This window comes from Amblyomma mixtum, chromosome 10 (genome assembly GCF_055824585.1).
Source record: "Amblyomma mixtum isolate Tamu chromosome 10, ASM5582458v1, whole genome shotgun sequence".
Taxonomy (NCBI): domain Eukaryota; kingdom Metazoa; phylum Arthropoda; class Arachnida; order Ixodida; family Ixodidae; genus Amblyomma; species Amblyomma mixtum.
This window is the reverse complement of record NC_143021.1, coordinates 86903891-87048069: the sequence shown is the minus strand read 5'-3', so window position 1 is coordinate 87048069 and position 144179 is coordinate 86903891. Positions and strand designations below refer to the sequence as shown.

The window sequence follows — 144179 nt, the reverse complement described above, 5'->3', positions numbered from 1 at the left end:
TTCCTCAAAGAATTATCGAATGTCACCTTCCCTCAAGGCGCTTTCCTAGTTACCCTGGATGTGGTATCACTTTACACTAACATCCCACATGACGACGGAATTCAGGCAATGGTTGGATCATATAAAGAATACAAAATTCTAGACACCCCTAGTCCAAGTGCCGTCGAGACACTTGCAAATTTGGTCCTTAAACTTAACTCCTTTGAGTTCAACAACTCATATTATCTTCAAACTAGCGGTACAGCTATGGGCACAAAAATGGCTCCAAATTACGCCAACATATTTATGAACAAAATTGAATCTGACTTTCTGTCCTCATATCCAACAAAACCAGCTTTTTACAAACGCTTTCTGGATGACATATTCATAGTTTGGACAGAAACCGAGGACGAACTCATCCATTTTATCGCCTCATTCAACAAAATCCATCCCAATATCTCTTTCACACACACCTACTCAACCAATAAAATTAACTTCCTGGATGTTCTGGTTCGAGTAGAAGGAAGTACATTAATCACTAGTGTCTATAAAAAACCCACAGACAGACAACAGTATCTTCATTTCAACAGCTGCCACCCACGCTACTGCAAAACTTCAATCCCATACTCACAGGCCATCAGATTCAAACGAATTTGCTCACGATCGGAAGATTTTCACGAAAATGCTAATAGCATGCGGGACAATCTAAAAAAACAACATTACCCGTCTTCTATAATCAGCGATGCCATTAAAAAGGCAGAAGCAACTAATATTAATCATGTCATTAAGGAATCTCAGCCATCATCACAGCGCTGTGATCTGATACTAACCTTCACAAATAATCTCCCGAATATTAACAACATCCTAAAAAAACACTTTAATATCATAGAACAGAGTGACCGTCTTTCAAATATTTTCACAACGGTCCCCCAAGTAACATATAGGAGACCAAAAAATCTGCAAAACCATGTTGTCCATTCGACAGTCAATAAACCGAGAGCTGTAGGTTGCGCACCATGCAAAAAAAGCCGATGTCAAGTCTGCAAACACATGGAAACCACGGCACTGGCTAAAAGCACCCATTCAAATTTCAAGCATTCTATCCGGGAAGACCTGAATTGCGATTCCAGCAACGTGGTTTACATGCTCGAGTGTGGCGACTGTCGAATGCAATACATAGGCCAAACAGACAATTCCTTCCGTTTCAGATTTAATAACCACCGCTCACATACCCAATCCCTCCCCAACCTCCCTCTTTCGAAACACCTCCGCGAGAAAAGTCACGAGTTTGACAAACTTAAAGTAACAATACTACAGAGTGGCTTCAAAAACACTCGTGAGCGCGAGCAACGAGAATCATATTTTATTTTAGAGCGCAGCTCTTTGGCGTCCGTTCCTGGGTTTCGCGTCGGCGTCGTCGTCGGCGTTGTCGTCGGCGTCGGCCTCGTAACCAGCTCCGCCCCCCTTTCATCCGCAGCTGGGGTTGACTCACTATCGGCGTCAGCGGCATCAGTCAGTCGCTGCTATCTCTTCCCTCCTCCCTTTATCGTGTTGTCCGCTTGCTGCGCGCGCTTCTGCCCCCATCGTTTGCCGCTGGGTGTACACGCCGCCCCCCTCCCCCCTCTTCCTGCGAGTCTCCGGTTGTCAAAGCGCCGGCTCGAACTTAATTCCTTTCTTCGCTCCTCCTCCAATGCAACCCCTGTGCGGTGGCAATCAGAGAGCCAGATCGGTGGCGGCGGATCTGTATATGTGCACCGCCCGAGCCGAAATTGCCGCTGCCGTTCGCCCTGTGCAGTGGCAATCAGAGAGCCAGATCGGTGGCGGCGGATCTGTATATGTGCACCGCCCGAGCCGAAATTGCCGCTGCCGTTCGCCACTGCGAAATTATCTGCCAGTTCTTTCTGAGCCATGAGCGAGACGACCGATGGAAGTCCTCCGTCTGCTAAAAAAAAAATTCTGTGATAGCGCATACATGTGTTGCTCGATTTCTTTGCCTCAATCTATCGAAAAGGTGAAACAGCTTATTTGCTGCGCTCAAATTTCGCATTAGGAAGTAACGTAATCGTCGGTAATTTTTTTAAATTTAACACAGTGCAAAATGGCATTAATGAAACTTACGGCACCCTCACCTCTCTTCCGAGGTCAGGGGCCTACGAAATTAAACAAAGCAACACTGACTAAGTCGTCTGAGGTCATACCCCTTTCTGCATGCCACACCTGTGCCACACCAGTGCCGTTTCCCCCCCGGGTGTGCTCACCTTGTGGTCACGCGAATGCCACACAATTTCTTTTTTTTATTTATTTTATTTTTTTATTTTTAATTTTACTATGTAAGCTCACATTTTTTTCTTATATATTTTTTTTCTTTTTTTATATTTTTTTCTTTTTCTTATATTTTTCTCTCGCACTCTTTTTTTTGTGTATGTGCGTGTGGGTCGCACTGCCTCTAATAATTTTTTATGCATATTTTTCTGCTATGTGCATTGTGTTTCCCACTTACCTGTTCTGTGCCCGCCCCTATAAAAGGGGATGCATTCACAATGTAAAATCACTCCTGAAGAAGATCGGTCTTCCGATCGAAACGTCGAGTTTAATAAATATGTTTCCTTTAACGAAGCGTATACTTCGCTATATATTCTTATAAGCAGTCTAGTACTTCACGCTTTCGCAACCTATATATATATATATATATGATTTTTTGGCAGCTGATTGATTAATATAAGATGCAGTCACCAGAAATTGAAAAACATAAGATTTAATTCACGACGTTTCGGCTGGAGGACCAGGACAAGGCTGGTCCTCCAGCCGAAACGTCGAGAATTAAATCTTGTTATGTTTTTCAATTTCTGGTGACTGTGTGTGTGTGTGTGTGTGTGTGTGTGTGTGTGTGTGTGTGCGTGTGCGTGTGCGTGTGCGTGTGCGTGCGCGTGCGCGTGCGCGTGTGTCACTTATGTCTTGCTATTTCTAATAGGACATATGTAATATGTATAGTATGTAAGCATGGTATAATAAGTTACTCTTTACACAGCACTGCTTAAGGCTCCTTCCAGCAATGGTAGAAATGGAAGTGGATGTGGAAGAGCTCGGCTGGCAAGACTAAAGATGCAATAGCTTTCTTATTGTGCACGCAGCCTGGTACCGTGCAGAATGTGGAAATTCCCGGCAAGGTGAAATGTAGTGAACATAGAAAGGCAAGTTCTCTAATTCGACTAGAATTTAAGGGGGAACGATAGCTGGAAACTAGTAAGGAAGAAGCCCATCAGCAAGTTAGCGGTAAGAGGGAAAGTAAAAGAATTTAGAATCTTGCCTCAGAACAGACCTCCCGCTTTAACCCAATATGATCACCTCAGCGCTCCAGCAAGGAGGGATAATTTCATGGATAACAAAGTAGAGTACGTGATAGATAGAAGTAGGGGGTAGGGTAGCTGAACAGGATACAGGAAAGTTGTCTCACAAGATGAAAGACCCGAATAGAATTTTCCAAAAGCCTGAAAGCCTTTAACTCCACAACATAGAACTGGCAGTGTTGTCAACATTAATCAATAAGCTTCAGGTAACTAACTCGCGTAACGAAGTTTAATATGCACAGCATTGAGCATGCTCTAAAGAACGAAAGGAGCGTAAAAGCAGCCGAGACGAAACTAGGCATAAGCGAAAATTGGATGTATGCACTGAGCGATAAAAGGTTTGGTTTGGTTTATGGGGTTTAACGTCCCAAAGCGACTAAGGCTATGAGAGACGCCGTAGTGGAGGGCTCCGGAAATTTCGACCACCTGGGGTTCTTTAACGTGCACTGACATCGCACAGTACACGGGCCTCTAGAATTTCTCCTCCAAAGAAATTCTAGCCGCCGCGGCCGGGATCGAACCCGCGTCTTTCGGGACAGCAGCCGAGCACCATAACCGCTGTGCCACCGCGGCGGCTGAGCGATAAAAGGGGAATGCCATTGCCAATATGGATAGCATAGTTATGGGGGCTGAGAATTTCTACACAGATTTACAAAGAAGCCAAAATTATTCAGGGCAATAATGACAGGGACAACCAAGTAGAGGATTGGGAAATTCCGCAAGTAACAATATAAGTACGTAAATAAGCCCTTATAAGCAATAGAAAGAGGGGAAGAATCTGGTGACGTCGTGTAACCGCGGATCTGTTGAAGGATAGGGGGTAGAATGTGCGTGTAAAACTGACCGCCCTGCATACACAATGGCTCATGGCCTCCAGTGTATCACCATCTTTGACGAACACTAACATTATCTTCGTCCATAAGGCAGGAGATGACAAGTGCTTGAAAAGTTAGACAAATCAGATTGCGGCCCTGTGACTATAAGGTATTTAGCAAGGTAATCGCTAAGGGAATCAGAGCATCCTTAGACATTAATCAAGCAGATAACCAGGCTGGCTTTCATAAAGGCTGCTTGACAGTGCAGTATATTCATGCTATGAATGAGGTGACAGAAAAACTTGCATAATACAACCAACCTTTACACATAGCCTTCAAAGAATGCAAGGAAGCATTTGACTCTGTCATAATTCAGCAGTCGTGCAGGCATCACGGAGCCAGGGTACAAAAGACACATATCTAAAAGTACTGGAGAGTATCTATCAAAAATCCGCAGCTACCATAATCCTCCCTAGAGAAAGTGATAAAATCCTAATTAGGGTTTACAGGAGGTATTTAGAGCTCTGGATTGCGAAAATCTGGGGATAAAAGGTAATATAAAACTTCTTTGTAGTTTGCATTTCACTCATGTCATTGTCTTGCTAAGTAACTAGGGGGGGGGGGTGCAAATTGTAGGGCATGGTTGAAAGCCTCGACAGACAAAGGAGAACAGCTGGCCTAGAAATTAATGTAACGAAAGTAACGTTCAGCAGTCTCGGAAGGGAACAGCAGTTTATGATAGGTCGTGAAGCCTTGAAAGTGGTAAGACAAAAAATCTACTTAGGGTGGGTATAACTGCAAACGGACACCATACGAGTGAAATAAGTAGGAGAGTAAGAATGGCTTGCAGAAAAACTGGAAAACATTGTCTAATGATGAATAGCAACTTACCAGCATCCGTCAAGAAGAATGCATACAACAGCTGTCAGTTCCCGGTACTAACCTGTGGGGCGGGAACATGGAGGTTAACAAAAAGGGTCGACACTGAGGAAAGCACAGCGAGCTATGGAAAGAAAAATGATACGCGTAATGTCAAGAGACGGCAAGAGGGCAAAGTGGGTCAGGGAACAAACGCGAGTTAATGACATTCTAGTTGAAATCAATAAGAAATAGGCAGGGGCAGGGCATAAAATGCGATGGCAAGATAACCGATGCTTGTTAAGAAAAATGGACTGCATTTCAAGAGAAGGCAAGCATACCAGGTGACGGCAGAGATTCAGGTGAATGAATGAGACTAGGAAGATTGCAGGGACAAGGGACACTGCTGGCACAGGACGAGGTGAATTACATACGATTTCAGCAGCGCGAGCGCGGTTAGGAAAAGACAGCGCTCTGTCCTGTCCGCCTTCTGTCCTTTCCTAACCGTGTTCGCGCTGCTGAAATCGTATGGATTCCCAGCAACTAGCCCGCCAGATTGTGTGAGTTACATGTAGTTATAAAGGAAAGGCCGTTGTCTTATAGGGCAGTGTTAGCCTGATGAAAGAGATGCTTGAGAAATCGCCAACTTTGCATTACTTCTGCAACAACATTCTCTTGTTAATGATTTGTGTCATGGGTCTATTTTAAAATCACCAAAGATGTGCAGTGTTTGTGCCCAACTTTCAGCTTTAATCCTTTTCTCTAGAACAATTAAACAGTACATTTTAGCTGTATTTTAGCTGCGTATTCTTTCGGGCGTACCATACTAATTGCAACAATGGCAGCATTTAATTACATTCCAGATCCCGGCATTCAGTCAGCTAATTAGTTTTGCACCTGGTGTTACTGATTTTCATCCCTCCCTGTAATGAATACAGGTCGCGACATTAAAAGCATATGTAAATGACAAAAAACGCAAGAGGCAAGATTCTCTGACCACTTGGTGCAGAAATATGTTTGTTTATTTCCAAGTTGTTATTCCAGTCGATGGTGAGTTGTAATGTTGATAATGAGATGATTTTCAGGCAGAATGAAAAGCGCAAGCGACTTTCAAAAAGTCGGAACGCTGTTAGAATTCTACAATATACTGTAACAAAAATGTTCCGTTCTGACAGGTAAAACCAAATGGGCTATATATAGGCAGCCGCGGTGGCTCAGTGGCTATGGTGCTCGGCTGCTGGACCGAAAGACGTAGATTCGATCCCGGCCGCGGCGGCTGAATTTCTTTGGAGGAGAAATTCGAGGCCCGTGTATTGTGCGATGTCAGTGCACGTTAAAGAACCCCAGGTGGTCGAAATTTCCGGAGCCCTCCACTACGGCGTCTCTCATAGCCTTAGTCGCTTTGGGACGTTAAACCGCATAAACCGACCGACCGACCGACCGACCGACCGACCGACCGACCGACCGACCGACCGACCGACCGACCGACCGACCGACCCGCGGCGGCTGGAATTTCTTTGGAGGAGAAATTCTAGAGGCCCGTGTACTGTGCGATGTCAGTGCACGTTAAAGAACCCCAGGTGGTCGAAATTTCCGGAGCCCTCCACTACGGCGTCTCTCATAGCCTTAGTCGCTTTGGGACGTTAAACCCCATAAAGCAAACCAAACCAACCAACCAACCAACCGACCGACCGACCGACCGACCGACCGACCGACCGACCGACCGACCGACCGACCGACCGACCGACCGACCGACCGACCGACCGACCGACCGACCGACCGACCGACCGACCGACCGACCGACCGACCGACCGACCGACCGACCGACCGACCGACCGACCGACCGACCGACCGACCGACCGACCGACCGACCGACCGACCGACCGACCGACCGACCGACCGACCGACCGACCGACCGACCGACCGACCGACCGACCGACCGACCGACCGACCGACCGACCGACCGACCGACCGACCGACCGACCGACCGACCGACCGACCGACCGACCGACCGACCGACCGACCGACCGACCGACCGACCGACCGACCGACCGACCGACCGACCGACCGACCGACCGACCGACCGACCGACCGACCGACCGACCGACCGACCGACCGACCGACCGACCGACCGACCGACCGACCGACCGACCGACCGACCGACCGACCGACCGACCGACCGACCGACCGACCGACCGACCGACCGACCGACCGACCGACCGACCGACCGACCGACCGACCGACCGACCGACCGACCGACCGACCGACCGACCGACCGACCGACCGACCGACCGACCGACCGACCGACCGACCGACCGACCGACCGACCGACCGACCGACCGACCGACCGACCGACCGACCGACCGACCGACCGACCGACCGACCGACCGACCGACCGACCGACCGACCGACCGACCGACCGACCGACCGACCGACCGACCGACCGACCGACCGACCGACCGACCGACCGACCGACCGACCGACCGACCGACCGACCGACCGACCGACCGACCGACCGACCGACCGACCGACCGACCGACCGACCGACCGACCGACCGACCGACCGACCGACCGACCGACCGACCGACCGACCGACCGACCGACCGACCGACCGACCGACCGACCGACCGACCGACCGACCGACCGACCGACCGACCGACCGACCGACCGACCGACCGACCGACCGACCGACCGACCGACCGACCGACCGACCGACCGACCGACCGACCGACCGACCGACCGACCGACCGACCGACCGACCGACCGACCGACCGACCGACCGACCGACCGACCGACCGACCGACCGACCGACCGACCGACCGACCGACCGACCGACCGACCGACCGACCGACCGACCGACCGACCGACCGACCGACCGACCGACCGACCGACCGACCGACCGACCGACCGACCGACCGACCGACCGACCGACCGACCGACCGACCGACCGACCGACCGACCGACCGACCGACCGACCGACCGACCGACCGACCGACCGACCGACCGACCGACCGACCGACCGACCGACCGACCGACCGACCGACCGACCGACCGACCGACCGACCGACCGACCGACCGACCGACCGACCGACCGACCGACCGACCGACCGACCGACCGACCGACCGACCGACCGACCGACCGACCGACCGACCGACCGACCGACCGACCGACCGACCGACCGACCGACCGACCGACCGACCGACCGACCGACCGACCGACCGACCGACCGACCGACCGACCGACCGACCGACCGACCGACCGACCGACCGACCGACCGACCGACCGACCGACCGACCGACCGACCGACCGACCGACCGACCGACCGACCGACCGACCGACCGACCGACCGACCGACCGACCGACCGACCGACCGACCGACCGACCGACCGACCGACCGACCGACCGACCGACCGACCGACCGACCGACCGACCGACCGACCGACCGACCGACCGACCGACCGACCGACCGACCGACCGACCGACCGACCGACCGACCGACCGACCGACCGACCGACCGACCGACCGACCGACCGACCGACCGACCGACCGACCGACCGACCGACCGACCGACCGACCGACCGACCGACCGACCGACCGACCGACCGACCGACCGACCGACCGACCGACCGACCGACCGACCGACCGACCGACCGACCGACCGACCGACCGACCGACCGACCGACCGACCGACCGACCGACCGACCGACCGACCGACCGACCGACCGACCGACCGACCGACCGACCGACCGACCGACCGACCGACCGACCGACCGACCGACCGACCGACCGACCGACCGACCGACCGACCGACCGACCGACCGACCGACCGACCGACCGACCGACCGACCGACCGACCGACCGACCGACCGACCGACCGACCGACCGACCGACCGACCGACCGACCGACCGACCGACCGACCGACCGACCGACCGACCGACCGACCGACCGACCGACCGACCGACCGACCGACCGACCGACCGACCGACCGACCGACCGACCGACCGACCGACCGACCGACCGACCGACCGACCGACCGACCGACCGACCGACCGACCGACCGACCGACCGACCGACCGACCGACCGACCGACCGACCGACCGACCGACCGACCGACCGACCGACCGACCGACCGACCGACCGACCGACCGACCGACCGACCGACCGACCGACCGACCGACCGACCGACCGACCGACCGACCGACCGACCGACCGACCCGCGGCGGCTGGAATTTCTTTGGAGGAGAAATTCTAGAGGCCCGTGTACTGTGCGATGTCAGTGCACGTTAAAGAACCCCAGGTGGTCGAAATTTCCGGAGCCCTCCACTACGGCGTCTCTCATAGCCTTAGTCGCTTTGGGACGTTAAACCGCATAAACCGACCGACCGACCGACCGACCGACCGACCAACCCAACCAACCCAACCCAACCAACCCAACCAACCAACCAACCAACCAACCAACCAACCCGCGGCGGCTGGAATTTCTTTGGAGGAGAAATTCTAGAGGCCCGTGTACTGTGCGATTTCAGTGCACGTTAAAGAACCCCAGGTGGTCGAAATTTCCGGAGCCCTCCACTACGGCGTCTCTCATAGCCTTAGTCGCTTTGGGACGTTAAACCCCATAAACCAAACCAAACCAACCAACCAACCAACCAACCAAATGGGCTATATCACACATGCAAGGAACATGCAAGGATAGCTTATTGCTTTCATGTGTTCACATAGCCTGACTGACTGAAAGGAAACAGTGCGCCGCCTTACATGGAGCCCTGAAGTCAGGAATCCTAAAAAGCTTGTAAAGCTTCAAGGTGGTTCGGTATCGTCTCTGCATCGCGAAGCTGATACTGCCGGCAGCTGTGCGATAGTACCAGGTTGTCGAACCGGAATTTTTTCGGGTTCGGTTCAGGTTCGGGTGAACGCCTTTCGGGTTCAGTTCCGGGTTCGGTTCCGGAGCGACATTTCGTTTCGGTTCGAACCGCTCCGGATTGCGTCGATCCGGTTGGAACGAGTTCAAACGGGTTAAGACTATAAAATATTCTGAAAGTAGATTGTTTTTATTCAACCTTATTTTGCTGTTTACTTTTCTTTGTGATATCCGCATATAAAAGAAAACTGCAAAATTTTCTCACTGCGATATGTTTTCACTTTATCCACTTTTTAGTTACTGTCCGCGGCAAAAAGATTTAAATTTACGCAAGAGCCACGAAGTCAAATGAACTCAGAATTAGTATCGGCTTTGTATACTACACTATCTGATGAGGTACATAAGCAGAAAAGCTGATGGATTTTTCATCTACTAAACCTTGCAGCTTCAGCAGTCTCGGAGACCCCGTCAGGCGAGTAATAGGTTTCTTTTGAAGCTCATGTCAATTGGGAATTTCTCCTGTGCAGAGTGCTAACGCAGGCGCCGTCAGGACCGCGGCATGCGCCTTCTATGAGCGGAAGCTGCCCTTTATTCGCAGGTATATACAGCCAAGACATCTTTCCGTCACCTCAAAAGCGGCTTGCCAGTCACCCTTCTCCCCGACACACCTCCAGCATGCATTAGAGAGTTTACCAAAAATATTTTATTTGCATCACCTGCTCTACATCACCTCTTAACTCGCGTCATATATCTCGACCACCTATAGCTCAGTTTCTTCAAAAACACAGGTAATTGTGGCTGCTCGCTAGTACAGTGCAAAATTAAGATGTTGGCCTATGCTGATATCGTCGCCATCTTTTGATCTGATGAAAAGAATATCATAAAAAAAGCAGGTTTGGATTGGACGGACAAAAACTTACGACGTTTTCGTTGCAACGTTGCGTTGTAACACAACTGCAATTGGTGCCCTGTGCAAGGAGGAACGTAAATTCGTTGCATAGAATTTTTGTAACTTTTCTGGGGCGCTTTCAAAGAGGGCCCATGCGTGGGCAGAATTTCTTGCTACCTTGATACAGTCTGGTGAATCTTTCGAGCAGTTTTTATACACTAATCTGTTTCAGGATTTTTATTTTTCAAAACCGAAAACCACCGCGTCCTGGCAGCTGTGCTTGTTAAGTGACTAAATGCCATCTGTCTTTTCTGTACATGGTCGTGAGAGATTTTTGTGCTTATACATTTGTTTTCATCAATTTTCGCTTTTCCTTCGAATACCTGTACGGCTTCTCCGGAAGGCAACTGACAAAGGTTCTTATCCGTCGTTACTTCCTCTACGTGCAGCCTTACCTAGCCTTTCTTTACGCCAATGTATTAAGGCGAGTTCAGCGGATGTACATTTAATAGGCCCAAAAAAATTTAGACTTCAAACGTGGACCTTACGTGTTAGGATATGCCATCGAGCCAAGGGGACGTTTATGCCGTGATCAGTGAATTGCTACATATGCAAGCAACGAGAAACTATTGAACAACGAAAATATTTGTGACGCTATGTTCGTTTGGGACATAGCCCACTTTAGCAGTCTCTTAAAGAGAACATTGAGGTCACGCCTTACACTAAAAAAATTTGTGCCTGTAATGAAGGACACCGCAATTCCGTGTGAACTTTTCCTCTTAATAAGACTGCTTAGCGTGTGGCAAAGCCGTAAGATTTATAAACACACACAATCGCCGCTTTCAGCGAGGTCACTGTTCAGAGGACAGTGCATTTTAGCTCAGAATGCATATGTTGCGAAAGTTCAACCTCCTGACTGGTCGCCCTTCTTGACGTGTGTGCCTTGAGGAATTTCTATGTGCGGGCAGAGTAAGGCAGTTATGGTGGCGCGAGGCCGTATGCCGAGGTCGCTGAATTCCACCCAGTCAAATAAGACACAAGGAGTTCAGGGAGGGTCCTGATATTCCATGCGACAACAATAAAAAGATTCTTCGGAGACGGCCGAGGAGCCTAAGCCATCAGTAAACGAAGCTTCTCTGTTGCTCCCGCCGCCACTGGCTCGATTCCCACTCAGGGTTAGAGTAGTGTAGAGTTAGAGTAGTTGTTTCCTTTACTGCGCTAGCAGTTTAGCCTCCTTTCTCAAAAATTCTCTTTGGTTGTGTGTGTGTGTATGTGTGTGTGTGCGCGTGGGTGTGTGTGTGTGTGCGCGCGCGTGTGTGTGCGTGCATGTGCGGTGTGTGCGTGTGTGTGTGTGTGCATGTGTGCATGTGCGTGTGTGTGTTTGTGTGTGCGCGCGCGTGCGTGTGTGCGCTTGAGCATGTGCATGCACACGCGTGCACAATTCGGTGGGCGCACATCCGGGTACTCACTGGTAAAAAAATCAACAGACGGCTCCAGATGTCGGTAATGCGAAGTTTGAGTTCAACTCGTCACCCGGCATGTGGCGTATTACGCTGCTAGCCACTCTCGGGGTCTTCTCGTGGCAGCCACCTTCCAGGTGGCGTTCAATTCGCTCTGCTACTTGGACAACCGATTACGCCGACTACGACGCGGAACGCAGGAACGGGCGCATAAGAGCTGCGCTCTTAAATGCCCCACCTAACTGCAGCCGATTTACGTAAGGTGGAATGCTGTGAATGCTGCACGTGTGCCGTCACCAAAGCCTTCTACAAAAGAAGGCCAACAAGCATGAAGCCTGTTGCACATGCAAGCGAGAACGGTAACGAATCCTGCAGCTGCGACGCAAAAGCTTTTTGAGTCGTTGCTGCGGTGACCGGCGAGGTTCCAACAAGTTGGAAATTTTCGCTGGAACTCGCCGAAGACACAAACAACCCGAAGTGAAGGTTCTCGCACAGCCTCGGCCCTCACCGTTGACCCCCATTTCTATGTGACACTCTCGATAAAAGACGACGCATTATGTTCGCCGCTATTGACGAGGATGGTACTTTTGAACACTCTCATGGTTCGGTTACACTAGACATAAGTACACCCGGAAGCAAAAGATTGGACAATCGTCGCTGCAGCTCGGAAGTAGCGGACACCTCCTCACGGTGCGTTTTTCTTTAGGCTACCTGTGTAGCCTCTCGAGAAGGCAGACGACTCAGGTACTTAAAGGGTATTTGTTTCCTGTGCCGTTGTATCGGCAACCTTTTCTGGAGTTCCTTGACACCACTGTTTTAAAACGTGTTGAGCGAATGCATTTATCTCTTCTGCTGCAAAAACGTTCTTCTCCAAACTGCACACGTCTACGCTGCCTGTGAAGGCATGACTTCATACTAAGGAGATGTTTGTGCCATTTACGGTGAATTGCCGCCCGTGCAATACGTCAAATAGCATTGGCCATTGTTTTATTTTGCGCAATGACGTTACGGTTCTCCTGGGACATTTTTAGAGTGAACACTTAAGAAGGGCATTGAAATCACACCTGTTAGTATCCGTTTTTTGCCAGTGGAGAAAAACTTTGTTGTGCCGTGTGATTAATTTATGTTGCTCTGACTGTTTGGTCTCTGGAAGAGCCGTATGATGGACCGCCACGTTGAATCACCGCGGTCAACCAAATCTTTGTTCCATGAGCAGTACGCTTTGGTGCGGGGAGTATATGCTGCCCTGGAAGGGCCGCCTTTCTGGCTCCCCTATCTAGACGCATGTCTGTGCCTCCCAGGGTTTTAATGTTTAGGGAGGTGGGGACGTGCAGGGGTACGGTGGGCTCGTATTACACAGCCTGGTGTTTTGTGGAATGAGCGTACATCGATTTTCTTTTTCGGCACTATTTACATGAAATGAAGCAAAAAATCGTCGCCCTAGCTCAGTTCGTATATGACCGGACGGAAAATTCGAAGGTAATGAGTTCGGATCCTAACGGCAGCATGTTTTTTTTAAGCAATTATGGTTAAAAATAATTACTCTATTAAGCTCCTACTGACGAACACCATAAATTGCTTTCAAAAAGTACGTCCCCTATGCTCCACGCTTTCGGCGATTGGTGGCTTCTGTCATGTGCGGCAGCGAGAAGCAGATACAAGCCGAACATCAGAGAATTCAAGATGCAGCAGTCCGAGAACAGCATGACGAAGCTGCCCTCTAGAGATTAGCATTTTCCATATATATAAGCAGGACAATTTCAATGCATCGGATAACGCAAAATCACTTCATCCCAGTTACATTTCATTTCAGTAGCATATTTCCAGGCGTTTAACGCATCCCAGCGAGCGCATGGATTTGCGCATTGCCTTTTTGAGTAATCACTGTTTATTATTTTTTCTAAGTATCGTACCGCTGATACATGCCCACCTCTCCTTGCTTATTTCCATCGCCCCGCAAGGGCACCTTGTGTAACGAGGTGTTGGCGCTTGGCGCCACCACGGACCCTTAGCCCCCATACCGAAGCTGTCATCCGTACCGTGGCGATAGGTTGAAAGGTGGAGGGAAGAAACCTTGAACGGTGGCGGTCGAGGAAGTGGTCAATCCTCGGCCGATGGGCTCCTCGTCTGTCTACCAGGCGGGGAGTCCCGGGACCTTCCTCTTTGTATAAGGGTGAATCAGAGGCGACAAAGTATCGGGAACCCTTAGTCAGTACATGCCGTATGGAAAAATCTGCAAAAAAATCTGATCGGCCCCCGAAAAGGGGTCGCACCGATGTGAAGAAACTAAGTCCACAGAAGCCAGAAGCGTTTGCGAAGTTTTTTATGATTCACTCAAACACTGATGTACCGGTAGCCAACCTATCTGCATTTGTCATCGCCAACACCCTAAAAAGTTGTGCAGGCAAAGACTACAAAGCAAAAAAACAACGAACCGGAGACCTCCTTGTAGAAGTAAACACAAAAGAACAAAGTATCAAACTGATGTCATTACAGAATCTTGGAGAAATGAGCGTACAGGTAACCCCGCACCGCACCCTGAACCACTCGAAGGGAGTCATATCTGAATATGAGCTCCTACAGAGTACCGATGCGGAAATGGAAGAAGAACTAGCTCAACAAGGAGTAATAGCAGCCCGAAGAATAACCATCCGGAGAAACAATGCAGAAATCAAGACAAAACACATTGTCTTAACCTTCAATACCACAACCCTGCCTGACTCAATCCACGCCGCATACCTCCATTGCAAAGTCCGCCCATACATACCAAATCCGAGACGATGTTTTAAGTGCCAGCGCTTTGGACACAGCATGTTGGCTTGCCGCGGTAAACCCACTTGTGTCACATGCGCAGAAGATGCACATACAGAAGAAAGATGCGAACGCACAGCAAAATGCGTCAACTGCAACGGCGCACATGGCGCGTACTCCAGGTCGTGCCCAGTCTGGAAAACAGAAAAACAAATTATAACTTTGAAGACCACAGAAAACCTGTCCTACCTTGAAGCAAAAAAACGCGTCTCTTTCCAACAGAAAGGGACATACTCTGAAGCGGTGACGCGGGGACGGCCGCCGCCTTCAGTTTCTGTCGGCACACAGGTCCATCCGGTGGACCTGGTGTCGACACCCAAGTCCCCACCACAGAAGTCAGTGGTACAGTCCACAGGGCTGAAACTTTCGCGAGAAGACCACGCGATCCTCGCTGGAGGCCCTCAGGCCCCACTTTCAGCAGCGGCATCCTCGGCGACAGACACCCAGAACAGCTCAGCTGAACTGGACCTGTCGCCCCACCCCTCTAAGAAGGCACCTGCTGGCCCAAAAGACTCTGCCGCTGGAGCAGGGCCTGGTTCAGCGGTGCCAACAAAAAAGACGAATGCGAAGGCCACGGGCCATCGCAACCAAGAAGCATCCCCCACGTCCACCGTGGAGGATATGGATGTCGGCGAAAGTCCGCCGACATCTAAAACACACACATCCGCGGCGTCTCCGCGGAAATCCGGCGCCACGAAAGTGGCGATGGATACAACTCCTGGTTAGCCACCGCTGCAGCGGCGGCGAGACTCCCTAGAGAAGAAATGGAAACCACGAATCACTGCTCCTGAGAATAAGTAACTTTCCCCAATCCCCAACTTATCACAATGGCGTATCTAGTACAATGGAACTGTAGAGGCCTACAGAGAAACTACACAGACATAACCGATATGCTCAAAACAATGGCACCTATAGCTGTGTGCCTGCAAGAAACGAACCTTGGGCCACAGCACACAAACATCTTTAAAAAATATAATATTTTCCGGAAAGGCCGAGTACAAGCTAGCCGACTCTCAGGAGGCGTCGCTATCATTACGCAAAGCGATGTCCCTGCAAGAGAGGTATCATTAAAGACGAACTTAGAAGCGGTCGCAGTAAACATCATTAGCCATAAAACAATAACAATATGTTCTGTGTACATACCACCACACAACACAATTACCATGCATGACCTAGAAGAACTTCTGGGACAGTTGCCTGAGCCGTATGTCATAATTGGGGATTTTAACGCACACTCCTCATTCTGGGGAAGTGAGCATACTGATTCCAGGGGTCAGCTCATCGAGGATTTTATTCTTTCACATAGCATATGTTTAATGAACACAGGAAAAGCAACGTACTGCTGCCCCAGCTCTGGAAAAATGACATGCCTAGATTTAGCGTTTGCATCACCGTCGGTTTTTAATGATTTTATTTGGGATGTTTTAGACGACCCTCGGGGAAGTGATCACTTACCTACGGTTTTAAAGCTAACATCAGCTACCTCCATCCTCCCTACTAAGCCGCGGCGATGGAAAATTCACCTCGCCGATTGGGCACTTTTCAGAACGAAGGCCACACTAGAAAAAGAATATGCCGAAACCCTTACGATAGAAGAAATAAATGAAAACTTTTTGACATGCTTAACATCTGCAGCAATAGAAGCAATCCCACAAACATCTGAAATTGCCCGAAAAACACATAAAGTCTGGTGGTCAAATGAATGCTCATTGGCTAAAAAGCAGCAAAACAAGGCTTGGAGCAACCTTCGCAGATATCCTACTGCAGGGAACTTGCTCACCTTCAAAAGGGCTAGAGCCAAAGCACGATACATTAGACGCAACGCAGAAAGGGCATCATGGCAACAGTACATATCCTCGATAAACAGCTCAATAACATCCAAAAAAATGTGGGAGCAGGTGCGGAAATTCACTGGCAATTTTACTCCTTTCACAGTTCCAATGCTAACAACACCCGGTACTCAAACAACATTAGAAGAGCAGGCCAACATATTGGGTGAGCATTTTGCTACAGTATCAAGCTCATCCAACTACACACACTCCTTTCAAAAACACAAAACAATAGTAGAAAAACAAGAACTTCCCTTCAGAACATGCATACATGAAGACTACAATCACCTTATTACCATGCACGAACTAAACGCAGTACTAACATCCGGTAAAAGGACAGCACCAGGCCCAGACAATATACATGGAAAGAATCAATCATAGTACCCTTCCTAAAACCTGGCAAACCACCAACTAGTCCCACCAGTTACAGGCCAATAGCACTCACTAGCTGCGTAGCAAAATCATTCGAAAGCATTCTAAACATCAGACTAACCTTCATACTTCAGTCTCGGCAACTTTTAGATATACATCAATGCGGGTTTAAAAAGACATGTTCCAGAACTGATCACCTTGTCCGCTTCGAGAACACAGTCCGGGAAGCTTTCATCCACAACCAACACTGTATCGGGGTCTTCTTCGACCTGGAGAAGGCTTATGATACCACGTGGAGGTTCGGTATCCTCCGTGACCTAGCGGACCTAGGTATCCGCGGCAGGATGCTGAGCTGTTTGAGGGACTTCCTGACCAATCGCACGTTCAGAATCCGCCTAGGCGCAACCTTCTCCAAGATTTTTATCCAAGAAACTGGTGTACCCCAAGGGTGCATCCTCAGCACGCCCTTATTTGTCATCAAAATGAACTCCATAGGAAAAGTAATCCCAAAATCCATCATGTACTCAGTTTACGTAGACGACCTCCAAATAGCATGCCCGTCTTCCAGCATACCTACCTGTGAGCGGCAAATACAAATAACAATAAATAAACTGGCTACCTGGGCAGATAGAAATGGATTTAGATTTTCCTCTCAGAAAACAGTAGCGGTTCTGTTCTCTTTGAGACGAGGCCTACAGGCCGACCCCACACTATATTTAAACCAAACCCCATTACCGTTCAAACAAGAGCACAAATTTCTAGGGATAACTTTCGATAAAAAACTCACTTTCTTGCCACATATAAACAGCTTAAAGAAAAAAGCTTCCCAAGCCCTCAATGTGCTGAAAATACTATCAAGAAAACGCTGGGGGTCTGATAGAGCTTCCCTGTTACATATATATCGTTCTCTGGTTCACTCTAAGTTAGACTATGGGTCCATAGTATATGGCTCAGCAAGACCGTCCTACATAAAACGACTCGATCCTGTACACAATCTTGGTTTAAGGCTGTCTTCCGGTGCTTACAGAACTTCACCAATTCCAAGTCTGTATGTGGAATCTAATGAACCTTCCTTAGAAGATCGAAGAACTGCACTAACTTGTACATACATCCTCAAAATCCTTTCTCAGCCCAAACATCTCTGTTACCCAATTGTCACGAAATGCCCATCCCGAATACTCTTCAACAACAAGCCCCATGCGATTAAGCCGTTGCTCTTGCGCTTCGAAGAAAAATGTCAAACTCTGAACGCACTAAAGGAAATCAAAAATATTGCCCCAAGACACGAAACGCTACCACCGTGGTACACTCTCCCCACAGTGTGTGACGTCACCCTAACACGCCTCAGTAAAACCTGTACGCCACACGACCATATAATACAAGAATATCTAGCGCTACAAGAAAAATACAGAACTTACACGTCATTTTATACTGACGGGTCAAAAACTCATGCTCATGTAGGAAGCGCAGTAATACAAGGAAAAAATGAAAATGCAGTACGACTGCCCTCATGTGCTACAGTTTTCACCGCGGAGTGTTATGCCATTTGTGTTGCGGTACAGAAAATAGCAAATGAAAACATCAAAAAGAGCATCATTTATACAGATTCAGTGAGCGTCCTTACAGCATTAAACTCCAAAAATGCCACGGAGCCACTGATTGGAAGCATCATACACAATATAGTAAAGGTCACAGCACAAAAACATGTTATAAAATTCTGCTGGGTTCCCAGTCACGTTGACATTAGGGGTAATGAGAGGGCCGACACGTGTGCTGCACAAGCCAGAGCCATGGAGGTGAAACTTGTGGGTTTGCCTCCGAGGGATTACATGAAGTTCGTGCATAGCAAACTAAGAGCCAAATGGCAAGCTTCTTGGGAAAATGAAAGAAACAACAAGCTGCATACTGTAAAGCATATTTTGAAAGAATGGAAATCATGCCGTCATACAGAACGTTTTATCGAAGTAATTTTATGTCGTTTACGCATAGGCCACACACACATCACCCATAACTTCTTATTAACAAAAAAGACAAACCTGTGTGTGAAATGTGTGGTGAGGAGCTCACAGTGAATCACATTTTAATCTCTTGTTCGCATCTCGAAGAACTTCGAAAAAAATTTTTTACGGTATTTTACAATGAACACATTCCATTTCATCCCGCATTGCTTTTAGGCGAGCAAACACTCGTCGAGTTTTCACTTGTTTGTAAGTTTCTAAAGAAAGCCAATGTTTTAAATTTAATATAATGTAACCTCTATACACTTCACATATCATCATCTAACCTTGTGTTTGGCGCATGATAGCCATAGTTGCTTATCCGCCAAAAAACCCCATATAACTAACTAACTAAATTTCCATCCCGTGCAACAAAGAATGTTGAGAATCTTTAAAAGGAAACGCCAATTTACATTTCTTAGTTTTGTAATAGTAACGCATCAAAGCGACGCGGAGTCTCTCAGGGACGCTGTAGTGGACGACTACAGATTAACGTATACCAGCTGGGGTTTTCCTGAGTGCACTCACATCGCACAGCACATGCGCATTTTTGCATTTCGCCGCCATCCAAATGCTGCATCGCCACTAGTATCGAACCCGCGACCTTGGCATCAGCAGCCGAGCACCACAGCCACTCAGCCATAGTGAGGGTGTTGTTCATTATCTGCTATCTGAGATCAAGGAATGGCTGAGAAAGTAAGTGTTACGCAACGTGACTGGGTCATTGAGCCTATGCTTCACATATTTATTGTACTCGACGCAAAGAAAACCATACTCACTCCGTAGTTTTCGAGTTAAAGCAGTGCAAAAAATTCGATTAAAGCTATAGGTAAGCATGTGAAAGGGGGATACTATAAAATTCAACATTTCGCATAAATCTGTCGTAATATACTTTATAACCACCAAAAGCAGATTGCGGAAGCGCCAATTAGCTTTCTTCCTACACACGAGCACAGACAGCTTTCGGTGGGTAAATCTACCCGCGGTCACCTGTCATTTTCTCTAAAGAAAGTATGCCGTGTTGCCAAAAATAAACGGCTGAACCGAGTCCCGAACCGGTTCGGAACAGTTTCTTTGAATCGTTCCGGTTCGGGTTCAGTTCCAAGATGACGAAAAAATTTTGGGTTCGGTTCGGTTCCAGTTCCGGGCGAAAATTCGAGTTTGGTTCCGGTTTCGGGTTCAGGTTCGGTTCCGGTTTAATTGGCTCGCCTTACATGCTTATTTTCATGTGTTCTTGTACATGTGTACATATGTAAATAATTTTTTTTCTAAACACAAGGCTGAGCTCCCGGGTTTAGGCCGGTGCATTGCACTGCGGCGGTCTGAAGCCCGTGTCTTCCCCATGGAGGGGAAGATGAATGCATAATTTTTTTCCTGGGGGGGTTCGGCATGCACCACAAACCCCCGCCCTAAACGAATCAAAAGGAAGGTTTATAATCCTTTCTTCGCTATGAGGAGATCAGTCAGATACACTTAACAGTGCTTACTTGTAGGGTCATGTTTCTACACGGTTGAGCAGATTGGGAACCAGGCAGTAAGAGACAATGGTTTTAAGCTGTACGAATAGCACAGAAGACTTGGTAGAGTTCGCGGTGAAAAATTATTTACTGGTGATTAATGTCTTCCGCAAGTCTAAAAATCAAATAGACCATTGGATAGGTGCACTGAATAAGCCTATACTTTAAACAGGGAACGGAAGAATTTAGTGAGGCGGAAGCCCACCGATTTAGCGGTTTGAGGGAAAGGGGAGGAATTCAGTACATTTTTGCTGAACAGATATTCGGCTTTAAATGAGAGAACAATAATCTCACAGCTATCATTATGGAAACCGTTCGACAGGATACTAGCAAGCTATCTGTGGCGACGAAATATCTGATAAAGGAACGGCAAAGCATGAAGGCCTCTTACCGCAGAGACAGAACAGGCAGAGCTTTGTAATTAATCAATAACGGCAAGGTTGCCAACCTAAGGCAGTTTAATATGGGGAGAATCGAGCATGCTGTGAAGAGAGAGAGAGAGAGAAAACTTTTTTATTACAAATGAATACGGACACACCCTTGGACACCGCACGACCGCACTGCACGTGAGTGTTTTTGTTCCTAAGGCCCATAAAACTGGCAGCCCGGTTGATGGCGACGGTCTGCACGGCCGGGTCGTCAGAGCGCAGCAGAGTCTCCCAGCCCTCCCAATTCTTGATGTTCTCTAGGCATAGCGGGAGGGTCTGCCAGGCAGAGGGAGAATACGTGGAAGGAAAAGGTGAAAGATTCTGGGTATAGGTAGCAGGCAGGAGTTTGGAAAGGGATGACAGTGGGCTAGGGTAAGGGAAGTGTGGGGCTGTAGTCTCTGCCAGGTTGTAGTGTGTTTGTTATCTGGAGAGGGAAGGGGCGGGGGGCAGAGGTGGCGCGTGGCTCCTTAGGCCTGTGTCCGCTCGCTGAATAAGTGCATGCGCTCCTTCGTGGATCCCCGATGCGAGGCCACCTGAGCCCGGTCACTAGGGATAGGGAAGTCATGATCACCTGATGTTCAATTATATTGAAAGCTTTAGAGAGGTCGAGAGCTGAGAGTGCCTTGGTGTGACATGGAAGAAGTGGATCGAAAATGTGTGTTAGTTGCATCATTGCGTCCTTTGCGGATAGATGGGGTGGAATCCCACCATGCCATGCGGGTATACATTGTTGTCCGCCATGTGCTCTGTGAACACAACATGCTCAAAGCTTACCGAGTGATGAGGTTAGTGAAATCAGGCGAAGGTTTTGAAGTGTAAGTGGTTTGTTAGGTTTTGTTATGAATATTAGGTTCGCGTGCGCCGGGTCTGCGGGAGGTTACATTCCCGTCAGCACTGGGTGAAGTTTTGCGTAATTTGGGTGATCGATTGGTCGTCCAGATTACGGACCATGGAGTTTGTGATTTGGTCTCCATGAGGTGCGGAGTTGGTTCGGAGAATCAGGAGGGCTGATCTGGATTCTGTCTTTGTGCTTTCTGTGTCGAGTGTGAGATTGTCTTGTCCTCTGTTGGGCGGTAGAGTTGTGCGGGCACATGGAAGGCTGTATGTGGTTTCAGTGTGCCTAGGAGCGTGTCAGGATCGTTAATGTGTTCGTGTGCGAGGCGTGTCACGTGGTGTTGTGTTGCTGATTTGGTGCGTGTAGGTTCATTGAGGTGTTGAAGGAATTACCTTGCGCGTTTGCTGGACAGGTTTCCGGCCTTGCCATCGCATATTTATTCCCAGTTAGATCGGCACATCTCCTCAGAGTGTTGTTGTATTTGTGTCTGCAGCGCGGCCAGCATTTTTAAGCATAACGGACGTAGCTTAAAAACGGTGAAGAGGAAGTTAAGCACAGCATAACCTAGATGTATTCGTTAGGAGACAAAAGGGCAATGTCTTCAGCAATACGAATAAGATAGTTGAAGTAGCCGTAAAGTTCTCAAAGCTATACAGTAGCCACATTAATCTGGAGATCGATAGAGGCAGTAGCGCATAGCTCTGTGACATCAAGCCAATAACGGAAGAGGAAGCAGAGAAAGCTCTAGGAGCAATGCATAGGACGAAAGCAGCTAGAGAGGGTCAACTAACAGCATATATGTTGAAGGACGGAGGGGAGATTATGCTAGAAAAGGTAGACGCCCTGCATACGCAATGTCTTATGACCTTGAGCGTTCCAAAAGCTTCGAAGAACGCTAACATCTTCTTGATCCACAGGAAAGAAGTAGCCAGGGATATGTAAAATTACATACCCATCAGCTTATTGTCCGCTAACTTTAAGGTATTTACTACGGTAATAGCTAGCAAAGTCAGGAGAACCATAGACTTTAGTCAACCAAATCATGAGGCAGGCCTTCGTAAAGGCAATTCGAAAATATATCCTATTCACACTATAAATCTGATGATAGACAAGTACTCATAGTATGACAAACGCCTATGTATAGCCTTTACAGATAAAGATTCCGAGGAGGCATTTGTCTAATTGCAGACTTCAGCATTAACGCAGGCATTTCAGAATCAGGGCGTAGAAAAGCCCTTTGTAAAAATACTGAAAGATATCTATACCGGGTGGACAGCAACAGTAGTCCTCAAGTAAGAAAGGGTGTCACACAGGGAGACACGACATCGCGAATGATGTTATATTTTATTTATTATTTGTATAGTGTCATTCCATGTATATCTTCAATACACAAAGCTGAGCGGATCCATAACCAAATGCTAATAACGAATCAATACACAATAATATGAAAAAGTGAGGCGGAAGAGGTTTACATCCACCGCCTGTTTACAGGATTACTGAGGGGGCCTGGATTGGGAACAGTTGGAGATAAGATTTAATGAAGTATACCCTATTAATCTGCGAAACACTGATGAGACGCCATTTCTAAGTCACTCAGGAGATGAACTGCAAAGCATGATCAATGTGTATTAGACAGACAAAGCACAACGGTGGGTATAAGAATTAATATGGAGAAAACGAAAGTAGTGTTCAACACTCTCGGAAGGGAACAGCACTTCAGAATTGGTAGCGGGTTGTTGCAAGTAGTAAGAGAATACGCCTGCTTAGTGCAGGTAGTGACCGCAGATCCGGATCACGGAGTGAAATAACTAGAAGAATAAGAATGGTGTGGAGCGCATTTGGCAGGTTATCTCAAACCATGAATGGCAGGCCGTTTACCAACATCCCTAAAGAGAAAATTATATAACAGCTGTTTAGTACCGGTACTTACCTATGGGGCAGAAACGCGGAGGCCAACGAAAAGGGTTCAACCTGAGGTAAGGACAGCGCAGGAAGGCATGGAAAGAAAAGTGAAAGGTGAAACGCTGAGACAGGAAGAGGGCAGAGTTGGTCAGCGATCAAATATGGGTTCATCACAAGGCAGAACAGCGCAAGCTACACACGGACAAGAAAGTAGACGAGACACACACAGCGCTGACTTACAACTGAAGGTTTATTCAGCGCTGTGTGTGTCTCGTCAACTTTCTTGTCCGTGTGTAGCTTGCGCTGTTCTGCCTTGTGATGAACCAACTAGCCCGCAATGTGTTATTCAAATATGGGTTATTGACATCCTATTGTCTAAATTGTTTGGTTTGGTTTATGGGGTTTAACGTCCCAAAGCGACTCGGGGTATGAGAGACGCCGTAGTGGAGGGCTCCGAAAATTTGGATCACCTGGGTTCTTTAACGTGCACTGACATCGCACAGTACACGGGCCTCTAGAATTTGTCCTCCAAAGAAATTCCAGCCGCCGCAGCCGGCATCGAACCCGCATCTTTCGGGTCAGCAGCCGAGCACCATAACCGCTGAGCCACCGCGGCGGCCCTATTGTCTAAATCAAGAGAAAGATATTGGCTTGGGCAGGGCCGGTAATGGGGAGGCAAGGTAACCGACGGTCCTAGACTAGATTCCAAGAGAAGGAAAGCGTAGCAAGGAGTGGCAGAAATTTAGGTGGGTGAATGAGATTAAGAAGAAGGATGGATAGCTGGGCGAGTTTGTAATAATACATCGTGGGAGGGAACAGCGCGAACAAGACGACAGACGAATCAAGAGGACAGCGCTCGTATTTGTGTCCTCTTGCTTCGTCTGTCGTCTTGTTCGCGCTGTTCCCTCCCACAATGGATAGATTAAGAAGTTTGCAGAGATAGACTGGCTGCAGCTAGCACAGGGCAGGGCTAATTGGAGAGATAAGGACGAAAACTTTGTCTTGCGGTGCGCATAATCAGGCTGCTGTTGATGACGATGGTGATATATGTGCTCTCTATGATGGCTTCCTCCGCAAGTTCTTGCTGACGGCCTTCTGCCCTGATTGATAACGGGCGATGAAGCTCTCTTGCCTGCCCCTCCTGTTTTCCTGTTTGCTTTTCCACTAAAATTTCCTCTCGGACAGCCTCACAAAAGAAACAAGTGATCGAACTGAATGGGCGCTCCAATCAGAACGACGCTCGTGGCATGAGAAAATGAGAAACCCCTCCCCCCCTTTCTCACACCATGCATCCTCCTACCCGCGCTGAAGGTGCAGCGACCTGCGCAGCAGACGGTGGCGAAATGCGGAAGAGGACGAAGTGTCGCTAGCACGCGCTAGAGAACGCCATGGACCTTGGCCCCCGCCGGATGCTGCCGCCGCCGCTCTGCCGTTATCGCCTCTCCGGCAGCCCTCTTAAAAATGTGGCCACGGTGGCCTCCTGGGCACCTGCACAGAGGGATAAGCTACGGAGGACGAGGCGTCCACCCGTAGTACCCGTCCAGCGGTCCCGCACTCACCAGTAATTTTGGACGTCAAACAGTACAGCTTGCTCGCTTGCTCAGAAGCAGCTAGTGTTGTCTCTGGAAATGTCATGACAATTCCATGACAGTTTCATGAGTGGAGCGCGAAGTGTGGATTGCGGATTTCTCTTGGAGATCGGTTAATTTTTACTTTCCTGATTTGTGGCGTTATCTGCGTTGGATATCCACGGTGTGCGCTCCGCAGCTGAGCAAAGCTTCTCATTTGAAAGAGGACTGCTACATTGTTCGGTGAATAAGCGGAGTACACTCTAGTATCGCGACGTAATTGTGGAATGAGCGCTTGTTAGTCGAGCATGAGGAAGTCAGGATGACGGCTTGACTCTGCGTCTGGCATCTGTCACTCCGCCAGCTATATCTTTACTCCAAAAACCATTTTGCCTTTCTCACTGGAGAAGCGCTCGATACCGCAGGAAATAAATTGCACCTCACGTCACTGACAGCGGGCACATGCATGTGTTAGCGCTCTGCCCAGAACGCCGGCGCACGTCCCACTCGGCTCGCCTAGAACGCCGGCAAGCGTCCCGCTCGGCTGGCCCAGAACGCAACAGCACGAAGCGACGAATGCTTCGAGCGAGGCCCAGCAGAGGACCGAGAGACGCCGACGAAACGAGACGCGTCGCAAAAGCCCTCCCAACTCTGCAGATCCGCCGAACCTCCTACGTATCAACGAGCGTTATCTTACTGTAGTATCCGTAACTTCTTGTATTCTTGTATCCTTAAATAAACCAGTTTGTTTTATTCAAGAAGAATACGGCCACTTCTTGCTAACATGGCGCAGCCGACAGGATCTGCAGAGAAACCTTCCGTGCACGAAGAAAGAGTGGACATCGCTCAGCGCAGCAGAACGCCGTCGGGGAGCTCTGAGTCCACATCCATCGGGTGTCCTGCGAAATCGACTGAGCGCCACGTTCTCAATGCCTTGAAGAAGCAGCGACTGCCGGACGAGTTGAGAACCCGCGGGCTTCCGTGCACCGGCCGAAAGGACGATCTCGTGACTCGTCTTCTGGACGACAACGCTCGCCTCCAGGCTCAGGCAACCACGTCCTACTCAGCGACCAGCCAGTGCGGAACAGATGGCGATGACCACGGAGAAGCGGACTCGAAAGCGCCGGCTGCGATCGATATTCTGCGGGCCGAGGTTGACGAAATACGACGGCTTCTAGCCCAACAACGACACGAGCTGCTGACACGAACTGGGCACGAAACGGCTTCCCAACGTCATGAGGGAGTCCGCGCCCCTACCGCGGCAGCAAACCAACGGCCGGCAGAGACCGATCGCGGCACACCTCCTCAGTCCTCACCGGAAAACGATGCCGCTACAGCTCCCGAGGGTACGCCAAGCCTGAACGAAGTTGTGGCTATGTTCGCTCGTGCGCAGCTACAGATGACGTAGGCATTGACGAGAATGTCAGCGCCAGCTTCGCCCGTGCTGATCCAGTCTACGAACGATACAGCGTCCGCCATCCCCGAGTACGACGGTAGTGCTCAACGAAACGCAAAGACTTGGATCTCGCAAGTGGAGCGTGTTGCTGCGTTGGCCCACTGGTCCCCATCACTGACGCTCGCGACGGCGGCAACTCGGCTGCAAGGAACTGCGAAGGACTGGCACAGCTCTTACGGTATGACTTACGAAACGTGGGACTCCTGGAAGCATGCCTTCGCCACGCGTTTCGACCGGAGGCTCACAATGCAAGAGTTTCTGGACATGCTGACTGCTCGAAGACTGCACAGTTCGCAGACCCTCGCCGAGTATATTTACTCCAAAAATGCTCTTCTCTACAAGTCCCCCTACCCGCTTGCGAATGAAGAAAGAATTTCGCTGATTCTCAGCGGAATCAACGAGGACACCTGGGCTAATCCCCTCGCTGCACAGCCTTGTAGCAGCGTCATCGAACTGATCTACCGCGCGGCGCTGCTCGGCACCAGGCGGCGTAAGACAGCAACGGCGCAATTCCGACTAACTGCACTGGGGCAGCGGAACCAGGGGAGGAGCAGCGACGAGTCCAAAGCGGCGGCAGACGACGGACGCAGTAATCCAGGCGAGCAGTCAAGGCGGTGGGACCAACGAGAACCAGGTAGAACCATGCGAGTACGAGCCTGCTTCAACTGCGGCAACATTGGGCACCTGTCAAGGGATTGCACAAGACCGAAAACAGTAGCCACGATCCGTGCAGAACGACGCCGAGGATCCAGAACTAACGAAGCACTCAATATCGGGCCGACAAACAGGCAAGCGAACTGTTTCCTGCAATCGACGGGCGGCACCTTACCTATCGTGAAGGGCTTCATCGAAAACCGACCGGTGAGAGTCTGCATAGACAGCGGTTCGAACGTGTCCGTCCTCAACGAGAGCTCCGTTGGACCCGACGTTCGACCCCGACCCTGGACGTCTCCCGAAAAGATAGAAGTGCTTGACCGATGCATCAGTCCAGCGCGCGTGGCCACCTTGGAAGTGACCGTCGGACCATCGATCGTGCGTCTAGAAAAGGTCGTGATCGCTCCCTTGCCAAGTGCCATGGACCTGATTCTGGGTTCGGATTGGCGCCGTGCCGCGAACGTCGACATCACGTTCCACCCCTCGAACGACGTCACCCTGGTCCCCGTACTGCCATCGGTGAGTGAGTCACCATTTCATGCGCCAGGTGCACACGATACGAACCGTGTTGGAGAGACGTTAATAACAGCCTTCAGCAATCGCAAGATCCTAGACGAAGCTCCAGCAAACGAGATCGGATTTGTAAGGATGAACTCGAAAGAACCCGGTCCCGACGAAGATTTCGCTTATCTGGTTGAAGAGGCTGTGTCCAAAATGACCCGCGACGCAGAAGCTGACGAAAAGGATGAGCTCCGCACAATTTTGAAGCGCCACCATAAAGCATTCACTACAAAGACAGATGCTTTGGGGCTCTGTGAGCACGTTCAGCACAGTATTGAACTCAGGGACGACATTCCCGTCGCGTAAAGACCGTACAGATCTTGCCCTGCGGACCGCCACTTTATTAAGGAACAAGTCAACGACTACCTAGCCAAAGGGATCATCCGACCCAGCCACAGCCAGTACAGCGCTCCTACCATTGTGGTGGATCAGCCTCACCATCCGACCACGCCTGGACGGATAGTTCACGACTACAGAAAACTGAACGAGAAGAGCATCAATCCACCGTATCCGATGCCAATTATGGAAGATGGCATCGACATCATGAGAGACGGCTCGATGTACTTCACCTTTTTGGACGTGAAGTCGGCCTTTCTCACAGTGCGAGTAAAGCCTGACGATATCCACAAGACCGCCTTTGTCACGCCGGACGGAAAATATGAGTACATACGAATGGCGTTTGGGTTTTGCAAGGCACCGCAGACGATGCAAAGAGTCATGCGCGACACGTTTGATGGCCTGAAGGGAACATCCACGTACATGGACGACGTCGGCCAGGGAGCAGCTGCGGTTCCGGAAGCATTGTCACTGCTCGACGAGGCACTGCGAAGAGTCGTCATCAATGGCCTGAAGATGAACATCAAGAAATGCCAATTTGTGCGAGACAACATCTCATTCCTTGGCTGCGTCATCTCCGCTGAAGGGCGAACCCTGGATGAAGCGAGAGTCGCTGCCGTCGACAAGTTTGAGCCTGAGAAAAGCGCCAGGAAGTTGTACTCGTTTCTGCAATTCGCAAACCACTACCGCAAGTTCATCCCCGAGTTTTCGAAACTCATGTACCCACTGCGTCAACTCGTCTCCAAGGAAGCGCCATTCGTCTGGACGAGCGCACAACAATTACTCGTGGACAAAACCAAAAGCGCACTAAGAATCCCCGCTGCTGGCAAACTTCCGTTTAGACTGCCCAACGCAAGTGCACGTCGACGCATCTCAGACAGGGCTCGGAGCGATACTGAGCCAAACGCAAGACGGAAGAGAAAGGGTGATCGAATACGCAAGCCGATCACTGAATAAGCATGACAGAGGTCTACACTCGAACATGCTGGAATGTATGGAGCTGCACTGGGCCATCACGGAGAAGTTTTCCATCTATCGGCGGGGAGGCCCGCAATTCACAGTGTACACAGACAACTTCAGTCTATCCTACCTAGTCAAGAAGGGAGCGACGAACGACCGGTTCGCACGTTGCACTCTAGATCTCGTGGAATACCGCTTGGACGTCAGGCACCAGCCTGGACGACAGAATGCTGCTGCTGATGCTCTCTCGAGACAAACGCTGGACGCTGAACGAATCGAAAACGAAGTGACCAGTGACGACCTCACGTGCCTCGCCGTAATCGTGAGCAAGCATAGCCGCATACGCGAACTTCAAGAGCGTCACCCCGAATGCCAAAAGTTCCGTGCCGAAGCTGGAACGAACAGCTCCAGCTATGCAGTCGAAGACGGCGTTGTGCTGAAAAGGTCTATCGAAAGAGTACGCGTTTGCAGAAGAGTGGTGGTTCCTGCGACGCTCCGAAGCAGTATCATGGCGGTGTTTCATGACGACAACGGACACCTTGGAAGCGAGAAAACAAGGACATTGGTGCAAAGAAAGTATTGGTGGCCGTCCATACCGAAGGACATCCGCCGTTACATAGAGTCATGCCACACCTGCCAAGTCGTAAACTCACGAACGACGCGAGCCGAAGGGTGCCTGAACCCCAGAGAAATTCCGAGCGAGCCCAATGTGGTCATTTCTCTCGATCATATGGGCCCCCTGGATGAAAAGTTAAAGGAGAAAACCGTGAACATCGAACAGCTGAGAAGGTACAAGGAACGCGCCTTGAACACCGAGGAATTAGTATCCACAACGTGCGCCTGAAGACAGGCGCAACTTTTGAAAGGGCCGTGTTAGCGCTCTGCCCAGAACGCCGGCGCGCGTCCGCTCGGCTCGCCCAGAACGCCCGCACACGTCCCACTCGGCTCGCCTAGAACGCTGGCACGCGTCCCGCTCGGCTGGCCCAGAACGCAACAGCACGAAGCGACGAATGCTTCGAGCGAGGCCCAGCAGAGGACCGAGAGACGCCGGCGAAACGAGACGCGTCGGAAAAGCCCTCCCAACTCTGCAGATCCGCCGAACCTCCTACGTATCAACTACCGTTATCTTACTGTAGTATCCGTAATTTCTTGTATTCTTGTATCCTTAAATAAACCAGTTTGCTTTATTCGAGAAGAATCCGGCCAATTCTTGCTAATACATGGAGTACGCGTATGTCACAAGAAAAGGCATAGTGCAGTTCAAGACAATGGTTCATGGGCTCCGAGCCGGTGGTAAACGCACTCGGGCATTAGACACGTTTTCTGGCTGTTAAATATGCCCTCACCATTGCTTTCACCCGTCGACTTGGGAACCACGCATGGTCTCCTTCTCAGCTTTCGCGACTATAGCAGGCGCAGGGATCACTCATTTTCGATAACTGGACAGCGCTCCCGGCTTGTGTTCAGCTGGTACACTTGTCTGTCCTGGGCAGCGCACTCGGCACCCCTGACTAGTTGCAGTACTGGATGAACTATCTTAATCGCGGCCGGTCTATGCCCTCAGCTTCTCACCCTTTGGCGACAGAGGTAGGCTCTTCTATCTAATGTGGCTTAAAAGGCTCCATTACGTGGTCACGGTGGATATGCTACTGGCACCGAACATTTGCCAAGCGCAGAACGATTGGATTAAAGATGTAGAAGATGCTTCTGAGAACACGTGGCGCAGGAGGCTGCGGCGAGGGACGCGTGGTTTAAGTCGTCGTGTATACCTGTTCTGGCGCTGGCAGTGGTTGTAGCCTTGCTGGGGGTCGTGAGATTTTTCATTGCAAAACTACTATGAGAAAAGCCGGCGGCGTTCCATCGTGATCGCGAGAAGGTCATAAAGATAGGGTGACGTCATCCCGCAGATGCACAGAGCAGACAGGATGTAGAGGTGGCGCTGTAGTCGAGCTTTTCTTTTCCTGTCGGGTCAGTTTTGCTCGCTGCTGTAACGACAGGCAGTTAAGTTTTTCTTTGTAGAACGTCGGAATGGTCGGTTGGTCTATGATCGTATGTGGTTAGGAGTACGAAGGGCCCTTCGCGTCTTCCGCTCGTCCCGAGACACGTTGCCAGTTTGGGAAGCAACTCCAACTCTTTGACAAACAAAATGATTTACTAAAGATGGGACCAAGAACAAGTACTAAGAGAAAAAGGCGGTTTAAAAAAGGCTGTTTAAAGGAACGGCTGTATAAAAGCGGCCGAGACTGAGACTCGGCGTGCTGCTTTTTTTTTGTTTGCAGTGGGTTTTAATCTTTTCGATAATTGGGCGGAGCTTTAGTAAATCTGCTCTTGCCCAGTTTCGACCAATACCGGTGCAATGACACTGTACATATAAGTGGGTGGAGCCCAGTGCTCGCCAGAGCCCGACTCAGCGGGCCGCGCACTTTTCCTGGAACATGCAACCTATCGAGGCGCCAGTAAAGCAGAACTCCACCGCTTAGCTCGACAGTTGAGTGGTTTCAGAAGTTGCCGACGTTATTGACCTTCTCCCCGCTTGTGAGCTCATCTCTTTTCACTGGGAAACAATCGTCGGCCCTTTGCGACCCTGACAAGGCTGTTCGCGGCCTTGCTTCCAGTTTCCCGCGGCCTTGGAGAGCGTCCGAAGCGCGCGACGCGCTGTCATCCTTCCTAACCCCTCCAGATTTTCCAACGTACACAGCAGTTGCCGGCGAAAGAAGAGGAAGGAGATACTGGCACCCTAGGCTCCTTGCTTAACACCTCTCCACCAAGAATGTTGGGTGGACACTCGCCGCACACACAACATACAAAAGCGCGCAAAAGCACAAAAGACCCGGCCGTCAACAACATAAAAAAACGCAACAGCACAAAGGACCCGACCGTCAACCGGGCGCTGTACTAACAACATACAAAAAGGAGCGCTTCTGCGTCCTTCTAACAACTGCAAAAGAAAACATGCTCAGGACGCTGTCATGCATGCAGATGCAAACACCATTCTCATTTACCACATTTACAAACAAATGGAACCCTGTGTTAAAATCATTAGAAAATCAGAGATACTTGCAACAACACTGCAATAATTACGGAATGGAGAAAAGATATGACTGCACAGTTTTCATGAAGCTGCCCATACATCGCAACATGACCCGACGACGGCAAGACAGACATTATAACGCGGCGCTCTTAGTCAGACACAGTCTATAGGTCAGCACAAAGGAAAACTGTTCACGCAAGAGAAAACAGCACCCCTGCATGAGCCTGTCCAATTTTCAGTCTCAGCTGTGCCTGTTCACGTTCCCCAACTCTCACTCACTGCTCCATTGTGTGCTCGAGCCACAGGGCACTTTACTCTTATTGTCACCCGTCAGTAGCAGAGTGGGTTAAGGCTTTGGACATAGACATTCGTTGCTAGCCACCAGGATGGAACACTTGATCTGATCTCGTAATTGTGAACATTACGTGCTGCAGCTTGCACCATCGTCGCATTCGAGCTGCTTTCCGGTTGTAGCGCGCAACTTCTATCGCGGTGGAGCCGTCGACCGTGTGCGCTTATGGGGTGCAAGCCTCCGCGAAATGCTCTAAGTGCTCGTGCCTAGATGGCCTCTTTGAATGTGGTATGGCCAGCTCAACCAGTTCATCATAACCGACCTCTTGGTTTGCGACCTGCCTGCTGCGCGGACCCGCAAAGAGATCGCAGCAGGGGTCGTGGTTCGCCCCTATAATTGGCAGTGTAATTACGCTTCTCTGAGGGCATGGGGCGGATTCGCAGTCGCCACTGCTCCGATTCCACTCATCTACCGCTAAGCTTTGCGCGGTGTTACATGAGTCTGAGTTTCCCGGATCGGAACAGTCTGGCTTAACCAGCTGTTTTTCCGGCTTTTCGGGCGTTACTGCCTGTGCCGCGGATGCGTTTTCAGTCCCCACCAAAAGGTTGCAATGGGCAACCCGGCCGGCCGTGTTGTTCATGTCGTTTCGCTGCTGAGTGCTATTAGCACCACTAATAACATGTTCGGCTGCCTCGCCAAAGGTGACCTGCACAGTTTGATCACGCGTCGAATTTTTGCCTGAAACGCCCGTGGAGCTCGCCTCCATCTCAGGAATCAAGGACAGCTTTTCTGCGTCAACAATCGTAGTTGACTGCCCAACGTGCGGCTCCTCGACGCTAGTGATCGCTGCATGGTCTGCAGGAACCCGCGATTCCTCTTTACTGTCCTCAAAACACACCGACTGAACGCCGCTGCCGCTATCCTCTTTATTCATTACCTCGATCAGCGTTCGATCAGGGTATGACTGCGACTGTGCCGATTCTGGCAGCATACGCACTGCTCTTCGTGAGCATTCCTCCTCTTCAATCCTTTTCGTCTCCTGCCGTAGCTTCTCTCCGGCTATCGCTAATTGACGCTTCAGGTATCGAATATACGCGTCGCTTCTCTCCTTTTGCCTGGCTCGCTCGACCTCTGACATTTGGGCTCGCTCGTGGCCATACCGATACCTATAGCCGTATCCACTTTGCCAACTAACTGCAGCCATTGTGCCTTGATTTATTTATTTATTTATTTATTAAATACTGCCAACTGCCTCTTGGCAGTCAAAGCAGGAGTGGATACATTGTTCTTGAACAATTGCTAAGGTGAGTTTAACAGCAGCAAAGAAAGAAAACATGCTATTGACAATCAGCCATGAATGAATGTGCACAATCAAAAAACACACAAAAAAAGAAAGAAGGAATACACTTTGAAAGGCGGACGGCAAAGCAAGAAGCGTTGTAAAGAAATACTTGCAGCATCATAGATAAGATGACACGGCTGTAACAAAAGATTCAACTGAGGGCATGTCAGCTACTTCATAGGGTAAGGCGTTCCACTCAGCTGTGGTTCGAGGAAAGAATGATGAACGGTAGGCGTTAGTTTTAACCTGCGGCATTACAATTGTTTTGCTGTGCTTGCCTCTCGTTTTCCTGGATTCGTTGAAGTGCATGTAATTATGAAAATTTATTTTGACATGGTGGTTGACAATACTGTACATCATTTGTAGGCGGTGTAGTTTGCGGCGCATTTCTAGCGACGGGAGCCCAGCTCGTGTTCTCAGGTCTGAAACAGAGATACTTCTATGGTAAGCGTTAAAAATGAATGTTTTTCTTAGTATGAGGGTCCCAAACAGTGTCAGCGTAATCAAGAATTGGCCTAACGAGTGTCGCGAATGCTGCAAGTTTTGTTGCACTAGTGCAGTGCCTCATGCGGTGCTTTAATAACCACAGCTTTTTTAGTGACGCCGACACAACATATTGAACATGTGCGTTCCACGTTAATTTGGAGTCAATTATAACACCAAGATATTTGAAGTTGTCAACCCGCTTGACATCAGCATTGTTAATTTTGTAAGTATATATTAACGGTTTTTTCTTTCTTGTGACCATCATGTGGGCACATTTAGAGACATTTAGGTTCATACGCCAGGATTGACACCAACTGGTAATTGCAGAGAGGTAATCACGTAGCGCAATTTGATCTTGCACAGATTCGATGACCTGGTACACGATGCAGTCATCGGCAAAGAACCGGCATTGTACAGAGGAATCCAAAGACAGGTCATTTAAATAGATCAGGAAAAGAAGAGGTCCAAGGACAGAACCTTGTGGTACACCGGATAATACAGGGGGAGATGAAGAAAGTGAGTTTTCAATGCAGACATACTGTTGTCGATTGGATAAGTAACAATCAAGCCAATTCAAAATTTGTTCATTTTGCAATACACTTTTTAGCTTAAGTAATAACCTTTTGTGACAGACTCGGTCAAATGCCTTTTCGAAGTCGAGGAACAGTATATCAATTTGCCCACCCCGATCCAAAGCTACCATGAGATCATTAGTAGTGTGTAGTAGTTGCGTAACCGTGGATAGGCCACGTCGAAACCCGTGCTGTCCCTCAGAAAAGAAATTATTATTTTCCAGAAAACTGCTTATATGCTTAAAAATAAAGTGCTCCATTACCTTGCTAGCGGTGCACAGGAGCGAAACAGGCCTGTAATTGTTGACACTAGCCTTATCTCCAGATTTGTGAATAGGGATGACCTTAGCCATTTTCCAATCATCGGGAATGGTAGCTTGATTCAAACTCTCGTTGAATATTATGAGCAGGTATTTCGAGCACCATTCTGCGTACCTAAATAGAAAGTTGTTGGATATTTCGTCTGGTCCGGCAGATTTTTTTGTGTCTAAGTTTAACAGTGACGAAAAAATGCCTTGTTCCGTAATAAAGAGGTTCGGCAGCTCATATTTTGGGCATACATATTCAGGACTAAGATTGTCAGCTTGTAAAAATACGGAAGCAAAATACGCGTTGAAAGCCTCGGCAATACACTGAGTATCAGTGGTCTTGGTACCGTTCAGTCTGACTTTGGTCACCGGAGCTTTTTGGTTTGTTAAATGCATCCAAAACTTTCTTGGCGCGTTTGTAAGAAAATGGTGCATCTTAACGTTAAAAAAGTGGTATTTAGATAATTTAATTTTATTTTTAAGTTCAGTGCGCAATGACTGTAGCCTTGAGCGAGTGGTGCAAGAATTGAGGCGTGAACAGCATTTTAGTCGACGCTTTAGGTGCAGTATGTCCCGAGTAATCCATGGACTGTGGCGAGGTGCTTTCTTACACTTCATGGGAACGAAATTCTTAGTGCATTCATGTACTGAATGTTTAAAATGCTTCCATAAATCGTTGACGCTAAAGTTTCCCAGCTTGTGTTTTTCAAGAAAGGAGTCAAAATCCTGTTCTAAGTAGTCAGTCACGCTTTCGTCGGCAGCATTTCTAAAATCCAAGAATTTCTTGGGGATGCTTCGTGTCACCTTTCTTGATAAATTGCTTTTAAAAAGAACAGATTCGTGATCAGATATGCCTGGCAAGACTTCAACAGTAAATCCTAAATCACTTACTTCTGCAGAAATAAAAACAAGATCGAGAATTGATTTCAAAGTCGTAGTGACACGTGTTGGTATTTCCACTATCTGTTTAAGATTAAAAGAAAAAGCAATATCAAGCAGCAGTTCACAGTGCAGACATGAAGGCCTTGCGCATAGTTCGTCCCAGTTTATCATGGGTAGATTAAAGTCGCCGCATAAGATAGCATAAGGGTAACGTTTTCTGTGCTCATGAAGAAAGTTGTACAACGATTCTAAAATCGAAATGTCAGGATTTGGAGGCCTGTACACTACACCCATAAGAAGGCTGCCTTGGTGCAGTTGAACGTGAATCCAAACCATCTCGACAGATGTGTTGTGAGGAATTAATGTGTAGTTAATGCCCTTCCTAATTATGGCCGCGACGCCACCTCCCCTTGAGCCACGGTCTTGTCGAATTATATCATGCGAGATAGGTATAACGTAAGTATCACCTCTAACCTTGCGGCTCAAGCACTCCCGAAGCAAGTTAAGCGAGAATAGGGAAACTCACTCTGTTGTTGGGCACTTGCTTCGTGGCAGCAGCAGGTTGCGTTCTGAGACTCAGAAGTGTGTCCGGAATCTAGAACTCTCAGAAGGTCCATCCCGTCCTCCCGGCCGATGAAGTCGCCGACCGTAGGTGCCGCCAAAGTCTCAGCCATTCACTCCGTCGGTCTCGCTCCTCACGGTTCACGGCGTTGTCGTGGAGTCTTGACTCCGAGGCCTCTGACTAAGATCTCGACTCAATTGGACGTGGGTCCCTGGGGCTTCTCACTGGGATGTTGCCCCGTCAATCTTACAGAAAGTACTGCCTCCAACCGCTTTGCAGAAAGCTGTTCAGACGATCCTGGTCACGGCACCAGTTAATATGAAACACTGATCGTGGTCACGGTACCAGTTAACTTGAAACACCGATCTTGGTCACGGCACCAGTTAAGTTTTTCTTCGTAGAACGTCGGAAGGGCAGTTTCGTGTATGATCGTATGCAGTGAGCAGTACGAAGGGCGCTTCGCGTCTTCGTCCGCTCGTCCGGCGACAGGTTGCCGGTTGGGGCAGCAACTGCAACTTCTTGACACACAGAACTGATTTATTAAAAACGGGACCAAAAATAAGTACTAAGAGAAAAAGGCTGTTTAAAGGAGGGGCTGTATAAAAGCGGCCGAGACTGAGACTCGGCACGCTCCTCTTTTTTTGTTTCCTGTGGGTTTTAATCTTTTCGATAATTGGGCGGAGCTTTATTAAATCTGCTCTCGCCCAATTTCGACCAATACCGGTGCAATTGCACTGTACATATAAGTGGGTGGAGCCCAGTGCTCGCCAGAGCCGGGCTCAGTGGGCCGCACATTTTTGCTGGAACATGCAACCTATCGAGGCGCCAGTAAAGCAGAACTCGCGTCGTTTCCTTTCCGTCCGTCGTGTTCCTTGTGCGCTATTGTTACATCATGAACGCTATACAACTTGATGGACGTGAAAACTTCTTGGTAGTGATGTTCAATTTGTGACTTCCAGCGAGCTTTATACATGTCGTCCAGCTTTGCACCCGGCTGCACAAGTGGCAACAGAAACAACGCCACCTGCCGTCATGTTTTCATATAGCCTCGCAATCACAGCTTGTTTAAAAGGATCTAGCATATATATCGCCTGTTGCCTGGGTTTGGGAGTACGCGCGAACCGGTCCCGGTGCGACAGTATCGTATTCTGTCCTATAATGCACTGCTATACAGGGTGTAAAAGCTAAATTTAGCCAGGGTTTAAAAATATACCGCTGCAGTCTACGTCGACGCGACCTAATGCATGTTTCAAGCTACTTTATGCAGCAAGTCAAACTACTTTTTATATTATGCTTAATTGTATAATTAATTAATTGCATAATAAATTGTATAATTATTGTTCCATTTTTAAAACTAGGAAAACCACCTACTGTTCCTAGCAGCTATAGGCCCAATGCCCTCACCAGCTGTCTAGGGAAATCTTTTTGAAGTGCATTGAATATCAGACTAACCTTCGTGTTAGATGCCTGTTTGCTTTTCGATGTTCACCGATACATGCCCCACTACCGACCTCATAGTTCGTCTTGAAAATACTGGCAGGGAAGCTTTCATACCTAAACAACATTGTATTGCTGTATTTTTTTATTTAGACAAGGCAAATGACACAACCTGGAGGTTTGGGACTCTTCATGGCCTGGCGGAGCTGGGCATCGGCGGCAGGAAATTGAACTGGTGAAAGAATTGTTGTCTAACCGTTCATTTTGTCTGCCTAGGCTCAACCCTTTGGAAGACTATTATTCAGGAAAATAGAGTACCTCAAGTACGCATTTTAAGCACAACACTTGTTATTGTAAAAATGAATTCTATTAGGAAAATAATCCCAAGGTCCTTTATGTGTTCTTTCTATGTAGACGATCTCCAGATAGCTTGTACATCCTCCCAAATATCAACATGCTCAAGACAGATACAGGTAACGATAAATAAACTGGCAACGTGGGCGGACAGGAATCGTTTCTGTTTTCCTCCACAGAAAACAATGGCAATTCTGTTATCACTCAAAACAGGCTTACAGACAAATCCCACACTATATGTGAACGAAACCGAATTACCTGTAAGAAATTAGCGTAATTTCTAGGCATAACTTTTGATAAAAAGCTCACTTTCCTGCCTCACATAAACGCGTTGAAAAAAAAAAGCTTCCTGCTCTCTAAACATACTCAAATTCCTTTCACACAATCACTGGAGGTCCGACAGGACAAGGCTTCTACAAGTTTATCGTTCTCGGGTAAGATCTGGTTTAGACTATGGCTGCATGGTATAAGGTTTAGCAAGGCCATCTTACGTCAAACGATTACACCCAGTACAGAATTTAGGTTTTCCTCGTTCAACTGGTGCATACAGGACGTCACCCATAAGCAGTCTGTATGTACAAACAGTGAACCAACACTTGCAGACAGAAGAAGCATGCTCACATGCTTATACATTCTAAAAATCTGTTCCCTACCGAAACATATTTGTTAACCTATAGTTACAAGTCACCTATCTTGAACGCTGTTTGACAAAAACCCTCAGACTACGAGACCACAGCTCTTACGACATGAAGAGATTTCCGAGAATCTCAGCGCAATCGACACGCTACCTGTCATGGCACAAATACGAGACCCACTACCTCCTCGGTACACTTTCCCTACTCACCCTTGCACACTTCCATAAGAAACAATCTCCACAGCATCATGTCATACAGGAATTCCTTGCACTCGAAGAAAAATATAGTAGTTTTACGGAATTTTAGACTTACGGTTCTATAACGGATGTTTACGTAGGAAGCGCAGTGGGACCGTATTCACTGCCGAATGCTACGCAGTATGTATGGCCACAGAAAAAATACTAAACGAGAACCTCACCCACAATATTATTTACACAGACCTCTTAAGTGTACTTACAGGTTTCCACTCTAGAAATGCAATCACCTCTCTTGTCGGTGACATCGTACACAACGTAGTAACAGCCACAGCTCGAAGTCAAAACATAAAACTGTGCTGAGTCCCGAGTCATGCCGGAATAAAAGGCAACAAGAGAGCAGATTTGCGCGCTGCTCAAGCTCGTGTCAAGGAAATAAAGAGAGTGAATATGCCCTTTTAGGATTGCATGAACTTGATACATCTTAAATCAGGAAAAAATGGCAGTAAGTTTGGAACAACGAAGTAAATAGCAAACTACATAGGGTAAAGCACATTTTAGATAAATGGGAGTCATGTGTACACCAGCAAAGGTTTAAGGAAGTAATTCTGTGCCGTTTACATATAAGCCACACACACACATTGCACGTAACTTTCTATTGACAAAAGAAGACAAACCTGTTTGTAAAAAATATGGAGACGAACTAAGAGTTAATCACATTTTATACTCATGCATGAAAGTCGAAAAATTAAGGAAAAAGTATTTCACTCAGTTTGTACTGAACAAATTCCTTTACACTGCTTGTTAATCTTAGATGAAGATCCAATTGCTGACAGGTCTTGCGTATTTAGGTTTTTAAGCGAAGCAGGTTTTCTCACGAAAGTAAGTTTTCACCCACTGTATTGCTACATTTCTTGATACACCTGAGACACCTTGTAATTTCTGAGAAGGCGGAGATTTTTATTTCACTGGTTGGGAGGCGCGACATCCTTGCCCAGCCAAGGATGGCTGCTGAGGCTGCCCGACTACTTTAAAGCTTCTACTACTAGCCAGTTATAAAGTATATTTCCCCTGTCATCGCTAAGCAATACAAACCAGTGTTTTAGTCCCTCTACCCACCGATAATTTTAATATGTATAAATAATTTTTCAAAAAACAATTTACGTATACCTTGGGCTCGGCCCATGATGGCCTTAGTTCCCTATGTGGCTTGAAATCCAATACAACACTCTCCAACACAACAGTTTCTACCCGCCGGAAGCCGGGAAGAAATTTAGGACCGGTGAAAGTGCCGGATACGCAAGGGTTGGAGCCCCGAGGACCGGAATCCCAAGAGCCGGAACCTTCAGAGTGAGAGCACCGAGAGCTTGAACCCCGAAATCTGGAACTCCGGGCGCCGGAAGAGCGAGAGTCCGAAGCATCAGCGCCTGAAGCTTGAACATGGGGGGCGGGGGGGGGGGGGGGGGGGGGGGGGGCAGGGTTGACGGGACCATGCGCAACGGGAACAGAAGGGGCGGAGGTAAAGGGGTCGGCGGTGCGAAGCAAACCTGGATTCCCGCGCTATCTGCCATCACAGAGCGCGGTATCGAGGCTCACAGCACGCCTGCTGCGGCAGTACTGTGAGTGAGCCTCCCCACCATGCTCTGTGACGGCAGATGGAGCAGCAGTGCAGTTTTGCTTAGCTGCGCCATGGATCGCAGATCCTGCAAGCTTTAGCGGCCGACAGTGCCTTTGCACAGCGGAGCCGTCCAGAGCGGAAGCTAGGTCCCTCGTGCCGACATGTAGGAGAATTGTCTAGGCTGTTCGAGGTACGATATCCAGGAGCGTAAACACATCCACGATGATGCCATCGCATTGGGTGACGAATGCTGGAGTAGCCATGCATAGGAGATCAATATGGTGGAAGGAGTGCTTCGCTTGCGAATCATCCAGCGACTGCCGAGACCTCAGACCTTGCAAATTTCAACAATGCGCTTTTCGCTGTGGTTTTCCGGAGTCCATAGTTGTTTCATAAGCGGAAATTGAAGGTCTTATGGATGCGGTGAAACATAAAAGCAGCTGGATCGACTGAAGTTGAAAGAGCGAACAACAGCAGCAGCAACAGAATTGGGCGGTAGCAGCAAGTCATGAAGGTTTTTTCTTAAAAGAAATGTGTGAGATGCGCGTTTGTTCTGCGTTAAATGAGGAAGGCAGATGAGACTGTAGATGTTAGTGCGCTGTTTTTCGACTAAATATATATTGATTACTAATGCAGCTTTTATGTTCATTTCAGTGGTGCCCGTTGCTGCACTGTTTTCCTTTTTCAATCTGGAATTTTATAATGGCTGTCGGAGCAGCTGCCGCGCAACCAGTATACTAACTGAGTGCTGGCGCCTGACCATGCTTGAAAACGCCGAAATGGTGCGCTCTCAAAACAGTTTTGTTTTGTATAATGGGAAGTATTGAATAAGATACCGGTGATACTGCGACAGAATTTCACGCTGCAGAACGCCAGCATACTTATGCATGGCCAAAGGTGGATGTGCAAGATAATATTGGGAATATTTCACATTAACACACCCTTGCCCAGGTCTTTAATATGACAGCTTTGTCACGCGGATGCTGTCGAGATAGCATATAAAGCATTTTTGGAGTGTGGGAGGATAAGTAATGAGCACAGAATACCCGCAGCGAGTGCGAACGCCTCGAAGACCGAAATTGGTTCTCAAAATTCTCTCAGCTAATCAACTGCAGCGTTATACTAGGTAGAATGCTGGTAAAACACCTTCACGGAGTAGCGTAAGGGTGAAACCGACCGCGACCTTTCCTACAATTTAAGCTCCTTCACCAGAATTTTACAGCAAGGCTCTTCTAAAAGTAACGCCAAGCCTACACTGTGAGCATTTGCGCTATGCCAAATCACATTGATCTACAGAGACAAGAAGCTAAACGTGCCGACCAAAGCCTCGCCAGCTGCCCCTCTGACCTCCTCCTGCACGCTCCTCGTGTGGACCATTCTTGTTTTTGCGGCTATGTATGAGAAATCGGGCGCCGTCTGCTCGGTGCACCTGTCACAGCATATGGCGATGATCAGAGGCAACCATCCGTCCTATAAAAAAATGAATACATGAAGCCAACAGGTACGTGGCGATCCAAACAGCACTGCTAGCCCCGCATAGACAACTAGCTGCGGCACCGCTGCCGGAGCGGTCACCGGCCGGAGTACCACGAGTCCCAGGGTGCATCTCAGCGGCGGTTTCGTAGCGCAACTGCTTGTGTTTGGTTTAGTTTATGGGGGTTTAACGTCCCAAAGTGACTCGGTCTATGCGGCACGCCGTAGTGAAGGGCTTCGGAAATTTCGACCACCTGGGGTTCTTTATCGTGCACTGACATCGCACAGTACACATGCCTATAGGACTTCGTCCCCATCGAAATTTGACCGCCACGGCCGAGATCGAACCCACGTCTTTGGGGTCAGCGGCCGAGCGCCATTACCTCTGTTCCACCGCTACGCACCCCAACTGCATGTGAAATCAGTCTGTTACGATTACACAAAGTCTAAAGACTACCGCACAAAGATCCCTGGAGAAAGGTTATCTCGCAGCACAAAGTAATAATGGAGTTTTCTTCTTCTTCCCAAAACGGTGGCTCTTGCTCTGCGAATAGCACGCGTGATCGCTAGCTCAGGGTAAATGCATAGCGTGAGCGCGTGCACTGCATTCTCAAGCGCGTAGCGGTCGGAGCGATGCAGATTTCAATAAAATTGCACCTAAATAGGTACTTTACTTGAAATATTGTAAGTTTCAGGTTGTAGTCAATTTTCAGGCTTGTTCATCGACGTTAGTGCGTCTGTTTTTCCAACTTTCTCAGTACGACGCTACATTTAGATACCATTTTTTTTTAAAATAAGGTGCTCCTTTCACCTGAGAATCTTTAGTGGACTCTTTGGATCGGCTCCCCGAGAGCAGGAATTCGCAGTCACACTTACCTGGTGTTGGAAACTCAGCGATCAACAAAGCTGAGTTCCCGGGTTGAGGCCGGTGCATTGCACTGCGGCCGGCTGAAGCCCGCCTCTTTCCCAAACTGGGGAAGCTAGAACACTAAATTTTTGGTAGTGGGGGTTCGGCAAGCACCCCGAACCCCCGAACTATACGAATCAAAAGGAAGATCTATGATACCTTCTTCGCAATGAGGAGATCAGTGAAATACGCGTTAGGATCGAGGCAGTAAGAAACTATGGTTATAGGCTGTAGAAAAAGGGGGTGCAGTTATTAGTAGAGTGCGCGGTGAAAAATTATGGATGATTAATGTCTTCCGCAAGACTAAAAATTAAATACACCGTTGGATAGGTGATGCGGAAGACCACTAACGATTTAGCTGTTAGAGGGAAAGGAGAGGAATTCAATATATCTTTGCAGAACAGATATTCGGCTTTAACTGAGAGAACGATAATCTCAGAGCTATCATTACGGAAACCGTTCTACAGGATACTAGCAAGCTACCTGTGCGGACGAAATATCTGATTAAGAAACGCCAAAGCATGAAGGCGTCTAACCCCACAGACAGAATTGAACTGGCAGAGCTATGTAAGTTAATCAAAAAGCGCAAGGTAGAAAACATGGGGAGAATCGAGCATGATCTAAAGGGAGAGGGAGAGAGAAAACTTTTATTATAAAGGAATTCAGGCCCGCCCCTGAGTCCCCGCGCGACCGCACTGCACTCAAGAGTTATGTTTTTAAGGTCTACAAAACTTACAGTCCGGGTATCGGCGACGGCCTGCACGGCCGGGTCCTCCGAGCACAGCAGGGTCTCCCAGTGCTCCCAGGTCTTCAGGTTCTGTAGGCCCCGCGGCGGAGGGTGCGCCGGGCAGAGGGAGATGATATGGAGGGAAGAGGGGAAGGATTTTGGGCACAGGGCGCAGGCAGGAATGGGGAAGGATTGATTAGAGCGGGCTAGGGTAAGGCGAGAGTGTTTCTGCAGTCTCCGCCAGTGTGTTGCGTGTTTGTTAACTAGGGAGGAATGGGGCGGCAGGTAAAGCTGACGCGAGGCTCTATAGGCCTGTGTCAGCTGGCTGAATGAGTGCATGCGCTCCTTCGATCCGAGGCGATCCGATCCGATCCGAGGCGACCTGAGCCCAGTCAATAGGGATAAGGCAGTCATGATCGCCTGATGTTCAATTCGATTAAAAGCTTTACAGTTATCCAAAGCTGCGAATGCTTTGGTGTGACCCGGAAGAAGTGGGTCGAAAATGTGTTTTTGTGGCAATTGCGTCCTGCGCGGATAGATGGGGTAGAATCCCAACATGCTCTGCGGGTATACATTGTTGTCCACCATGTGCCTTGTGAGTCTCGCTAACAAAACATTCTCGAAAAGCTTCCCGAGGCATGACCTTAGCTTAATAGAGCGAAGGCTACGGAGTATAAGTGGTTTGTTGGGTCTTGGTAAGAATATTACCTTCGCGCATCGCACGGACTGCGGGAGGTTCACTCCCATGAGCACTGGCTGAAGGATTGCGTAATTTGGGCGATCGAATGGTCGTCCAGATTTCGAGGGATAGAAAGCAGGGTGGCCTTGTTCGTTAGATTTTCTTCCACTCACGAAATTTTTGCTGCACATCCTGGTATGCACTGCAGCTCTCCATTTGCTGTCGTCAGTGTTGTAAAAGCAACGCATTCAGCGCCAACGCACTCGGCGAAACGCCGGAACATCAAGCAGCTTACTTCTGCCGTCGGCCGAGCGCGATCCTGCGTTGACGCCGTTCTACTTCATACGGTCGGCTAGGAGTCCTGTGAATCCTCGTTCCTGGTGCGCTGCTATACTTGCTGCTGCCGCCCACAACGCATCAATTCGTGTTGCATTTCGACATTGTGTAGAAAAGGCAACAGCTACGCACAAAACAGTGCACAAAGTGGCTTTTCGACCGAAAGCGGGCCAAACGTTTCCTTCTGAGTGCGCCTCACCGACGCGAGGGTCGCCCTCGTGGGCGCGGGAACGTTCGACGCGCCTGTGCTGTGCTTCGGGCGCACCTGTGTGTAGCCGGCCGAGCTTCAGCCAGCTATCATCGCCCCGATTATAGCCGAGTGTTGTTGGTTGGTCCCACGCAAAAGCGACCGATGGTGTGAACGCCTTGCGCGCCCCTTTTTGTTTCACACTCGCCTCGCAGCGCGCCCGTTCGCATCACCTGAATTTCTTTTCGACTCCTGCATGTGCTTCATTTTTTGTGCTTTGCGGATACAGGGCTACACTCCCAAACAGCCATATTATATTGGTTGTCCAGAAGAACTGAAAAAATGGACAGGGAGCTGTGCTGTATTAAGCGACCTTTGGCCATTCCCCGACGGCAACGCTCGCTTTCCCCAAGACAGTTTGGAAAGCGACTAAATGGTAGCAGCGGTTTTTTTTTTCACTGTCACGTCTTAATGCGATACAATGTATGTTGCGGCGCTACTTGGCTTTTGTCAGACACTGTGAAATCACAGCGCCTGCAGACGCGGACACATAGAGTATGTACACAGTTGTGTGTGTGTGTCCTCTCTGCATCCTCATTTGCAAGCGCTGTGATTCGACTATGTCTTAATGGCATCTTGCCTGCAAAATACCTTAAACATTTTGTTTTGCTTCTTCAAGGGGTTTTCCACTTTGTGCAAGATGAGGCGACGGAGACAGACATTGTAGGACGTACTCATTGCTTAGTGCCGTTCGTTGTTCACATGTAATCTCTGTATGGAGAGTGCGCCGCCGTGGTGGCTCAGTGGTTACGGTGTTGGGCTGCTGACCCGAAACACGCGGGTTCGATTCCGGCCGCGGCGTCTGAATTTCGATGAAGGCGAAATTCTAGAGGCCCGTGTACTGGGTATTGTCAGCGCACGTTAAACAACCTTAGGTGGTCGAAATTTCTGGAGCCCTTCACTACGGCGTCTCCCATAGCCTGAGTCGCTTTGGGACGTTAAACCCTAATAAACCAACAAACCAATCTGTATGGAGAGCACAGCATGTGTTTTAACATCCATCAGCTCCTTCACACGTTCGATAGCGCAAACGATCAGGGGCCGCTGCGAGCACACTTATCCTATGCGTTTGAGTCCAACATTGGCCACTTGAAGGAGCGGGTGACTTCAGCTAAGGGTGTACTACTACAGGTTGTATTACTACAGGATGTGTTACTACAGCTCCTTGAACAAACTCATCACACTTCTCAGCTCGCAAACGCAAAACTTTCTGAGCAAACAACGTGCGCCAAACAAAGAGCTTGTTGGTGTTCTTGGCAGACCAACAGAACTGCCATAGCCTTTCTTTGAGACTGTTTACAGCCAGATTGGCCTCATAATGTGCGGTCCTGTTGTGGAGCACGGCAGAGTCAGAGCACCTGGGTATGCGTTTCACAGCGAACAATAGAAAGAGACCTAACATGAGAAACAGCATTGCTGCAGTCTTGCAATCATAAGTGGACATAAAAATCAGCCATAAAATTTCTTTTGAGGATATCCATAAACAAATTATTGCTTTTGCAGTAGCACGCAAATTCTCTACTACCTCATGTTTTGAGAGTACACACATCTTAAAAGCTGAGAAGGTCCATCATACCTTTTGTAAATAAATCAAGTCTTGAACCGTGTACCTATTAAAGGACAGGCAGAAAAGTTTTTCATATAACTTGCCTTCAAGGCTTTCCACAGGGACCGGTGAGCATATTTTGTTTTGTTTAAGGAGCAGATTTCTTGCTATGAAATTCACTAAATTTGTAGACAGTGTGTTTTCATGACTAAATGCCAACATTCGGAGACAGCATAGAAGTGGGTTCCGTACTAACTTATTCCGCCTCGTCTTTCTTAACCTGCACTGCAATCACACAGCAAACAGGGATTTATGGTATTTCGCCTTCTCGAGATATGGCCACTAGATCAGAGTAATCTACTATGCATTCCTTTTGCAATCAGTTATTACAGCTTGATCTGTGGTAGTACCACGGATGCAAGCAAAAGGGATTTGTTTAATCATAGTGTAAAGCACTGAACCAACACGGACGAGCTGTTTACTAATTTCAGTATCGTCAGATTCCAAACTTTAACATTTAGCCACTAGGCAAGTCTGTTTATATTTATGCTGTCTAGTTATATTCAAGCCGCTATACACCACATACAGAAACGCACCCTGACCCCTTCTCTCCAACAGGAGGTCGAACGAGCGGTCTCCGCACTGCAGCCTTCCATCGTTTTCCTCCGCTGGGTCCCTGGACATTCAGGGATTGACGGCAATGAGCTGGCCCATCAGCTCGCCCGCGACACACTTTTCCGGGCACCGTTGAACCCCTGACCCAAGCCCTCGGAGGACGGTGGGAGACTCACCCTTCGCCGCACCATAAAAGAGGTCTACCTTGAGCTCCGCCTCGACAAACGCCTTTACCCTCCCCCTCATCCATCACTCACGGTGCCGAAGTCTCGCCTTCTTCGGCACATTCAGATGAATGCAGTTATCACCCCGTCCCGCCTCTTCCTCTATCGCTATTGATCGGACCCTTCCTGTCCCAACTGCCCCTGTATCTATGCGGACCTGGCCCATTGCCTCTTCTATTGCCCGGCTGCTCAGCAGTCGGGTTCCTTCCCCCCACCCTCTCTATCCATCACCACCTGGCTCGACTGGCTTGGCGCTGAAGGGGAAGAAGAACAGCGGCTTCTGGTCGCCCAGGCGGTCGACATGCTCAGCCTATAAATTATGGTCGATTAAAAGTCTTTGACTACTACTACTACTATTTATGCTGTCTGTTTATATTTATGCTGTCTATAAGGAAATGAATACTTTGAATGGTGCATCCCGTTTTCTTGTACAGGATATAGTCGTCCAATGGTACACCATAATGCTGCACCACAAAATAAGCTACTCTCAGTAACTGCATCTGAAACTGAACCCTTAGTGACATTCATGACGTATTTTTAAGGCTGCAATCTTATTTATTTGGATTTCTTGTTTTTGATTGTGATTGCAGTTGCTTGTATACTTGTGAGATAGTAGTTTTGCATTTGTGAACTGACTTGCGCTGAGTAATGAGCAGGGTGTGCATCCTAAACACCAAATGCTTTTTTTCCGTTCATTTTATTTTACAAGCATTCCTTACAACATGTCCAGTATAAGATTCTACTTTTTGGTAAAGCCTGCCATCTTCGTATATGGTAAAACGAAACAGGTGCAAAAAATGCTAAATTTAAGGAGGCACTTAGGACAGCTTAGTGCGGTAATGCGAAAGCATTTGTATTATGGCGCCATCGGCTGGGTCAGCGTCGTGCATTGCGAGGGGGGGTGGTTCAGTCGATCCGCATGATGCCGCTACGACACGTGAAGCAAGAAATAAATTTATCAGAGACGTACTTCTGCACTCGGTAAATTGGGGTGTCTCCAATTTGAATGCTAATTTGCAGCTCTTAATACTAACAAAGATTTTCTGCTGACTCTCAATAGTTCCATTCTGCCAACACAATGGAATGTCGGGAAGGTGGTTCCATGATTCAAATCAGGAAATAGATCCTCCCCTACAAATTATAACCCCATCTCGCTCAGTAGTACTTGTTACAGACTATTAGAACACGTCATCTTCACTAACCGTGTGAATTTTTCGAGTCTAATTCATTTTTTACACCCGCACAGCATAGCTTTCGGAAGTCATTTTCTAGAGAAACCCAACTTGCCAGCTTCACTATCAAACTTCACCATATATTAAATCCCGCATCAGAAGCTGACTGCATTTTTCTAGATTACTCTAAAGCATTCGACAAGGTACGTCACCGCTTATTATTCTTAAAGCTAACCCAACTGAATATCGACTCCTGCGTCCTGAATGGATTCAACACTTTCTTCTTAACCGATCGCAGTTCGCTTCCACTAATAATTTTAACTTACCTTTCAGCGAAGTTTATTCGGGCGTGCCACAAGGCTGAGTGCTCTACCCCTTTTATTTCTTACTTATATCAACGATCTCCCTTCCACTGCATCATATAACATTCTTTTGTTTGCGGACGACTGTGTTGTTTTCCGCGAAATAAAATCCCCCGACGATGCTAACAACCTCCTTCAGCGTGATCTCTCTAACATTCCTCTTTGGTGTTTTGACTGGCTTTTAGAACTTAATACTAATAAGAGCAAAATTATGCGAATATGAAGAAGTTCCAACACTCCGCCTGTGTACTACCTAAATAACGTTGCCTTAGAAGCGGTTGCTTCTTATAATTACCTGGGTGTTCATATTTGTGCTGGCCTCAACTGGACGCGCCATATTTAGTATATTACTAACAAATCTAACCGCATGTTGGGCTACGTGCGCCGTAACTGTTCCAAAACTCCATCTTCCTTGAAATTATTGCTCTATAAAACACTAATACGTTCTAATCTGGAATACGCGGCCACGATATGGGATTCCCATTATGAAAAACTGATAACTTTGCTTGAGCTGGTTCAAAATAACGCTGCTCGTTTATCCTGTGGAACTTTAACCATACCGCAAGTGTAACAAGCGTGAGAGCTAATCTTTCTTTACCTCTTTTAGCATCCCGCCAGAAGCAAATTTGTTAAAGCCTTTTTCATAAACTATACCATCATCTCATGCTATGTTATGCCATCATTTCGTCCCCCAGATACGTGTCAGACCGCACTGATCATCGTCACAAAGTTGGCATTGAAACATGCAACACTGTAACTGCATTTCAGTCTTTCTTGACTCGTACATCACGCGAATGGAAGCGGCTTCCCGCAGATATCGTCGACATAAGTGATAACCAGAGTTTTCGTTGTGCACTAGCTAACATTGTGTAACAGCAGTATGATAATACTTTGTTTTGTAACATACATTGCATCTGTTTATGTATTTTATTGTTTTGTAACCACTGCCCTCTTTAATGCGTTTGGCCCTGAGGGTTCAATAAAAAAAATGAAACGAAATGAAATAATTGCTCATGTACGCTTTTACGAAAACTCTGTATTCACTAGATGCGCCTTTATTCAGATGCGAACATTGAATAAAGAAACAACTGTCGTGGCGCAGTGGAAACGCCCCCATCTGGCAGGATGGGGTTCGGTTCCTGCCTGGACCCAAATTTTCTTATTTTTCTTCATTGTCAGTTCGTGCCTTTATGGACTATAGACTGGATTGGGGATTGTGGTTTCGTTCGTTGAACTATGGATTGCAATTACGTACTGACTTGTTGGATTGTCTGCCTCCCATTAAGGAGGCAGAAGGTTAATTACCACCTTGCACACTTCTTAGGTTTCACTCGATCAGTTATGGTATTAATAATTATCACTTTATAGTGCAAGTATTTGTCAGCTGATATAGGGCCAGGTGAGGTTAACAAGAGTTTGCACCGCACACAATGATTTTCGTTATTTGTTTTGTACGTCTTTAATTGTTTGTTTGTGTGTTAATTTTTTGTGGACATTGAGCAAATATCCTTGCGTTCCTGTTTTACCATATGCCCTTCTGCGCCTACCTATTTTTTCCTCTTCGCTCTCTCTTCAGTAGTTCCTGCTTTTTCGTTTACACAGGCCTTTGGTAAGGAACCCACAGTGAGAACGACAGCCAGCACCCCCCCCCCCTTTTTCCATGGAATAATCATTGCTACTACTAATACTATAAGCATTACCTTCGTGTTTTGTTGAAAACACATTTTTGATTATGACTAATGTGGTCAGCTAAGCCAATGGTAGCAGGGCTGATTATCACACTTGCGTTAAAGTTAGCAGTGTTTTGTGTAAGTTTTGGGCTTTTCACAATGGTGTGGACAGGCGCATACTGCACAAAACATTCCTCTTTCAGTCGCCCCCCTTTTTCTCAGTTCAGTCATTTGGCCATAGTCTTGTGGTTTCTTTGTTAAGTCCACTGAAAATAAAATTTTGCTTTCTGTGCCACAGGTAGAATGTACAATGAATGATGCTCTGAGGAGAGACATCCACCAAAACGCGTTTTCCTGCTACACTTTTAGGGGATTAGTAACCGTTCATTTAGCTTCTTTCGCCATTTTTCGTTGCTCTGGCAAGGTACCGAGTTATGGTTTGTTGGCTACAACATGTCTTAATATTTAACTATCGACATAAAATAAAGCAATGTGAATTGATGCTCTTATGCTGTTTTGGGTGTTTCTCTTCTAATGATCTTCCAGCCGTGGTTTCTCCACTGAAATGAGTACCAGAAAACAAATACGAGAACAAGAAGGAACTAGTGCCTTCCGTGTTTCCCTCGCATGTTTTATGGCTTCAGTAAGTTAATATCAAATAGCTCAGGTGTGCACATTAGTTTTTTTAATTAACCACTGTAGTATCTCTCAGAAATATGTTGTTTCAAAGGCAAAACTGTTTTCATTTATCCTGTACAAATCCAGCAGCACAGACAATAGAAACAATTAATTTTAAATCTTGATTTCATATGGCAGGATGTCGTTTAGAGGGAAGGCTATCAAAATTTAATGTAAAGCGTGCACTGTTCATGTGTGCCCTCAGAACCTTTTGGGGGCCGCCGCGGTGGCTCAGTAGTTATGGCGCTCGGCTGCTGGCCAGGAAGACGCGGGTTCGATCCCCGCCGCGGAGATTCAATTTCTATGGAGGCGAAATACTAGAGGCCCGTGTACTGTGCGATGTCAGTGCACGTTAAAGAATCCCAGGCGGGCGAAATCTCCGGAGCCGTCCACTACGGCGTCTGTCATAGCCTGAGTCGCATTGGGACGTTAAACTTCCACAAACCAACCAACCAGATGCTTATGGAGAAATACCTGAGGAATTGTCTTTCCCTTATGTAGAATGGAAAGTTGGAAATATAGACTAGGAGCACAGACGTTTTTATATTTTTACGAATTAAAATCATCTCTAGAGCACGAAGCTTCATGTAGAAGATACCTACGATGTAAGTACAGTTCGTGTGGAAGGGTGCTGACGCTTAAAATGGAACCGAAAGCTTTCATTTATATTATATAACTAGCGTTCTTCCTTGAGCCCAGATTTGTGGAGGTAAAATTTAGATATGTTAGTATTGTTTCGATCAAAATTAGTAAACTTCTTAAATTAAAAAAAAAATTCGGATCATATATGACAAAATTCAAAGGGTGATTGATCATTAGTATTACTGATGATGTTGATTACAAAGTCAAGGGCAGTAAAGTTTGAACATACTCCTCTTTTCTGTTAGAGGGAGGCCAAGTGCTGGCGCATGGCTTGAAACAATGAGTACTTTGGTGGTCTGTTTCAGCTGTTTCTTATGTTTCCTACTTCTGTTTTTCTTCGAATAAGAGGGCACATGTCTGAAAATATCAGCCGAAGCTTGAGGAGCATTTAGATATCCTTGCATGAGATGGTACAGTGAGTATTGGAATTTAATGGTCTTTGTTTCACATGCACACTTAACTGATGGATACCGAACCATGACTTGAGAGCTCAGTACCTCTAAAGTATGAGAAAAAGGCCAGGTTATTGCACATCTGCGCAGCAGCGCAGTGTAGGATTTTAGTTTTCATTAGGAGGAAAATTAATATATTATTACTTTATGGATACAAAACACAGAACAAACCACAGGAACAGGAAGAACTACACGCCACAACATGCTGACCCGGATGACACCATGTGCATGAAGGTCCATATGGAGTTGCGAGTCGTATCACTCGAGAAAAAGTCTGCTCTCGGCGGTTGGCAAACACGAGTCCATACAGGTGCGTTCTTCCTGCCGCAGTGCTCGTTGCAGAACTCAACGAGCAAAGAACGGAGGTAGCGTTCCGTTTTCACATGTTGGGAAAAACTCTACTGTTTGTTATAATCTCTTGTTCATAAGGCTATTCAGTCTCTGGAAGAGCCATATAATCTGCCGCCACGCCGAGTCACCACGGTGATCGAAGTCTTTGTCCTGAGAGCAGTGCGCCTTGGTGCGGGGAGTATATGCTGCCGTGGAAGAGCCGCCTAGTGGGCTACCCTATCTACATGCATGTGTGTGTCTCCAAGAACTTTGACGCTTGGGAAGGTGGGGAGGTTCGGGATTATGGCGGGCTCGTATATTTCAGCCCGGTGTTCGTTGACATGATCATATTCAGATTTTCTTTTTCGGGCAGTTTTTCATGCAATAAAAACAGTGTCTCGGTGGCCTAGGGGTAGCTTGTCTGATTTGGTATTCAAGGGGCACGGGTTCGAATCCCATTTGACTGCAGTTTTGTTGTCACTACAGGTGAGTTGCTTTACATTCTTATATGTCATATTAAGATTTGAGGCATATGCGAGGTTATATTCACAATTTATGCGATATTTAATCCCTCCACTCCACGTGTGACGACACCACCTTCTCGACCAATCCGGATTTTCTTGCAAGCCGGCAGGTTCTACGCTTAACGAGAGCCTCAATGCTAGTGCATTATAATCCATTTAAGAGTCAGCACCCATCCCGATCTATAGTTCCTTTATTGGGAGGTGTCGTGTCCGGTCGCTGTGTTGAATGCAGCGAAAGACGCACACGGTACTTTAAGACTTCGTTTATTTAAAGCCGATGAGGGTGCGACCAGCGTCGACCGAGGCAGGAGCCGAACTGGCCGCCCGAAGAAAGGAGGGAGTGGAGAAGCGTCCACGGAAGGGAGTGGCTTCCCAGAACAGGAGGAGGGTGCGGGGGCGCACCGTGGGGGGGCATCCGGCGACAGCGTGCGACGAGGGGCAAGCGGTCGTTAGGAGGAGGATGCGAACTGTCGTTAGGAGGAGGACGCGGGGGCGCACACACACAAAAGCAATAAAGGGACACAACACTTCCTTCCCCCTTAGAAAGTTGCCTGGTATCGTGCAGGGGGTCGGCGCTCACGCGTAGAGGCGCGCTGGCTTTGTGCGCTCGGGGGAGAAACACTTGTAGGCTGGCTGTTGTTCGCTGTGTCTCCTAGGTCTGTCCTGGGCGAAGTCTCTTCTTCCGGGAAGAGGTGCCAGGCTATGTGGGAAGATGGTGCACGTGCTCTCTCCGCTGGCGGACAGCTCTCAGACGGCGTCGTAAATCTACGCAGCTGGTTGAGATGTCGGCGTGCTACTGTGCCATGTATGTTGACGAGCCAAGAGCGCAGGCCTATGCGTCTGACAATTGTAGCTTCCTCCCAGCGTGGCTTTTTCAGAAACTGTCGGGCGAGGACGCGCTGCCCCTCATTAAGCGTGCCGCAGCGCGGAATTGCTTTTTCTTCCCGGAACGTCTCTGCCTTTGGCTCGGGGAGGATGGCTGTGAGCTGGGTTCGCATTTCACGCTCGAACATCATTTTCGAGGGGGTCTCGCCTGTTGTGCTCTGAACCGTCGTGTGCTGCTTGAAGAGAAAGCGCGCAAGGCGGCGCTGCAGCGAGCCTGTCTGATCTCTTTCAAGGGCGCGTTTTAGCTCGGCTACGTAGCGCTCGGCTTGTCCGTTTGTCGCTGGGTGGTAGGGGGCCGATGTAACTGATGAGATCCCGTTGTCGCGATAAAACTTGAGGATCTCCGCAGACACAAACGGTGTTCCGTTGTCCGACACTACCTTGCGCGGCAGGCCGAACGTTGCAAATAGTGATCGGAGGTTGTCAATGACTGCTGCCGAAGTCGTCTGTCCCATTTGCCTTATCTCAAGCCACTTTGTGTAGGCATCTACGACCACAAGGAAAGTGCAGCCCTCAATTGGTCCTGCAAAATCAATGTGCAGTGTGTGCCATGGTGTGTCTGGCTTTTCCCATTCTGGGACAGGAGCTTTCGGCGGGGCGCTCCGGCTGCTCTGGCAAGGCTTGCATTCTCGCACCACTGTTTCGATGTCGTTGTCAATGCCAGGCCACCACATGTAGCTTCTGGCACACTTTTTCATTGCAACGATGCCCCGATGTCCGGCGTGGATGAGAGACATAGCTTGTGCGCGTAGTTCTCTCGGCATCACAACTCGGGACCCAAATATGATGCAGCCGCGATGGGTGCTCAACTCTGTAGCTCGCCTGCGGTAAGCGTCGAAGTTGTCCCCTTTGAGTTTATGCACGTTGCCTTGTTGAACAGCTGTGTAAACTAGCCGGAGAGCTGCGCACTTCTGCGTAGATGCTGCAACTGTGCCTGCTGTAAGCGGAGGTTCTGGCAGTGCTTCGAACATCAGAACGTCTCCTGGTGGAAATGGTTCGTCAACAGTTGCGTCTAGTGGCAGACGGCTTAGCGCATCGGCGTTTTGATGTTTGCTCCCATTGCGGCAGACCAGAGCGTAGTCGTACGCTGAGAGTTTGATGGAATGCTGCGTCGGCTCGATGACACCTTGCTGCTCCAGTTTGTCCAACTCTTTTTCAACTGAATCTCGGAGAGCAAACGGCACCGGCCTGGCCTTCAGAAATTTGGGTTGCGCGTTGTCCAACAACTCCAGTGTGACCGGGGGCCCTTCGTTTCCTGGAATCTCTTCCGAGAATACTCTTTCGTATTTCTCTTGCAGTTGCTCAACCATGTTCTGGCTCGGCGTCTGGTGTATGCCGCATATCATCACGCCTAGTGGAGAAAACCAGTTTCTCCCTAGAAGGCTTGATCCTGTGCCCTTCACAACAAGCAGAGGTAGCGTATGGTTCTGGCCGTTGTAGTTAACCTGCACGTTGGCAGAGCCCAATAGTGGCAGATTCTGTCCTGACCACGTTCGCAGGTGCGTGTCGTCTTGTTGCAGGGCGGGTGCGTCAGATGGCCATGAAGTTCGGAACGTGTCCTCACTGATCAGAGTACAGGCTGCGCCGGAGTCCACCTCGAACTTAATCAGCTGGTGATGTACGCTTACTTCTGTAAAAATCTTCGGTCGCGTGCCGAGATTCATGGTGTTCAGGTCGTACAACACAGATGGTGTTGCTGATGTTGTTCCATGGAGATCAGATAGCGGCGTATTCTCTGAGGCGTTGACGCTGTGATTAGGCTGGGAAGGTGACTTTATCTTGGCAAGTCTCCGTTTCGTAATGCATGCTCTTTCGATATGCCCTCGCTTGTGGCAAAAATTACACGTGGCTGACTGGAATCGACATCCCTGGGGGTTGTGTTGGTCGTCACACCGCCAGCAGCGTTGTGCCTTTTTGACCGATTTTACAACAACAGAAGGCTTGCGCACCTGGTTGCTTGTCTGGTGTACCGGCTCGGTGTTCCGGCGAATCCCTCTCTGCTGGTGACCGGCGCTCTCCGCTCGAACGGCGATGTCGTAAGCTTTGCTGAATGTGAGGTCCTTCTCAGCGAACAGGTGCTGCTGCAGTGACTGGTCACTCAGTCCGCACACAAATCTGTCGCGTAACATCACGTCCAAGGGAAGCATGGTGGTGTTAGCAGAAGAAGCTGCGTCTCCCTCCTGCCCGGTAGCTGTTGTCGACAGCGTTCCAAAATTGCAGTCGGCAGCGAGCTTCTTGAGCGCGGCTACGTAGGCGCTCACAGTTTCTCCTCCCAGTTGATCTCGTCGTTGGAAGCGAGCCCGGCTGTAGACCTCGGATGGCCGTGGGTCGTAGTGCTTTTGCAGCGCTTTTACGATGTCGTCGTAAGACACTGCCGCTGGTGTGCTTGGCTGAATAAGGGCGCAGACAGTATCGTAGGTCTGCTCCCCGCACAGCGTCAGCAGGTTGGCCCTCTTCAAGGCTGGGTCTGTGATGTTGTTAGCTTCAAAGTAGAACTGAAGGCGTCCAACCCACGATGACCACGATGAGCCGTTGAATTCTGGTATCTGATTGGGAAACCCTCGCGTAGCCATGGCTTGTCAATAGCGTTGCGTAGCGCGGGTCGAATCCACTTTCTCGTCGCCACTGTCGTGTCCGGTCGCTGTGTTGAATGCAGCGAAAGACGCACACGGTACTTTAAGACTTCGTTTATTTAAAGCCGATGAGGGTGCGACCAGCGTCGACCGAGGCAGGAGCCGAACTGGCCGCCCGAAGAAAGGAGGGAGTGGAGAAGCGTCCACGGAAGGGAGTGGCTTCCCAGAACAGGAGGAGGGTGCGGGGGCGCACCGTGGGGGGGCATCCGGCGACAGCGTGCGACGAGGGGCAAGCGGTCGTTAGGAGGAGGATGCGAACTGTCGTTAGGAGGAGGACGCGGGGGCGCACACACACAAAAGCAATAAGGGGACACAACAGGAGGGCAATTTTTTATTTGGCCATCGTGCCCAGAGTACAAAAGATGTAGTGGAATATCATTTTATCCGTAAGAAACTGCCTATGTGCATTACCTTTCGATCTTCAGCGCTGATAGAGAAAGTTGCCTTCTGAGTGAAAATCTGAAAAATGACTCATTGATCGGCTTTGGCGTGTTTGTGCTTTTTCTTACCTGGCTCACATGCGTTCTTTGCTTCGCTTTGCTCTTTGCTTTGTTTTTCATTTTTACATCACGCGGTGTCTATAAATAAATATGCCTCCTATAATCAATTATTTATTGCTTAATCTTCAGAGGCACCACAGGCTAAACGTGCGAGGACAAGACAAGGTATTTTCATCAAGTTTAGCCTTGAAACGTAACCAGCAATAACGAGGCGGTGATGACGTAGCGTCAGCCTCTTTGTTTACGCTGACGCAGTTGCGCCAGCCTGAGCAGCTTGCATGGCGGTTGTTTTGCAGTGTCGTGGCTTTTGCTGCCGCAGCAAAAAGCCCACGCTTAATTGGGCAACAAAACTGCGTCCAGTCATCGCTTCTTTCATTCTCCTTCTAATGAGCTTTCATCACTGGTTCTTCGTTTTCTTTCATACAAGGGAACTCTTCGTCCGGGTTCTGCGTGACGTCTGATGGAATGTTCGTGTCCCTCTTGATGCTGTACGAAAAGGGTGCGTGTTAATTTCTCAGAAAACAGATTGAGCGGCTAGATTTTTCACCTTTGAAATTACATATCGAAGCAGCAGAGGTTTTTCAGTGAATGACAACAAAATGACCATGATAGCGCTTTGCTAGACATTCTGTTAAAGTTTTGTTATTACATCCCATGTTGACTTCAGTGGATGGCCTGAAAAACAGCAGCGAAGAGGTTAACACTTTATTTATTTCCAGAACTTCGTTACATGCTGCCATTTTCTAGCTCCTGTGAGGAATGGTGAAAATTGCATTTTACACTTTCCTAATTGTTCATCTTGATAGCTATTCAACATTGAAAGCTACGTATTGAGCGATGGTCCAGCGTGGGGAAAGAAAAAAAGCTAACCTTTTTTTTATAACTAGCGCCGTACCGCCTGTGCTGAGCTAAGATTTTTTACCGGCAATTTCTTTAACGAACAACAAGCAAGCCAGTACTATCTTCGTGTACAATGTGCTCGAAAGGGAACTAGGCAGGGATAAGAAAGCGCACTTAAATCATTAGAATGAAATCTTGTGTGCGCGTTCACATACCTTCTTCTCTTCACGTCGTCCACTGTGTCAGGAAGTGTCGGCTCGTAGGTTTCTGGGAGAATTAGAGCCAAGAGTGCAGACAGCACGCAGACACCACAGTCCACGGCTTTTGGAGAACAAGGACCGATTATGATTCCCTGAAATTCACAACATTGACAACTGCCTTCCTACTTCACAGATATAGAAGATGCGATCAATTCTTTTGTCACTAACCATTTTTAAGAGGAGGTAGCGTTAATTCACAACATTGACAACTGCCTTCCTACTTCACAGATATAGAAGATGCGATCAATTCTTTTGTCACTAACCATTTTTAAGAGGAGGTAGCGTTTTAAATGCGGAAATTTGATACTTTCAAACACGAACTCCGTTTTAAGCACAGTACATAAAATTGGACGTTTTCTAGTTCAGCGCTGAAAGGTAAGCCCGTTTGATGTGCTTTAACTGGCACTCATTCCACTCTTTGAGTTGGTTTGTGCCGCAAAAAATAAGCATTTACATTTAGGCTACAAAAACATGGTTCACAAAATATAAGTTCGGCGATTAATATTCGAGTTAGTAGGAGTACCTGCGTTTTTATTCATTTATTTTATTTTCACAATACTGCAGACCCTCATTTGGATCCAGGCAGGGAGGGCAGACAAACACATTCGCACTACACTGTAGCATATATACAATCTAAAATAGCTCACAAAGTGCATTGTCAAAATCAACAGCCGATGTCACTTGTAGAGGCAGGGTGTTTCATTTGGCAATAGTTCTCGGGAAAAAAAGAAAATTTAAAAGCGTTAGTATGCGTGAAGTATGGTGCTAAAGTGTTATTATGATGTCGACGAGTTCTACGCGTTTCAGAAAACTGCACATAGGGGGTTGGAGAGATGCCTAGTTTTCCATCGATTAGTTGGTGAAGGAAGGATAGGCGGGCTATATTGCGTCTGATGTGGAGCGGTTTAATATCATTTGCTGCCATTAACGAAGATGGGGAATCAGTTGTGTTGTACTTATTAAATATAAAGCGTACTGCGCACCTCTGTATTTTTTCTAATTCTCTTATGTCTTTTTTTGCATGTAGGTCCCAAATGATGGCGGCATATTCGAGTTTTGGTCTTATAAGAGTATTGTAAGCTAATAGTTTGCAGTTTCTAGGTGCGTCCTTAAGTTTATGGCGAAGAAAACCAAGTTTACGTAAAGCTGAGGATTTAATGTGGTCTATATGGTCATTCCATTTTATTTGCGAGTTTAGAGCAATACCAAGACACTTATACATTGGCACTTCTTTAACTGAAACGCTATTAATGTGATAGTTGAAGGAAAACGGATTTATTCTTCCTTGTTATCCGCAATAGCACAGTCTTTTGAGTATTGATTTCCATACCCCATTTTTCACTCCAGGAAGCGACACTAAGCAGAGCATTATCTAAATGTTCCTGGTCAGAAACGGAAGATACGGGAGTATATATCATGCAGTCATCGGCAAACAGAGCAATCTTTACAGCTGAATTAACACTTGAAACTAAATCATTTACATATATTTAAAAAAGTAGGGGACCGAGCACACTTTCCTGAGGGACCCCAGAGGTTACAGGGAGTGCGGAAGAACAACTACCGCCAATCTCCACAAACTGAGCTCGGTTTTATAGGTAAGCTGCAATCCAAGAAATGAGCGGAGGTGGTACACCAATGAGTTTCAGTTTTAAAAGAAGCTTGTTATGCGGCACATTGTCAAAGGCTTTGGCGAAGTCTAGAAATAAAACATCAATTTCGCCTGACTTGTCTAAAGCTGCACTAAAATTATGAATGGCTATTATCAGTTGTGTAGTGGCAGCGAATCCCTTTCTAAAGCCGCGCTGAGCAGGGTTTAAGGCATTATTACTGTTTAATATTGCAAGTATATGATTGGCAATGATATGTTCGATAAGCTTACAACAGGATGACGTTAGAGAGATCGGGCGGTAGTTGTTTACAGAGAGTCGATCATCATTCTTATAGACAGGAATAACCTTCCCTGTGAGCCAGTCAGCCGGCAAGGAGCAAGAAGATATGGAGAGACGAAATATTTTGGACAAAAAACGAGACAATGATTCAGCATAGCGCCGCAAAAATGCATTAGGAATGCCGTCTGGGATGGGAGAACACTTCGTATCTAATCAGAGTAGCATTTCAATGACACCTTCATCAGATACAATGTCTAACGGTTGAAAGGAATCACAAACAAAACCGTCAATTTTTTCAGCGTGATCAGTTGAGAAAACAGACTGGAAATAATTATTAAAAGCTGTGGCAATGCCCTTTTGGCACGTAACAACGCATCCATTCGTGAGTATTTTTTCGATCGGCTTATGAGACTCTCTGATATGATTCCAAAACTTAGCAGGATTACTTTTTATGAATTGCGGGAGACATTTTGTGAAGTACCGTTTCGTGGCCAATCTAATATTGAAGAAAGTTCAGCCGCAAGTTCTGTTCTGCTAAAAGATTTGTGTTTGGCCGTTTCGAACGCTTTAGACGCTTGACTTTACGTTTGAGATGAATAATGCGGCGATTAATCCACGGATTCTTTTTCTTGACGCGTTTCGTCATGTCTGGAATGAAATTCAGCTGACAAAATTCACAGTGCTCCTTGAAGGTAGCCCACAAAACTGAGACATCTTCACCCAAAAATCTGTCGAAAGCAATGTCTAAATAATTAAGTACTGATTCATCATTTGCACGTGAAAAGTCTTTTACAATTTTAAGCAAATTTTTTCATGGTTTATCACAAGAAGAAAATATTAGAGAAACAAGTAGCAGTCTGTGATCTGATATTCCTTCCAATACAGATGAAATGTGCGCAGAAAACAAGAAGCTGAGAAATACTAAGTCTAAAACAGAACTGCTCATCCCTCGCACCCTTGTTGGCTCAGTTACAACTTGTACAAGGTCATGAGCAATCATTAGGTCCGAAATTAAGTCTGCATTTTCAGAAGGTTCAAAAGATCCAGTAGACCGATTCATATTTGGAATATTAAAGTCTCCACAAATAATGATTTTATTGTTCCTAAATGAATGCATATGATCCTGCAATTTGTGCATATAGTCAGGACCAGAATATGAAGGCCTATACAACGCGCCCAGAATGAAAGTGTGACCAAAGTAATTAACGTTTAGGAATAAACTTTCATGGTTATCTAATTCCTGCAAAAGCTCACTTTTAATATCATGTTTTATTAGGATAGCGACGCCACCGCTAACATTCTCGTTAAATTACGCTACTCAGCTCTAAGACCTGAAAGCTCGAATAGAACACAAAGAGACTTTCAAGAATGACCTTAAAAAGCAATGTTTCCCGATCGGTCGCGCCAAAGTCTCCACGTGCTCCGTGCATTTCGCCGCATTTATGGATTTCTTTTGTTTCGTGTAGCGCGATACACTTGTAAAGAAAACTATTTGTGGCTTCGCAAAGCGCTCGCGCCAGAGAATATGCGCGCAGTGCTCTTCATCTCGAGATGAAGCGCACTGTGCAGAGCACCTGAATAATTTGCGATTCGCTGATGACATTGCCTTGCTAAGTCAATAAGGAGATGAACTGCAAAACATGATCAATGTAAGACAGGCAGAGCAAAACGGTAGACCTTAAAATTAGCGTCCAGAAAACCAAAGTAATGGGCAGCAGTCTTGCAAGAGAACAGCAATTCACAATTCGTAGCGAGGTGCTGGAAGCCGTAAGCGAATACGTCTACTTAGGGCGGGTAGTGGCCGCTGATGCGGATCATGAGACGGAAATAACTAGAAGAATGCGAATAGGGTTGACCGCATAAGGCATGTTCTCTGAGATCATTAATGGTAGTTTACCAATATCCCTCAAGAGAAAAAGTATACAAATGCTGCATCTTACCGGTACTCTCCTACGGGGCAGAAACGTGGAGGCCAAGTAATGGGCAACGCAGCGAGCTATGAAAACAAAAATTATAGGTATAACCTTAAGAGACCGGAAGCGGGCAGAGTGGGTGAGAGAACAAACGAGGGTTAAGGAAATCCTAGTCGAAATGAACAGGAAGAAATGGGCTTGGGCAATGCATGTAATGCAGAGGCAAGGTAACCGCTGGTCCTTAAGGGTAACGGAGTGGATTCCAAGAGAAGGCAAGCGTAGCAGGGGGTTGCAGAAAGTTAGCTGGGCGGATGAGATTCAGAAATTTGCGGGGATACGGTGGCTGCAGCCGATAAAGTCCAGGTTAATTGGAGAGACATGGGAGAAGCCTTTGCGCTACAGTGGGCGCAGTCAGACTATTGACGATGATGATGCTCTTCACCTTTATTTGCTAACATACTTGCTCTCGGAGTTTTCGCCGTTAACGCCACAACTATCTGCTGCAGAGTGGAGATAGGACCGGTTTTTTAACGCGATCAATAAATGAAATATGAAAGCGAATGAGGGATATTTCTACTGCTCATAAATAAAAGCCCGTACTTAGAGAACATTTCATTCAGCTCTAAAGACGTTACTGTCCACGCATTTGTAAATGTTGGCATTTTTGTGTGTGTCAATTATTTACACCATTTCAGCTTTTGGTACGCTGGAATCAGGGTGAAAAAAAATGCATTTTATCGTTGACGGCGTTGAACGTAGCAGCGCCAAGTCTGCTGTTTGTGCTTGTTCGTGTTAGCCTCGGGTTGCCGTTGCTCGAGTCGCTTCCCTCGCTTCCGCAGCCGCTTCCTGGCGCCGTGTCTACATTTCGACGTCGTTCCACTGTAAGCAGCGCGATCCGCCGGTCATGGCATGGTCTAAAGAGTACACTGCAGACTCGACTGCCGCACAGCTATGGGGTGTGTACGACACATTGCCAGTGTAATGCAGAAATGGCGCCGGCTGTGCGTCCGCAACGCTGCGCGGCGCCGCACGGAAAGGCGAACGCCTGCAGACGACACGCTGGCCTGCGCTCGTTTTGAAGCGAAAAGCTTCACTACGCTGGTCAGAGCGGAGCTTCGCGTGAGCCGTACTGGTGAGTTATGCGCACGCGCGAAACCGAATGACGTCACGCGCCGCGCAGGTGGTCGCTCCTCGCCGCCGCCGACTCAGTCGCGGGGCCTTTCGGCGGGCGCTACTGCGCATGAGCGTCGCCTCCTCACTGTCGCTACAACTGCGCATGTGGGTCGCCTCCTCACCCACCGTTTGACCTTTCTTTGCAGCGGCTTGTTCCCCGCGTCGCAGCCGGCAACCCTCGTCTTCGTATTTCTGCGGGCAGTTTTAACCTGGCTGATTTCCGTCTCCTCTTCCGCCTCCGTATAGGCAGTTTGTGGACGGCCGTCAAACCAAGCATAACTGAAGTTTTTCGCTTGTATATCCAGGCTTAACCAGAACTAAGCACTGCCTAATTTTTTGCGTTGTTGATGGTGATCGTGCTTGTTGTCCTTTTTTATACTCTACGAGACAGGTATATTTTACCACATGAATACACACCCTATAACAAAAGATTACCCTCAGCGCACACATTCCATTGATACTACCCCTGCCTATGCAGTCGGATGCTCCACTGGGTATACAGAATGCTCAGCACACATTTTCATGCACGAAAAGCACTGCGCAGGAAATGTGTGCGTGCAGCCTTTAAGGGCGTGCCTGCAGTAATCAGTAATCACTGGCGTTCGCTTCCTAAGGAAGCTCTGGGTCCCGTATTCGTGGTTACGCAATCTTTGAGAGCGTTGTAATAAATTCGCAAGTGTGCGAGAAGATTAGACAAGATAGATTTATATCCTTGCGAATTCGAGCACACTCCGCGACGTACCGCTGTTAGGGCTCAACAATGCAAACATGTGCCGCTGAAAGTGCACTTGCGTAACAGAACACCTTCAAGATAAAGGCAAATTAAATAAGATAGTGTAGAGTCCAAGGGCAACTGGGGTTGCCGAGCTTCCTGCGCCGCGCCATCGAGCGCATCTCCTGCACTGCTTGGGCCCGCAAGGACAATGCAGTTTTGATGCGCTCTCACCGCCAGCGACGCTCCAGTTACTGCCGACCAAACCTGCTGCAGCCACTGAACCAAACCACCATACCATGGACTCCAAGCAAGAGGCCTTAGTACCGCTTCCCCAACATGAATACACCATAGCCCGTGCTCTGACAACATTTCGCCGGCACACACAACATTCCGCTAGAATGACACCCCTGCAGCGAGAGTCGCCAGCTGCATGGTGACTCTATCCGTGACGTCGTTCTCGCGCTTCGAGAACTGGCAGTCTCTTGCAATTTAGGCAGTCAAGTCAACGAAAACATGTGCGAGCAGTTAGTCACTGGCGTCGCACCTCCGCAGTGAAGAGAACGGCTGCTCTTGGAAGGCGACACGCTGCCGTTCGACCGTGCAGTTGAGATTGCGCTACTTCGTAAGAGAGCTCAGCTCGGGTCAGAAGCCTTTGCTAACCCCGTTTAACGCGTCGTTCGGCAACAGCCACGCCAGCGTTGCGCCGTAGGGCGGAAAACGCCAGATAGCCGCCGTTTCAGCAAAAACGGTGCATGTCCCTTTAGCCAGAGCAGGCCCAGCCTTGGACGATCTCGTCATGCTGGCCGCTACTCCAGAAACGACCACCACCATTGTTCCGTAGAGCAGAAATCCGAAGGCCTGTGGCAATTGCGGCAAAGCAAGGTGCGAGCCGTCCGTATGCACCGCTCTCGGAAAAACCTGCTTCCCATGGGGCCGCCGCGGCCAATTCATGCAAGTCTGCCGTAGCTCCCGCAAGCGCACAGGGACGACGCCCGGTTCAGGTTCGGGAAGCAGTTCCTAAACAAGATGCACCAGGTGTAAACAGCATTCTGACTGTTAACGGTGACAAGTGCATGGGTGTCTACATTGTGACAGTGGCGCTAATTACCTCCATTTCACAACCGCGCGCTGTAAAGTTCTTGATCGACATTCGATCAGCTATGTCAGTCATGGAGGAGCAAGAATTCCGAAGCGTATTCGAAGACACCTGACCAGCTGTAAACCTACGTTCTTCGACATTGCACACAGGAAGATTCCAGTTGGGCCAAGCGAAAGCTAGCGCCTCGTTCAAGGAAAAAACGGCTGTGATAGCCATTCATGCCGCACTTCGTCTGAAAGCTGCACAAGCTTTAGGACTGCATATTATGGGCACACAGCTACCTGTCCTGCACACGGCTTCAAAGAAGATTCAGAAGATTTGAGCCGAAATGCAGCTACAAAGGGTACAAATGTACAAGAGCCCAAACCCCCTATATGCACCGGATATGAGGTGCCTGCAAGTCCTCCAACGTTCGTTAAGCTACCTCGTTTCGGTATGGCAGCTCACCAGGCCTTAGGTTGACCAAGGGCGTCCAACAAGAGTCCAATGTGAAGTATTCAGTTCCTCCAGTTGTGCAGAAGCTCAGACGTTTGCCAATTTATCTGCGCAAGCCACTTAGCAGCAACCTTCAACACTTTCTTGCTGGTGATGTCATTGAAAGGGTTCAATCATATGCATGGAAGTCGCCTATCGTTGTACGCAAGAAAGACGACAGCATCTGCCCCTGTGTTTACTTCAGAGAGCCCAACAAAGCTATTGTAGAGCTTTCCTCTGCCTCATGCTGGACTCGCTGATTAGAGCAAGCCACTTCTCGGAGTTCGATTCGGCCTGTGCCTGTTACCAGGTCCTGTTTTACCCGGACAGCGGAGACCTCACTGCGCTCATTATGCACGATGGCCTTTTTCATTTCAAAAGGGTGTGCTTCGGACTGGCATCTACTCCAGCTGTATTTCAGCACTTCATGACAAAGGTCCGAAGGGTTGCAAGGAGGTCCTCTCCTATCTGAACTACATCATAATCTTGGGCCGGACTCGGAGCACTTCAGGAACCTGGAGCAGGTTCTCCTGTGCCGCTCTGAAGCTGGACTAAAACTGTGTGCAACGTAGATCTTCAATTAGTCTCAGCTAATGTTCCTGAGTGATCGTGTATCAGCGCATCGAATATTTCCTCTCCAAGCTAAAGTTAGCGCTCTTGCTCCCGCTGGCACCCCCACAGAAGCAAGCATGGTGAATTCGCTCCTTGGTCTGGTCGAGCATTATGCTATGTTTATCTCTCACCTGGCTGAAGAGGTAGAACCTATGCATGGGCTGCTTCGGAAGAAGTTCATTTTCAATGGGATGCCGCTGCTGAAAAGAGCTTTACAAGAGTAAAAAAGCTTCCAGCATCGAACAAGCATCGACCAAGCATCTAGCATCGAACAAGCTTCGAACAAGCATCTAGCATCGACCCGATGCTCCCCGTTATTGTGGCCACGGCTGTATCTGCGTACGGCCTGGGTGCAGTAGGGATAGAATCTGACGGACCACACATTCAGACCCTTGAATTCGCATCCAGAGCACTGATAGAAACTGTTCGGAAATACTCAGTGAGAGAACGTGAGGCCTTTGCCTGCCTGTCGGCGTGTGAGAAAAGGGACATTTGTGTCTGGTGTCGAACGCTCAATTTAGTAACGGATCACCTGGCTCCATAATCTTTGCTTTCCACACAAAGAACTGGAGAGCTGCCGCTTTGGACTGCTTGTCCAGGCTACCTATCCCAGACACCGAAGATGGCCTTCAAGTTTAAAAGAAAATAGTGTCTCTGGTAGCATCTTCATTTTCACATTAATGACCTCTGATATGCTACAGCCGAGGAATTCAAGCTCCAAGTGGTTGCTCATCTTTTTCAAACATCATGGCTAGCCAAGAAAAAGTTCACAGCTCAACTGAGTCCTCACTAGGAACGAAGTCCGTGAGGAACTGTCAGTAGAAGATTGCCTGCTTATGCGCACGGAACGAGCGGTGGTTCCACCAAACCTTAAAGCTACGTTAGTGCAGCCGGCCTATGAATCGCACCCGGGAATCGTGAAGACCAAGAGAGGTCTTCGAGAAAAGTAATGGTGGTCAGGCCCGCTCAAGAAAGTTGAGACTGCTATCCGCAGCTGCGCAATTGGTCCAGCTGCAGACAAAAGTGTCAAGAACTATCGACGTCCACAGCAGCCAGTGCTTCTTCCAGATAGGCCGTAGAGAAAGAAAGCAGCTGAGATTGTAGGCCCATTTGAGCATGCATCAGCATAACGTTGGTTTGTTATACCAGTAACTGGTGCAGTTCCAAATGGCCAGATGTTCCTTTGTGCAGGGATGGGTTCTTCCGTACTGTGGCGGTCTTCCTCCTGTCAATATTTGCACGTGAGGGACAGCCTGTTTGAAATGGTCTGATATTACGGACCGTAGTTTACATCCCGAGAATTTGAGTCTTTTCTTCAAGACAGAGGAATCAAGCATAGCTTTTTTGTTGTGTACCCCCCCCCCCCCCCCATAAATGGTCCAGTTTAAAGGTTTAACCACGTCCTCGAGTCATGCATTCAGTAGGCCATATTAGATCAGCACACAGTGAAGGGCACTATCACAGAGTACTTGATAATGTAAAGAGCCACTTCTAACGGTACAACTAGACTTTCTCTGGCAGTGCTTTTACATGGCTGCCATCTAATGACACCTTTGGGCGTCATCGGTCAACCCACCGCCAACTTCACAAATCCAGCTCAGATGTGCTCAATTTGAAAACGGGCCAAAGAGTGCCAATGCAAAAATAGGATGCATACTGGTCAAATGTATAGGGGAATCCCCCAAGGTGGAGTAGATTTGTAATAAGGGAGTAATTACTCATTGGCATCCACCCGAACGCAGCCATACGGCTACAAAGGAAAGCTGTACAGCTTTCTCAGAAACTTCGTAGTTTAAAGAAGAAGAAAAAGGACGAAAAAAGGACCAGGACGAATTTTTCTTTACAGCTTTCTGAGTTCGACGAAGTTTCTGAGAAAGCTGTACAGCTTTCCTTTGTAGCCGTATGGCTGCGCTCGGGTGGATGCCAGTGAGTAATTACTCCTTTATTAGGATGCATACTCACTAACAAAAGCCAATTATATTTAAAGATTTGCTTAACTATTCTAATAAAGCGGAATTTTAAAAAATACTCTGCGGAGCACCAAACGACGGGTAATAATATGACGTCGGTTTCATTCAGCTCCGCTGCGCTTTTTTAAATACGTAGTTCCAGTTATGTGAAACAACCTTTATATAGAATGCCTTTAACTTCGCAATATAACCTTATCCCCTAAAATCTAAAGTAAAAAGTCGATAAATTCTAGCTAAGTTTGTAATTAGTCAGCTCTATCACGTACATGATGTGCACTTTGCTGCAGAATCCACCTGCGCAGACCAACCGACGTATCTGTCACAGCTTTAAAAAAAGACATCTATAAAACGTTAAAAACTGCACGCTGTATATATGTATCAGAAAAAAACCCCAAAATTGAGAAACATAACAGGATTTCATTAACGACGTTTTGTTTGGAGGACCTGCCATTATCGAGTGTATTACAGTATTCGAAACGCAGCTTTTAAAGCGCGCGCGAGGTACAGGCTTAACGCATCAGTGCAAAAACAATATGGGGGGGGCGGGGGGGGAGAATCGATGATAAGTTGAAATGGCCATGCCCTAAACGTGGAGGTAGGTGTTCAGAAGGAGCAGACCGAAAATATATAGTATATATCGAGGGAAGTACAAATAAAGTAGAGAGAGGGGTAAGAGGAGGATTTTGAACTCCTTTCAACAGGCGGCCATGACGTCGGAAAATTCCTTTCCCCAGCTCTTCAGGGCTTACATATTTATGAACAAAATTGAATCACTCTTTTTCTCATCATATCCAACCAAACCAGTTTTTTAGAAACGCTTTCTGGATGACATATTTATAGTTCGGACAGAAACCGAGGGCAAACTCATCCAGTTTACCACCTCATTCAACAAAACACATTCTAATATCTCTTTCAATCACCTAATCAACCAATAAAATTAACTTTCTGGATTTTTGCTTCGAGTTGAAGGAAGCACAGTAATAAAACCCACAGACAGACAACAGTATCTTCATTTCCACAGCTGCCACCCACGCCAATCTAAAACTTCAATCGCATACTTACAAGCCATCAGATTCAAACGAATTTTATCACGATCGGAAGATTTTCACCAAAATGCTGATTGCATGTGGAAAATTGTAACGAAACATTGCCCGTCCTCTATAGTCAACAATGCCCTCAAAAAGGAAGAAGCAACTAATCATAATGACGTCTTCGAGGAATCTCAGCCAACATCACAGCACTGTAATCTCATACTAACCTTCACAAACAACTTCCCGAACATTAACAAAATCCCAAATAAACTCTTTAGTATCACTGAACAGAGTGACCGGCTTTTCAAAATTTTCTCAACTGCCCTCCAGGTAACAATATAAAACCAAACAAAATTACAAAACGATGTTGTCCATTCGACAGCCAATAAACGGAGATGTGTGGGTTGCGCACCATGTGGAAAAAACCGATGCCCAGTCTGCAAACGCATGGAAACCATGGCACTCACTAAAAAAAGCACCCATTGAAATTTCAAATATTCTACCAGGGAAGGCTTAAATTGCGATCCCAGCAACGTTGTTTACATGCTCGAGTGTGGAGACAGTGTATAGACCAAAGAGATAATTCCTTCCAATTCAGGTTTAAAACCACAGCTCACATACTCAATCCCTCCCCAGCCTCTCTCTTTCGAAGCACCTGCTCGAGAAAGGCCACGAGTTTGACAGACTCTTTAGCGCGAGGAAAACACTCGTTACCGCGAGGAACGAGAATCATATATTATTTTTAAATTTAACACTGTGCAAAGGGTCATTGACGAAAGCCACGGTACCCTCACCTTTCTTCCGAGATCATAGGCCTACGAAAATACACAAAGCACCACTGACTGCGTCGTCTGACGACATACCCCTTTTTGCATGCCACATTTGTGTCGTTGCTTGCATCCCGGTTTGGCTCATCTTCTGGCCCCGCGAATGCAATAGATTTTTTTTTTAATGTCTACTTTGGCTACTCTGTAAGCTTACATTTTTTATGCTGGTAACATTTCGTCGGGCACCTCCCTTTCGTCCCCCCCCCCCCCTTTTCTCTCATAGTCCAGCGGCAGCAGCTAAACCAGCGGTAGGTGCACTATTGCTGAATGCGGAGAAAAAGCACTGCTTTAAGGTTTTTCCAGGTTTTTTTTTTCCTGCTCCCTCTGTTCCGACATAAGTGAAACAGCGCGAAAGAAGAAGCCCGAAGACGAAACGAAGAAGGGACAGGAAAGAGTGCTGATCTGGCAACTGATTTTTTTTTTAGAAAAACTCGCACAATATATAGGAAAGCTGTGGCAAAGATAATGAGAACAAGTCAACGTCACATGGTCTAAAGAGCAATAGAAGCAATAAAAAGCATAACAGGGTGATGAATCTAAAAGTCGACTTAATCTCAGGAGGGATGGTAACAAAATTAAAAAAAATACACTTGATGAATTAAAACAGTTAATGCCACATGGTGTAAAGAGCAGCAAAACCGATAAAACATCATTAGCTGGTAACAAGGGTAAACGCGATAAAAACTGACAGAATGAAATTGTGGAAAGAATATAAACCGACTGAATGTGACAACGTGTGGCTAAAAAAAAAGTGCACAGACTTTAACAATGAAAACGATGAAACACTGACACTCAATGATTCAGACACGCGTAGTCAAAAATAAAAATTTAGCAATGTTGCTCCAAAAAGGCAAGTTGGCTCCCATACAATGATTTTGACGCATCACTGACACATTCCAAGCCCTTTCTTTTTATAAAGAAGGCTTCCTTCAACTCCCGGGCTACGTTGTCTATACTTCTATCAAGAAAAACAGTTTCGCGTAAACGAGGCATGCATTTACATTCTTTGCAATGAAGTGCTAGATTAGATCCAGTGCCTTTTTCAAGTGAGCGCTCGTGTTCCCTTAAACGTTCCTTCAAGCACCTTCCGGTTTGTCCAATATAAACTTTGTCGCATGCAAGCGGAGTCTGGTAAATCACCGCTTGACTACACCTGGCGAACATGTGGGCATGCTTTACGCCACAGGTTAGATATTTGGTTTTTCGTTATTAATCCTATGACAAAACGTAGCTAACTTCCAAGGGGCAGAAAACACTACGGGAATCTTATATTAATTGGCAACCTTTTTCATATTACGTGCTACCCAGTGGGAATACGGGACAACGGCTGCTCTCACCCTCCTGTTGCTTTCCTGAGTAACGTTTCTTTTCTTGCCTTTAACTTTCTGAAGCAAAGCATCAGTCACGGCCGATATCACAGTGTGCGGAAAACCTGCCTGTAGTAACCGTGTGGTCTACAGTTGCAGTGGTCCTTTCTTCGTTTCGCCTTCGGGCTTCTTCTTTCGCGCTGTTTCACTTATGTCACAATGGACTGACAAGCCCAGCAAAAAGTTCGGCTTCATTTCACCTGTTGTTGTGTCAAGATTATTTTCCCACCTGCCCTCACGGCCAGGAGAAGCGACGTTCCCGCATTTTGACGCGAAGGTTGCTGCACCGCCACGCACTCAGTCGACCATCTCAGCTCAGCTCTATACGCCTGTCAATAAGCAAGCATGCGGTGGTTAACGAAACAGAGACCGCATCTGGATATTGCCTTTTCTTTTTCCTTACATGTTCTGCGCAATCTCCATTCTTCCTTGCGGCTCCCTCTCCAATATTCTTATGCATGCGTATTTCGTTGTTTTTTACTTGTATATTTTTTGCTTCTCTCTACTTATTTCTCTTTCTCGCTCACCTGTTCTGTGTCCAACCCCTATAAAAGGGGAAACACCAGCGACGAAAAATCACCCTTCAAAAAGATCGATCTTCCGATCGAAACGTCGAGTCAAACAAATATCTTTCCTTTAACGAATCGTATACTTTGCTGTATACTCCTCTAAGCAGTCGGGCACTTCATGCTCTCGCAACCTCTCTCTCTCTCTCTCCAAACACACATACACACACACACACACAGACACGCACACACACACGCACACGCACACACACATGCACGCACGCGCACGCACGCACACACGCGCACGCACGCACGCACGCACACACAAACACACGCATATATATATATATATATATATATATAAGAAGGGGGTGAAGATCGGATGGATCCGGTAGAACATAAACGTAATTCGGTTGACACACGGTAGAAAAACAACAACTTTATAAAGTTGTTATCAAGTTATACTTTATAAAGTATAAAGTTGTTGTTTTTCTACCGTGTGTCAACCGAATTACGTTTATATATATATATATATATATATATATATATATATATATATATATATATATATATATATATATATATATATATATATATATATATATATATATATATATATATAGCGAAGTATACGCTTCGTCGTTAAAAGAAACATATTTATTCGACTCGACGTTTCGATCGGAAGACCATTCTTCTTCTCCTGAAGAAGATCGGTCTTCCGATCGAAACGAATATGTTTCCTTTAACGAAGCGTATACTTCGCTATATACTCCAGTAAGCAGTCAAGTACTTCATGCTCTCGCAACCTATTATATATATATATATATATATATATATATATATATATATATATATATATATATATATATATATATATATATATATATATATATATATATATATATATATATATATATATATATATATATACATATATATACAGGGTGTTTCATCTAAGACTTTCTGCAATTTTAAAAAATAAGCTATTTGAATTAGATGCGCGCTTTTTCTGGCATAGCATTGTCAGTGGTGTAGTACATCATAATGCAGCTAAGACGTGCTAACTAGCAGGCTGGTTAACCAATATTTAATAGTTAACTTTTAAACTATTACCGTTGGGCTCCTTAATTATTGAGAGGCATGTAGTCCACCGTAAGTAATACATATATTAGTTTTTAGAATTTCGAAAACGCGGTTACCCTTGGCGCTGTGGCCCAACAAATTTCGCCTACATCGCGCCAAAATACGTGCGGTTTGAGAAGCTTGCAGGCAAAGCAACCTCTCCAGTGAACCTAATTCGTCGAGATAGCCAAAATTTGTTCGGCCACAGCGCCGAGGAAAATCGCGTTCTCGAAATTCTAAAAACGGATATCGACATTACTTGCGGTAGGCTACATGCCTCTCAATAATTAAGGAGTCCAACGGTAATAGTTTAAAAGTTAACTATTAAATATTGGTTCACCAGCCTGCTAGTTAGCACGTCTTAGCTGCATTATGATGCACTACACCACTGACAATGCTATGCCAGAAAAAGCGCGCATCTAATTCAAATAGCTTATTTTTAAAAATTGCAGAAAGTCTTAGGTGAAACACCCTGTATATATATATATACACACACACTTTAAAAAATGGCTGAGGCTTAACTTGGTTAAGCCTGGAGAATGCGAAGCATCATCGTGTCGCGTAATTTGGAGGCGCACAACCACAGCGACGGCGCGAGGTGGGCCCCCGTTTCTCCACTGTCGTGACGTCATCGTGTCACGTGGTGTGACGTCTTCTATCACGTGATTTGTAGGCGCACAACCACAGCGACGGCGCGAGGTGGGCCCCCGTTTCTCCACTGTCGTGACGACATCGTGTCACGTGGTGTGACGTCATGTATCACGTGATTTGGAGGCGCATAACCACGGTGAAGGGCTGAAGTGGTAGCTAAAGTAGTATGCTTCACATAAAAAGTCTTTCAGGATCCAGAAATACGTATCGAAGAAGAGGGCCGCACGAACGAAAGCGGCAATTTATTTCAGACGCTTCCGACACAAAGGTCAGGCCCTAGCCGAAGTGTTGAAATAAATCGCTTTTTCGTTCGTGCATTGAAGGAGGGCAGAAAGTTGGGCAAGTTGGTAAACATTCATGATGGGTTTCAAAGCGCGACAAGACGGAGACGTACAGACGCGTTTTCGTTCGTGCAGCCCCCTTCTTCGACACACACACACACGCACGCACGCGGGCACACACGCGCGCACGCGCGCACACAACACACAGTAATTTCAGGATGTCTCTATGAAAGATTTAACGGCTGTATTCCACATTGATTCCGGGAGCCAGTCTGAAACAACTAAATGTCATTTCGTTTCAAACCATATTTTTTTTATAACCAGGGATTTGACTCTTCAGTTTAAGCGAAAATAAAAAAATTAATTACGCCGATTTCAGCTTTCGTATTTCAGTTTTAACCAAAAAAGGTCAATATTCTTACCATGCAAGACATAGCTAGTTGGCTGTTCAGTGCCAGTTACTCTCAGTCAGATGAGAAAAATAACCAAGTAGGGAAGCCAGGGGCGTGATGAGACGGCGGTAGCGTTGGATAAGCGGCGCGGTTGTGCTATTTGGGGTGGTGTTCCGTTATCTTCCACGTCTTGCATACCGGGGGGCGTCACCTGCTCACCGCCTGGTAGCTAAGGTCTGTTTGTTCACTGTATTCTTCCGCTTAGAGCAGTAAGTCAGTTAACTAGGTCATCGAACGCATGTAAGACGCTCGTGAAAAAGTATCTTGCTGCAGGTAGCGAGGAATTTACCGCCGCTTCCATCGCTGCGATAAACACACAGACCAGTGAGGCCCCGCCCTGACCTCTGTCCAGTGCGACACACCAACGATAACATTTTAGCTTAACTGTCAGATGTAAAATTCCAGTTCGGTTTTTGTGTGCCAGCCATCTCACTTAACTTGCGTTAAATTTAACAACGGAACCATTTCCTTATAAGCACAGGTTGGTTTGTTTACGGGGTTTAACGTCCCAAAGCGACTAAGGCTATGAGAGACGCCGTAGTGGAGGGCTCCGGAAATTTCGACCACCTGGGGTTCTTTAACGTGCACTGACATCGCACAGTACACGGGCCTCGAATTTCTCCTCCAAAGAAATTCAACCGCCGCGGCCGGGATCGAACCCGCGTCTTTCGGGACAGCAGCCGAGCACCATAGCCACTGAGCCACCGCAGCAGCCCTTATAAGCACAGCTCCAAGTACTACCACTTGCACGTTAATTATTGGTAAATAAACTGCGTATGGTAACAAAACTTTGAGACAGACTTTGGGTGACTTTTGGCCACAAAGTATTGTACAATAAATCAGTGGGAAAAGTCAGTCATTCATCTGTCGGAGGAAACCAATAACAGCATTATGAAATAAACACCGAGAAAATTCCGCCTCACTTTGAAAACAATTAGAGCCGAGAAATCCAAACCCTATTCATAGCCTCAAAATTCCGGAGCCTTGACGAAACTTCAGCAGCTTCGATCAAACTTCTGCAGCTTTGATCAAACTTCCGCAGCTTTAATCAAACTTCCGCAGCTTGAATCAAACTTAGCGCCTGGGACGAAACTTACACCTTGGTACTGGCTGGTCCCCTTTTTTCGGAGATGTACTGATTTTCTGTGTGATTAAGAAACCAGCAATAGTTTACCTCCTCGTGCAAGCGCGAGAACTCTCCAAGAGATAACAATTTATCTCGAGGAAAATTCCACGTCAGCAGCCAGTACCACGTTTTCTTGGAAACAAGGCAATCGAATTCGTTCGTTTAAGAACTGTGGTTGCTTCAGTTCCTGAGAGGTAACGACACAGTACAACCCGAATTTACGTTTGCCGCCAGTGCCCAATCATCGGGTCTTTCGCTGACAGGACCGGCCGCGTAGGTAACACTGAGCATACTCAGCAACTCCTTGGTGAACGGAGCCAGAATCGCGCCAACCCTGCTTGTTGTGAACGTCCAACCCGTGGCCAGCGTCCGGACCTGGGTGGGATAGAGCTTAGATATCTGGATTAGGTTCACGTAGCCGGCGCAGCTGCTGAACAGCTTAGTCAGCAGCATGAAGCAAAGCTGCAACCACCAGATGCCTGTGCAGAGGGAGGACACAGAGTTACTGGTGCTTCAATCTTTCTCCGGCGCGTGAAAGAAGGCAGCTGGAATATTTATGCTAGTGTGATATGCATAGGAACATTTAGATTTATTAGTAGGAACTCTATCAATCCTTATAAACAACAGTGTCGTGTGAGCTTAACGTATAGTCACAATAACGAAACAGCGTTCAGCAGTGCAGTTGCTGAACTTCTGTGTTTTCAGCCGCTTCATTATGGTGTAAAGGACGACTGCGCTGCCAATTTCAGAATGATCTTTGTTCTCGTCAGAAGGTGCAGTCTTTGCAGCCTTGCCTCTAGTATTAGCATTCATAATATGGCGGAAGCTGCAAAATTAGTGTGGCGTTAGAACTGCTGGTATTTAACAGAGCTATGTAAGAAAGACTGAGGTTTTGGACGAACGCCTGGTTGTGTTTGTCGCTTTCGCTACCTGAAAGCGCCCGCAATCATGTGACCATAGCGTGCATATAGCCGGTATCCTGCGCTTTGTCGTTATCAGGTGCAACGCGTGGTCGCAACAGAACGGGGTTAAAAGTCGCGAAACACCCCTTAAAAATGGCTATATGGCTCCGCAGTAGGAGCTGCAGCAATGATGCTAGAGCGCCGCCGGTGACGTGGCCCATTAGTATCGTTGCAGGAGGGCCATGCATGTAGCCTAGGCCACAGCCTACGGTGCTCTAACTTAGCGGCCTATGCCGAAGCCTGAGCGCTATTCGTATCCGGGAGGCTAGAGGCGCAAACGTGCGGTGGATCTAACACAGTGGGAATGTTCCCGGGACGCTTACGACAATCGCGCTGCACGGAAAGACGCTGAGACACGTGCAAACACATTTTTCACACCATAGACACTCTTTTTGTTCCTGCCAAAAGCAAAATACACTTTCCACCCACTCATGTCTGTCAGCAGCAATCAGAGCAAACCAAGAAACTGTAACAGCATGACAAGGAGAAGCTAGAGCTGATTATTCGCATTTCGACGATTATAATTGCCATTTTTTTATCTTTTCCGCCAAGGCGCTCACGCGAGGGGTTGGGATAACAAGCCTGTTCTGTTACCACGCCGCTGTAAGCGGCAAGTTAGTGGGATGAATCATTGTTAGGACTGAAAACCCGGAAACAAAGTAGTAGAGTTGTTCCCGACCACTCAAGCTTATAACCTAGAGTGTGTTATCAGCATTGTTGTGATAAAATAATGGTTTTAGAGTGCCAATATTCTGCTTATCTCGGTTATTCACTGCGCAAGAAAAGAAACGATTTGAAGAATAAAAAATACTCAACAATGCATAGAAACCTGGACGTGTTGCAGAGACATTCCATTAACCCTTTCCGGTCATCTCTCGCGCATCGCCAGGCAGCGGAAAAGTACCCGTCCGATCAGTTGTCGGGCATGGCCCGACACAACGTTTTTTCTAATATTTCTGCAGGTAACTCCGCACGCCTTTGGTTGGGTTTGTTGTATCATGCAAACTGGCTATTTGGCTTTTCTGCTCGAGCGATGACAGCACCATACCGCTTTAAAATCACGTGGATTTCAGGCTCCGAATTGGCGCAAAAAACTCGCCGCATGAGTTCCAATCCGGCAGGCGCGTTTTACGGAAAATTGTCTAATGAATTGAAGCCAGGCTTGAAGGCCGCAGCAGTACGGATCACGCTGTCTTCAGTGACAGATCGACAAACGGTGGCAGGAGGGAGACCATTCTTTTTCAAGACTTGCGAGAGGAAGCCTGGCCTCCACCCAGGAGAGCGCTTCGAGAGGTTCCACACTTCAAAGAAGTTCCGATGATGCCCTACCGCAACTGAATAAAAATGTTTTCAATAAATTTTTATGTCCAAATCATGTCGTGGCACACTCCTCCTTTGCGGTGGGCTAGAAGGCCCAAAGGAATGGTGACCGGTGCAGTAATCAGTGGGTGAAATACACCTGACTGGAGAGGGTTAATATCAGTTCAAAGCAACCCAGAGGCACAAAGTAGGTACTGACTTATCGCATGTGAATTCTACAGTATTATGAGCGTGGACACTTTGAATTTTCATTCACGAAGATTATATTACTAGTGGAAATGAAACCAATGCTACGATTCGTATTAGGAACGTTGTCTCTTACTGCGAAAATTAACTTCTATAGCCAGGCGCCTACGAGCATGCATCATTTGGGAACCTCTTTACCTGGAGGCACAAATATAACAGCCAGCGAACATAGGGCTGCAGAGCCGCAGAGAAAGACATAGGCTGTGCGTCGCTTCATGTAGTTGATAAATATGATGGCGATGAACTTTTGGGGATATTCCATGCAGGCCATCAGTACGAAACTCAGGTAGGGATTCGAACCGAGCAGGATGCTTGTGTAGGTCAGGTTGTAGTACAGCAGCGTGGACAGAACTCTGTAAAATAGGAAACCCACTGCTCTATCATCCCTGCCCTCCCTTCATTTCAGTTCGCCTTCTTTTTCGGTGACCGAAAAAGCAACTTCTAATGTCTGACGCCAAGAGATCCGATACCTACCATTGTTACCGTTCATGCTCACTGGAGGCAAGAAGCACGGCTCATTTAACGGGGCCATTTATCTAAATACATGACAGAGTGCGGGCGGCTTTCACACCGCAGGTCCATGCTGATAGAGCGGCGTCTGGCACCGGCAAGGGAAGGACTAAATTGGATAGCATCTGCTGTTTACTTGGGAACATCTGCCGGTGTAACTAGAGCCTACTTTTCAGACTCGGTCTTTATTGTCTATCTGGCAGTCAAGAGCAATTTTATTTTCAAAGCTTACTGTGCACTTCTTCACTCACATATGACTTAATTGTCTCTCATGTGGTCACCCTTAATGTCATGCGACCTGGAGCGATCCCCTTATATTAATGTCAATTGCTCTTCTTGCTGGTATGGATGACGAAAACCGATACAAACCTTGGTCCTATTTTATCAGTACAGAATTCGCAATAAAACCAACTGAAACATTCTATTCACTGAAACCAGCCCCGTGCTATACTCCTGGAAACTCTACCTTAACATAGAGCAAAGAAAACGTTGCTTCCGACAAAATATGAAGGCGTCGAAGGCCATGAATTCAATTATAGGATAATCAGACGATATGAGCGTTCGCGTCGTCCGATTGTCCTAGTCTCGTACTCACGCTGATTGACACCACGTATCGTAACCAACTCGACCATATGTTGCGCTCTGATGCAAAGTACGACGCCGAACACGATACATATGCGCTATGACAGAATATAAATGCTATGTCACGATCGAATGCCCCCATATAAGGAGCTTAATGAATAACAATATCTCGAACACAAGCTAGCAAACAAATAAAGAGATTATTGGTTCCTGAAGGTCAGGAGTTGAGCTTATTGTATTGTTTGAAATTCGGTGCTTGTTTCCACTGTCGTCTGGCATATCACACAGTTCACGGTAGTGACATCTCTTTAGAAGCTACTATATTTGTTAGCCTCTAGTGCATGCATTTGACAGGAATAACCTTCCCTGTGAGCCAGTCAGCCGGCAAGGAGCAAGAAGATATGGAGAGACGAAATATTTTGGACAAAAAACGAGACAATGATTCAGCATAGCGCCGCAAAAATGCATTAGGAATGCCGTCTGGGCCGGGAGAACACTTCGTATCTAATCGGAGTAGCATTTCTATGACACCTTCATCAGATACAATGTCTAACGGTTGAAAGTAATCACAAACAAAACCGTCAATTTTTTCAGCGTGATCAGTTGAGAAAACAGACTGGAAATAATTATTAAAAGCTGTGGCAATGCCCTTTTGGCACGTAACAACGCATCCATTCGTGAGTATTTTTTCGATCGGCTGATGAGACTCTCTGATATGATTCCAAAACTTAGCAGGATTACTTTTTATGAATTGCGGGAGACATTTTGTGAAGTACCGTTTCGTGGCCAATCTAATATTTGAAGAAAGTTCAGCCGCAAGTTCTGTTCTGCTAAAAGATTTGTGTTTGGCCGTTTCGAACGCTTTAGACGCTTGACTTTACGTTTGAGATGAATAATGCGGCGATTAATCCACGGATTCTTTTTCTTGACGCGTTTCGTCATGTCTGGAATGAAATTCAGCTGACAAAATTCACAGTGCTCCTTGAAGGTAGCCCACAAAACTGAGACATTTTCACCCAAAAATCTGTCGAAAGCAATGTCTAAATAATCAAGTACTGATTCATCATTTGCACGTGAAAAGTCTTTTACAATTTTAAGCAAATTTTTTCATGGTTTATCACAAGAAGAAAATATTAGAGAAACAAGTAGCAGTCTGTGATCTGATATTCCCTCCAATACAGATGAAATGTGCGCAGAAAACAAGAAGCTGAGAAATACTAAGTCTAAAACAGAACTGCTCATCCCTCGCACCCTTGTTGGCTCAGTTACAACTTGTACAAGGTCATGAGCAATCATTAGGTCCGAAATTAAGTCTGCATTTTCAGAAGGTACAAAAGATCCAGTAGACCAATTCATATTTGGAACATTAAAGTCTCCACAAATAATGATTTTATTGTTCCTAAATGAATGCATATGATCCTGCAATTTGTGCATATAGTCAGGACCAGAATCTGAAGGCCTATACAACGCGCCCAGAATGAAAGTGTGACCAAAGTAATTAACGTTTAGGAATAAACTTTCATGGTTATCTAATTGCTGCAAAAGCTCACTTTTAATATCATGTTTTATTAGGATAGCGACGCCACCGCTAACATTCTCGTTAAATTACGCTACTCAGCTCTAAGACCTGAAAGCTCGAATAGAACACAAAGAGACTTTCAAGAATGACCTTAAAAAGCAATGTTTCCCGATCGGTCGCGCCAAAGTCTCCACGTGCTCCGTGCATTTCGCCGCATTTATGGATTTCTTTTGTTTCGTGTAGCGCGATACACTTGTAAAGAAAACTATTTGTGGCTTCGCAAAGCGCTCGCGCCAGAGAATATGCGCGCAGTGCTCTTCATCTCGAGATGAAGCGCACTGTGCAGAGCACCTGAATAATTTGCGATTCGCTAATGACATTGCCTTGCTAAGTCAATAAGGAGATGAACTGCAAAACATGATCAATGTAAGACAGGCAGAGCAAAACGGTAGACCTTAAAATTAGCGTCCAGAAAACCAAAGTAATGGGCAGCAGTCTTGCAAGAGAACAGCAGTTCGCAATTCGTAGCGAGGTGCTGGAAGCCGTAAGCGAATACGTCTACTTAGGGCGGGTAGTGGCCGCTGATGCGGATCATGAGACGGAAATAACTAGAAGAATGCGAATAGGGTTGACCGCATAAGGCATGTTCTCTGAGATCATTAATGGTAGTTTACCAATATCCCTCAAGAGAAAAAGTATACAAATGCTGCATCTTACCGGTACTCTCCTACGGGGCAGAAACGTGGAGGCCAAGTAATGGGCAACGCAGCGAGCTATGAAAACAAAAATTATAGGTATAACCTTAAGAGACCGGAAGCGGGCAGAGTGGGTGTGAGAACAAACGAGGGTTAAGGAAATCCTAGTCGAAATGAACAGGAAGAAATGGGCTTGGGCAATGCATGTAATGCAGAGGCAAGGTAACCGCTGGTCCTTAAGGGTAACGGAGTGGATTCCAAGAGAAGGCAAGCGTAGCAGGGGGTTGCAGAAAGTTAGCTGGGCGGATGAGATTCAGAAATTTGCGGGGATACGGTGGCTGCAGCCGATAAAGTCCAGGTTAATTGGAGAGACATGGGAGAAGCCTTTGCGCTACAGTGGGCGTAGTCAGACTATTGACGATGATGATGCTCTTCACCTTTATTTGCTAACATACTTGCTCTCGGAGTTTTCGCCGTTAACGCCACAACTATCTGCTGCAGAGTGGAGATAGGACCGGTTTTTTAACGCGATCAATAAATGAAATATGAAAGCGAATGAGGGATATTTCTACTGCTCATAAATAAAAGCCCGTACTTAGAGAACATTTCATTCAGCTCTAAAGACGTTACTGTCAACGCATTTGTAAATGTTGGCATTTTTGTGTGTGTCAATTATTTATACCATTTCAGCTTTTGGTACGCTGGAATCAGGGTGAAAAAAAAAATGCATTTTATCGTTGACGGCGTTGAACGTAGCAGCGCCAAGTCTGCTGTTTGTGCTTGTTCGTGTTAGCCTCGGGTTGCCGTTGCTCGAGTCGCTTCCCTCGCTTCCGCAGCCGCTTCCTGGCGCCGTGTCTACATTTCGACGTCGTTCCACTGTAAGCAGCGCGATCCGCCGGTCATGGCATGGTCTAAAGAGTACACTGCAGACTCGACTGCCGCACAGCTATGGGGTGTGTACGACACATTGCCAGTGTAATGCAGAAATGGCGCCGGCTGTGCGTCCGCAACGCTGCGCGGCGCCGCACGGAAAGGGGAACGCCTGCAGACGACACGCTGGCCTGCGCTCGTTTTGAAGCGAAAAGCTTCACTACGCTGGTCAGAGCGGAGCTTCGCGTGAGCCGTACTGGTGAGTTATGCGCACGCGCGAAACCGAATGACGTCACGCGCCGCGTAGGTGGTCGCTCCTCGCCGCCGCCGACTCAGTCGCGGGGCCTTTCGGCGGGCGCTACTGCGCATGAGCGTCGCCTCCTCACTGTCGCTACAACTGCGCATGTGGGTCGCCTCCTCACCCACCGTTTGACCTTTCTTTGCAGCGGCTTGTTCCCCGCGTCGCAGCCGGCAACCCTCGTCTTCGTATTTCTGCGGGCAGTTTTCACCTCGCTGATTTCCGTCTCCTCTTCCGCCTCCGTATAGGCAGTTTGTGGACGGCCGTCAAACCAAGCATAACTGAAGTTTTTCGCTTGTATATCCAGGCTTAACCAGAACTAAGCACTGCCTAATTTTTTGCGTTGTTGATGGTGATCGTGCTTGTTGTCCTTTTTTATACTCTACGAGACAGGTATATTTTACCACATGAATACACACCCTATAACAAAAGATTACCCTCAGCGCACACATTCCATTGATACTACCCCTGCCTATGCAGTCGGATGCTCCACTGGGTATACAGAATGCTCAGCACAAATTTTCATGCACGAAAAGCACTGCGCAAGAAATGTGTGGGTGCAGCCTTTAAGGGCGTGCCTGCAGTAATCAGTAATCACTGGCGTTCGCTTCCTAAGGAAGCTCTGGGTCCCGTATTCGTGGTTACGCAATCTTTGAGAGCGTTGTAATAAATTCGCAAGTGTGCGAGAAGATTAGACAAGATAGATTTATATCCTTGCGAATTCGAGCACACTCCGCGACGTACCGCTGTTAGGGCTCAACAATGCAAACATGTGCCGCTGAAAGTGCACTTGCGTAACAGAACACCTTCAAGATAAAGGCAAATTAAATAAGATAGTGTAGAGTCCAAGGGCAACTGGGGTTGCCGAGCTTCCTGCGCCGCGCCATCGAGCGCATCTCCTGCACTGCTTGGGCCCGCAAGGACAATGCAGTTTTGATGCGCTCTCACCGCCAGCGACGCTCCAGTTACTGCCGACCAAACCTGCTGCAGCCACTGAACCAAACCACCATACCATGGACTCCAAGCAAGAGGCCTTAGTACCGCTTCCCCAACATGAATACACCATAGCCCGTGCTCTGACAACATTTCGCCGGCACACACAACATTCCGCTAGAATGACACCCCTGCAGCGAGAGTCGCCAGCTGCATGGTGACTCTATCCGTGACGTCGTTCTCGCGCTTCGAGAACTGGCAGTCTCTTGCAATTTAGGCAGTCAAGTCAACGAAAACATGTGCGAGCAGTTAGTCACTGGCGTCGCACCTCCGCAGTGAAGAGAACGGCTGCTCTTGGAAGGCGACACGCTGCCGTTCGACCGTGCAGTTGAGATTGCGCTACTTCGTAAGAGAGCTCAGCTCGGGTCAGAAGCCTTTGCTAACCCCGTTTAACGCGTCGTTCGGCAACAGCCACGCCAGCGTTGCGCCGTAGGGCGGAACACGCCAGATAGCCGCCGTTTCAGCAAAAACGGTGCATGTCCCTTTATCCAGAGCAGGCCCAGCCTTGGACGATCTCGTCATGCTGGCCGCTACTCCAGAAACGACCACCACCATTGTTCCGTAGAGCAGAAATCCGAAGGCCTGTAGCAATTGCGGCAAAGCAAGGTGCGAGCCGTCCGTATGCACCGCTCTCGGAAAAACCTGCTTCCCATGGGGCCGCCGCGGCCAATTCATGCAAGTCTGCCGTAGCTCCCGCAAGCGCACAGGGACGACGCCCGGTTCAGGTTCGGGAAGCAGTTCCTAAACGAGATGCACCAGGTGTAAACAGCATTCTGACTGTTAACGGTGACAAGTGCATGGGTGTCTACATTGATTGTGACAGTGGCGCTAATTACCTCCATTTCACAACCGCGCGCTGTAAAGTTCTTGATCGACATTCGATCAGCTATGTCAGTCATGGAGGAGCAAGAATTCCGAAGCGTATTCGAAGACACCTGACCAGCTGTAAACCTACGTTCTTCGACATTGCACACAGGAAGATTCCAGTTGGGCCAAGCGAAAGCTAGCGCCTCGTTCAAGGAAAAAACGGCTGTGATAGCCATTCATGTCGCACTTCGTCTGAAAGCTGCACAAGCTTTAGGACTGCATATTATGGGCACACAGCTACCTGTCCTGCACACGGCTTCAAAGAAGATTCAGAAGATTTGAGCCGAAATGCAGCTACAAAGGGTACAAATGTACAAGAGCCCAAACCCCCTATATGCAGCGGATATGAGGTGCCCGCAAATCCTCCAACGTTCGTTAAGCTACCTCGTTTCGGTATGGCAGCTCACCAGGCCTTAGGTTGACCAAGGGCGTCCAACAAGAGGCCAATGTGAAGTATTCAGTTCCTCCAGTTGTGCAGAAGCTCAGACGTTTGCCAATTTATCTGCGCAAGCCACTTAGCAGCAAACTTCAACACTTTCTTGCTGGCGATGTCATTGAAAGGGTTCAATCATATGCATGGAAGTCGCCTATCGTTGTACGCAAGAAAGACGACAGCATCTGCCCCTGTGTTTACTTCAGAGAGCCCAACAAAGCTATTGTAGAGCTTTCCTCTGCCTCATGCTGGACTCGCTGATTAGAGCAAGCCACTTCTCGGAGTTCGATTCGGCCTGTGCCTGTTACCAGGTCCTGTTTTACCCGGACAGCGGAGACCTCACTGCGCTCATTATGCACGATGGCCTTTTTCATTTAAAAAGGGTGTGCTTCGGACTGGCATCTACTCCAGCTGTATTTCAGCACTTCATGACAAAGGTCCGAAGGGTTGCAAGGAGGTCCTCTCCTATCTGAACTACATCATAATCTTGGGCCGGACTCGGAGCACTTCAGGAACCTGGAGCAGGTTCTCCTGTGCCGCTCTGAAGCTGGACTGAAACTGTGTGCAACGTAGATCTTCAATTAGTCTCAGCTAATGTTCCTGAGTGATCGTGTCACACCGCATCGAATATTTCCTCTCCAAGCTAAAGTTAGCGCTCTTGCTCCCGCTGGCACCCCCACAGAAGCAAGCATGGTGAATTCGCTCCTTGGTCTGGTCGAGCATTATGCTACGTTTATCTCTCACCTGGCTGAAGAGGTAGAACCTATGCATGGGCTGCTTCGGAAGAAGTTCATTTTCAATGGGATGCCGCTGCTGAAAAGAGCTTGACAAGAGTAAAAAAGCTTCCAGCATCGAACAAGCATCGACCAAGCATCTAGCATCGAACAAGCTTCGAACAAGCATCTAGCATCGACCCGATGCTCCCCGTTATTGTGGCCGCGGCTGTATCTGCGTACGGCCTGGGTGCAGTAGGGATAGAATCTGACGGACCACACATTCAGACCCTTGAATTCGCATCCAGAGCACTGATAGAAACTGTTCGGAAATACTCAGTGAGAGAACGTGAGGCCTTTGCCTGCCTGTCGGCGTGTGAGAAAAGGGACATTTGTGTCTGGTGTCGATCGCTCAATTTAGTAACGGATCACCTGGCTCCATAATCTTTGCTTTCCACACAAAGAACTGGAGAGCTGCCGCTTTGGACTGCTTGTCCAGGCTACCTATCCCAGACACCGAAGATGGCCTTCAAGTTTAAAAGAAAATAGTGTCTCTGGTAGCATCTTCATTTTCACATTAATGACCTCTGATATGCTACAGCCGAGGAATTCAAGCTCCAAGTGGTTGCTCATCTTTTTCAAACATCATGGCTAGCCAAGAAAAAGTTCACAGCTCAACTGAGTCCTCACTAGGAACGAAGTCCGTGAGGAACTGTCAGTAGAAGATTGCCTGCTTATGCGCACGGAACGAGCGGTGGTTCCACCAAACCTTAAAGCTACGTTAGTGCAGCCGGCCTATGAATCGCACCCGGGAATCGTGAAGACCAAGAGAGGTCTTCGATAAAAGTAATGGTGGTCAGGCCCGCTCAAGAAAGTTGAGACTGCTATCCGCAGCTGCGCAATTGGTCCAGCTGCAGACAAAAGTGTCAAGAACTATCGACGTCCACAGCAGCCAGTGCTTCTTCCAGATAGGCCGTAGAGAAAGAAAGCAGTTGAGATTGTAGGCCCATTTGAGCATGCATCAGCATAACGTTGGTTTGTTATACCAGTAACTGGTGCAGTTCCAAATGGCCAGATGTTGCTTTGTCCAGGGATGGGTTCTTCCGTACTGTGGCGGTCTTCCTCTTGTCAATATTTGCACGTGAGGGACAGCCTGTTTGAAATGGTCTGATATTACGGACCGTAGTTTACGTCCCGAGAATTTGAGTCTTTTCTTCAAGACAGAGGAATCGAGCATAGCTTTTTTGTTGTGTACCCCCCCCCCCCCCCCATAAATGGTCCGGTTTAAAGGTTTAACCACGTCCTCGAGTCATGCATTCAGTAGGCCATATTAGATCAGCACACAGTGAAGGGCACTATCACAGAGTACTGGATAATCTAAAGAGCCACTTCTAACGGTACAAGTAGACTTTCTCTGGCAGTGCTTTTACATGGCTGCCATCTAATGACACCTTTGGGCGTCATCGGTCAACCCACCGCCAACTTCACAAATCCAGCTCAGATGTGCTCAATTTGAAAACGGGCCAAATAGTGCCAATGCAAAAATAGGATGCATACTGGTCAAATGTATAGGGGAATCCCCCAAGGTGGAGTAGATTTGTAATAAGGGAGTAATTACTCATTGGCATCCACCCGAGCGCAGCCATACGGCTACAAAGGAAAGCTGTACAGCTTTCTCAGAAACTTCGTAGTTTAAAGAAGAAGAAAAAGGACGAAAAAAGGACCAGGACGAATTTTTCTTTACAGCTTTCTGAGTTCGACGAAGTTTCTGAGAAAGCTGTACAGCTTTCCTTTGTAGCCGTATGGCTGCGCTCGGGTGGATGCCAGTGAGTAATTACTCCTTTATTAGGATGCATACTCACTAACAAAAGCCAATTATATTTAAAAATTTGCTTAACTATTCTAATAAAGCGGAATTTTAAAAAATACTCTGCGGAGCACCAAACGACGGGTAATAATATGACGTCGGTTTCATTCAGCTCCGCTGCGCTTTTTTAAATACGTAGTTCCAGTTATGTGAAACAACCTTTATATAGACTGCCTTTAACTTCGCAATATAACCTTATCCCCTAAAATCTAAAGTAAAAAGTCGATAAATTCTAGCTAAGTTTGTAATTAGTCAGCTCTATCACGTACATGATGTGCACTTTGCTGCAGAATCCACCTGCGCAGACCAACCGACGTATCTGTCACAGCTTTAAAAAAAGACATCTATAAAACGTTAAAAACTGCACGCTGTATATATTTATCAGAAAAAAACCCCAAAATTGAGAAACATAACAGGATTTCATTAACGACGTTTTGTTTGGAGGACCTGCCATTATCGAGTGTATTACAGTATTCGAAACGCAGCTTTTAAAGCGCGCGCGAGGTACAGGCTTAACGCATCAGTGCAAAAACAATATGGGGGGTCGGGGGGGAGAATCGATGATAAGTTGAAATGGCCATGCCCTAAACGTGGAGGTAGGTGTTCAGAAGGAGCAGACCGAAAATATATAGTATATATCGAGGGAAGTACAAATAAAGTAGAGAGAGGGGTAAGAGGAGGATTTTGAACTCCTTTCAACAGGCGGCCATGACGTCGGAAAATTCCTTTCCCCAGCTCTTCAGGGCTTACATATTTATGAACAAAATTGAATCACTCTTTTTCTCATCATATCCAACCAAACCAGTTTTTTAGAAACGCTTTCTGGATGACATATTTATAGTTCGGACAGAAACCGAGGGCAAACTCATCCAGTTTACCACCTCATTCAACAAAACACATTCTAATATCTCTTTCAATCACCTAATCAACCAATAAAATTAACTTCCTGGATTTTTGCTTCGAGTTGAAGGAAGCACAGTAATAAAACCCACAGACAGACAACAGTATCTTCATTTCCACAGCTGCCACCCACGCCAATCTAAAACTTCAATCGCATACTTACAAGCCATCAGATTCAAACGAATTTTATCACGATCGGAAGATTTTCACCAAAATGCTGATTGCATGTGGAAAATTGTAACGAAACATTGCCCGTCCTCTATAGTCAACAATGCCCTCAAAAAGGAAGAAGCAACTAATCATAATGACGTCTTCGAGGAATCTCAGCCAACATCACAGCACTGTAATCTCATACTAACCTTCACAAACAACTTCCCGAACATTAACAAAATCCCAAATAAACTCTTTAGTATCACTGAAAAGAGTGACCGGCTTTTCAAAATTTTCTCAACTGCCCTCCAGGTAACAATATAAAACCAAACAAAATTACAAAACGATGTTGTCCATTCGACAGCCAATAAACGGAGATGTGTGGGTTGCGCACCATGTGGAAAAAACCGATGCCAAGTCTGCAAACGCATGGAAACCACGGCACTCACTAAAAAAAGCACCCATTGAAATTTCAAATATTCTACCAGGGAAGGCTTAAATTGCGATCCCAGCAACGTTGTTTACATGCTCGAGTGTGGTGACAGTGTATAGGCCAAAGAGATAATTCCTTCCAATTCAGGTTTAAAACCACAGCTCACATACTCAATCCCTCCCCAGCCTCTCTCTTTCGAAGCACCTGCTCGAGAAAGGCCACGAGTTTGACAGACTCTTTAGCGCGAGGAAAACACTCGTTACCGCGAGGAACGAGAATCATATATTATTTTTAAATTTAACACTGTGCAAAGGGTCATTGACGAAAGCCACGGTACCCTCACCTTTCTTCCGAGATCATAGGCCTACGAAAATACACAAAGCACCACTGACTGCGTCGTCTGACGACATACCCCTTTTTGCATGCCACATTTGTGTCGTTGCTTGCATCCCGGTTTGGCTCATCTTCTGGCCCCGCGAATGCAATAGATTTTTTTTTAATGTCTACTTTGGCTACTCTGTAAGCTTACATTTTTTATGCTGGTAACATTTCGTCGGGCACCTCCCTTTCGTCCCCCCCCCCTTTTCTCTCATAGTCCAGCGGCAGCAGCTAAACCAGCGGTAGGTGCACTATTGCTGAATGCGGAGAAAAAGCACTGCTTTAAGGTTTTTCCAGGTTTTTTTTTCCTGCTCCCTCTGTTCCGACATAAGTGAAACAGCGCGAAAGAAGAAGCCCGAAGACGAAACGAAGAAGGGACAGGAAAGAGTGCTGATCTGGCAACTGATTTTTTTTTAGAAAAACTCGCACAATATATAGGAAAGCTGTGGCAAAGATCATGAGATCCAGTCAACGTCACATGGTTTAAAGAGCAATAGAAGCAATAAAAAGCATAACAGGGTGATGAATCTAAAAGTCGACTTAATCTCAGGAGGGATGGTAACAAAATTAAAAAAAATACACTTGATGAATTAAAACAGTTAATGCCACATGGTGTAAAGAGCAGCAAAACCGATAAAACATCATTAGCTGGTAACAAGGGTAAACGCGATAAAAACTGACAGAATGAAATTGAGGAAAGAATATAAACCGACTGAATGTGACAACGTGTGGCTAAAAAAAAAGTGCACAGACTTTAACAATGAAAACGATGAAACACTGACACTCAATGATTCAGACACGCGTAGTCAAAAATAAAAATTTAGCAATGTTGCTCCAAAAAGGCAAGTTGGCTCCCATACAATGATTTTGACGCATCACTGACACATTCCAAGCCCTTTCTTTTTATAAAGAAGGCTTCCTTCAACTCCCGGGCTACGTTGTCTATACTTCTATCAAGAAAAACAGTTTCGCGTAAACGAGGCATGCATTTACATTCTTTGCAATGAAGTGCTAGATTAGATCCAGTGCCTTTTTCAAGTGAGCGCTCGTGTTCCCTTAAACGTTCCTTCAAGCACCTTCCGGTTTGTCCAATATAAACTTTGTCGCATGCAAGCGGAGTCTGGTAAATCACCGCTTGACTACACCTGGCGAACATGTGGGCATGCTTTACGCCACAGGTTAGATATTTGGTTTTTCGTTATTAATCCTATGACAAAACGTAGCTAACTTCCAAGGGGCAGAAAACACTACGGGAATCTTATATTAATTGGCAACCTTTTTCATATTACGTGCTACCCAGTGGGAATACGGGACAACGGCTGCTCTCACCCTCCTGTTGCTTTCCTGAGTAACGTTTCTTTTCTTGCCTTTAACTTTCTGAAGCAAAGCATCAGTCACGGCCGATATCACAGTGTGCGGAAAACCTGCCTGTAGTAACCGTGTGGTCTACAGTTGCAGTGGTCCTTTCTTCGTTTCGCCTTCGGGCTTCTTCTTTCGCGCTGTTTCACTTATGTCACAATGGACTGACAAGCCCAGCAAAAAGTTCGGCTTCATTGCACCTGTTGTTGTGTCAAGATTATTTTCCCACCTGCCCTCACGGCCAGGAGAAGCGACGTTCCCGCATTTTGACGCGAAGGTTGCTGCACCGCCACGCACTCAGTCGACCATCTCAGCTCAGCTCTATACGCCTGTCAATAAGCAAGCATGCGGTGGTTAACGAAACAGAGACCGCATCTGGATATTGCCTTTTCTTTTTCCTTACATGTTCTGCGCAATCTCCATTCTTCCTTGCGGCTCCCTCTCCAATATTCTTATGCATGCGTATTTCGTTGTTTTTTACTTGTATATTTTTTGCTTCTCTCTACTTATTTCTCTTTCTCGCTCACCTGTTCTGTGTCCAACCCCTATAAAAGGGGAAACACCAGCGACGAAAAATCACCCTTCAAAAAGATCGATCTTCCGATCGAAACGTCGAGTCAAACAAATATCTTTCCTTTAACGAATCGTATACTTTGCTGTATACTCCTCTAAGCAGTCGGGCACTTCATGCTCTCGCAACCTCTCTCTCTCTCTCTCCAAACACACACACACACACACACACACACACAGACACGCACACACACACGCACACACACACACACACATGCACGCACGCGCACGCACGCACACACGCGCACGCAAGCACGCACGCACACACACACACACGCATATATATATATATATATATATATAAGAAGGGGGTGAAGATCGGATGGATCCGGTAGAACATAAACGTAATTCGGTTGACACACGGTAGAAAAACAACAACTTTATAAAGTTGTTATAAAGTTATACTTTATAAAGTATAAAGTTGTTGTTTTTCTACCGTGTGTCAACCGAATTACGTTTATATATATATATATATATATATATATATATATATATATATATAGCGAAGTATACGCTTCGTCGTTAAAAGAAACATATTTATTCGACTCGACGTTTCGATCGGAAGACCATTCTTCTTCTCCTGAAGAAGATCGGTCTTCCGATCGAAACGAATATGTTTCCTTTAACGAAGCGTATACTTCGCTATATACTCCAGTAAGCAGTCAAGTACTTCATGCTCTCGCAACCTATTACATATATATATATATATATATATATATATATATATATATATAAGAAGGGGGTGAAGATCGGATGGATCCGGTAGAACATAAACGTAATTCGGTTGACACACGGTAGAAAAACAACAACTTTATTCTAACGTTTCGACCAGGGTCTGGCCTTCGTCAGAGTTCACTCTGACGAAGGCCAGACCCTGGTCGAAACGTTAGAATAAAGTTGTTGTTTTTCTACCGTGTGTCAACCGAATTACGTTTATATATATATATATATATATATATATATATATATATACAGGGTGTTTCATCTAAGACTTTCTGCAATTTTAAAAAATAAGCTATTTGAATTAGATGCGCGCTTTTTCTGGCATAGCATTGTCAGTGGTGTAGTACATCATAATGCAGCTAAGACGTGCTAACTAGCAGGCTGGTTAACCAATATTTAATAGTTAACTTTTAAACTATTACCGTTGGGCTCCTTAATTATTGAGAGGCATGTAGTCCACCGTAAGTAATACATATATTAGTTTTTAGAATTTCGAAAACGCGGTTACCCTTGGCGCTGTGGCCCAACAAATTTCGCCTACATCGCGCCAAAATACATGCGGTTTGAGAAGCTTGCAGGCAAAGCAACCTCTCCAGTGAACCTAATTCGTCGAGATAGCCAAAATTTGTTCGGCCACAGCGCCGAGGAAAATCGCGTTCTCGAAATTCTAAAAACGGATATCGACATTACTTGCGGTAGGCTACATGCCTCTCAATAATTAAGGAGTCCAACGGTAATAGTTTAAAAGTTAACTATTAAATATTGGTTCACCAGCCTGCTAGTTAGCACGTCTTAGCTGCATTATGATGCACTACACCACTGACAATGCTATGCCAGAAAAAGCGCGCATCTAATTCAAATAGCTTATTTTTAAAAATTGCAGAAAGTCTTAGGTGAAACACCCTGTATATATATATATACACACACACTTTAAAAAATGGCTGAGGCTTAACTTGGTTAAGCCTGGAGAATGCGAAGCATCATCGTGTCGCGTAATTTGGAGGCGCACAACCACAGCGACGGCGCGAGGTGGGCCCCCGTTTCTCCACTGTCGTGACGTCATCGTGTCACGTGGTGTGACGTCTTCTATCACGTGATTTGTAGGCGCACAACCACAGCGACGGCGCGAGGTGGGCCCCCGTTTCTCCACTGTCGTGACGACATCGTGTCACGTGGTGTGACGTCATGTATCACGTGATTTGGAGGCGCATAACCACGGTGAAGGGCTGAAGTGGTAGCTAAAGTAGTATGCTTCACATAAAAAGTCTTTCAGGATCCAGAAATACGTATCGAAGAAGAGGGCCGCACGAACGAAAGCGGCAATTTATTTCAGACGCTTCCGACACAAAGGTCAGGCCCTAGCCGAAGTGTTGAAATAAATCGCTTTTTCGTTCGTGCATTGAAGGAGGGCAGAAAGTTGGGCAAGTTGGTAAACATTCATGATGGGTTTCAAAGCGCGACAAGACGGAGACGAACAGACGCGTTTTCGTTCGTGCAGCCCCCTTCTTCGACACACACACACACGCACGCACGCGGGCACACACGCGCGCACGCGCGCACACAACACACAGTAATTTCAGGATGTCTCTATGAAAGATTTAACGGCTGTATTCCACATTGATTCCGGGAGCCAGTCTGAAACAACTAAATGTCATTTCGTTTCAAACCATATTTTTTTTATAACCAGGGATTTGACTCTTCAGTTTAAGCGAAAATAAAAAAAATAATTACGCCGATTTCAGCTTTCGTAACCAAAAAAGGTCAATATTCTTACCATGCAAGACATAGCTAGTTGGCTGTTCAGTGCCAGTTACTCTCAGTCAGATGAGAAAAATAACCAAGTAGGGAAGCCAGGGGCGTGATGAGACGGCGGTAGCGTTGGATAAGCGGCGCGGTTGTGCTATTTGGGGTGGTGTTCCGTTATCTTCCACGTCTTGCATACCGGGGGGCGTCACCTGCTCACCGCCTGGTAGCTAAGGTCTGTTTGTTCACTGTATTCTTCCGCTTAGAGCAGTAAGTCAGTTAACTAGGTCATCGAACGCATGTAAGACGCTCGTGAAAAAGTATCTTGCTGCAGGTAGCGAGGAATTTACCGCCGCTTCCATCGCTGCGATAAACACACAGACCAGTGAGGCCCCGCCCTGACCTCTGTCCAGTGCGACACACCAACGATAACATTTTAGCTTAACTGTCAGATGTAAAATTCCAGTTCGGTTTTTGTGTGCCAGCCATCTCACTTAACTTGCGTTAAATTTAACAACGGAACCATTTCCTTATAAGCACAGATTGGTTTGTTTACGGGGTTTAACGTCCCAAAGCGACTAAGGCTATGAGAGACGCCGTAGTGGAGGGCTCCGGAAATTTCGACCACCTGGGGTTCTTTAACGTGCACTGACATCGCACAGTACACGGGCCTCGAATTTCTCCTCCAAAGAAATTCAACCGCCGCGGCCGGGATCGAACCCGCGTCTTTCGGGACAGCAGCCGAGCACCATAGCCACTGAGCCACCGCAGCAGCCCTTATAAGCACAGCTCCAAGTACTACCACTTGCACGTTAATTATTGGTAAATAAACTGCGTATGGTAACAAAACTTTGAGACAGACTTTGGGTGACTTTTGGCCACAAAGTATTGTACAATAAATCAGTGGGAAAAGTCAGTCATTCATCTGTCGGAGGAAACCAATAACAGCATTATGAAATAAACACCGAGAAAATTCCGCCTCACTTTGAAAACAATTAGAGCCGAGAAATCCAAACCCTATTCATAGCCTCAAAATTCCGGAGCCTTGACGAAACTTCAGCAGCTTCGATCAAACTTCTGCAGCTTTGATCAAACTTCCGCAGCTTTAATCAAACTTCCGCAGCTTGAATCAAACTTAGCGCCTGGGACGAAACTTACACCTTGGTACTGGCTGGTCCCCTTTTTTCGGAGATGTACTGATTTTCTGTGTGATTAAGAAACCAGCAATAGTTTACCTCCTCGTGCAAGCGCGAGAACTCTCCAAGAGATAACAATTTATCTCGAGGAAAATTCCACGTCAGCAGCCAGTACCACGTTTTCTTGGAAACAAGGCAATCGAATTCGTTCGTTTAAGAACTGTGGTTGCTTCAGTTCCTGAGAGGTAACGACACAGTACAACCCGAATTTACGTTTGCCGCCAGTGCCCAATCATCGGGTTTTTCGCTGACAGGACCGGCCGCGTAGGTAACACTGAGCATACTCAGCAACTCCTTGGTGAACGGAGCCAGAATCGCGCCAACCCTGCTTGTTGTGAACGTCCAACCCGTGGCCAGCGTCCGGACCTGGGTGGGATAGAGCTTAGATATCTGGATTAGGTTCACGTAGCCGGCGCAGCTGCTGAACAGCTTAGTCAGCAGCATGAAGCAAAGCTGCAACCACCAGATGCCTGTGCAGAGGGAGGACACAGAGTTACTGGTGCTTCAATCTTTCTCCGGCGCGTGAAAGAAGGCAGCTGGAATATTTATGCTAGTGTGATATGCATAGGAACATTTAGATTTATTAGTAGGAACTCTATCAATCCTTATAAACAACAGTGTCGTGTGAGCTTAACGTATAGTCACAATAACGAAACAGCGTTCAGCAGTGCAGTTGCTGAACTTCTGTGTTTTCAGCCGCTTCATTATGGTGTAAAGGACGACTGCGCTGCCAATTTCAGAATGATCTTTGTTCTCGTCAGAAGGTGCAGTCTTTGCAGCCTTGCCTCTAGTATTAGCATTCATAATATGGCGGAAGCTGCAAAATTAGTGTGGCGTTAGAACTGCTGGTATTTAACAGAGCTATGTAAGAAAGACTGAGGTTTTGGACGAACGCCTGGTTGTGTTTGTCGCTTTCGCTACCTGAAAGCGCCCGCAATCATGTGACCATAGCGTGCATATAGCCGGTATCCTGCGCTTTGTCGTTATCAGGTGCAACGCGTGGTCGCAACAGAACGGGGTTAAAAGTCGCGAAACACCCCTTAAAAATGGCTATATGGCTCCGCAGTAGGAGCTGCAGCAATGATGCTAGAGCGCCGCCGGTGACGTGGCCCATTAGTATCGTTGCAGGAGGGCCATGCATGTAGCCTAGGCCACAGCCTACGGTGCTCTAACTTAGCAGCCTATGCCGAAGCCTGAGCGCTATTCGTATCCGGGAGGCTAGAGGCGCAAACGTGCGGTGGATCTAACACAGTGGGAATGTTCCCGGGACGCTTACGACAATCGCGCTGCACGGAAAGACGCTGAGACACGTGCAAACACATTTTTCACACCATAGACACTCTTTTTGTTCCTGCCAAAAGCAAAATACACTTTCCACCCACTCATGTCTGTCAGCAGCAATCAGAGCAAACCAAGAAACTGTAACAGCATGACAAGGAGAAGCTAGAGCTGATTATTCGCATTTCGACGATTATAATTGCCATTTTTTTATCTTTTCCGCCAAGGCGCTCACGCGAGGGGTTGGGATAACAAGCCTGTTCTGTTACCACGCCGCTGTAAGCGGCAAGTTAGTGGGATGAATCATTGTTAGGACTGAAAACCCGGAAACAAAGTAGTAGAGTTGTTCCCGACCACTCAAGCTTATAACCTAGAGTGTGTTATCAGCATTGTTGTGATAAAATAATGGTTTTAGAGTGCCAATATTCTGCTTATCTCGGTTATTCACTGCGCAAGAAAAGAAACGATTTGAAGAATAAAAAATACTCAACAATGCATAGAAACCTGGACGTGTTGCAGAGACATTCCATTAACCCTTTCCGGTCATCTCTCGCGCATCGCCAGGCAGCGGAAAAGTACCCGTCCGATCAGTTGTCGGGCATGGCCCGACACAACGTTTTTTCTAATATTTCTGCAGGTAACTCCGCACGCCTTTGGTTGGGTTTGTTGTATCATGCAAACTGGCTATTTGGCTTTTCTGCTCGAGCGATGACAGCACCATACCGCTTTAAAATCACGTGGATTTCAGGCTCCGAATTGGCGCAAAAAACTCGCCGCATGAGTTCCAATCCGGCAGGCGCGTTTTACGGAAAATTGTCTAATGAATTGAAGCCAGGCTTGAAGGCCGCAGCAGTACGGATCACGCTGTCTTCAGTGACAGATCGACAAACGGTGGCAGGAGGGAGACCATTCTTTTTCAAGACTTGCGAGAGGAAGCCTGGCCTCCACCCAGGAGAGCGCTTCGAGAGGTTCCACACTTCAAAGAAGTTCCGATGATGCCCTACCGCAACTGAATAAAAATGTTTTCAATAAATTTTTATGTCCAAATCATGTCGTGGCACACTCCTCCTTTGCGATGGGCTAGAAGGCCCAAAGGAATGGTGACCGGTGCAGTAATCAGTGGGTGAAATACACCTGACTGGAGAGGGTTAATATCAGTTCAAAGCAACCCAGAGGCACAAAGTAGGTACTGACTTATCGCATGTGAATTCTACAGTATTATGAGCGTGGACACTTTGAATTTTCATTCACGAAGATTATATTACTAGTGGAAATGAAACCAATGCTACGATTCGTATTAGGAACGTTGTCTCTTACTGCGAAAATTAACTTCTATAGCCAGGCGCCTACGAGCATGCATCATTTGGGAACCTCTTTACCTGGAGGCACAAATATAACAGCCAGCGAACATAGGGCTGCAGAGCCGCAGAGAAAGACATAGGCTGTGCGTCGCTTCATGTAGTTGATAAATATGATGGCGATGAACTTTTGGGGATATTCCATGCAGGCCATCAGTACGAAACTCAGGTAGGGATTCGAACCGAGCAGGATGCTTGTGTAGGTCAGGTTGTAGTACAGCAGCGTGGACAGAACTCTGTAAAATAGGAAACCCACTGCTCTATCATCCCTGCCCTCCCTTCATTTCAGTTCGCCTTCTTTTTCGGTGACCGAAAAAGCAACTTCTAATGTCTGACGCCAAGAGATCCGATACCTACCATTGTTACCGTTCATGCTCACTGGAGGCAAGAAGCACGGCTCATTTAACGGGGCCATTTATCTAAATACATGACAGAGTGCGGGCGGCTTTCACACCGCAGGTCCATGCTGATAGAGCGGCGTCTGGCACCGGCAAGGGAAGGACTAAATTGGATAGCATCTGCTGTTTACTTGGGAACATCTGCCGGTGTAACTAGAGCCTACTTTTCAGACTCGGTCTTTATTGTCTATCTGGCAGTCAAGAGCAATTTTATTTTCAAAGCTTACTGTGCACTTCTTCACTCACATATGACTTAATTGTCTCTCATGTGGTCACCCTTAATGTCATGCGACCTGGAGCGATCCCCTTATATTAATGTCAATTGCTCTTCTTGCTGGTATGGATGACGAAAACCGATACAAACCTTGGTCCTATTTTATCAGTACAGAATTCGCAATAAAACCAACTGAAACATTCTATTCACTGAAACCAGCCCCGTGCTATACTCCTGGAAACTCTACCTTAACATAGAGCAAAGAAAACGTTGCTTCCGACAAAATATGAAGGCGTCGAAGGCCATGAATTCAATTATAGGATAATCAGACGATATGAGCGTTCGCGTCGTCCGATTGTCCTAGTCTCGTACTCACGCTGATTGACACCACGTATCGTAACCAACTCGACCATATGTTGCGCTCTGATGCAAAGTACGACGCCGAACACGATACATATGCGCTATGACAGAATATAAATGCTATGTCACGATCGAATGCCCCCATATAAGGAGCTTAATGAATAACAATATCTCGAACACAAGCTAGCAAACAAATAAAGAGATTATTGGTTCCTGAAGGTCAGGAGTTGAGCTTATTGTATTGTTTGAAATTCGGTGCTTGTTTCCACTGTCGTCTGGCATATCACACAGTTCACGGTAGTGACATCTCTTTAGAAGCTACTATATTTGTTAGCCTCTAGTGTATGCATTTGACAGGGGCATAGTTTACTTACGTTTCAGCTTTTCCAAATATTGCAAAGTTAGAAAAGTATGAAAGTCACTGCTTTTGCATTAATTGAGTTACTGTGAGACGAATAATTTCTGTATAACCGGGGCAGTGGAGGCGCAATGTGAAAAGGTTGTGTAGTGTTGTGTTGGGTTCAGTGACGCGTAAGCATTCAAGGCTAGCATGCGCTGCTATTGTGCTGTGGTAGGTTTAGTGAAATGTAAGCACCTAAGGATATCATGGCCCGAGGTAAGGTTGTAGAAACATTGTTTACTCGCGAATTTTATAAAAATGTGAAGACGAGCGGTGGTGTAGAGGGCCTAAAAGGTTGGTTGTAATACCTAGTTATAATAAAGACAAAACTTTAAAATTGGCTAATACTACACGCTTTAAAAAAGGTAAGGCAACCTCAATGGCAATCCTTGCTAGGCAAGGATCTGGAGGCTCCCAAGAAATCAAATCAAGACCTCAGCCTTTTTAGAATAAAGCGACGCAGTTGGTAAAAATTTAGTTTCTAAAGAAAACCTGCTCGCAATGTGTGAAATTTTGTAGGCATATGTGTAAATGTGGAATAGCCTGGTCAGGCATTTGCTCGGCATTTTGCGATGCCTAAAAAGGCAGTTTTGCTTTAAATCACCTGAAAGTAAGGAACAAAGGGCGGGAAAAAAAGGGGAAAAGAGGGGCGAAAGAAGGGAACGAGGAAGGCGTCTTCTTACACCCACACCTGGTCGATCCCAGCGCATCAGTCTTGTAAATTTGTGCGTACCAAGCTTAGAAGAAGCGTAAGGGCTTGGTAGACCTGATATGATTCATTTGCACTCTACAATAACGCGACAGTAACAAGAGATGCAGTGGCATTCTTACGATATGAAAGTCAGGATGAACGTTGTCTTCCGTATACTGGTACCGGAAGAGCGCAGCGAACATCGGCTTCTTAAGTGACCGCTCCTGTAAGCACGAGCAGGACACACAACGTTCAGGTAGGCCAGCGCTCACTTAACACTGAAAATTATTTCTGGCAATCCCTGAAGGCTTTCATGTCTCAAGAAACTTTGCGTCTGACAGTCTCCATGGGCTGCAAACTTTGCAGACGCCTTAGACATTTCGTACACCACCTTTGTTCTTGCATGATTGCCTGCCTTGATAGAATACCTTTTGAGTATTTTGCGAATCGTAAAACTTTCTCAAAACTCTTCTATACAGCGCTAAAGAATTATTTTAACCCATGAGACTCCATGCAACAACGATAGATTAGATTACTGATTAAGCACGCCCACTTCAAACATTGCACTGCATGGTAGAGTCGTTGCGTTTGTGCAGGATGACACAATAATTGCATCAAGCAAGCAGTCCTTTTGGACTTTTGGCAATGCGCAATCATAAACAGTGGTTTTTGCTCGGAACTTCCTGCTCCAGGTTTTGTACGACGCGTGTCGGTACGCCAGGTGGCCAAGGAATTGAGCAGCCAACAGTTTCGGGACATTAAGTTAAACAAAAATATGACAAAATAAAATAAAAATGCAATCAAAGTGGCAGAGCAAGCGCTTAATGAGCACCATGACACTAGATGAGTGACGAAATAAAAAATAGGCTGCAGCCACGTTGCGCAGCTTGCGATTTTTTTTAAACTATTTTTGAACAACGCTCTTTTACTCACCCTCTCCATTTAGTCCTCGTACGACTTAATGATGTCATTCACATCGACTTCAGCGACATTGTTCTTCTTGATGGCCCGTGTGAGCACTCTCTCCGCCTGTTTAAAGTGTTTCGTGGCAAGCAGCCACAATGGAGATTCGGCCATGAAACTGCAAGAGGCACAACCGAATCATGAGAGCATTGCTTAGGATCCGAGAATGACTAATGAACTAGGTCCGCTGAATGCTTTGCCCTCAACATGTTTTTCACGCTTCCCTGAGTTTTCTTCCCCATTTTGGGGAAATATAGACTTCGCAGGATTATCTTTTTTTTTTTTGGCGTCTTCGAGGCGCTCAAAACATGCGGGTTATGAGTTAGAGACTGTTCAGAAAAAAAAAGACAACTAGATACTGAACATCCACTTCTTCTTAGTCAGTCTATAGAGAATATTTCACCAGAGACTTTACAAACTTTTTTAAAAATAGGCTTTATGATTTAGAACAGGGCATTTTTCCACATAGCATTGTCAGCGATGCTCCGAATACGGCTAAGACGTGCTAACTAGCAGGCTGGTTAACTAATATTGAAGAGTTAACTTTTTACTATTACTATTAGGCTCCTTAATTATTCAGAGGAGTGCAGAACACCGTAATTAGTATCCATATCCGTTTATAGAATTTAGAAAACGTGGTTACCGTCGGCCCTGCGGCGGAAAAATTTTGGCTACATCGCGCCAAAATAGACGCGAATTCGAGAAGCTTGCAGGCAAAGTAATCTCTCCAGTGTGGGTAATTGTCTGAACAGACAGAATTTGTTGCGCCACAGCGCGGAGGGTAACCGCGTTTTCCAAATTGTAAAAAATTGGTATGTATATTAAGTGCGACACGTATACGCCTTTCAAAAAAGGAGCCTATCTGTAATATTTAAAAGGTTAACTATTCAATTTTGTCAACCAACCTGAGAGTTAGCACGTCTCAGCTGTATTCTGATGTACAACACTGATGGCAATGCTGTGCCCAAAAAAAGCGCTGTTCTAACTCAAAAAGCCTACTGTTAAAAATTACGAAAATCTTGGGTGAAACACCTTCTATAGTGCAACAGGAATAGAATGTCCTTTTTTGACGCTATTTCACAACATTGGGAACTCAGTCAGAACTGCTTAACTAGGGCTAGTTGCATACGCAAGACCTAATACGAAAACTGTTTAAACAGTTGTTCCTGATTTAATGAAACCACAGATTTCATTTCTACCCGCGGAAATCTCTGTAGTGCACGCGCCTATCACCAAATGGACTCGTAACGATTGCGCCATATAGATTATATGTCAGAATAAACGCCCATTTTATCCAGGCCAGTTATTTTAGTTGTATGTGGGTTTAACGCTCCAAATCGACTCAGGCTATGAAGGACATCGTAGAGAAAGGCTCCGGAAGCTTCAATCACCTGGGGTTCTTTAACGCGCGCTGACAAGGCACCGTACACGGGCCTCTAGAGTTTCGCCTGCATGGCAGTTCGAACGCCGCGACCGCGATCGAACCCGTGTTTCAGGTCATCTCAATAACTTTCGTATATTTTCGTTTTTGTTAATTTTTTTTCTCCCACAGATCAAATGTGGTGCGAATGCTCACTGTCGCTAACTTGCGATTTATCATTAATGAATAAATTTTTACTAAAAACAAGAGTTTAAAGCGTCTGGTCATGGCAACGGGAATTTGCAAGGGCAATTCGTCGTTAAAAGTTTAGCTAGCACGTGTACATTTGCTCCCACGTTCACTGCGTCATCAGTGAGTTTGTCTTGGAGCGAAAAAGTCACTGTCGGCGCGTGCGTGGGAAACCTGCACCCTCCAACGCATGCAGCAGATCACAGCGGGTTAAGGGACCGTCCGGGTGCACTGGGGGCCCGAAGGGGCAGCCTCCGGTGCGTGAACGCACTTTTGGGCATCCACCCACCCGCCCACATCCAGCCTACACAAGCATTCACCCAGCAGAAGCCATCGCAGCAGCTGAACGAAAAAGCGACGGCGAGATCTATTTAAAAGGCGCAATTAGAAGGCGGTCATGTAAAAGTCAAAAGTAAAGCCAATACTGCTCACGCAGATTTCTCGCATCACATCCTGTGACTGCCGGTGCACATTTTTTTTTCTTTACGCTGTGACCTCACAGTGGCACCGCTAATTTCTGTGCAAAATCGCTGCCTAATGGGAGCGTGCTGAGATCAAATTTTTTGTCGAAGCTTCATCCATAATTCAACAAAAGATGGGCACTTGGTACAGCGCGAATCGGCGGCACTGGGCGCTAAACAGGAGAACAAGTTGAAGTCAGCCCACTTGTGGCGTCTTCTGCTTTATCCGTGCATGAAAAACCCCCAAATCAGAGGGAAATTCGAATGGTTTTAATATTTTCAGCAGAACGAACTTTTTAGGTGTCGCAACAGAATAAAGAAAGAAAAGTTATGATAAGCTATTTTAAGGCGAGCTAGTTTTTTTGAAAATGCGGACGCAGACTGTATCGGTTTAGAAATCACTAGGTCGGCATATTTCCGTTAGTGGTATGTGCAGTATCCAACCCCCATGCCATGAATGAAAATGAAAGAAAATGGTCGAACTGTTGCAGTCTCACAGCCAGATGAGGGCGTTGATTAGGTAGCAGAGTGATATGACTATATGCACATGCTGCCAGTCTCTCATCAGCCACGCAATGCCGGTCAGGGTTACGAGTCCCGTAGTCCAACCACCGCTGGCGACCAGCACCCCTAGAGGTCGGTGCCGGGTAGACAGGACCTCGATCACTTAAAAAACAGAAGAAGAGGAACTTCAGCATGAACTACTCGGTAAACAAAACAAAGTTGTCTGATTAAAATGAAAAAACCCTTTTTGAAAGGCAACCCCTAGACCAACTATTCTCGCTTTCGGCTGTCCTTCGCGTTCGGCGGCGCTACCCTGAAAAAGCTCAAGAGTTCGTGCTTGTATTGAGGCGCTAGCAGACACCAGGAAAATCGTTCGCTCTCTGCAGGCACCGATCAAGATGAACGCGACTTGCCTTGTCGTTCTACTGTTCAGCCCATTCGCCTCGCAGCAAGGGTGGTTGCGAATTCACACCTACACTCGTGCTCTCAACCCGCAAACATTTAATTCGTCGACATCTTTTCGCTCTCCAGCCATCGCCCCCACTATGTTAGCCTCTGCACAGAGAACTTAGCTAAAGTTGACAGCAACGGTAATCATCGAATAGTTTGAGTACTTACTGAAAAATTATGGCACTGAAGTCGATGAGCGATTAGCAAACAGCGCTGCACAGTAAACTGATGCTACACTGCATGTGGCAATATACAGCGACATTAAAACTGCGGGCGTTGTACTGATAGGGATTCAGCTGAAGATTGAACGATTGATCGGTTGATTAATTGGTTGATATTTTAAGGGGTACTATGTCCGAGGTGACGGGACAAAAGGCAGATCACTTTTGCCTGACGAAGCCCCGCCACCCACACATTACTCAATAGGATGACGTAAGAATACAATTTGCAATTTATACAAAAGTAAACAATGATACATCAAGCAGGGAATTAGACAAAAGCATTGTATACTATTACGTTGTTAAAAGAAAAAAAAGGAAGAAGAGCCAATAACAACAGCACACAAGCAAAATGGTAATACATATTTGTACAGCACCAAATGCAGAAAGTGCAAATAAGGGACATGAAGAGAGGAAGGTTTTTGCATTCATATTAAAGTTATGACGGCCATGAGGCTGATGTGCAAGTTTCGTAATGCGGGGGAGTTTCTTTAGTAAATATATTATTTAGTAAGCAAGGTTCTCAGCACCATAATTAGTTCTCAACAAAGCCGTTTGAAAACGGCTATGCCTGAAATTGTACACTTTTTGACTCTGTAGGTATAAAGCAAAAAGGAAACCTGACCATGCATAATTCCAATATGAGCATAGGTTACGAGTTTTATTTCAAATATTTAGTATGTTTTCAGCAAAATGTGTTTTAAGAAAAATGGGTATGTATGAATCAATGGATCTAGCAGCTATATGTAACGCAGTGATCTTCTGTTCAAAGCAGGGCAGTAAAGGCGCAAAAATGTATAGCTGCATTGCAAGGCACTCTGCTATCATGACTACACATGGCGTGTTCATTCGTGCCCAATCCGGCATTCGACCAAAAATGTCTCCGGAGATGTTCGATACGCGAATCATATTTGGGCAGCATGCGGCGGCGCACTGCTATTGAAATCTAAAGAAGGAAATATTGTTCCTGAGATGAGGTACTCTTGGTGACGCGTTATGGGATTACCTACACACGCTGAGAGGCCCGCTAGCCTGCCGACTCATTATGACGGTCACTATTCGCACCAAGCCCAAGGTAAACATAGTACACGCTTCTAGATGAGCCCCACAGCAGGCGCGCTGTATCGACTCGCCACGCATAGTCGCGATCTCTGAAATTCGGGCGCCCAGGTGATGCGCCAATATATTCGGCCGGTGCTCGCGCATCTTCCGCACTTTTGTCGCCGATTACACATAGATCACGTAGGCGATGTCATCAGAAGCAGCGAGTAGAGCCACAACCACTTTTTTTTATGAAAGTAAGGGTACTCATAAAACACATTTACTATTGCCTGTAAAATTATGGCGCTGAATCTGAAGCGCTGCTGCGGAGCGATCATTGACAAGCACTCTTCACTCCCCCCGCACGTACCCATCGTGAAAGTGGCATTCTGGATGCCTCCGATGCCGATGGAGGCGATGAGGCGCCCCAGGTTGCACAGCCAGAAGGTGGGCGCAAGAGCCGTCAGCAGGCCGGCAATAATGGGCAGCGGCATTGAAAACACGAGAGACTGCCTGCGGCCATACCTGCAACAGTGGCATGCGCTGTTAAACAAGCGACACGTAGCATTGCTTGCAATAGGGTGTCGGTAAAACAACCGACACATGAACAAAGCAATATTTCAGGTTATAGCTACACTTCAATTGGGCAGAAGAGTGTAAGGCGGCTGGATGCGGTTAGGTAATCCTCGAGAATAAGGTCCCGCAGCTGATGGAGGGCAGGGTTAATTTTATTCGAGGTCAATGAGAAAGGGTTGGTTCTTTGGGGGGCGGGGGGGGGGGTGTAGTTAGGTTTGGTTCATGTGATTTGTTGTCCTGGAGCAATTCAAGCCACGAAGGACGTCATAGTAAAGGGCTCCGGTAATTTCGACCGCCTGGGGATCTTCAGCGTGCACTGAGATCGCGCAGTACACGAGCCTCTAGCATTTCGCCTCCATGGAAATGCGATCATGCAGTCGGCATCGAACCCGCGTCTTTGGTTTCAGCAGCCTAGAACCAAAACCAGTGACTCACCGCGGCTGCAGTTAGGCTGATGGTGATAATGGTGATGATATGAAACCGACAGAAGCGAGTCAGGACTGGCGCTGGGCTGAAAAAGCTGACCCCAAGCGACTTCGTGTTCACAGGAAGAAGACCTGAATGGAGGGACATCGCGTCAGCAAGGAGTGCATTGCGAGCTAGGGTAAGAAACCGACGCACAAAATCGAGGCACATCAACGCTGCCGAAGAGACGAATCTTTCTTTTGTTTATTTTTATTTGCAGGGAAAGAGGCAGTCAAGGCTGAAGGAAGAGAAGCCTGACGAAGCCTGAGCACCATAACACAGTTTGGCGGACCATTCAAATGACATTATAACACAAAAAATAGAAACATTTCAACACGCGTTAAAACGTACAGTCGTCCACACACACCTGTCTAGAGCGCTCGAACGGAGCACTAAGGTGTACATTTGTGTCATTTGCGAGTGGCGTAGGGCTCTAAACTTGATCTAATCTTGCATACACACTCCAATCCATCGTGTTTAACAGTTTGTGGCTTTAAAAGCGGTATTTGGCCGGCCAGGCATCGGCGGTTGTCATCAGTGCTCAAGCAAGAGCGGCCTCCCAGTGCTCTAGACGTGTATGGACGACTATAGACATGTTAATTTGGTAGTTACACGCACAACAGCCACAGGAATACACAAAGTAAACATCAAGAATCAAATAGCCAAGATAATTCTAATTTGATGTATAAACGTCATCAAGGGCGCAAAATAATAATGTGATGTGCGATCGCTGCCGAACCCTCGCTGGCACATTCAACCAACCTGCTAAGGTTATTATGAAAGTAGAACGTGAGCAGAAAATTTCGTTTAGAGTGAAGAAAACTCGATATTGTTCCAATTAGGTAATGTTTATTGTTGCTTTCAAATACAATTTGTGCACGCAGATATCCACATTAAGATTTATCCTGTTACGAGCACTTGAACCTGGTAAATTAGCGTTTGCCATAATTTGCACTAACTTTTTAATTGCGCTGTTTTGGGGGTGCGTGACCACATTTTGACGTCATAGTCCTTGTTAGGCTGCCTAAACTGAAATAGAAACAGCATGAGGAATAAATTTCACCGTAAATTATTTAGCGGGCCCTGGAGAATACCGCGTGGTAATCCATGTATATAAATGCTTTCCGCATCCTAACAAAGAAGAAAACACACACCCAAAAGTTAGGCGTCTATGCTTTTTGAATGGGTGGTGTGCAGCGTCCAAGAATATTGCAAAAATATGTTTCTAATGCAATGGATATAAATGAAGTAAATTGTAAAGAAGTAAATTGCACAAAAGAATGAAGTAAATGCACAAAAAAGACGAAAAAAAAGCATGGGAACACGTGTGCTGACTTCCAACTGGTTATTTATTAAGTACACCTAAAGTTAAACTTTTCCCGCCAAAACACCCAATAAACACAAAAAAACAACAAAAAGCAAAACTGCGTCATTGCTGATTCCTATCTTGCTTTCCAGAAAGTGCCCTCTCAAGGAAGGCAGTTTCGCAGCTAACAAGCGACACTGACGGTCTGCTAACGCATGCAGAACCCTCCTCATCAATGTGATAAGCTTCGACTAACTCTCTTACTGTTTGATCCTTCTGCTTGAGAATTACTGTCGTCTGATGGAGCAAAGCGGTGCACGTGTGTTCGGGTTGGGAAATGTCTAGAGCTAAAATTGAACCGGCTACCTTGGCCAATGAATTACTGTGCTCTCTCAGGTGGTCGTTCAGACATTGTCTTGTGTGACCGACAAATAATCCACCTCATTAATGGGGAATCCGGTATACACTGTCTTTGACATAGTCGACCTTCCTTTCGGCGTGTATTGTGGAACACACACCTCCGGCCCTACTCCAGAGTAATGGCACACGCCTTCGTTGCACGCCTCAGCACTTTAATTTTTCTGCGAGAAGAAAGCACAGCGTCGACTTGAAATTGTTCGCCCCATTTTTTTCAGGCGGTGTGGTATGGAGTGGATATAAGGAATAACGGCACTGTTCCGGTGCTCAGAACCTTCGTTTTCCTGAAGAACACAATTGGTCTCCGATTTAATTTTAGAAACCATCCTTTCAGATAATATCAGTAGTAAAGTTCTGAAAAACACTAAAGTATATTCTGCCATAATACTGTCAAAATTATTTCAGCTATCCCTAAAAGACGGTAAACTCCCAGATGGTTGGAAATTGGGTAAGGTGGTTCCACTCCGCAAACACCTTTCACTCAACTATCGACCAATATCATTAACCAGCATTCCTTGCAAGATAATGGAGCACGTCATCCTGTCTCACCTAGCGAACTTTCTTGAGTCATCTTCTTTCTTCAACTGTGCACAACATGGTTTTAAAAAATACTTCTCTTGCGAAACACAATTAATAAGTCTTAAGAGCAACATTAACTTCATACTTGATCATGGCAACGAGGCTGACTGTATATATTTAGACTTCCGCAAAGCATTTCACACAGTGTCGTACAACTTACTTCTTTACAAACTAAATAAACTTAATATTGAACATAACGTGCTAAGATGGATTGAGTGCTTTTGTCTAACAGATTGCAGTATGTACACGTTAATGGCCTTAACTCGTCATCCATTCCTGTGACCTCCGACGTCCCAGAAGATTCTGCCATAGGTCCTTTGCTGTTCCTTGTATACATTAATGACCTGCCTAACAATGTAACATCTTCGGTAGGACTCTTTGCGGACGATTGTGTCGTTTACCACGAAATAAAAAATATGAATGAAGTTGAATTACTTCAGGCAGACCTAACCAATATCTCTAACTGGTGTTCACAATAGCAAATGACGCTTAATACGACTAAATGCAAAGTAATGCGATTTTCCAGTCGCGAAAATTCAATTCCCGTTGCCTACACTATCTCTACTTCCTTGCTAACACCCGTGGAATCTTATAAATATCTCGGCGTCATTCTAACATCACATCTAACTAGGAAAGCACACGTCAGCTCTATCATAGCTTCCGCTAACAGCATGCTTGGATACCTTAAGCGCAATTTTTACTTAGCACCAGCCCCTGTCAAGATTCTTCTGTATAAGTCACTTGTGCGCTCAAAATTAGAATACCCTAACTCTGTATGGGACCCTTTCAAAACACACTTATTGACGCCCTAGAAGCTGTGCGAAATAGAGCAGCGCGTTTTATTGTGCGCAACTATGATCGTGCTGCTTCCAGTGTCAGAGAAATCAAAAATAGTTTGTCCTTAACCCCTCTTGCTCTGCGCAGAAAAATGTCACGTCTGTGTAGGTTTTTTAAAGTTTACAACATGAGCTCTACTCTTAAATATGCATTGTTGACGACAGCAACATATCTTTCATCCCGCATCGGTCACTCACGGCAAGTTGGCGTTCCTCGTTGCCGGACAACATCCTGCATAAATTCTTTTATTGCAAAAACATCGTCGGAGTGGAACCACCTGCCACCAAATATTGTATTGTAGCTGCACAGGACGTTGATGAGTTTAGGACAATATTGTCATTACATTATGGTTTACCATAGCCTCAATTGGTTCACTTTGTATTGAATATTGTGTTTTTAGCACTGTTCCGTTTATCGTATGCACTCTATTTTATTTATAGCCATCTGCCATCGTACCCAGTTGCTCGTTCAATGTTTCTACGAATGGTGACTTTCTAGTACTTATCTTTGTGTTTACTTGCAACGTTTTTCGACTGTTTTTATAAATTTATTCGTTTTGGTGTTGGTGCTCCTAATTACTATATTGTTTCACTTTTTCGAATCATGTATTTTCTTGCAGCTAGTTTTCTTTTTGCGATCGTGCGTATCATTTTTTGTAGGCATGTCTATGTATGCGTTACCCCGCCTTTTTGTGACTGTTTCATTTTATATCTATGTACCACTACCCTCAATTATTCTCTGTGGGCAATGAGGGTATCGGAATAAATAAATAAATAAATAAATAAATAAACAATCTCCCGATCCGCATCTCTGGAAATATCCGAAATCAAGCGTGGTATTTTCGCCTTTCACAGTTTCCTCGAGCAGATGGAAGCATGGCTTGCTGGGAGCGGCGCGAATGCAAGATAGGATGATGCCATTGTTTACCAACTTGGAATTCCCTGGCTGGAAACTGAGTAAGTGCTTGCCTGAGCGTGGCGAATACATCCAGCAAACGTGGCTAGATTCATGCCTCAGTCTTATATTCTACATTCCTATATCCTCCCTGCTCAGTCCTATATTTTCAAGAATAAGGATCAAACAGAGAGTTGGTCGAAGCGTATCACATTGATAACGGGGGTTCTCCATGCTTTAGCAAACCTTCAGTGTCACTGGTTAGCCACGAAACTACCTTCCTGGAGAGCGCATTTTCTGAAAAGCAAGATGTGAATAAGTGTTGAGTCAGTATTGCTTTCAACTTTTTTTTATTTGGCCACAAGAAGTATAACTTTACATGTGCTTGATAAACCACCAATTGACTGTCAGCGCTCATATGGTCGTGATTGTTCTGTCTTCGTCCGTTTTGCGCTGTTTACAATGGATAACATAAACTAACTTGCCCAACTTTCCGTTCTTCTAATTGAAATGAAGATGGCTTCGTTTACAAGAGTGACGAGGAGCCAGACCTGAGCAGTAGTTACAGGAATCGTGACGATACTTTGTTGTCACGTTTCATTTTTGTTACGATGCGCAATACATGACTAAACGTAGATCACCACGTGGTATCTCCTTTCGACCACTAAAGAACTTATAATTTCTTTTCTCTCCTGTTTCAGTGTCGGTTTCAACAGTGCTGTGAGGTCAAAGCTGAGTATAGGTAACTTGGGGCACGAAAAAACCGCAATACCTGCTTCTGCATTCGTTATCCTTCCTGCCGTTGAGCAGGCAGGGTTTTAGATTTGTAGAGGATTAAAACGAAAAAAACAGTTATTGTATGCTGTTTCTTCAAGCCCGACGCTACAGGGACCGTTTGATGTTGAAAGAGAAACCGAAATATCATGCGAGATAAATTTAATTATAAATTACTCAGCGGCCGTGGGCGAATATAACGGGGTGATCCATATGCAATGCTAATGTCTTAGGCACCATTACAAAGCTGAAAACACTGAACCAAAAGTGTGGCGTCAGTACTCCCTTAAAGAAACCTGCCAGTAGGAGCCGGACACAGCCGAAAACTATGGTTAGAGTAATCCAATAGCTTTATCATCATGAATCTTTCCCGTAACGGTAAGGGAGAGCCTTGTACACTGCCTAAAGCTGCCGCGCGGTGCTGTTGGCGCGAGCTCAACGTTTTTCGGTGTGGAGTTGTGCCATTTTCTTATTCGGGCGTTGTATCAGGTGTATTGTGTAAGTACGTAAATGCCTGTGTTGTTGTGACACGAGTGCGTGCTGTGAAAGATGTCTTCATCTGTATGCGTGAAGGGCTGCCGCTCAGGCTGCGAGGAGGTGTTACTTTACTCTTTTCCGTCTGACGCCGAAGTGCGACAGAAGTGGAGACGCGCCATCTTCTGAAATGAAGCTGGTGGCTTCTCCATTGATATGCCTACCTGCGCTTTTGTGGAAACTTTTCGGTGCAATGGATATCGTTCTCTACGATGAGTTCGTAGGGCACAGGAACGTTGCTTCGCTGTGATGTGAGCTGCGCAAGCCGAACCTTGACGCTGTCCTTAGATTATTCGAAGGATTCCCACAATGCATCGCGAAGACCAAAGCACTCTTTCGGACATCAGCAAAGCGGCGCCGTGTTTCAGCAGATGCGTGCACAACAGCGGAGGTTTTGGATATGTAATGCCCGAACTACCCGGCCATCGCCGACGCTACAGGTGCGTCTAATGACGGTAAGCCTCAGTTCCAGCACTGATCGCTCGTTAGTTAAGTACGTGAGAGCTTGAAATGCTCAAAAAAGGCACCGGCGGCAATCACACATTTCCGATTTTTCTTCAAGTGCTGTGCAATGTTTGGACAGAGCCTGTCAAACTACAAATTCCGCCCACAGTCAGCGAGCTGCGAAAACTTAAATCACCGCTTCGCCAGAGGAAGTACCAGCTCCACCAACATACCAACAGAGGCAAGATAAGTTATAGCACCTGCAAAGAAAGTCTGCGACTGTGAGTGCGAAATGCCCAGCAAGTGGAGACGAAAAGTTGAGCCAATAGCAACATCTCTTTTCTGCTTTTCGCCCTCTGTCTTTCTGCTTTCTGAAGTATGCATGAATAAAATATTCATTCTATTAACGCATTCGCTTTATCATTTTGCGCATGTGATCAACCGAAGACGGTGGCGGGTAAGTTTTGAAAATATTTTACATGAGTATGTTAAAGAAGAGCGCGATGCAATTCTGCAATGCGCACCTAAGAAGAGCAATTCAAAACGACATTATTCGATCGGGGCAGCTACAGGCGCCATACCGTAGCATTGTCACTATAAAATAGCGGTACTCTCCTGGCAAAACAGTAAAGCTACCAAGGCCGAAATGCACCATTTAAAGCTGAAAAGGTGAACAAGTGAAATACTGTCTGGTCCTCAACTTTCCTGATCGGTGTCGAGTGCAGTGTGGTGCCGAAAGAGGAACGCCCTGATGCCACGCGCAGCAACAGCCAGCATGGCATTGTGACGCGCTTTTCCGCTTCAGTCGTAGACGCTTAGTCATGCCATATTTTAAACCCTCGAATAATATCTCACCCAAGCTAGTTCTTAGCGTACAGTAGTTTAACGTAGCCTACCGTTAAACTTGCAGTCGCGTCCGGTGAATGCTGTCTGCTAAGACGGCCTTTGCCTTACCGCACACTGGGTTGCGTTCACATGTATGTTGTAGGTTAATGAGCACACCACACTTTTCGGCACACCCCAATTTTCGGCAATGTTTTGAATGTCACATTAAGCATGACAAGTCTCTACACAGCGGCCAGTCGATCACGGATATGAAGCCAGCCGTGGCACTGCCGGCCGCGTTCGTTCTCTATGAGCGTGTCAAGCGGGCTAGAATTACGGAACTGTAACAGATGCAAGACGTACGCTTCACTCTCATGAGTCATTAAAAGATCAAACAGCCCAGGAGTGGAAGGAAGAATTCGTGGTACAACCCCACCATTCGCCGCTGGGACGGTGCACTGTCGCTGATTCTCGATCGGTGGTGGCGCCTCTAGATTGGCCACAAGGCTAAACTTCGGTGGGAGTTTCATCACCATAAAGGTATTTGTTTTGTTTTGTTTTATTGGGTTTAACTTCCCAAAGCAACTCCGGCTATGAGGGGCGCCGTAGTGAAGGGCTCAGAAAATTTCGACCACCTAGGGTTCTTTAACGTGCACTGACACGGCCGCTCAATGGAGGCGCACTTGCGCTCTCCATTGAGCGGCCGTGGCACTGACATCGCACAGCACATGGGCTTCTAGAATTTCGCCTTCATCGAAATTCAGCCGCCGCGGCCGGGATCGAACCCGCGTCTTTCGGGCCAGCAGCTGAGCGCCGTAACCACTGAGCCACCGCGGCGGGAGGCCATAAAGGTATTGAAGGACTCTGGTATGGTACAAAACAGTAGTTTCACCGAAAACTTAACTGAGAAACGCGGCTTTCGTCTAAGGGCCACCTCTTCGTTAAAGAGACAAACAAAACATTTACCAGGACTAGAAGCGCAAATGTAAAAAATCTCTGCCTCTCCCGTAAGGGGAAAAATGTGCGAATCATAGCAGAGTGTATACGGTGCACTAGGAGCTTACTTACATGGATGTTTGCAACTAACGAGATTTAACAACAGCTGAAGGTCATTGCGAGACTTTTTGGTGCAACTAATAGCGGGAGCTCCAGGAAGTTTCCGCGGTGTACTCTGGCAGAACCATGACAGGGGAAAGTTTTGTTAGAAACCGAGTCTTCGTTAAAGAGACAAACAAAACATTTACCAGGACTAGAAGCGCAAATGTAAAAAATCTCTGCCTCTCCCGTAACCGAGAGTAGAGTACGCATGAAATGTTTACGGCCCTAACACGAAGCGTACGCGGACACGACGAGACGCAGGCCTGACAAGAATGTATATGCAGCGCGTTCGAAACTGTCTAAAAGTGCGTAGAGGCGAAAGCGTTTTCCGCACCACTTTGCCTATCTGACACTGGTGACGTCACCACTGGATTACGCCACACATAATTGATGATGAAGTAATGACAAATTGCTAATTAGTTACTAATTACTGAATAATGACTAAATACTAATTAACTGCTAATTAATGGCGCTTAAGCTTGGCCTTTAGGAGTGGAACGCGACAGCGTGTTCTAGCGCTGCCAGGCAGTCCACGGAACGCCACCATTCGTCCGGCGCGATGCCACCATCCGTCCGGCGCGAAGGAAATTACGCAGTAATTCTCTGTCATCTGGGTGGACACCCGAACCGCACCGTACAGGAAGGCAGGAAAGCCACCACCTGGGCGCGATGCCTTGCCCTTTGAACGCAAGGGTTTTTGAGGAAAGGAAACGGCGCAGTAATTCTCTGTCATCTCGGTGGACACCCGAACCGCACCCTAGAGGAAGGGAGGAACGCCACCACCCGTTCGGCGTGAAGCTACTGGCGCTTGTATGCTGGTCCTGTAGAAGGGCTTAGAGAGTATCGTTAAATCTCGTACGGTTCCCGGATGCTCTCGTTTCAGGTCCCGGATGTGTGGAATTCAGTGCCCGGATGAGTAGAATTGAGTGCCCGGATGTTGGCTCTCGGTCTCGGCGTGACGTCACCACACTGCCGACAACGGGAGCTAAAAGCATTTCATGCCTAATATGTCATCAATATGAGCCTGAATGCGCCCACTGCAGGGCAAGGGCCTCTCCTATATCGAATTAACCCTGTCGTCTGCCAGCTGATGCCACCATACCCCCCCTCCCCAAACTTCTTAATCTTATCCGCCCATATAACCTTCTGCTGTCCGCTGCTACACATGCCTTCTCTTCAAATCCAGTCCGTTAAGCTTAAGGATATCGACCATCTTGAGCGCACACCCCTGACGGGCATATTTAAAACGCGAAGAGTTGTGTGCCTCCATAGTGGCGGTCGTTTATGGTAATATGGCATTTTACAAGAGTCCTTCAATGCTTTATCAACTTAAAGGGCGTTTAGCCGCCGCGCTGGCTCAGTGGTTTTGGCGCTCAGCTGCTGTCCAGAAAGACGCGGGTTCAACCCCTGCCGCGGCGGTCGCTTTTCTGTGGAGGCGAAATGCTAGAGGCCCCTGTACTGAGCGATGTCATTGCACGTTAAAGGTCCCCAAGTGGACGAAATTTCTGGAGCATTTCACTACGGCGGCCCTGATAGCCTGAGTCACTCTGGGACGTTAAACCCCCATAAACGAGCTAAAGGGTGTTAGATGAGAAGATCTCTATTCTACTAAACTGTTATTTGTTTCGCACTTAGTTGCTGCGTCATTCCCTCGATCTCGCTGGATACTATCGATAAAGGGGCGCGCCGTAAGCAAAGAACGAATATCTTCTATTGACCGCGTAAGTGTGAAAGTAGAAACAGAACGGAAAGCGCAGTTAACTGCTGCGAATAAAGTGTGCGCGGATAATGCCATCGCTTAGTTCTAACTTTCATAATTAAATTAAACACGAACACACGTAGGTAAAAATCAGATGTATGCGCTGAGACCGAAAGAGGGCAATGTAATTAGCAATATTGATAAGAGAGTTAAAGTAGCCGAAGAGCAATGCACAAATTTATACAGTAGCCTATGTAATCATAACGTTAATGAGAGAGGCAATAGCGCAAAGGTGTGGGACATCCCGCCAGTAACAAAAGGGGAAGTAAGGAAAGCGTTAGAGCAATGTAAAGGAGGATAGCAGCTGGTAAATATCTGTTAACAGCAGATATTTTTAAGGACGGAAGGGAGATTGTGCTAGAAAAGCTAGCCAACCTGTATACCTTATGACCTTGAGATTTCCGGAAGCTTCCAATAACGCTAAGATTATCTTAATTCGTAAGAAAGGAGATGACAAGTATCTGAAAAATTGCAGAGCGATCAGCGTACTGCCCATTGCCGACAAGGTATCTTCTAACATAATCGCAAATAGAATACAGACAGCCTAAGACTTAAATCAACAAAATGATCAGACAGGTTTTCGTAAAGAATTCCGGACAATATACGGCATTCACACTATCAATCAAGTGATAGAAAAATGCACATAATATAAAGAACCCCAATACATAGCCTCCATTGGTTACGGGAACCTATTTGCCTCAGTGGAAACCTAAGCAGTCATGCAGACATTGCGGACACATGGTGTAGAACGACATTATGCGAAAATACTGGAAGGTATCTGCACCACTGCACAGCATAAAGTTAGCAATTGAATTTGAATGAGGAAGGGTGTCAGGCAGCGAGACACTTTCTCGCCAGTGCTATTCATCGCCTCTTTACAGGAGGTATTCAGAGGCCTGAATCGAGAAAAATTGGGTATAAGAGTTAATGAAGAATGCCCTAGCAATTTGCTATTGGGTGGCCACATTTTCTTGCTAAGTCACTCAGGAGATGAACTGCAAAGCATAATCATTGAATTAGGCAGGCAAATTACAACAGTGGGTCCAAAAAATTGCCGACGATTACGTTACTTCCTAATGCGAAATTTGAGTGCAGCTCATCAGCTGTTTCAGCTTTTCGATCGATTGAGGCAAGGAATTCGAGCAAGACATGTATGTACAGTCACAGACTTGTTATTTTTTACACATATTCCTTCTTCAAAAAACATTCCACTAACTGGTTTTGGTTGTCACGAAGGAAGCTTTGTGGACGGAGAAATAGACGGATATAGTATGCTCGACTTGCTGCACCAATGCCTGGTTCTCAAAGACGAGGTCTGCGCAAGTATTTTGCGAGGTTTTCACAGCTGTTTGAGCCGTTACGAGCGAGAGGAACGGGATGTTCTCCCGCATAAGTGTTAAGAAATTCCCGCTTGTCTTTATATCTGCAATAAAGTCCCCACCCACCCTGCCACCCTGGCAGGTAGCGGCGTTTCTAGGAGAACGTTGTCAATGCCAAAGCATGCAGCGCACATCTGTCAGTACCGCCTCGTAGCCTAAAAAACGATTGAGGTGTCCACTGTTCCAAGAGGGCAGTTATGCACCTTCCCTCTGGATCAGTTGTCCACCGAGATGTGTGAGACAGATACTCTACATTTCCTTTCCTCACAAACCACTTTACAGATTTTACCCTGCGCTTTCCAAGCCCCCGCTCTATTGGTTTCGCAGCTGTGGGAGACAGACATCGCGCATTTCCTTTCCTAAAAAAAAACCGAAGACACTTTGGATATTCTAAAGTGTGCTTGGCGAAAGCCTTGTGGTCAGCCCAGTGCCGATTCCCCGAACTGCTTGGCGCGGAACCACTGGGCCGCTTCAGAGCATTGCGTCTCACTCACTCGACTGCAACGAGACGTCTGGCGAAGGAGCGGTGGTGCAGCTTCCACCGCCGACGCCCTCGTGCTCGTTCTACCGCTACTGTGTGACGTCATGGTTGCTATGCACAGCTGGGCTCCCACTGGTGCGCCGGTTGCTAAGGAGGGGAGGAGGTTGCGCTTTCGCTTTCTCCTTTCCAAGCTCCCGCACCATCGCAGCTTAAAGGGTTGTCCACTGCTGGTTACAACGGACAACGGCGACGGCGACCCGCGAAACGCAGAAACGGGCGCCTTAGACCTGCGCTCTAAAATTGATATGCAGAAAACCAAAGCAATCTTCTACTGTCGCGGAACTGATCGGTAGTTTACAATGGGTAGCGAGGTGCTGCAAGTGGTACGGGACTACGTCTACTTAGAGCAGGTAGTGACTACAGACCAGGATCACGACAGTGTAATAATTAGAAGAATAAGAATGGAGTGGAGGGCATTTGGCATGTCGTCTAAGATAATTAATGGCAGTTTCCCAATATCTCCCGAAGATAAACGTATGCAACCGCCGTATCTTACCGGTACTCGCATATGCGGCAGAAAGGTGGAGGCTAACGAAAACGGTTCTGCTTAACCTAAGAACAAGGCAGCGAGCTAAGGAAAAAAATGATAGGTGTAACGTTAAGACAACGCGAGCGGGCAGAGTGGGTGAGGGAACAAACTTGGGTTAATGACATCCCTGTCGAAAACAAAAGGAAGAAATGGGTTGTGTTAAGTTGTGTTGTGTTTTATGGCACATAGGCGACTAAAGCCATCATGCGCCAAACGTAAGGTTTAAGGTTTAATTTCATTTATTGGTTTATTGCGGTTTAACGTCCCAAAGCGACTCAGGCTATGAGAGACGCCGTAGTGAAGGGCTCTGAAATTTCGACCACCTGGGGTTCTTTAACGTGCACTGACAACGCACATTACGCGGGCCTCTAGAATTTCGCCTCCATCGAAAATCGAGTGCCGGCGGCTGCGATCGAACCCGAGTCTTTCGGGTCCGCAGCCGAGTGCCATAACCACTGAGCCAAACTTAGGGTTTAATATGTTTGTTTGGAAGGCGGGAGCTAGAAATATTTTAAACTGTACAACTGGTTTAGAGGCTTTGCTTTTTTTTAAGACCGATATAACGCAGGAAATTTTGACGAATGAATTTTCTCTTCAAGGTATTCTGGGATTGAACGGGATGTGTTCATCGAAAAATTTCGGGAAATTTTTTTTCTTAGTCTCTTGAACTGTGTACATGAACATTAAATGTGGGTTATGGTGGCTTCTTCTAGCATAGCTCATAAGTAGGTCTTTCTTGTTTTGCAAGAAAAAAACTGATAAGGTGCGTGTGTCCAATGCGGAGGCGGCATAAAATGAAGCATTCTTGGTGCAAGACTTCCATTCTCTTATGAAGAGTTTTACTAGGTGATGTTTATTATTTACTTGAATTCAATCTGCCATTTGTTCTGCCATTTATCTTCTGGGTTCCATCACACCAACTTGCACGTTCTAATTTACCAACATGCAGATGTATAATAATGCATCAACCTGATTACTTTCTGGCAATTTATCATTTCATGAATTACCTTTGTGATTCATGAAATCAGTAATGTATTTCATTTGAAGAAAAGATTTTGCAGTGAAGTAATTCATAGTAACATGTGCACTTATTTGCGCATAACTACTAGGCAATTCGTGACACAAGCTCCGGCATCCAGATTGCACGCAGCATAAGGAAGCGATGCGGAAACTGCTACGGCAAAAACAAAAGCTCGACCGCTTCGCGTCGCCGCAGCGATATCACCTAATCCCCGACTTCGACCACCGTTCCTGAATTTTGCGAATTATGGAGCGTCATGGCGGAAGGAAACCTCAGGAGAGGCCCTCGCTATCCGAGCTGCACGCCAAAAACTGTGCCGGAAGTCAGGCGCTTTCGCAAGGGCTGCTGGGAGTATTTGGCCTCTGGCGCAGCCAGTAGCAACGCTGGGAGCAGCGGCGTCATCTGCTGCGTTGTCTGCTGCGCATGCGCAAGCGCAAAACCGGGGAATGCAACTGTCGCTCAAATTGTCTCTCATAAGATGTGCGCGCAAGCAGCGATTGACAACTGCTCGGCATGCGCGGTGCATACGTGAAACCCCCCCCCAGGCAGAAATATTTAGAGATTAGGACCCAGTTTAGAAAATATCTGCGTAGAGTGGCCTCGGAGTTAGAATGTGAACAAGCTACAAGTTAGCACTTTATCCTGTCTTTCTACTGCTTCTGCAGGTCTTCTTGTGCGCTTACTTTTAGGAAAAAGTTCCTCTACAGCTCTTGAGTCATGCACGGCAGAAGAAATAAAACGACATCTTAGCGCAGTTGCTCTGTTAGAGAGACAATTTTTCGACCTGTATCAACAGGTGACCTCGCTCTAATGACAAAGAGACCACTCTAACCGAAAGCGGAGCTTTTATAAGCAAGACAACTTGAAACTAAGAGGATGCTATGTGCGCCTCTGATTTGCCGTCACCGTGTGACGCAATGCAGCAGCTCTAACGAATTGATAGTAAAACGAGGGCGCCCTCTGCGACGATCACCGGCTTGTCGCCTGACTCTATCCTCTCTTACTGTGCCGCACTAGTAAACATTGTCCGTTAGCAACAGCCAGTTACTTCAAGACTGCAGCGGTGTTTGATTCCAGTGCATGCGCACTGGCAACACGTCCTCTTTGAAAAACCTTATCTCAACATTCGGTACTACCTGTGGCTATCAGAAGATGGAGCAGCAGTTATCGCTAATAGGGCGATCCAATTTATCCTAAGACGGAAAAGCAGCTGCGGGTTCTAACCAAGAAAAAATTGATTGTATTTTTAACTAATGCACTGATTCACTGTTTTCGTACTTATCTTGTTCGTATATTTTTTTCATTGTTCCTTGTTATTCTTCCCATCATATATTTTTATTCTTTTTTTTTATTCTTCCCGTCATATATACCCTTTATGTACTTCCGAACTGTCATGCTTCCTGCCATGTTGTTCGGGGGGACGGGGCCAGTCAAGCTGCCCTTGACGCAGCTTTTATCCCGTCACCCTCGCCACATCTCGTATATGCCCTGTACTTGTGGGAAATAAACTGAAACTGTTATTGACGTAACTAATATTAGCAGTTGTGAAAAATAAGTAAACATGTTCAGCGCAAAAACAACCTGGCATGAAACGAAAAGTGATCGTGTTCTGCTTTTCATGCATTTATTTTTGTCTCTGCTGATGTGATAGAATAGTGGAAGGCGCAAGATCGCACATTAAAGAAACTTGCTTCAATCTTCTTTATGTTCAACATTTTCACGCATGTCCCTACTTGTTTTCATTGCAGGCGGGATATTGACAACAAAGTACGGGACCTCTGCTCTGCCACCAGGGGTACAGCCTACTTCTGCGTTGCCACCGACAACGGGTACCCCCCCTGGCCTGTCTCAATTAAAACGCCGGTGTGAGTGTCACTGCTATGTTGTTTTGTGGTTACTGACACAGATTGGGAGACTGATAAATACGGCAACACCAGTTATGCTGTGGGGAACCTGCAAAACAACATTTCTTTGCCGATGTGGGCTGCAGAGAGACAATAGCTGGCCCGAAACTTAGAGGGAATTAAATGGCAGCTATAACTAGTGCTCGGTTTTAGGCGAACACTTTTAGGGACGTGCTTTAGTTCCCATAGGGAATAACAGGAGGAACAGGTAACTTACTTCCTCCACATCAACTTATAGGATATTTTTTTTCTTCCTGGTCTCCCGAAATGAGTGACTGTGACGGCGTTCGCGTGAATTCGACACAGACAAGGCGAGGTCAGAACCTGCCGGTGAGATTCATGCAAACGCCATTGCATTTGGGTGCGTTGAGATCGCCGAGGCGAAACAACGTGCAGAAATGCTTGCGCCAGAATTAACAACAGTGGCTCATGTCAAGATTGCTCTGTTCTCATTCATGCATTCTCTGTAGCCGTCACTGGCAATGAATAGCGCAATAGTATCACTACTGCTTGCCTCAAGCCAAACACATGGTATGATTGTATCCTTGACCTGTCTTCCAAATTTCGACAGATGTTTAGCAACTACCAGTTCGACAGATATATACCAACTAGCCTGGAAGAATATTCCGGCTTCATATCTCCTTCAAAGGCCAGCGCAGTCCTAGGCCTAACTTCGATTACTGCTCTAGAGGATCGATAACTGTTTTCTGCTTAGTTGGCTGTATATTGTTACTTCGCATCATGGCGTTATAATGGTGATGCCCCCAGGGTGCAAAGCGTAACGCGAACTTTGGCGATAGAAATATCCGCATCCGAGACCTGGAGAGCTTAGTAATATGTCTTACAACGTACTAAAAATTATGCAGCTTTGCACCACTGAAATACCGTGATTTATCTAGTTAACTGATGTATATCGAATCGGCTAGCCGGGTTATTGCAGGAGTGGGGCAAAAAAAGAACAAAAAGAATACACACTATGAAGTTAGCGTAATCTGGTGACATAAAGCGCACAAATAGTATAATAAAGGTACAATATTAAGCAAAATGTATCTCCAACATTATTCAATGAATACAATACATTAAAAGCGACCCAGCTATTCTAGGAATATATTTCTATGCGTAAATTATGTATGGAAAAAAGTACTTTAAAACACATGAACATGCCAAAGACAAGTGCAGTTAACAATGAATAAACTTTCGACACGGGCTGGGCGAATTGATTTTCGGTTCTCCCCATAGAAAACACTGTCCATTCTTTTCGCACTAACACGCGGCCTACAGACAGACACAAGCCTACCACTGAAAGAAACCGAATTATCGACAAAAAGTGACCACAAATTCCTGAGCATAACTTTTGACAAAAAACTTCCCTTCTTGCCCCATAAAAAGAACCAGAAAAAGAAAGCTTTGTCCTTTGTCGCTTTGTCCACACGACTCTCTGCCCACAGTGACGGGAATTAAAGGCGCAGGCTCCTTTCCCAAGCAATGTAGCCCTACTAAGCCGAGCACCAGGCCGGGCCATAGCTTGTACCCATTTTGAGAAAACCGGTGGGTACCCGGCCGGTGGCGGGAGTCGAACCCACCACCTCCCGAAGCCGAGGCGGGCGCTCTGCCACGCTTTCTTTTTCCCTAAATATCTTAAAAGTGCTTTCATGTAAACGCTGGGGGTATTATAGGACCTGTCTTTCACACACCTGCCGCAGCATAGTTTGCTCTTGCCAAAATTATGGGTGCATAGTGTACAGTTCAGCTCGGCCGGCCTACCTCAAGCAATAGCTCCAGTACATAACTCATGTCTGCGCCTTGCAAGTGAGGCATACAGGACATTGCCCATGCGCTGTCAATATGTAGAATGTAACGAACCACACACTGCAAATAGAAGAGCCATGCTCACATGTGCATACGTCCTGAAAACCCGTTCACTAGCTAACATCTCTGCAACTCCATAGTTAAGAAGTGGCCGTCGAAGCAGCTGTTCAGTAACACACCCAATGCAACGAGAACTCTCGTCCTCCGTTTTGAAGAAATTTGCCGGGAATTAGATATTCTTGAAACACCGCATGATATTGCCCAGAGACCTGAACTAATGCCACCTTGGTATACCGTTGCCGCTGTAGGCGACAACACACTGACAATTTCACAAAAAGCAATCTCCAAGTGAACACATATTACAAGAATTTTTGGCGCTGGATTAGAAATACAGAGACTACACAGCATTGTTACAGATGGTTCCAAAAGCAGCACATTACGTCGGAAGTGCTGTAGGGCAAGATAAATGAGAAAAGGTAGCCAGGTTGCCTCAGTGCGCGTCACTTTTCACAGCAGAACGTTATGCCATTTTCGTAGCTGTAGCAAGTATAGTCGAGAAGAACATTCAAACCATCATCGTCTACACGGATTCACTGAGTGTAAGCACAGCACTGCACTCCAAAAATGTAAGAGAACCTTTAATAGGAGATATAATACTTAACATAACTATTGAAACACAAGGAAGTGAAATTAAGTTCTGCTGGCTACCAAGCCATATTGGAATTAGTGGCAACAAGAGAGCTGACGCGTGCGCTGCTCAAGCTCATCATAAGAAAGTGAGGACTGTAAATAAACCCTACGCAGATTGCATAATGTTAGTAAAAATAAACTTAAAGAAAATGACAGTCTACATGGAATAGTTAAATGAATAACAAACTACATTCAGTAAAACCTATTCTAGGAGGATGGAGATCATGCAGGTATCAAAAACGTTTTACAGAGGTAATGTTATGCCGCATACGCACGGGACGCGCACACCTAACACATAACTTTCTACCGACAAAATAAGACAAAACCTCTAAGTTAGAAATCTGGAGGTGAGCTGACAGTAAATCACATTTTATTTTCGTGCACACAATTGGAACGGCTAAGGAAAAAATAATTTACTGTGTTTTACAATGAACGTATTCCCTTCCACCTCAATTTACATTTAGGAGGTCATACAATTGCATATATTTTATGTGATTTTAGTTTCCTAAAAGAAGCGGCGTTATTAAAAAAACTATAATATCACAAAAACTATGAACTCGGAAAATTCTTACCCTATGCTTTGACACATATGGCGACGCACCTCATCCATTTTCGCAGGCTTGAGAAGAGGGCTGGGGGGTTTATTTCATTTGTTGGGCTCCTCGCAGTCGTTCTATGACAAAGACTGTCACCGAGCACACCAAATTTTTTAATGACGTTTTGCCATTAGTTTGGTGCATGATGGTCTGAGTAGCTTGTGCGCCATAAAAACCAATACAGTACAATACAATAATTAGTAAGACCACTGTATCGTTTAATTTTAAGGTTATGGGCACGCCTGCTTGAGCGGACAATATCAGGAAAAATGTAGCCATTACCGGAAGCGCGATAACGGAATTTTACTACGCAATCGAGGAATTCCAGTGACATGATGTGACGGCCCACGGATAGAAGGGTTGAGTTCAAAATTCGACAAGCCACACTTGTGCCGCCGCGGTGGCTCAGCGATTATGGCGCTCGCCTGCTGACCCAAAAGACGCGGGTTCGATTCCGGCCGCGGCGGTCCAATTTCGATGAAGGCGAAATTCAGAGGCCCGTATGAGGTGTGATATCATCGCACGCTCAAGAACCCGACGGACGTGGTCGAAATTTCCGGAGCCCTTCACTACGGCGCCCCTCATAGCCTGAGTCGCTTTAGGATGTTAAACCGCAATAAACTAAACTAGATAAGCCACAACATGGCGAAAAATGGTCGTCGTACTAATGATATACATATTAAACAGGCTAACTTTATTTCCGCGCTAGGGACTAGAGTAGTGTCCCGTTGTTTATCAGGCTTTCTGAAGGAAGCAGCAAAACCAAGTATGGAATGGTTTTGTTTGGTTTATGGGGGTTTAACGTCCTCAAGAAACTCAGGTTATGCATTACGCCGTAGTGAAGGGCTCCTGATATTTTGACCACCTGGGGTACTTTAACGTGCACTGATATCGCACAGTGCACGGGACTTTAGCACTTCGCCTCCATAGAAATGCGACTGCCGCAGCCCAGATCAAAGTCGCGTCTTTCGGTTCACCAGCCGAACGCGGTAACCACTTAGCCACCGCGGCGGCTGCGTTTAAAAGGTGGAAACGACCCAGAAACAAAATACAGCTATCGCCGTCACCAGCCGCTCTCGCGAGTAAAATGCGTGCATCAGCACCGATTTTTTGGCGGGGATTACGTAGGGTACGCGACACTGAAATTCACCTCTAAATGGTGGCAACCGGTTCTTTTCGATAAGGATGTCACGAGTTATTACCTACAGGCGGGAAGATTTTCAAATTAAATTTTTACTGCGACAGAATGCGCATATGGATAAACACCAGCGTAGCCAGAAAAAGCCAGATAATCAATTCTTAGTGAGAATTATAGCTGAGTGACGCAGTTCTTAGTTCCCCTTTAACGCACTATTATGATACATTCCAGCGGCTAAAAAGACACGGACGAAGGTAGACGAGACAGGACGAACGCCGGACTTCAACTGAGGTTTATTTCACAAACAGCGATAATATACAAAAGGGGGCGCAAGGAAAAGTAATCCGTGACAAGATTAACCCATAATCAAAAAAGTGCAGAAGGCTCCTTTGCCATGCCACTCATGTTTTCCACATCGGCGCACCTACTATCTATCGCCTACCTGGCTGAATCCACCCGTTTGCCTTCAGGTAATCTATTTCTTTTTTGTTTAGCGCCACAGAAGGGCTGCTGACGCAAACGGGTGGATTCAGCCAGGTAGGCGATAGATAGTAGGTGCGCCGATGTGGAAAACATGAGTGGCATGGCAAAGGAGCCTTCTGCACTTTTTTGATTATGGGTTAATCTTGTCACGGATTACTTTTCCTTGCGCCCCCTTTTGTATATTATCGCTGTTTGTGAAATAAACCTCAGTTGAAGTCCGGCGTTCGTCCTGTCTCGTCTACCTTCGTCCGTGTCTTTTTAGCCGCTGGAATGTATCATAATAGTACTACCAACCAACTAGCCCAACTTTCTACGCTTAATCCCCTTTAACGTCCCGATATCACACATGGGCTATGAGAGACGCCGCAATGGAGGGGTGCGGAATAACTTTGTCCAGGTGGGGCTCTTTAACGTGCCCTGACATCGCGCAGCAAACGGCCGTTCTTCTATTTCGCCGCCATCGAAATGCCGCCGCGCAGACGGGATCCAAGCCGCTACCCTGGTGTCAGGAGCTGAACGCCAAGCCCCCTGAACCACAGCGGCGGGTACCACATAAACTTCGAACCGTAACGAAAAGTGGTGTTCAAAAGCTCAGCAGGGCAAGGAAGTCGGTCCTTTTTTTCGGCGGAAAGCAGAAAGCGAGCGTGAGAGGTGGTCCGTAGGAAGTTCAGCGTTATTTCACCGTCATATAGCGACAGGTTGCAATTCCTATGACGCCCAGTTCTTCCGAAATTACTACGTTGTACTACAGCGTGCATTTCCGTTCGCCTCTTCGCTCTCAAAAACGACGGCCCCTTAATTGGCGGTGACTGTCTCTCTTTTTGAGCCAGCTGAGGCAGAGCTTTTGCGTACGCACTGCTGACGTCACTTGGACGAACACTTAAGGCCCAATATTATCCGAGCCACAGCAAAGACCACGCATGTTCAAATGACTGTTCACTGTACGCATAGCCGCAATTGACATACCAGCATTCCTGGATACGTACCGGGGAGATAAGAGGCCCATGTATTCCAGATGAGCTTGGGGGTATAGGAAGATGAAGTAGTAGGGAAAAAAATTCATGGCCGGGACGGAAGGGAAGTCGCAGTGGCGGGAATATGACCAAATCCTTCTTCAAGGCAAGAATTTTGTATTTGAAAACAGAATTATGATAAACTCTTCGAAGAAAACTTAAGACATGTTTCACGCAAAGAGTAGACCCTCCCACTCCCCCCCTCCACAGCCTCCTCCAAGGGTTGCTGTCAATATGCCCACCCCTGGGAAGGTGGAAATAGCTTGGAAGTATAAGAACATGACGGAGTAGTAAAAAGAAATCATGGAAAAAGATCACCTCGCTGGTGAGTTGTCTGTGTCGGGGATACTTACCTGCTTACCGTCTTCTCACTTGACTGTTTCACTGTTACTTTGACGACTTGCCCTTCGTGATGGTTCTTTCGCCTTGTTTGACGTCTCACTTTTAGTAACATATAATGCCCTCTGGGCGCAATGTAGGACCATGAATAAATAAGTTGGATCGACTAATACTAAGGTTTCTATGTGCAACCAGCGGAGGATGTATTTTTGCACCAGTTGCGCCCACTGTTCCGTGCGTGTAGCTGCAAGTTTTTTTTTTGTTCTCGCAGAAAGAACAAGTAAACTGTTCCGCGAATTCTAGTTTCGCTCAGCTTGACAGCTACTCAATGCCATAAGGCTCGCCCTGATTGCTGCAGCTCGCAGCACTTAATTGGTCCCAATCAGCCCTTTATTTTACGTGCAGCTCTCACCACGCACGTGGAACTCGGGAGCCACGTGGACTGAATAAATAGTTCCCCTCATCTCACCGCATGCAGACGGCCTTCCCTGGTGAATTACAAGAAAAGAAACGCCAATAGTATTTCACCCTTGCTTCTGTTCGACCGTCAGTCCTACACGCTTATCACAGATATGCTTCCAATAGCAGGAATCCGGTACTACTTACCAGTCGGAGAGGTGGGAGAAAACCGTGTTGCCCACCATAATCCCCGCCATGTAAATACTTTGAGAAGTGGCCCTCAGCCACACACGGTCGCACACTAGGTCCAACTGAGGAGAAAGGAATAAGCAACATGCAATACATCAGCTTCTTTTTCCGCACTCATGGACTGAACAAACCTCATTAAAGACAAGGTGAGGGACATGCAACATGTGAAAACTCTCGGAAATGACAAGCATCATTTCAAGAAGCTCGCGATGCGTCAGGTGTAATCTTCTACAATGCTGCATGTCCTTGTCTACGTCTGTGTAGGCAGACAGGAACTGGTAAGGAAGTTGCGGCGACTTGGTGAATACTTTGTGCAAATACGCCAACTTGTCTGCGTACTCTGCTAAGGGTCCTATACAGGGTGTCCAGGCTAACATTTGCCAAGGGTTAAAAAATAAGATAATTGAGGTAGGCCCAGGAAACCAATTACATAGAGCTACCAGTCGGCTTGCGCATCTAGGCAATTTTTTCTATGGCTATTAATTAAGGAGTAATTAAGATAATTTTTCTAAATGTGCAAATATTGAGTTTAGACGGCAGATGTGAATAGCTAAGTTGGAGAGCACCTTCAGAAACACCGTTCTATTTATTTGTGATAAAGAAAGCCTCACGTGTATATTTTTTCTGAGCTCCAAAGAAAGTCCACGAAATACAAAAAAAATCACGTCACAAGCGCATTCGCGCGCCACGATTGCGCTGCTCTCAATCCTGGCTTGAGTGAACGAAATCAGCTGCTGGCAAGGCGCGTCGCCCCCACTGCTCCGGCGGGCCGTTATGTCGACGGTGGTTGCGACGCCCGCGCGAGCCAGTCTGCAAGCGTGACGGCGCAAGTTGCGCCGCAACCACCGTCGACATAACGGCCTGCCGGAGCAATCAGGTCGTCGCGCCTTGCCAGCAGCTGATTTCGTTCATTCAAGCCAGGATTGAGAGCAGCACAATCGTGGCGCGCGAATGCGCTAGTCACGTGATTTTTTTTTGTATTTCGCGGGCTTTCTCTGGAGCTCGGAAAAAAAAATACACTTGAGGCTTTCTTTATCGCAAATAAATACAAAGGTGGTTTCTGAAGGTACTCTCCAACTTTGCTATTCACATTTGCTGTCGAAAATAAATATTTACACGTTAAGAAAAGTTACCTTCATTGCTAATTAGATAATTGCAAAACAAAAATTGCCAATGATGCGCAAGCCGTTTGGTAGGTGTATGTAAGTGGTTTCCCTGGCCTACCTCAAATATTTTATCTTTTAACCTTTGGCTAAAGTAAGCCGGGACACCCTGTAAATCTTCCAGCTAAGCTCGGGCGTAAACGGTGAAGTTTTTTTTTTATTCATAGCGAATATCTTCTCAGGTTCAAGCGTTGCAACGACTGTATGAATCTTGCGAATATGCTTTTACGCCGTTGTTGAAGCTGCTGCAAAAATTACATCGAGCGTATTCAGTTGTTGAATATACTTACGTCTTCAAGTGCGTAGTGACACAATGCCTTCGGAAGAACGTCGGTTTGGTATTTTGATTGCTTGAAAAGTTAAGGCGACTAACACGTAAGAGATTTTTTTTTGTTGCCCTGCGACCAATCGCATGACAGTGCAAATCAGTGTTTTATCGCTTTGACTATTCGCTTTTCAAGCTGTATACTTTGACTGCGGACTATTATCGTATATTTGTGACATGACAGCAATAAATCAGTTTAAAACGCAAATATATTGAGCTGCAACCTGTTAGTACTCTCAAAGAACTTGTATCTGCATGCAGAAGTAACGATAATGGGGCAAGTTGTCATGGGCTCAATCCTGCATTCTTGAAGCGCAAAAAAAGCACAAAGGCACAGCGCTTCTGTGTCGTCATTTTTTCCTGTCAGTGTATTTTTTGCTCTTCAAAGGTATAACGCTGCATGTAGTACGTGTCTTCGAGAGGTGAATTGTGTATTTACCTATTCAGAGCGTGCATTTTTGGTCTACATAACAATGCGAGGTCAAGATTGCGTTTATTTCAGATTTGCGGTACATGCGGCCCAGTCTTCAAGGCTTCGATTTTGCACTGCATTGTACTTTCATGCAGCAAAACCCAGTGCGCACGCAGAACCGCCGCAGGCAGCCCACGTTGGCCTCATATCCGCTGAGCTTCTGTCGAGTCAGTGGGGTGAGAGTATTTTAGAGACGAGGAACGGAAATGCACGTGCACTATACAAGCTACCCACACATACCCTCTTGCAGGGGGGATAAGTGCCGTATCAATGTTTCTCAGCATTGACTCTTCCTCCACCCCCCCCCCCCCCCCCCCCCACACACACACACACATCAATGAGCGTGTGTTGCCGAAACTCGATGGATTAAAACGTTAAGGAGCGCAGTGGGTTCTTCTGGCTCATTCATGCCGAAATTTGTCATAAAACATTATCGAGCCAGTTTTTCAACGATTACCCACGCTGGTCTGGGTATAATGTATAATACACTAGCTTTCTTTCAGTCCTAATCACGAGGAGCTCAAGAGCTGGCAGCATCGCTAGCAGACAACCATGCTAGCTGAAATTTTGCTCATATCAGAGGAGTAGCTCCTAGCATGCAAATTACAAGACGCACTGAAGACAATCCCATCTAATTTTCGTCCAGGGTAAAAATCGCTTCTAAGATTCGTCTTGACTTTGCTGTGTGTAAGGCAACACCTAGCACGAAAAAGCTAGGTTTTCAGTAGGTCACGTCAGTGTTACTAATATGCACTAATCCACAGATGCAGGCTAACTTCTATTTTTCCTCCATGTCCCTTTGAGAAACACAGTTCAGCTCAGTTTTTCCGTTACAAAACGATTTCTCCCGAAAATTCTCAAAATAATCTGTCAATCCAGTACGTGACACAATAATGAACTTTGCGTGTAAACACCGACGGACGGGCGGACAGTGCAATTCTAGGTTTCGAAGAAAACAATTTTAAAGAGACAGCCGATAGAAATACAATGCTGTTCTGAGCAAGCGACTGAAAGGTGGCTCAATCTCAAAATTATTTGAGATTAACACAAATATTTCAGATTTGAAATAAGTATTATAGACCAATCTTAATATTATTTGCCTCTCCCGCCGCGGTGGCTCAGTGGTTACGCCGCTCGGCTTCTGACTCGAAAGACGCGGGTTCGATCCCGGCCGCGGCGGGCGAATTTCGATGGAGGCGAAATTCTAGAGGACCGTGTACTGTGCGATGTCTGTGCACGTTAAAGAACCCCAGGTGGTCGAAATTTCCGGAACCCTCCACTACGGCGTCCCTCATAACCTGAGTCGCTTTGGGACGTTAAACCCCAATAAACCAAATGAAACCATTATTTGCCTCTTGTGTGTGTGAGCACCTGCCAAGCTGCATAAGGTCTGCGTTATCCGAAGGCTTTCCTTTTGCGAAATATCTACTGTGTCGCACAATCCTCCATAAGTAGCACGCTGAGGTTTAGATAACTGATTTCGCCGTGAATGCCAAAGAGCGGTGAAACTGCATAGGTCAGAATGCAGAAAAAATTGACCCTTAAGTACAGAACAGGTCATCGTGCAATACAGCATACCAGAGGGAAGAGGACGAACACAAGCGCTGCTATAGAAGAGCTGGTGCTCGTCTAGAGTCTTTTGGTGTCTCTTTTTGTGGGCTGTATTAAATGATGACTAAGTGACAACTAGCCCTACGTTCTATGAGCTTGTAAAACATATGACAAAGAAAGGCAGGACTGTGGATCCAGCTTCCGTTTTATTAGGTAGACAAATATAGCCGTCAACTATATGCAGTCTGTAGCTTTATGCGATAGCAGCAACTGTATGCAGTCTGTGCAAATTAAAGGCAGTAAATATATGGGCTAGAAGGATGCATACAGCAGCATTCGAAAGGAAAAGTTGTGTTTACTACCACAGCTTGTATACTACCCAAGCTCCATCGTACCGCCATATGTCATGCGGGTGTCTGACGTCGAGAAAGCCGAAAGGGAGACTTTTTACATATGAAAACATGCCAGTTTCCTCCTTTTGATGCGTGAGGCTGCTGCTTAAGAAAAACGCGGAAACCCTGCCGCTGGGATGTCGTACAGTTCAAGCCCAAGTGGCATACGCAAATTCTTTTCCTCGCAGTAGCCTATACGAGGTCTGTTAGAAAAGTATCCGACCTTTGGCCGTAGAAAAAAAACTTGCATAACTGGAGCGTTGCAAACCTAGTCACCTTCAAAGTAGTCTACTTGGGACTCCACACACTTCTTCCAGCGGTGCTGCCATTGTGGGAAGTATTCCGAAAATGCCCCTTTCGGAATGGAGTTTAGCTCAGCTGTCGTTGCAGCCGTAATGTTCTTCCTTGTCTGAAATCGCGCTCCTTTCAATGACCTTATGATTTTGGGAACCAGCCAGAAATGGAAGGGGCCATATCAGGACAGTAAGGAGTCTGTTGAACTACAGGAGTCTGTTTTTTCGCCAAAAAATCTGAATCAAGTGAGAGGAATGTGCACGAGCATTGTCGCGATGGGTGCGCCAATTTCCTGTTGACCTCAGCTCCGGGTTCTCGCGCCGCACAGCATCACGTAGGCAACGGAGGACATCCCTGTAGTACTCTTTGGTCATTGTTTGACCCTGTGGAGTGCGTACTCGTGGTCTGCCACACAGAGGGTTTCAAAGAAAGCAGTCAGCATCACTTTCACATTGCTGCGCACCTGGCGGGCCTTCTTAAGTCTTGGTGACGTGGAATGCTTCCACTGTGACCTCTGGGATCTGGTTTCCGGGTCGTACGTGTACACCCAAGACTCGTCACCAGTGATTATGATGTTGATGAAGTCGGGGCCACCGTTTGCGGAATCCAGCATGTCCTGTGAGACTTCAACGCGAAGCTGCTTTTGCTCCACCGTGAGCAGCTTCGGCACGAATTTCGCCGCAACTCTCTCCATGGCCAAATCTTAGGTGATAATGGAATGTGCGGAGAAATTGCTCATGTCCACCTCTTTCTCAATTTCTCGGATAGTCACGCGGCGGTCACGCATCACCATAGCGTTCAGTTCGGCAATGACCTGGTCATTTCGGCATGTTGATGGCCGATTGGAGTGTGGTTCGTTCTCCATGGATGTGCGGCCATCTTTAAATCAATTGTACCACTGCTTAATCTGTGTGCTGCTCATAGCATCGTCACCGAAAGCCGTCTTAATATTTCGAATGGTTTCCACTTGGCTGTCGCCCAGTTTGTGGCAAAATTTGATGCAGTAGCGCTGCTCTTTTCACTCCGGCATTTTCCTTGCAATAAAAAACCGACGAGAGCACTACGCACTGCCACACTCAAATGCTGCGTCCCAGCGACTGACGCTATCGGCAGGCGGGAAAACATTCGTGCATGCGCACGAAGGTCAAAGATGAAGGTCGGCTGATGCAAGCGCGCTTGTTTCATATCCATCAGGTGTTCGCAAAAAAAAAATAAAGTCGGATACTTTTCTAACAGACCTCGTATGTCAGATGTAGTCACTATAAAGACGCCTTGCAACACGTAATAACATCCCGAGTGGTCAGAATCGCAGCCTTCTCAGGTGGAAAAGTTTCGCAAATTTAGTGCAGCCCCTCTGTGAGATCCTTAAGGGTAAGTGGACCAAAATATTTCTCAAATTTGAAGTTGTTACACACCACATTTTTGACATTTTTGTGACTTAAAAACTGGTGAGCTCCGCAATGACGTTTGCTAGCTTTGGAAGCATTTAAAGTAAATAATCGAGTAACGATGACCCACATGCGAAAAGTGACAGAACCAGACAGTAATTTCACGTTAATGCGGTCGAACAGTGCTGAAGTCAGGAGTACGCTAATGCTTAACTGGTAGCGTAAAACGTACTATTGAACCTTTGCTTTGCATTTTTCTTCGGACCTCACCGTGTTGGTAAGGGTATTCGTGTGGTCCCCCAGGTCGTACTCCCACCTTGAGCACTCCAACCGGCTCTCATTCAAGAACCTGAACGACCCATCTTGGGCTTCTTCGAAGGCGTACATTTAACACCTGCTTGGCTGCATTATCCCGCTACCTGGAAGCAGAATAAGAACAAACACTGTCATTGCTTGTCATCGCGTCATTGCTTCGGCGATAGCAGAAACATACGACCCACTGAACGCCGATTCCTCGATGTACTTTCTAACGACGCTCAAGACACTAGAGCGTGGTGAATCTTTGCGAACGCAAGCTTAGAGAAGTTAATGGTTTAGTTTGGTTTGATTTATTTGGGTCATGCAGGCATTGCGAAATCAGGGTGTGGGAGAGTGTTATGTGAAAATATTGGAAGATATTAATAACAATTGAACAGCTACTACAGTTCCCCATAAAGTCAGCAATAAAATTCCAATACGGAAGGTGTCAGGCAGGGAGACACGATCTCGCCAATGCTATTCACCGCCTGCTTGCAGGAGGTATTCCGGGGCCTGAAATTGGAAGAGTTGGGGATAAGAGTTAATGGAGAATACCTGAGTAATTTGCGATTCACTGATGACATTGTCTTGCTAAGCCACTCAGGACAAGAACTGCAAAGCATGATCAATGAGTTAGACAGGCCGAGCAGAACGGTGGGGCTACAAATTAACATGCAGAAAACCAAAGTAATGTTCAATAGGCTAGCAAGGGAACATCAGATTGCAGTTGGTAGCGAGGTGCTGGAAGTAGTAAGAGAATATGTCTATTTAGGCCAGGTAGTGACCGCAGATCCAGATCATGAGAGGAAAATAACTAGAAGAATAAGAATGGGGTGAAGCGCATATGGAGGGTTCTCTCAGATCATGAATGGCAGTTTACCAGTATCTCTCAAGAGAAAAAATATACAGCAGCTGTATCTTACCGGTACTCACCAATGGGGCAGAAACGTGGAGGCTAACAAAGAGGGTTCAGCTTAAGTTAAGGAGGGCGGAGTGGGTGAGGGAACAAACGCGGGTTAATGATATCCTAGTTGAAATCAAGAGGAACAATTGGGCTTGGGTAGGGCATGTAATGCGAAGGCAAGATACCCGCTGGTCCTTAAGGGTAACAGAGTGGATTCCAAGAGAAGGCAAACGTAGCAGGGGATGGCAGAAAGTTAGGTGGGCGGATGAGATTAAGAAGTTTGCGGGGATACATGGGAGAGGCCTTTGCCCTGCAGTGGGTGTAGTCAGGCTGATGATGATGATGATGATGATTGATTGGGGTTTAACGTCTCGAAACCACTCAGGCCATGAGGGACGGCGTAGTGAAGGGCTCCGCAAATTTCGCCCAACTGGGGTTCTTTAGCGTGCACTGATATCGCACAGCATACGGGCCTCTAGAATTTCGCCTTCATCGAAATTCGGCTGCCGCGGTCGGGAACAAACCCGCCTCTTTCGGGTCAGCAGCCGAGCGCCGTAACCACTGAGCCACCGCGGCGGGGTTTGGAGTAGTTAATGAAGCGATGTAAGATAGAAAAATCGAGGAAAACACAGGCCCCGTATTCTGGTAGTCTCCACTAAGTAGACACGTCTATTTCTGTCCGCTCCTTTGTAGGAACACGGGTGACGCATCTTTGACTGTTCAGTAATCTCAGCTGAAGTAGCACTTGCCATGACACTACAGATTATAATGCGAAAATTAATGCTGAAGAAACAGTTGCAATCCACTAGCGGTTTACATTACAGCGTTCGAGACAGCAAACACGCGCCTCTGACTGATTTTAAGATGTGCGAGCTTCTACCCTAAAACTAAAGCGTTCCGAGACGCCGGCGGCGGCGTTTGCGCTTTTCGGAGCAACGAAAAGCGCCTAGTCTATGGTCGGATACAACTAAAGAACGAAACGGCAGATGCCCTTCAAAAGTGGCCCTCCAGCCAGTGACGTCGATAAATTTTGACGACGCCACGGGTAATCCATTTCCATCATCATCATCATCAGCCTGACTAAGCCAGCTGCAGGGCAAAGGCCTCTCCCATGTCTCTCCAATTAACCCTGTCCTTCGCCAGCCGCAACCACCATATTCCCGCAAATTTCTTAATCTCATCCGCCCACCTAATTTTCTGCCGCCCCCTGCTACGTTTGCCTTCTCTTGGAATCCACTCCGTTACCCTTAAAAATAGCGGTTATCTCGCCTTCGCATTACATGCCCTGCCCAGGCCCACTTATTCCTCTTGATTTCAACTAGGATATCATTAACGCGCGTTTGTTCTCTCACCCACTCCGCCCACTTCCGATCTCTTAACGTTACACCTATCATTTTTCTTTCCATAGCTCGCTGCGTTGTCCTTAACTTAAGCTGAACCCTCTTTGTTAGCCTCCACATTTCTGTCCCATAGGTGAGTACCGGTAAGATACACCTGTTGTATACTTTTCTCTTCAGGGATATTGGTAAGCTACCGTTCATGATCTGAGAGAACCTGCCATATGCGCTCCACCCCATTCTTATTCTTCTAGTTATTTCCCTCTCATGATCCGGATCTGCGCTCACTACCTGCCATAAGTAGACATATTCTCTTACTACTTCCAGCACCTCGCTACCAATTGCGAACTGCTGTTCCCTTGCTAGGCTGTTGAACAATACTTTGGTTTTCTGCATGTTAATTCTTAGCCCCACCGTTCTGCTCTGCCTGGCTAACTGATTGATCATGCTTTGCAGTTCTTGTCATGAGTGGCTTAGCAAGGCAATGTCATCAGCGAATCGCAAATTACTCAGGTATTCTCCATTAACTCTTATCCCCAACTGTTCCCATTCCAGTCCCCGGAATACCTCCTGCAAGCAGGCAGTGAAGAGCATTGGCGAGATCGTGTCTCCCTGCCTGACAGCCTTCCGTATTGGAATTTTATTGCTGACTTTATGGAGAACTATAGTAGCTTTGCAATCGTTATAAATATCTTCCAATATTTTCACATAACACTCTTCAACACCCTGATTCCGCAATGCCTGCATGACAGCTGAGGATTCCACTGAGTCAAATGCTTTCTCGTAATCAATGAAGGCTATATATAGGGGTTGGTTATATTCTGCGCATTTCTCTATCACCTGATTGATAGTGTGAATGTGGTCTTTTTTCGAGTATCCTTTACGAAAGCCTGCCTGATCATTTGGTTGACTGAAGTCCAAGGTTGTCTTGATGCTATTAGCGATTACATTAGTAAATACCTTGTAGGCAACGGACAATAAGCTGATCGGTCTGTAATTCGTCAAGTCCTTGACGTCTCCTTTCTTATGAATTAGGATAATGTTAGCGTTCTTCCAAGCTTCTGGTACCCTCGAGGTCACAAGGCATTGCGTATACAGGGTGGCTAGTTTTTGTTGCACAATCTCTCCTCTGTCCTTCAACAAATCTGCTGTTACCTGATCCTCACCAGCTGCTTTCCCTCTTTGCATTGCTCCTGAGGCTTTCTTTACTTCCTCCCTCGTTACTGGTGGGATGTCCCATTGCTGTGCTCGACTGCCTCCCTCAGTAACTTGATGATCACATTCGCTACTGTATAGATTTGTGTAGAACTCTTCGGCTAATTCAACTATCTTATCCATATTGCTGATGACATTGCCCTATTTGTCTTTTAGCGCATGCATCTGGTTTTTACCTATGCCCAGTTTTCTCCTCACTGATTTTAGGCTGCCCCCGTTCCTTAGAGCATGCTCGATTTTCTCCATGTTAAACTTTCTTATGTCGGCCACCTTGCGCTTATTTATTAACTTCGATAGGTCTGCTAGTTCTATCCAGTCTGTGGAGTTAGACGTCCTCATGCTTTGGCGTTTCTTAATCAGATCTTTAGACTCCTACCACCGAATTCTGCGGCGCACTCTGTAACGATAGCTGTGAGATTACCATTCATTGTTTCAACACTACGGTCGTGTTCTTCAGTTAAAGCGGAAAATCTGTTCTGCAGCGACATTCTGAATTCCTCTAATTCATTTAAGCCGTGGTTATTCCCCTTTCATCTGACACCGCCAGCGATATCACGGTAACAGGTCCAAAAGGATCGGTCAAGGGGGAGAATCGGCCGACGCCATCGGGAAGAGGGGTTACTTTGAGTTGCACCTGACTATAGTCCACTGAATACGAAGCTTCCTGAATGCGGCTCACGCTCTCAAGCAAAGAAGACAGGAATGACGCGCTATGGTCACTTCCAAACTCTTCAGCTAATGTCAGATTAATCCATAATGCACTGCAGAGTTTAAACTCTGTTTGCTTCGTAGCTAAATGCCTAGAAAAAACCGCGGGACCGCCGCCTGGTCTCCACGCATCGGAAATACCACAATTACGGTAAATAGCACAGAGGCGGGTGAGCTTCTGCACGCATAGTAACATTTCTCAGAGTTATGATCGTTGCCTATTACTACTGGATTCGTCACGCAGTTTCAGAGCACAAGAGAGCATTCTCGCATGGGACACAGCTACTGGCTTCAGCGATGAGACCGAACCAGGGTACTCACGCTCTTCGCAGGGAACTCCTTTCTCTAGCCACATTTCTGTGGACCAGTTAGCCAGCTGGGCAGGCTTGGCGCACCAGTGCTTCAGCTGGTGTGTGATGAAGGTCGGCGCCATGGCATGGTACGCTGTGGGGAACCCGCGAAGAAAGCAGAAGGCCATCACCGGGTAGTGCCATGGTCCAAGCTTCTTGAAGACGTCGTCGGTGCCCACCATCTGCGGTTAATTTGCTTGGTTAAATTACGCTTGGTATAAGCGTATGCAATTCCTAAATGGAGGAGCAGTGCCTGGAAAAATATTCACAGGAACACTTAATTCCATTGCCTGTTGAGAATGTGATAGCCTCAGCAGCGGTTGATGCCTTTACCGAAAATTACGTCACTTCCGGTCTGGTGGCGTCGCTTCTGTCCAGCCAATGGGAATGCTTCGGTCTAGAGAGCTCACTTTACTTCAGAAAATGGGCGATTTTTTATGACCATCGATGCGTATTTGCCCCATGGGGCGTGTAATCCTTTGGTATTAAAAAAACAAATGTAACAGTACTGAAAGCAATGTAAAATGTTAATTATACTTACAAGTTGACTGGGAGGTTTTAAAATGACTTGTGCCAGCACAGGTCACCTTACTGCGAAAATATTTGATGCCACCTAGTTTTGACAAACACGGCGTATTATAGACGCATGCACACTATCACGCAGTGGTCGTGCGAATAATCAGCGACTAAAGGAAATCATTCTGGCACGTTCGAGTAAAAATGTTCACAGTTTTCAAGCAGCGCTTGGTGGAGTCCATTCCATGAACTACAATGTTCAATTTTAAAATATGACTGAAAAGTTTAAATTCTTCATTCCGCTATTTCTGCATCATTAGTTACATGTCATTGGGCACTATCATCATATTTCTTTAATAGATAAAACACTGAACGTTTGTTATTTATCTACTTAATTAGAACGACATTAAAGTAACTGATCAAGTCCGTCGTGGCTGACAGTTCGCCTCTGAAAGTATTTTGTTTATATCTCGAACTCCCGTATTCCCAGAAACTTTTTCTGCACTTCTTAGAAGCACCCAGGGTAGTATATAGAGGAATAGCTTAAAAAGAAACGTAACATCAAAAAGTGTAATCCAAAACTGAAGCTTTGAAACTAGCTAAATCACTCAACAAAAAAAATGTACATGTCCCGCTAATTTTGACGAATGTGCACGTGGTGTGAACACTGCAATGGCTTACACACACCGCTCCTATGCTCCCTAAATATGCGGCAGTTTCCTTCGTGGGAACAGAATATTTGTGTTGCTAAAGCCGGAGCCCATGTATGAGTATTCAGAAGCGCAGCCCAGCAGGTGCTCGATTTGCCTTTGAGTGAAGACTTCAGTTTTATTAACCGAACGCTGACGCATAGGCCTGTCTGGTCACAGTACAGCTGCGGCCAGAATAATACGGAGCACGCGAAAGGCGTCGAAGCTATGAGCAACTAGTGTTCTTGTATATGCTCCCGCAGTGAGCAGAGTTGTGTGACGGTTTTTCCCGCGCCGCTCGTAACATTATTAGCCGAGCGGCGATGACATCATCCCGCTCACGTATGCTGTTCCAAATCGCGTCGGCTCATGCCCAACATGTGAACTGGAGGAGGAGAGCCGGTATTTGGTTGAGCACAGCCTGCTTTGTTATCCGATTGAGGGGGTATTGTTAAGCCCCCAGCGGGAGGGGGATGGAGCCAGCCGTTCCCACCTTGAGGGCTGTTGGCTTTGTTATCCGACTGAGGAGGTATTGTGAAGCCCCCTCCAGGATGAGGAGGGGTGCCTCTTAACTTCCTATTCGTGGGGCTCCTGCCATACGAGAGGCGGCTTTTCCGCAATGCTTCAAAACAAAACGGTGGGCATTCGTGCAAATCTGCTCCCTGCTGGAGCACATAAAGGACCACTGGGAGAAACTGCATAAAAGCGCCACCTATGGACGCCAGAGCACCTGGCTCTCCGCGACCAGTGAGAGTGCTCGTCGCCATTCTCCTTCTTTACTTCAACCCTGGCCTTATGAATGTTCGAAAGGTGCTGCCCTATTTCGGACGACACCGCCAGTAGTTGCCTTCCTCCAAACGGCTTGAGCTCAGTGTCGATGTCGGGCTGAGATAGCGTCGGGCTGAGCTTAGCTTCGTCGAAGCAATAGCCGCACGGCCATGAGCGGGCAAGTTAACTCGCAGTGCCAGACGGCAGTCTTGCGCCCATACCCAGCGCGAGCCGTTCCAGGGCCCGTATTACGGAACTGCCAAATCAAAAACTTGTCAAAAACTCGTCAAAAAGCCCCGCCGTAGCCGCGCTCCTATTGGTCGGGCGTGACCGGCGGCCATGTTGCTTTCTTGCGTCATGGGTGGCTGGCGTTTACGTCATGGACATCACAGAAGTGGTGACGTTGCACACCTAATTATGCAGGCGTATTTTGACGTATTTTTTTTTTGACGGCTTCGAGGCGGTCAAAATCGGACCGTTGAGTTTTTCACAGAAAATGGCGGCGGCGGCAGCGGCGGCGTATGTGGCTGTAAGACTGAGGCGGCTGCGGCGACGCGAGCAACGGCGAAGGAGGGCGCACGAAGACGCCTTTGACTTGCCGGACGAGGTGTTCCGACGCCTTTTTCGACTAGAGGAGCAGACTGCGGTGTGGCTGTGCGACGAACTCGCCGATGAATTGGCAGGTGTGCGCGCGAGTGCGCTGTCGGTGCAGCAGCGGGTGCTGTGTGCACAGCGGTTATTTGCGACCGGCGGCTTTCATGCAAGCTTCGGCAGCCGACGACACCTCTGTGCCACAGCTACATACAAATAAAACATTCAATGGATTCATTTCTGGCAGCGGTGGCAGCGACCGAGGGACGTGGCCTGATTCCTCGTCTGTTTCTACCTTTTTACAGTTTACAACAGCCGCTGATTTTCTTTGGCCCTGCGTAGCCTCCAGCGTGGATTTCTGCTACTTTTTGCGGTCTTCAGCCTAACGCACCGATAGGCGTATCATGTTTATCCGTACGACTGCACCAAAATCCACCGCCCCTTGGTGTTATCGACGGAATCACCTGAAAGCGAACTTTTCGACTGGTGTCGTGCCGCGGAACATTTCATTTCTGGCAGCGGCGGCAGCGACGGAGGGACGTGTTCTGATTCCTCGTCTGTTTCTACCTTTTTACAGTTTACACCAGCCGCTGATTTTCTTTGGCCCTGCGTAGCCTCCAGCGTGGATTTCTGCTACCTTTTGCGGTCTTCAGCCTGACGCACCGATAGGCGTATCAAGTTTATCCGTACGACTGCACCAAAATCCACCGCCCCTTGGTGTTATCGCCGGAATCACCTGAAAGCGAACTTTTCTACTGGTGTCGTGCCGCGGAACATTTCATTTCTGGCAGCGGCGGCAGCGACGGAGGGACGTGGTCTGATTCCTCGTCTGTTTCTACCTTTTTACAGTTCACACCAGCCGCTGATTTTCTTTGGCCCTGCGTAGCCTCCAGCGTGGATTTCTGCTACCTTTTGCGGTCTTCAGCCTGACGCACCGATAGGCGTATCAAGTTTATCCGTACGACTGCACCAAAATCCACCGCCCCTTGGTGTTATCGACGGAATCACCTGAAAGCGAACTTTTCGACTGGTGTCGTGCCGCGGAACATTTCATTTCTGGCAGCGGCGGCAGCGACGGAGGGACGTGGTCTGATTCCTCGTCTGTTTCTACCTTTTTACAGTTTACAACAGCCGCTGATTTTCTTCGGCCCTGCGTAGCCTCCAGCGTGGATTTCTGCTACCTTTTGCGGTCTTCAGCCTGACGCACCGATAGGCGTATCAAGTTTATCCGTACGACTGCACCAAAATCCACCGCCCCTTGGTGTTATCGACGGAATCACCTGAAAGCGAACTTTTCGACTGGTGTCGTGCCGCGGAACATTTCATTTCTGGCAGCGGCGGCAGCGACGGAGGGACGTGGTCTGATTCCTCGTCTGTTTCTACCTTTTTACAGTTTACACCAGCCGCTGATTTTCTTTGGCCCTGCGTAGCCTCCAGCGTGGATTTCTGCTACCTTTTGCGGTCTTCAGCCTGACGCACCGATAGGCGTATCAAGTTTATCCGTACGACTGCACCAAAATCCACCGCCCCTTGGTGTTATCGACGGAATCACCTGAAAGCGAACTTTTCGACTGGTGTCGTGCCGCGGAACATTTCATTTCTGGCAGCGGCGGCAGCGACGGAGGGACGTGGCCTGATTCCTCGTCTGTTTCTACCTTTTTACAGTTTACACCAGCCGCTGATTTTCTTTGGCCCTGCGTAGCCTCCAGCCTGGATTTCTGCTACCTTTTGCAGTCTTCTGCCTGACGCACCGATAGGCGTATCAAGTTTATCCGTACGACTGCACCGAAGTCCACCGCCCATTGGTGTTATCGACGGAATCACCTGAAAGCGAACTTTTCGACTGGTATCGTGCCGCGGAACATTTCATTTCTGGCAGCGGTGGCAGTGACCGAGGGACGTGGCCTGATTCCTCGTCTGTTTTTACCTTTTTACAGTTTACACCAGCCGCTGATTTTCTTCGGCCCTGCGTAGCCTCCAGCCTGGATTTCTGCTACCTTTTGCGGTCTTCAGCCTGACGCACCGATAGGCGTATCAAGTTTATCCGTACGACTGCACCGAAATCCACCGCCCCTTGGTGTTATCGACGGAATCACCTGAAAGCGAACTTTTCGACTGGTGTCGTGCCGCGGAACATTTCATTTCTGGCAGCGATGGCAGCGACGGAGGGACGTGGCCTGATTCCTCGTCTGTTTCTACCTTTTAACAGGTTGGTAGTATTGTTTTTGGCACATTGCGAGCAGTTGTCGCTTTTCTTTTTATCCCCTCTGCTGCAAATCCGCTGCCAGTGTGTTTTTACTTTTTGCTGTTGACTTGCCGAACTCCGTTTTGAAAGTGATCATTTCATTATGCCAACTGACAATGATGAAGTATGCCTGGCCTGCAATGTACTGCTCCCAGAGACTGGGTTCCCAAAATGTACGAAGTGTAATCATGGGTACCACACAGGAAAATGTTCTGGAGTGACCGAGGCGATGTTGAAATCAAAGAAAGGTTCCCTTAATGATCCATGGAAGTGCCCTACTTGTAGTACTGCAAGACTGCGTGGTGGCAGCACAAAGAAATTATGCCACGAGCTTGATGTTCAAACCGCACTTGCCGACATTATCACTAAGCTTGAGTCACTTGGGCCCCTGTCGCAGAAGGTTGACAACATTGAATCTTCTATTGCCCTGATGTTTTCGAAATACGATGAAATTCTCGCAACCATGGCGAGACAGGACCAGGACCTTAAGCAACTTAACAAACGAGTTGAACAAATTGAGCGAAAGAGCAGTACGGCAGATATTGCTGATCTCCGTGCAACTGTTGACGAGCTGGAAAGGCGAGGAAGGTGCACGAACCTAGAGATTCATGGGATCCCTAAAACTGATGGTGAGAATGAGGACTTAATGAGTAAGGTAGATGAAGTTGCTAAGGTGATTAATGTGCCTGAACTGACTGCTACTCGTATGGGGGCCCTGCACAGGTTTCCTACGAATGAAGGCAAGGAGGCGGGTGTTATCATTCGATTTTTGAATCAGTCAGAGCGTGATAACTGGCTTTCCAAACGAAAGGTTCTCGCGGAAAACGAGCCTTCCGTGTTCATGGCCGAGAACTTATCGAATGCAACCAAGAAGCTTCTCTTTGCAACCAAACAGTGGGCAAAGAAAAATGGTTATAAGTACGCCTGGTGTATAAATGGCAAGGTTTTCCTTCGTGAAACGGATGGGTGCTCTGTTCATGTGGTCAAACACCTGGACGACCTTGCTAGTCTGGTATAATATTTTTTTCCTTTGCAAGTGTTTAT

General features: G+C 46.9%; 1 protein-coding gene, 1 non-coding gene and 1 pseudogene across 2 annotated transcripts; 1 reads left to right on the top strand and 2 right to left on the bottom strand.

Moving 5' to 3' along the window:
* The first annotated feature begins 43491 nt into the window (after nucleotides 1-43491).
* On the top strand, nucleotides 43492-43656 carry LOC149326368 (U1 spliceosomal RNA). Its single transcript, XR_016286615.1, has one exon. It is a non-coding gene; the product is annotated as a U1 spliceosomal RNA (small nuclear RNA).
* A 14479-nt stretch (nucleotides 43657-58135) lies between these two features.
* On the bottom strand, nucleotides 58136-138508 carry LOC149326366 (solute carrier family 22 member 7-like; annotated as a pseudogene).
* On the bottom strand, nucleotides 95559-98488 carry LOC149326367 (putative transporter B0252.3). Its single transcript, XM_089563390.1, has 3 exons — nucleotides 98478-98488; nucleotides 98045-98259; nucleotides 95559-95857 (listed from the first exon to the last, which is right to left on the bottom strand). Exons 1-3 carry the CDS (start codon nucleotides 98486-98488, stop codon nucleotides 95559-95561), a joined length of 525 nt encoding a protein of 174 aa, XP_089419516.1.
* Nucleotides 138509-144179: the final 5671 nt, after the last annotated feature.

Coding starts and splice junctions, on each gene's coding strand:
- LOC149326367 (XM_089563390.1), bottom strand. Junction 95,858..98,044: donor TGTTATATTTGTGCCTCCAG/GTAAAGAGGTTC, acceptor CCCTCTGCACAG/GCATCTGGTGGTTGCAGCTT.